Source organism: Notolepis coatsorum (assembly GCF_963971535.1).
Source record: "Notolepis coatsorum genome assembly, chromosome: 5".
In the NCBI taxonomy this organism is placed as follows: Eukaryota; Metazoa; Chordata; class Actinopteri; order Aulopiformes; family Paralepididae; genus Notolepis; species Notolepis coatsorum.
The window spans coordinates 35,645,081-35,785,888 of NC_140169.1; the positions used below are offsets into that span (position 1 = coordinate 35,645,081).

General features: G+C 44.7%; 1 protein-coding gene across 1 annotated transcript; it reads right to left on the minus strand.

The window, feature by feature from the left end:
• Nucleotides 1-42,995: 42,995 nt before the first annotated feature.
• On the minus strand, nucleotides 42,996-121,471 carry arsh (arylsulfatase H). The gene is made up of 11 exons (XM_084313779.1): nucleotides 121,424-121,471; nucleotides 119,043-119,204; nucleotides 97,130-97,251; nucleotides 90,232-90,354; nucleotides 88,902-89,104; nucleotides 88,472-88,692; nucleotides 68,907-69,043; nucleotides 62,920-63,054; nucleotides 45,650-45,809; nucleotides 43,948-44,069; nucleotides 42,996-43,722 (listed from the first exon to the last, which is right to left on the minus strand). Exons 1-11 carry the CDS (start codon nucleotides 121,426-121,428, stop codon nucleotides 43,307-43,309), a joined length of 1,806 nt encoding a protein of 601 aa, XP_084169905.1. The 5' UTR covers nucleotides 121,429-121,471; the 3' UTR covers nucleotides 42,996-43,306.
• Nucleotides 121,472-140,808: the final 19,337 nt, after the last annotated feature.

Consider the following 140,808-nt stretch of genomic DNA (forward strand, 5'->3'; position numbering starts at 1 on the left):
ACATGGTATCAGTTTAAACCAGTGACACCACTAGTAGTAATAAACCAGCAACACCACTAGTACTAATATACCAGTGACACCACTAGTACTAATAAACCATCAACACCACTAGTACTAATAAACCAGCAACACCACTAGTACTAATAAACCAGCGACATCACTAGTACTAATAAACCAGCAACATCACTAGTACTAATAAACCAGCAACACCACTAGTACTAATAAACCAGTGACACAACTAGTAATAATAAACCATCAACATCACTAGTACTAATAAACCATCAACATCACTAGTACTAATAAACCAGTGACACCACTAGTACTAATAAACCAGTGACACCACTAGTACAATAAACCAGTGACACAACTAGTACTAATAAACAAGCACCATCACTAGTACTAATAAACCATCAACATCACTAGTACTAATAAACAAGCAACATCACTAGTACTAATAAACCAGCGACATCACTAGTACTAATAAACCATCAACATCACTAGTACTAATAAACCAGCGACATCACTAGTACTAATAAACCAGCAACACCACTAGTACTAATAAACCATCAACATCACTAGTACTAATAAACCAGCGACATCACTAGTACTAATAAACCAGCAACACCACTAACACATTATATCAATTTAAACCAGCAACACCACTAGTATGTGGTAGCAGTTTAAACCAGCGACACCACTAACACATGGTATCAGTTTAAACCAGTGACACCACTAGTACATGGTATCAGTTTAAACCAGCAGCACCACTAGTACATGGTATCAGTTTAAACCAGTGACACCACTAACACATGGTAGCCGTTTAAACCAGTGACACCACTAGTACATGGTATCAGTTTAAACCAGTGACACCACTAACACATGGTAGCCGTTTAAACCAGTGACACCACTAGTACATGGTATCAGTTTAAACCAGTGACAACAATAACACATGGTATCAGTTTAAACCAGTGACACCACTAGTAGTAATAAACCAGCAACACCACTAGTACTAATATACCAGTGACACCACTAGTACTAATAAACCATCAACACCACTAGTACTAATAAACCAGCAACACCACTAGTACTAATAAACCAGCGACATCACTAGTACTAATAAACCAGCAACATCACTAGTACTAATAAACCAGCAACACCACTAGTACTAATAAACCAGTGACACAACTAGTAATAATAAACCATCAACATCACTAGTACTAATAAACCATCAACATCACTAGTACTAATAAACCAGTGACACCACTAGTACTAATAAACCAGTGACACCACTAGTACAATAAACCAGTGACACAACTAGTACTAATAAACAAGCACCATCACTAGTACTAATAAACCATCAACATCACTAGTACTAATAAACAAGCAACATCACTAGTACTAATAAACCAGCGACATCACTAGTACTAATAAACCATCAACATCACTAGTACTAATAAACCAGCGACATCACTAGTACTAATAAACCAGCAACACCACTAACACATTATATCAATTTAAACCAGCAACACCACTAGTATGTGGTAGCAGTTTAAACCAGCGACACCAGTAACACATGGTATCAGTTTAAACCAGTGACACCACTAGTACATGGTATCAGTTTAAACCAGCAGCACCACTAGTACATTGTATCAGTTTAAACCAGTGACACCACTAACACATGGTAGCCGTTTAAACCAGTGACACCACTAGTACATGGTATCAGTTTAAACCAGTGACACCACTAACACATGGTAGCCGTTTAAACCAGTGACACCACTAGTACATGGTATCAGTTTAAACCAGTGACAACACTAACACATGGTATCAGTTTAAACCAGTGACACCACTAACACATGGTATCAGTTTAAACCAGTAACACCACTAGTACATGGTATCAGTTTAAACCAGTGACACCACTAGTACATGGTATCAGTTTAAACCAACAACACCACTAGTACATGGTATCAGTTTAAACCAGTGACACCACTAACACATGGTATCAGTTTAAACCAGTAACACCACTAACACATGGTATCAGTTTAAACCAGTGACACCACTAGTACATGGTATCAGTTTAAACCAGTGACACCACTAGTACATGGTATCAGTTTAAACCAACAACACCACTAGTACATGGTATCAGTTTAAACCAGTGACACCACTAACACATGGTAGCCGTTTAAACCAGTGACACCACTAGTACATGGTATCAGTTTAAACCAGTGACACCACTAACACATGGTAGCCGTTTAAACCAGTGACACCACTAGTACATGGTATCAGTTTAAACCAGTGACAACACTAACACATGGTATCAGTTTAAACCAGTGACACCACTAACACATGGTATCAGTTTAAACCAGTAACACCACTAGTACATGGTATCAGTTTAAACCAGTGACACCACTAGTACATGGTATCAGTTTAAACCAACAACACCACTAGTACATGGTATCAGTTTAAACCAGTGACACCACTAACACATGGTATCAGTTTAAACCAGTGACACCACTAGTACATGGTATCAGTTTAAACCAACAACACTACTAGTACATGGTATCAGTTTAAACCAGTGACACCACTAGTACATGGTATCAGTTTAAACCAACAACACTATTAGTACATGTGTTGAGAGTCACAGTCAACGAGTGACACTTTGTATAATGACATCCTGTTCTCTCTGTCCCTTGTATGATTTAATAGGTTTATTGTATATATCTGTTTTAAATCTAGGCATATGTTACTGTAGGTGTCTAGATGTGATATGTATTCATATATATATATATATATATATATATATATATATATATATATATATATATATATATATATATCAGTGGCGAAGCGTACCGGAGTTAACCGGGCCTTCATAATATTATATATTATTAATATTATATTCCAAATAAAATAAGTCCCTCGATACTCCGTGCTGCTGCTGCTGACTTGAAATAAAATAGACAGTTCTGTGGGCAGTCGGCCCGACACTAAACAGCAGTCTGTTATAATCACATTTGTATGAGCTAACGAATTCCGTTATATTGGACATTTGTATTAATTATATCAAGCGAAGAATTGAGAAAGCAGAGAGAGACGGCAACATTATCGTGTGGTTCAACGTTGCGTGATCGCTAAAACCAATGCCGATCTCCGCCTCCCAGCGAGTTGTCATTATTAGACATGCATGGTGACTCAACAACGAAACAAATGTAACTATTTTAATACAATTCAAATTGTGCTTAGAGGGAAGTTACGGTATGCAAAGAAAGATCAAGTCAAGAATTACCAAATGAAACGCACAGCAGCCCAGCCAATATTTCAAGACAGACATATATGTGTGGAAATAAAATGCGCAGCGGCAGATCAATATAATCAATATAAATTAATTTGTTTCACTCACCATTTTGACGTGGTTCACCTGAAGACGAAATCCATCCTCCTGTCCGTTTGGGTGAACTTTTCAATGACCCGGTCATACAGCTGATCAGTCCTTTTCAGATCCAGGAGCATTTCTTTTTCAATTGACATGGAGGATAATGCAGAGAGTCGGGCTTGTCCGGTTGTATTCCTCGCATATGTTTTAATGCGCTTGAGGGCAGAAAATGTCCTTTCCACGGTTGAGGTGGTGACAGGGATAGTTACAACTAAACACGTCAGTTTATATAGCTGCTTCATGCTTTCACTGAGTTTTTTTTGTTGAAGAAATAGAAGAAGGTCAGATGGGTCCTTTCCCTGAAAATCTGCCATAGAATACATGACACCAAGTTCGGTTTTCAGCCGTGGCAAGTCAAAACGCGGCCCGTAGCTGTCAGTCAGGCTTGTGAAAGCAGTTTCAGGGAACGTTTTCTTATAGATGGTGAACTGCGTGGGATCCAGAAGGGAAAGGAATGAAAGCTTTTCGTGATCTTTAAAACGAGTTGTCATTTGATTTAGAATATTGTCAATAATATCATCATGCACCTTCTTGTAGTATGTACGTGGATCTCCGCACGCTCTGCGCCCAGGTGGCACACCGGTGGTGTTCACTGTCTCGTCATAGAGTTGCTCAAAACGTGGCCTCTGCTCCTCAATGCGAATGCAAAACTCGTCCACCCGAGCCAAACAAAACTGCATGTCAAATGACTTGCTCTGCAAAATGTCAAAAAGAACATCTGCATGGGAAAACATTTCGTAAAATGTTGAAATTAAAAAGCTAAATTCAAAGGTGCTCAAGTATGATATATGAGCATCAGCACCGCCTGTAGCAGTATCGTCAAATTCCTCGTGGTGGTCAACTATGTACTGGAACACGTCCTTAAGAGCATCTTTCTGTTCAAATACAGTGCAAACCAATCTTGATGTGAAATTCCACCTAGTTGGTGCAACTCGTGGCAGTCGCCTTTGACACATCTGGTCAAGCACTTGCGTACGTTTGGGCGATTTAGTAAAGAACGCGGCCATGGAAGACAGGTGTGAGAGGAAGATTTTGCATTCTTGAATTTTTTTTACACCTTGAGATAAAACTAAATTAAGGACATGTGCATAACAGTGTATGAAAAGCGCATCGGGGACCCTTTCCTTCACTTTGGCTTGGACACCGTTTAGTCCCGAGGCCATAACAGGTGCACCATCGTAACACTGCGCTACAAGTTTATCTGTGCATGCATATTCCTCCAAGAAATTAAGAGCCAGGGTTGCAACCTCTTCTGCTGTTTTGCCCCCCGACACATCCACATATTTAATGAACCTCTCTTTTACGCCACCGTCTGTTACATAACGAAGAACAATTGACAGCTGTGCAGCATTGCTCACATCGGACGTTTCATCCAGCATTAGAGCTACACATGACGCGTTCCTTATTTCTTCTTTAATTTCGTCATTCATCACATCAGCAACAGCACTTATCAAATCGTTCTGTATTTGACTTGAGGTTCCAATAAATACCTTGGAAGTGGTCAGATGGTAGTGCAAAGCTGGATCATATTCTGCTAAAAATGACAAAAGCTCCAGGTAATTCCCCCGGTTCAAAGATGTTCCACTCTCATCATGGCCCCTGAAAGCCATCTCCTGTTTCCCTAGGAAAACCACGCAGTGTATGAGCCGTTTTAAAATATCCCGATTTTTTTTGACCTTTTCGTTGTGCATCGTTGTTTCTCTCCGTCTCTGTTCATCCAGCTGTAAATCAATCCTTGCGTCTCCAAATGTTTTCAGACTAATTGTTGCCTTAAGGTGACTTGCCGAGCCTTCATGCTTTTGTGCAGACTTTGTTAAACAGGTAAGGTTATCGAAGCCTCTAAAGTTCCACGCACCCTTGTCGGTCCCAAACAACAAACATTCCCAGCAGAAAAGCTTCTTCCGTGAAACCGAGCCAGTCATCCAGGGGTACCGTTCCCAATTACTAGCCTGGAAATGTCGCTCGTAACCAGCCTTTGATGCCTGGCTGATTTCCAGTCCTTCTGGGGTTGGGCGGCCTTTTTTGATAATGTCCATCTTTTCATTGAATGTTCTTCTTGAAAAGGGAACTGTTAATAAATCTGCAACAACATCGACGGTATCATTTGCTGCTGCCATGTTTCAGTTTGTCTCGTGTTGTCTTGCTTGATAGTTAACTAAGGTAGCAAGTTCCACGTTTGCCGTTTTGCGCTCTGATTGGCCGACGCAGCCAGACTCTAGAATACTTTGGCATCTAAAAGACTACGCCCATTGACTACAGCTCCAAATGTGATTGGCTGATCAAACTATCACTCCACACCTGGGCTCCTGTTAAGTTTTATTGGGCAGGTCGAGCTAGAATACCCGATGGAGGAAAGTCTGCCCAGAGACTTGTGAAAAGAAATCTCCGATTGGCTGTTATTTTCTCCTGTACAAAAACGCTCTAATGCGCAGTGAATGGGTCGAAAACAACTATGGCGAGTGAAACAGTGCGGTTTTAACAGATTAGCGACACAAACTATTTTAATACATTTGATTAAAAAAAATAAAAAAATAAAAATAAAAAAAGTAATTTTTAAAATTCATATTTTCTTTCTTCTGAGGCTCACAGGGCCTTCTCTGAATACTTTGAAGGCCCTGAGAATTCGCCACTGATATATATATATATATATATATATATATATATATATATGTGTATATGTATATTAGAGCTGGGCCGTTAACGGCGTTAACGTGCTGCGTTAACGCTATACTAGTATCGCGCGATAATATAATTAACGCATTAATCTAAAAAAAAATTAAAATAAATGTTTTACCTTTATTTACCCAGGGTAGGTTCGCTGAGCACAGGTGCTCTTTTTCAGGAACGCCCTGCTTCACATTCACAGTTCCATTCACACCTGGGAGCTGCCCAGTACAACCACAGTTGACACCATTGGCCACTGAGCAACTCCACTGGAGCAGTTGATTCAAGCCATGTCACATAGTTCAAGTTTGAAATGATTCTTTCTGTTTTGCTACTGAGAGTGTGCTGGATACTGTACTGTACTGGTAATATTATTTATTTGTGTTAACTTCTGAATAAAACAACTTATTAAACACAAGTACATCTTATTGAACATTATTTTGATATTTCATTACCAATTATCATAGCAAAACAGCTTTTTCAAACAGTCTGTAATGCATTTTGGAAATGGGAGATGGGCTCATGGTGTAATGGGCCACCTGGCCTGAGAAACATAAGGAGGAAAGAAAAAGTAACTTCTGGTCATTATTTGGGTAGAACACACATATTTTGAATGCCTTCGTCATTTTTTTTTTTTTTTTGAGCCATTTTAATCTAGATTAATCTAGATTAAATCCAGGATTGCAGATAGATTAATCTAGATTAAAAAAATTAATCTATGCCCACCTCTAATGTATATATATGCATATACGCTTTGAACAAGTATCTAGGCCTGGGCTGGTAATGCCCAGTCAGAACGGAGTTGAGAAGAAACGCGGAATGGAATGCAGAATGCATAGATCTATCTATCCTGCAGAGTTAGCCCTTGTCTTTATGAAGCAGAGGGAGAATGATGGGGAGAATGATGTGCAGAACATATCCACCAATGTATATTGAGCATTTAACATGTATATAAGAGAGGATAATGTAATAAATGTGTGCTTCCCCCTCTCTCCTATAATGATTAAGTATAAGTTCTTCCATCTCAATACTGCAGGGCCTTTTCCTAGAATGTGTAGTAAAGGAGTAACCGGCTGGAATGTGAGGCCATGGAGAAGAGAGGGGCCACTACATTTACATTTACATTTTACATTTAGTCATTTAGCTGACGCTTTTATCCAAAGCGACTTACAAGTTCTGTACGACAAGACAGCAAGAAGGGTACAACTCTATCAGCTGAGTAACAATGTTCATCAAGTGTTGCGTGTTACAGTGTAGGTTAGTTTATTAGGACAAGTGCATGACAGTAAGGTTAGTCAGGGTTAGATTTTTTTTTTTTTTTTTTTTTTTAATCATTTCAGATAATGGTTGAAGAAGTGAGTCTTTAGTCGACGGCGAAAGATTGGATGGGATTCGGCTGTCCTAACTGGGATGGGTAGTTCATTCCACCATTGTGGGGCAAGGACTGAGAATAGGCGGCTTCTCTTTGATGACCCTCCGGGAGCTTGGATAGGAGTAGGTCTGAGGCGGCCAGAAGATGCAGAGCGTAGGGGTCTTGAGGGTGTGTAGTTAGAGACCATTGACCGGAGGTAGGCGGGAGCGGTTCCCTTTGCTGCACGGTATGCTAGGTCGAGGGCCTTGAAGCGGATACGTGCAGCAATGGGGAGCCAGTGCAGGTCCACTATAGCCGTATAAACTACTTTTCACATGTAATAATTATGGAAACACATATGCTGTTGGTATAAAGGTATATATATATAATGCTATATTAATTATATGTTTCATAATTCTCTGCTTAAAAAGAATGATATGCTTGGCGATGATACCTACAGAAGGTATCATAACCCTTGCCTGTCCTGCCTGCATTCTCTTACTGTTCTGCCTGCATTCTCTTACTGTTCTGCCTGTTTCTCTTACTGTTAGAGTGAGTCAGAACGAAAGAGGCCCCCATGCAGTAAGGGAGTGACCGGCTGGAATGCAAGGCCATGAAGAGGGAGCTCCAGTCAGAGGGGCATTGTATTCTTATGAATTACTTGATTTGATATGTAACTGCAAAGTAACAAGTAACTGAAGGAGGGATATGACACGTACTGTACAATGATTGGAGCTATGTACTGATGATGGCGTGACGCGACGGACCTTATAAAAAGGCCAGCTCGCTGGATCCCAGATCAGATTTTACAGAGTTTTTGAGATGCAGGATTTTGCTTGCAGACACCAGCCGTGTTAGGCTATTGCTATCTGAGAGATGAGATGTTTTGTTTATATAATCTTTTAAACTGTATTGGACATTTCCAATACAGTCTTTTTTTGTAACTTCATGAAATAAAGATGACTTTTTTATAATTATCCATTGAGTTCGAGCACTGCTTTCTGCCAGCAATGGGCCACGATGCTGGCCGCGCCCTGATTTCCTCTTGAAGGTGACTATATGTACTGGCAGCATGTACTACAGATTGAATCAATTGCTGGTTAATGCTTTTCAGCTAAAGTTATATATTATATATATATATATGCTATTGGCAGTAGTAAAACTTATTAGACGGTGAAGTAATATCACCAAGCTTGCAGGTAATGATTACAGATGTCTTTCTTCTCACTACAGAGAAGTAAAAAAAAGAAGTAGATAATCTAGTCTTATTCAAATGATATAGAATAATGACTCTAGATAGTAAGCGTTGCATTGAGGCTTCATCGAGTAACTCTCTCTAGTTGCCGTGTGACGGATTAGGGAAATGGAAATCATCTGATTAACGACAGGGTCATACTTGTCAGATAAAAACGTCCCGGTGATCAAACAAAATAGAGATTTCGCAACTTCTATCACTTGACCTAGTCAAAGACGGAGGGGGTCGGAACGTGCATTCGCTATTTCTGTCGGTCAGTTGTAATTTGATAAACAACAACAACATTTTGGGGTTATCAATCTGACCTGAGATCTAGCGTGGCATATATCATGGCGTCCCTAGGAGTGGGCTTTTATAACTAATTGAAAAGGAAATAACAGCCAAGAGAATATGAACAGACTACAAAAGCGAGTTTAAACCTTAAGATTTAAGGTGCTCTTATGAGCACCTAGGGAGCTAAAACCTTCCGCTTTAGAATACACCAGACAAAGGATATTGATCTGTATGGCCCTCGGTGGAAAGCAGTGGCAAATTAAAAGGCTAATTCTGCGTAGTGGGGGCATTGCTGGTGGAGCGGTTGAAGCCGCAAAATTGGATTAAAGAAAAAGAGAACTCTCTCTAATGACACTGGAGACAGACAAGAGAATCCTCTCTAATGACACTGAAGCCAGACGAGAGCTAACTAGCTCACCATCGGCTAACGAGCCAGTGCTAACAGGAAATGAACTGGCCCTAGCCAGACGAGAGCTAACTAGCTCACCATCGGCTAACGAGCCAGTGCTAACACAAGTGAACTGGCCCTAGCCAGACGAGAGCTAACTAGCTCACCATCGGCTAACGAGCCAGTGCTAACAGGAAATGAACTGGCCCTAGCCAGACGAGAGCTAACTAGCTCACCATCGGCTAACGAGCCAGTGCTAACAGGAAATGAACTGGCCCTAGCCAGACCAAAGCTAACTAGCTCACCATCGGCTAACGAGCCAGTGCTAACACAAATTAACTGGCCCTAGCCAGACAAAAGCTAACTAGCTCACCATCGGCTAACGAGCCAGTGCTAACAGGAAATGAACTGGCCCTAGCCAGACCAAAGCTAACTAGCTCACCGCAGGCTAACTAGCCAAAAGTGAATTGAATGCTAACTGGAGGCGACCAAAACGGAGCCCACAGGAATGCAGGCTAACTAGCCACAAGTGAATTGAATGCTAACTGGAGGCGACCAAAACGGAGCCCACAGGAATGCAGGCTAACTAGCCACAAGTGAATTGAATGCTAACTGGAGGCGACCAAAACGGAGCCCACAGGAATGCAGGCTAACTAGCCACAAGTGAATTGAATGCTAACTGGATGCGACCAAAACGGAGCCCACAGGAATGCAGGCTAACTAGCCACAAGTGAATTGAATGCTAACTGGAGGCGACCAAAACGGAGCCCACAGGAATGCAGGCTAACTAGCCACAAGTGAATTGAATGCTAACTGGAGGCGACCAAAACGGAGCCCACAGGAATGCAGGCTAACTAGCCACAAGTGAATTGAATGCTAACTGGAGGCGACCAAAACGGAGCCCACAGGAATGTAGGCTAACAAGCCAGTGCTAACATGAAGTGAACTGGCCCTAGCCAGACAAGGGCTAACTGGCTCACCACAGGCTAACTAGCCATTGCGAACAGGAACGAATAGCAGGCTACCTAGCCCGAGACTACAGCAGCGCCGGCTAACGAGCCAGTACTAACACGATGTCTCACAATCATTCCCACATCACCGAGGACGAGGAATTACCCTCGGATGATGGATTGGGAGTTTTCATACCCGGCCTGGGTCTAGACTACCTAGGAGAGCGGGGAGAAAACCCAGAGTCCCCTGAAACGTTTGCGGGAAGTGAGGAATTCACAGAACCAAGCGAATCACTATACCCAGAGCTGCCGGCTGTACAGCAGGCGGTAATTGGAACAGGAGAGAAACCTTACTGCTGTGGCCAGTGTGAGAAGAGCTTCAAGAGAAGGACTCACCTTAAACGTCACCACATGGTACACACAGGAGAGAAACCTTACTGCTGTGATCAGTGTGGAAAGACCTTCAAGACGAAGGGGAATCTTAAAAGTCACCACATGGTACACACAGGAGAGAGACCTTACGGCTGTGACCAGTGTGACATTAGCTTCAAGAGAAAGGCAGATCTTGAACGACACCACGTGGTACACACAGAAGAGAAACCTTACTGCTGTGACCAGTGTGGGAAGAGCTTCAAGAGAGGGGCAAAACTTAAAATCCATCACATGGTACACACTGGAGGGAAACCGTACTGATGTGCCCAGTGTGGGAAGACCTTCACGGCAAAGTCAGAACTTAAAATACATCACATGATACACACAGGAGAGAAACCTTACTGCTGTGACCAGTGTGGAAAGAGCTTCAAGACGAAGGCAGAACTTAAACAACACCACATGGTACACACAGAAGAGAAACCTTACTGCTGTGACCAATGTGGGAAGAGCTTCAAGAGAAAGATATACCTTAACCGACACCACAGGACGCACACAGGAGAGAGACCGTACTGCTGTGACCCGTGTGGGAAGAGGTTCAAGAGAAGGGCAGAACTTAACCGGCACCACATGATACACACGGGAGAGAAACCTTACTACTGTGACCAGTGTTACATGAGCTTCAGGAGAGAGGAAGAGCTTAAAAAACACAGATGGCGGAAACAGCCATGCAAGGTGCCAACCTGCTTAACGGGAGCAGTAAGGGGTTATGTGTCTCGCTCAAGAACACTTCGACACACTACCTGGGACGAGCGGGAATCGAAGCGGAATGATCCCATTCTCTTTGGCCCAGAGGAGGAGTATGGCGACATTCAGATCGGGGATCAGAACCCGAGGCCACAGATGACTCCTTCAGGTGAAACTAAGTCTGAGCCTGAACATGATGGGGAGCTAAGTACCTCTGAAACTGAACACAGTTCTGATTACTCAACATCTTGAGTAATAGCACAAGGAGACGCTAGCTCCCCGAAGGGGCTTCAATGGCCCAAATGATGGAAATAGAAATAAGAACCCCCGGTCAAGATCCAGGGGAAAAACATGGTGGAGAAACTAATCCCACAGGTGTGAGACGGGAGCTTGTCTCTCACTGTTGCAGCAGAATCAGTCATACGTGGAGGACCTGTGCAAGGATCAGGCTTACTGCTTGGAAAGCTATTCATAGGAGTACCAGGGGGTAACCTTCTGACAGCCAAATGTGCAGCATGGTCCCGAGACCAGTTACGTACCGAATGTAGGTTGTATGACCAAGTCAAAATGCTTTCTCACAACCAACACAACAAGGGGGAAAGCAAAGGGGAGAACCCGTGAGATGAGAAGGCTCAACTCCGGCCTCCCAAAGCCCAGCAACAGCCACCAGCTAAGGCTAGAACGAGGAAAACGGAGTCTTCCGACATCAAATACCTATCTGCAGACGATTGGGGGGCACTAACCCCAGAACAGCAAGCAGAGATGAGGGCAAAAAGGGAGAAATCCAAAGCCCGGAAGGAGAATCAATAGTATCCTTACCTTCTGGGGCCCTGACACATGACACTCAAGCAAGTGCAAACTGCACTTGACATACAGCTCATCTGTCAAGAGGAATAATATATAGTGTTATTGTCATTTAGGAAGAAACATGACATAGAATACTACATGCATTTTGTATACATTTTAAGTATACTATGTAAAGATGTCTGTCCTTTCTCTAAACCAGAGTAAAGTAAAGTAAATTTGTAATCTATTTCATTCAGGAGGGATTTCCTGACAGTAACTATTTGGTAGGTTACACCCGTACCAACCATATCAGCTGCATGAGATGTACACTCACCAGCGCCTATGGATACAAATTGAGACTCTGCAAACTCTCATCAAGCTTAGCACCTTGACGCGGGGGGACAGAGCGAGCATCAGGGTCTCTATATCCGACGGGCCTATCAGATTTGTGGGGACTTGGAAGCTTCAGCATACAGGACGCTGTGGTGCTTGGGCGGCCAAGTCACTGGTTTATAGGTCTGTCAAAACGGATCGGAGGTTCCGGGGCTTAGAACATCCGTGAGTTGGGCTGTATACTGATTGAATAGGTATTAACAGCCGAGAGAATATGAACTGAAATAACTGCTGTCAGGTGCCTCTGGAGTAAAATAATACTTACAGTCACTTGAACTTGGAGTAACATAATGCTTACTTGGAGTCAAAACTGAAAACGACTTGCGACTAGCTGGCCAAGGGAGCCTTAAAGTTAAAGGACTAGGGAGCCTTAAAGTCACTTAAACTTGAAGTAACATAATGCTTACTTAGAGTTTAGCAGGCCGAGGGAGCCTTACAGTCACTTGAACTTGGAGTAACATAATGCTTACTTGGAGTCAAAACTGAAAACGACTTGCGACTAGCTGGCCAAGGGAGCCTTAAAGTTAAAGGACTAGGGAGCCTTAAAGTCACTTAAACTTGAAGTAACATAATGCTTACTTAGAGTTTAGCAGGCCGAGGGAGCCTTACAGTCACTTGAACTTGGAGTAACATAATGCTTACTTGGAGTCAAAACTGAAAACGACTTGCGACTAGCTGGCCAAGGGAGCCTTAAAGTTAAATGACTAGGGAGCCTTAAAGTCACTTAAACTTGAAGTAACATAATGCTTACTTAGAGTTTAGCAGGCCGAGGGAGCCTTACAGTCACTTGAACTTGGAGTAACATAATGCTTACTTGGAGTCAAAACTGAAAACGACTTGCGACTAGCTGGCCAAGGGAGCCTTAAAGTTAAATGACTAGGGAGCCTTAAAGTCACTTAAACTTGAAGTAACATAATGCTTACTTAGAGTTTAGCAGGCCGAGGGAGCCTTACAGTCACTTGAACTTGGAGTAACATAATGCTTACTTGGAGTCAAAACTGAAAACGACTTGCGACTAGCTGGCCAAGGGAGCCTTAAAGTTAAAGGACTAGGGAGCCTTAAAGTCACTTAAACTTGAAGTAACATAATGCTTACTTAGAGTTTAGCAGGCCGAGGGAGCCTTACAGTCACTTGAACTTGGAGTAACATAATGCTTACTTGGAGTCAAAACTGAAAACGACTTGCGACTAGCTGGCCAAGGGAGCCTTAAAGTTAAAGGACTAGGGAGCCTTAAAGTCACTTAAACTTGAAGTAACATAATGCTTACTTAGAGTTTAGCAGGCCGAGGGAGCCTTACAGTCACTTGAACTTGGAGTAACATAATGCTTACTTGGAGTCAAAACTGAAAACGACTTGCGACTAGCTGGCCAAGGGAGCCTTAAAGTTAAAGGACTAGGGAGCCTTAAAGTCACTTAAACTTGAAGTAACATAATGCTTACTTAGAGTTTAGCAGGCCGAGGGAGCCTTACAGTCACTTGAACTTGGAGTAACATAATGCTTACTTGGAGTCAAAACTGAAAACGACTTGCGACTAGCTGGCCAAGGGAGCCTTAAAGTTAAAGGACTAGGGAGCCTTAAAGTCACTTAAACTTGAAGTAACATAATGCTTACTTAGAGTTTAGCAGGCCGAGGGAGCCTTACAGTCACTTGAACTTGGAGTAACATAATGCTTACTTGGAGTCAAAACTGAAAACGACTTGCGACTAGCTGGCCAAGGGAGCCTTAAAGTTAAAGGACTAGGGAGCCTTAAAGTCACTTAAACTTGAAGTAACATAATGCTTACTTAGAGTTTAGCAGGCCGAGGGAGCCTTACAGTCACTTGAACTTGGAGTAACATAATGCTTACTTGGAGTCAAAACTGAAAACGACTTGCGACTAGCTGGCCAAGGGAGCCTTAAAGTTAAAGGACTAGGGAGCCTTAAAGTCACTTAAACTTGAAGTAACATAATGCTTACTTAGAGTTTAGCAGGCCGAGGGAGCCTTACAGTCACTTGAACTTGGAGTAACATAATACTTACTTGGAGTCAAAACTGAAAACGACTTGCGACTAGCTGGCCAAGGGAGCCTTAAAGTTAAAGGACTAGGGAGCTTTAAAGTCACTTAAACGTGAAGTAACATAATGCTTACTTGGAGTCAAAACTGAAAACCACTTGCGACTAGCAGGCCGAGGGAACCTTAAAGTCCAAGGCTGAGGGAGCTTTAAAGTCACTTAAACTTGAAGTAACATAATGCTTACTTAGAGTCAGAACTTAAGTAGAACACAGGTAACAGGTCACCTGAACTAGAAGTAACCTAATGTTTACTTAAAGTCAGAATAAGTCCTGCATAAGTCCTGCTACTGTGACGGAAGTGGAACCAGCGTAATCATACAGGCTGGTGTTATCAGCAGGAGCTGAGTCTACAAGAGGCTACATAGCCTGAATCTACAAGAGGCTACATAGCCTGAATCTACAAGAGGCTACATAGCCTGAATCTACAAGAGGCTACATAGCCTGAGTCTACAAGAGGCTACATAGCCTGAATCTACAAGAGGCTACCTAGCCTGAGTCTACAGCAGGCTAACAAGCCAGAGCTAACACCAGACATAACAGTCACTAACTACCCAGTCTGGACCGAGACAAGCACAACACAGGGTTGACCCCCTGTGCAAGAAGGAAGTGGACGGAAACAACCAGGAATCTGCCCAACAAATGTTGGAAGTCTAGCATTGATTTGACTAATGGATTCTGGTCAGTACCTATCGACCCCCTATCCACCCAAAAGACGGCGTTCACCTGGAACGAGCTGTCTTATGGATGGACAGTATTACCACGAGGGTATAAGAACTCTCCGAATGTGTTCCAAGGAGTCATAGAGGACATTCTGAAAGGTCTGGACGTCACCATATACATCAATGACGTCCAAACTGAAAGGCAAAGCTCTCGAGGGAAAAAACCCTAGGAATAGGAACATCCCCATAGAGGAAGCGGATACCCTGGCCCAAAAACTACTTAAGGTCGGAGGGCTACACCTCAAAAGACTGGCCCTAGTCATGCCCACGGCCTGGGAAGACAAAGGCACGGTGAGAGTACCGGAGGACGAGGCTACTTACATGATCAGACAGGTACATGATAACCTTGGACATGTCGGAAGTAAGAGGATGAGAACTAACAACATTCTCATACCTAAAGCCAAACAAATAGCGAGAACAGTCCGAAAGGCCTGTGAACAATGTGCGATGGTAAGGGGGACAAAAACCTGAACCAGTGCCACCGGGACGAATAGCAGTATCTGAAAGCAGGACTGAAACTACTGGAGGAAGCGGGTGTAATGGCCCAATACTCTGTACCCTACCAGCCCAATACGAACGGGGTGGCAGAGAGAGCTGTACGCTCTATAAAGGATCAGATGATCAAAGTGAATATGTTGCGATCCTGGAATGAACCGACCTCCCTCCTTAGGATAAACCAAGGAGACCGACAGTACAGTTCGGACCGGAAGGATCAGAACCTGCCCTATCTCGGGCTAGGAGCATTCTTAGATGGGGGGGCTGTCCCCCGGAGTCAGTGGACGACGCAGCGAATAGCAAAAAGGAATATACTGACCCAGATCAGAACTCAGAAATGGAGGAAGACCGGGATAGGTCAAGCTCCAGAGCATCCTCAAGGTCCTCATCTAGATCAAGATCTAGGGAGAGAGTTTGGTACCCAAGGGACGAACCTCCTAGACCGAACAAGAGAGCTAAGCAGGCCAAACTGAGACCTATCAGCAAGAGGCCTTCTCTGGAAGCTCTCCTGGAGCTCAGGATTGGAGGAGAATGGGCAGGCGATGAAACAGGGGATATTATGCCCGCATATCCTGTGACATGGAGACAGATAGACATTGGCCTGGACCCAGGTTACAGGGCGACGAGAGCCCTGAATGGACCTGAAAGAGAGAAAAGAAATGAGTCCTCTGTGGACTATATCTGTGATGTCCTGCGTGGCCTACGGACAGGGTCACACGACCAGGCCAACCACACTTCGATAGAGGACTGCTGCTACAATTCTCGGGGACCCGTGGGGTCGCCCGAGAAGTGACAATTCGACCTACCTCAAACTACGGGAGAGATCCAAGAGGTCAGAGGGGGTGACCATAAGAACCATGACATTGTGTTCTTCAGACGACAACGACTGGGGTGCATTGGCCGGGAACAGCAGATGCAAGTCTTCCCGCCGGATATCAAGCAACGACGTGGCCCCTATCCTATCGGGCCGTCCAGCCAGGGAACAACAGATGCAAGTCTTCCCGCCGGCTACCAGGGTACCGAGGTACCAAGATGACAGAGGGGGTGTGGAGAGTCACAGCCATGTGACCCTGCAATCGCCATCTCGTCCCCCCGTACAGACGCTAGAAAGACAGTGGAAAATGACAGAACAAGATGACAGAGGGGGTGTTGAGAGTCACAGTCAACGAGTGACACTTTGTATAATGACATCCTGTTCTCTCTGTCCCTTGTATGATTTAATAGGTTTATTGTATATATCTGTTTTAAATCTAGGCATATGTTACTGTAGGTGTCTTGATGTGATATGTATTCATATATATATATATATATATATATATATATATATATATATATATATATATATATATATATATATATATATATATATATGTGTATATGTATATATATGCATATACGCTTTGAACAAGTATCTAGGCCTGGGCTGGTAATGCCCAGTCAGAAAGGAGTTGAGAAGAAACGCGGAATGGAATGCAGAATGCATAGATCTATCTATCCTGCAGAGTTAGCCCTTGTCTTTATGAAGCAGAGGGAGAATGATGGGGAGAATGATGTGCAGAACATATCCACCAATGTATATTGAGCATTTAACATGTATATAAGAGAGGATGATGTAATAAATGTGTGCTTCCCCCTCTCTCCTATAATGATTAAGTATAAGTTCTTCCATCTCAATACTGCAGGGCCTTTTCCTAGAATGTGTAGTAAAGGAGTAACCGGCTGGAATGTGAGGCCATGGAGAAGAGAGGGGCCACTATAGCCGTATAAACTACTTTTCACATGTAATAATTATGGAAACACATATGCTGTTGGTATAAAGGTATATATATATAATGCTATATTAATTATATGTTTTATAATTCTCTGCTTAAAAAGAATGATATGCTTGGCGATGATACCTACAGAAGGTATCATAACCCTTGCCTGTCCTGCCTGCATTCTCTTACTGTTCTGCCTGCATTCTCTTACTGTTCTGCCTGTTTCTCTTACTGTTAGAGTGAGTCAGAACGAAAGAGGCCCCCATGCAGTAAGGGAGTGACCGGCTGGAATGCAAGGCCATGAAGAGGGAGCTCCAGTCAGAGGGGCATTGTATTCTTATGAATTACTTGATTTGATATGTAACTGCAAAGTAACAAGTAACTGAAGGAGGGATATGACACGTACTGTACAATGATTGGAGCTATGTACTGATGATGGCGTGACGCGACGGACCTTATAAAAAGGCTAGCTCGCTGGATCCCAGATCAGATTTTACAGAGTTTTTCAGATGCAGGATTTTGCTTGCAGACACCAGCCGTGTTAGGCTATTGCTATCTGAGAGATGAGATGTTTTGTTTATATAATCTTTTAAACACTATTGGACATTTCCAATACAGTCTTTTTTTGTAACTTCATGAAATAAAGATGACTTTTTTATAATTATCCATTGTGTTCGAGCACTGCTTTCTGCCAGCAATGGGCCACGATGCTGGCCGCGCCCTGATTTCCTCTTGAAGGTGACTATATGTACTGGCAGCATGTACTACAGATTGAATCAATTGCTGGTTAATACCTTTCAGCTAAAGTTATATATATATATATGCTATTGGCAGTAGTAAAACTTATTAGACGGTGAAGTAATGTCACCAAGCTTGCAGGTAATGATTACAGATGTCTTTCTTCTCACTACAGAGAAGTAAAAAAAAAAAAAGTAGATAATCTAGTCTTATTCAAATGATATAGAATAATGACTCTAGATAGTAAGCGTTGCATTGAGGCTTCATCGAGTAACTCTCTCTAGTTGCCGTGTGACGGATTAGGGAAATGGAAATCATCTGATTAACGACAGGGTCATACTTGTCAGATAAAAACGTCCCGGTGATCAAACAAAATAGAGATTTCGCAACTTCTATCACTTGACCTAGTCAAAGACGGAGGGGGTCGGAACGTGCATTCGCTATTTCTGTCGGTCAGTTGTAATTTGATAAACAACAACAACATTTTGGGGTTATCAATCTGACCTGAGATCTAGCGTGGCATATATCAACATGGTATCAGTTTAAACCAGTGACACCACTAGTACATGGTATCAGTTTAAACCAACAACACTACTAGTACATGGTATCAGTTTAAACCAGTAACACCACTAGTACATGGTATCAGTTTAAACCAACAACACTACTAGTACATGGTATCAGTTTAAACCAGTGACACCACTAACACATGGTATCAGTTTAAACCAGTAACACCACTAGTACATGGTATCAGTTTAAACCAGTAACACCACTAGTACATGGTATCAGTTTAAACCAACAACACTACTAGTACATGGTATCAGTTTAAACCAACAACACCACTAACACATGGTATCAGTTTAAACCAACAACACTACTAGTACATGGTATCAGTTTAAACCAGTAACACCACTAACACATGGTATCAGTTTAAACCAGTAACACCACTAACACATGGTATCAGTTTAAACCAACAACACCACTAACACATGGTATCAGTTTAAACCAACAACACCACTAGTACATGGTATCAGTTTAAACCAACTACACTACTAGTACATGGTATCAGTTTAAACCAACAACACCACTAGTACATGGTATCAGTTTAAACCAGTGACACCACTAGTACATGGTATCAGTTTAAACTAGGGATGCCCCGATCAATCGGCCACCGATCGTTATCGGCCGATAATCAGTATAAATATGCGATCAGTGAATTCCGATAATGAGTCATATTCGCCGATCGCGGAAACCGATCAAGCGGAGATCTCACTCGCTGTCTGTATCAGACACACAGGACCTGCAAACTGCCGCTGCTCCTCCTCCCTAGCCCCGCCCGCACCCGTGTACAGTTTATAAACACAGAGGAGGAGGCTCCTCTGCTCAGTCTATAGTGCATTCGACTGAGCTAACGTTAGCTACCTAGCTATCGTTATTGTTTAAACGAAATTACCCAGTCAACTATTCACTTTTAGTAGGCATTGTCTAACGGTATTTAGCCGGCTAGCTACTGATAGCTCCTGATATCAACAAATGCTCCAGCAAGTCTTGTAGTGCATGTTGATACCTCCGTTAGCTCGCGTTAGCTGACGTTAGTTCACTGTTCAAAACGAAATGTCGCATTCAACTAAATAGTTCACTGAGGCGTCGTCTTAACGTTATATATCCGGCTAGCAGTAGCTACAGATAGCTCCTGATATCAATGTCTTATAACATTGACTCGATGCATATTCGAGCTGAGGGCTTTGTGAATGTGATTTAACGTTATACCAATACTAGGGTCCAGCTGCAGCGCCGGAGGGTCCAGCTACAGCACCGTAGAATCCTGGCCGTAGCTGGAGGTGACTAGTACACACAGACAGTGGAGCTGTTTGCAGATAGCGAGCATTCTGACTTGTTGCGTGGTGGCGATGTCTCGCAGATAATACAAGTACAAGTCTAATTATATAATATATATATTTTATAAAAATAAAATAAAAAAATTATATAAAATACATTTAAATTTTTTTTAATCAAAAATGATCGGTATCGGATCGGTATCGGCCGATATGGCTCACGACGATCGGTGATCGGTATCGGTGGCAAAAAACGTGATCGGGGCATCCCTAGTTTAAACCAACAACACCACTAGTACATGGTATCAGTTTAAACCAGTGACACCACTAGTACATGGTATCAGTTTAAACCAGTGACACCACTAGTACATGGTAGCAGTTTAAACCAGTGACACCACTAGTACATATCAGTTTAACCTCTTAAGCCCTAGCCATATTTTCAGAAAATTCGCCTAAAAGTTCATACCCAAGTAAATGGAAGATTGCTCCACTTCTACAGGGTCTATTTGCATGTTCTCGGTATCTAGGGACATATATGGACCTCTGCGAATGTATTCCCAGTGTCAGAAAATTGTGTCTGTAACTATACTTGAGTAAATTGTAATGAACCAATTTATTGGTTATTATTAAAATGTTTTTGGTCATCTTTGACAGTGAATAACACCATGCCAACATTGACCAGACGTGACCTAATTCAGCACCTTCTTGAGATCAAGTGTACAAAAAATCTAAGCAAATTAATAAAGGGCTGATAATTTACAGGTTTTTTTGTAGATACTGTACAGTACTGAATTTTGCCATCCGGACAAATGCGATTTTAAATATGAATATAGAATATAGAATATCAGGCCTATAAATTACCTTATTATGACCAAGTCATACATTATGGATCTGGTCAAATCTCGTCTTTCCAATGGCAGAGCTCAATCTGGATTTAGTACCACCAGGCACCCATAACAGGGCAGCAAAGACCATGAATGAAATCTACTGTAAATACAGTTACTTTTTTGTAATTTTTATTTATTTTATGTATCCTTTATTTATCCAGGAATGTCCCATTGAGATACAAGATCTCTTCTTCCAGGGAGTCCTGACCAACACGGCACACAACAAGTTTCAACATAAAACAGGGCATTAAACTAAAAACATTGCTCCGCCATTTTTCATCAGATTGAGACACGTTTATTTTCTAGATGTTCACAGAAAGGTAAAGAAACAAACTACGTTCTATTTTATGGCAATAACGTTCAGGTTTGTTCGATCCGTGAGACATAATCATGAAAAATAACGTCGGCATTTTTTTTAACACCAGACGGCTCCAAGTTTGACACGGGCTGGCGTGAGTTGGGTAGTGTAGTTTTATGAAATCCAAAAGCCCATCGAACTGGGCCTCTTCTTTCATAGGACTACACACACGTATGACAGCTTCCTGTATTTCCGTCTAATTCATCCGGTTTCCGCCAGGATGCGCCGAGATATTTATGAACTCATATTGACACTTAAAATCATTGGTAAACAAACTATACACTTTGACCGCTGTTTTTTTTTTTTTTTTTTTTTTTTTTTGTCTTTTTCCCCCTCCATTTTTCCTCCGATTTTCTCCCATCCCAATGTTAGTCGTATGCCAATTCCCAGTCCCTTCCTGGTCGCTGCGCTTTACCCCCCACAGTCAGATCATTTTGGGAGAGTGGAGGCTACCACGTGCTTCCTCCGACACACGTCCAGCCAATCACCGCTTCTTTTCACCTGGCAGCGCGGATTCTCATTGAGAGGGCGTAGCGTGTGGGAGGACCACACTATCCCCCTCACGTCCAATCCGCGCTTAGCAGGCGCCCCGACCGAACTGTAGGAGTCGCTGTTTACAACGACCCGGACCCACCCCGCCAGCTTCTCCCACCCTCTGATACAGCCAATTGTATCAGTGCAGACGGCCAGCCAAGCTGGTGACAACCCCGGAGCTGTGAGCTGGATTCGAACAGGCGAACCAAGCTCACAGCTCCGGGGCTGGTGACGAACGCAATCTCCGCTCGACCACCTAACCGCCTTTGACCGCTGTTTTGATAGGGTTAGGGTCTTTACTCTTGGCTACATTTAAAAAAGAAAAGGCTACATTCATTAATATGGACTGTATTCATCTATTTATGACGTGAAATAAATCTCGGCCCGGTACTGTTCTCCTGCCTGCTATATGGTAAACTGCTTCATCTGCCTGCTGTATGGTCAACTGCTTTATTTGCCTGCTGTATGGTAAACTGCTTCTCCTGCCTGCTGTATGGTAAACCGCTACTCCTGCCTGCTGTATGGTAAACTGCTACTCCTGCCTGCTGTATGGTCAACTGCTTCATCTGCCTGCTGTATGGTCAACTGCTTCATCTGCCTGCTGTATGGTAAACTGCTTCATCTGCCTGCTGTATGGTCAACTGCTTTATTTGCCTGCTGTATGGTAAACTGCTACTCCTGCCTGCTGTATGGTAAACTGCTACTCCTGCCTGCTGTATGGTCAACTGCTTCATCTGCCTGCTGTATGGTAAACTGCTTTATCTGCCTGCTGTATGGTAAACTGCTTCATCTGCCTGCTATAGTAAACTGCTTCATCTGCCTGCTGTATGGTAAACTGCTTCATCTGCCTGCTATATGGTGAACTGCCTTTCCGGGAGCATTTATTGCTGTAAATCCTCATTTCAAGCACATTTCCTGAATATTAAGGGTTCATTCTTGCCCCCAGCCCTTGTTAATTGTCTCCCCTGCATGGTTTGTTCCTCAACCCGTTACAACGCGGGGACACCCCCCCTGTCATGTTTACTGAAGGATGAGGCTGCTCTGCCGCAGTAATAGGACTACAGAATGGTCAGGAATTGCAACCACCAGCAGAATTTGCGTGGAGGAACTGCTGATTTAGCAAGCGCTCACATTCCTCCAGGGCCACTCCTTGCTAACAAATGGCTGTAATGACAGACTCTTCCTTTCAATCAGTAATTTTATTGGTCTTTCACGAACAAACTACAAGAATCAAACACACACACACACACACACACACACACACACACACACACACACACACACACACACACACACACACACGACCAGACAATCAACACACTACTAGACCGGCCAGGACTAAAACTAAATGGGAAAATTCTAAATAAACAAAGAAATTATTATAAAAAAAAAACATTTAGTTATTTAATCAACCAACCCAGAGGCACAATCAACACTGTCTTCATATCCACCTAGAAACAGACTCAACATTGTCCTTATATAAAGCCACTGAGAGAGAGAATAATGATGAAGATGAGGAAGAGGAGGATAATCAATATGAATGTATTCCTACTGTGAGAACAATGCTTTATGTTGTGTCTATCTAATAGTTTCAGAGCACTGTTCCTTTGTTGACAGACAGACAGACAGACAGACAGACAGACAGACAGACAGACAGACAGACAGACAGACAGACAGACAGACAGACAGACAGACAGACAGACAGACAGACAGACAGACAGACAGACAGACAGACAGACAGACAGACAGACAGACAGACAGACAGACAGACAGACAGACAGACAGACGATATGATTTATAGATATCATTTATGTGTTCAAAAGTTGTCATGAGTTGTCCTGGTATTACAAATGAAGTTACTGGTAAACAGAGGTACTGAATAAAAATGTGCATCATAATTTTTGTTCTCCAGACACACACCCTTCCAAATATTATACTAAATATTTCCACTAGTCCTTATCAAGAAGAAAACTACTGATTGGAACCGGGGTGTATCCACTTGTCCTTCCTCATGTATGGAATAGCCCACAAATTTCATATTTAGGCTATCTATCAATCTTATGTATGAATAATTCTTAAATCTTGAATTTAATACAAATTTGTAGACGAGACGTGAGTTTCTGACACTCATTAATATCATGCTTAAACCTTTTCTGCTCTATAAAGCTGATTTTGTTTTCAGAACATCACACAAATATTAGATTAGATTAAACTTTATTGTCAGAACTCTGCACACCCCTAATAGATGGATAGATAGATAGATAGATAGATAGATAGATAGATAGATAGATAGATAGATAGATAGATAGATAGATAGATAGATAGATAGATAGATAGATAGATAGATAGATAGATAGATAGATAGATAGATAGATAGATAGATAGATAGATAGATAGATAGATAGATAGATAGATAGATAGATAGATAGATAGATAGATAGATAGATAGATAGATAGATATATAGATAGATAGATACTGTAGATAGATAGATACTGTAGATAGATAGATACTGTAGATAGATAGATAGATAGATAGATAGATAGATAGATAGATAGATAGATAGATAGATAGATAGATAGATAGATAGATAGATAGATAGATAGATAGATAGATAGATAGATAGATAGATAGATAGATAGATAGATAGATAGATAGATAGATAGATAGATAGATAGATAGATAGATAGATAGATAGATAGATAGATAGATAGATAGATACATAGATACATAGATACATAGATAGATAGATACAGTGGTTCTCAAACTGTGGTACTTGAATTTTTTTTATTAAACATTAGAAAAAAATAATATATATAAGATAGATACATAGATAGATAGATACAGTGGTTCTCAAACTGTGGTACTTAAAAAGTCTTTTTACCAACAAACTTGCAGTTCCGCATTCGGGTTCTGCGATCTGATTGGCCACTGACGTATGCTCTCTCTACGCCCAAACAGCGTGCAAAAATCCTGCACTAGACAGACAGAAAGCCAGACACACAGGCAGGCAGACATATAGACAAACAGACAGACAGGCAGAAACACAGGCAGGCACACCTGTCTGCCATTAGGTGACTCAGCTGTGTGACATTATCACATCTGTGGTCATCACACTCACAACCCTCCATCGTCCAGCAGTTCTGAGGCAGTTATGTTCTGGGGCAGGATGCTGCATACAAACCAGTGTACTATTTAGAGGGAAAGAGAGATAAAAATCTAGGGCACATACAAAACACACTGCGGACCTCCAACTAAGTGCACGTGCACACACACACACACACACACACACACACACACACACACACACACACACAGGGAACTCATAAATTAAAAACAGTCTAATACTGCCCCCTGGTGGCACACAGTGTGCACCACAGATACATCTAGTTCCAGAATAACGATTACTGCACTAAACACCACGAGGTGAGTTTACCCCAACTGCATTCCCAAGCAGGCTGCAATTGGTCTAGCCCTTCCACACAGAAAAGTAATCAGGCTATTGCTTTGAATGAAATGTGAATACAGGCCGTGGGAATTCACTATTACTTTGAGGTTTCAATTGAATCGGGGGAAACCTCTGTTACTTCAGGCCACTTTGAATGGGATGGAGTGTTTGTGTCTAATTACTGGATCATATTAGTCTGCATGTAAACACCTACATAGATTAGAGACAAGGGAGGTTTCTATCCCTCCAGGATGCCCTGGTACATGGGGGGTCATCAAAGAGAAGCCGGGTATTCTCTGTCCTCGCTCCACAGTCAGGAAGCTGAAACCCGCCCAATTTCCCACCATCGACTAAACAACACAGTTCTTCAATCAATATCTGAAAAAATATTATATATTATAATTATAGCTAAAGTCAAGTCAAGTCAAGAGTTTTATTTGTCACGGCATACAAGTATACAATGAAATGCGGGTGGTCTTGCCCGCAACGATGTGCAATACAGTAGTAACAACATAATAGAATCCAATAAAACAACATTGTGCAATAAACAGTAACATAGTATGGCATATCGGTATTTGTACATAAGTTATTTACAGAGCATGGAGGACATGCTAGGTCCAGTGGTAGTGCATACACTGTTAGCTACGGATGAGGCACTGTGTCTTTCTGTACATTGCTATTTTATACAGTCTCAGGTTATACTATACTATTTTTAAAGTGACCTTTCCTTAGTGGCCATAAGTGTGGGCGTGTGCAGCATGAGTGTGTGCTTGCTCATGTTAAAGTGGCTGCTAGTGTGTGAGCATGTACAGTGTGTGTATCGTGTGTGTGATCATGTGTGCTTGAGTGTGGAGAGATCATCATAAAGAAGGTTATCCTATAACCCTAGTTATATGAGTAGATAGCGAGCGCTCTGCTCTATGGGACATCCCCTTTAGCATAGTGCTACTTGAAAGAATTTAGCTACCAATGCACCTGCACCTGTCAAGCCACGCCCACTCTCGCCCATGCACTTAAGAGAGGGGTGTGACCGTACTTCCGCTCTTCCCTAGTCTTGACCATTATCCGGAAGACAATTAGGGGTCCTCAGTGATTGAGTAGCAGAGCGTTCGCTATATCTACTCATATAACTAGGGTTATAGGATAACCTTCGTTATATTTTGTAGATAGCTCACGCTCTGTTCTATGGGACATAGGAGCGGAGCAGGGCGGAGAGCCCGACAAATGCACCCGCTGAGGTCCCCTACAACCATCAGAACACGGGAGGGGTCTGGGCCTATAGTGAGGGGTGGGGGGGGGGGGAACAGGACACCGACTGTGCGAAAGAGGGGACAGCACCCAACAAATGCACAGGGTGAGCAGACCGTGGGACAGAAGGGCCCTGCACGCTACCAGGGAACGTACGTGAAAACAAAAGCCTGTGTTACCGCTTCCACACGTCGTGGGGTCGGGGTGGTTAAACCCTGACCGCGAGGCGTCCCGAGGGGTCGGGACTCCAAACCCCGACGCTGCGGGCGAAGCCGTAGCAGCGGGGCGCGAAGGAGGTCCCAGCCCCAGGCCACTCAAAGCTGGCTTAGCGCCAAGTCCAGGGGCCAGGATGCCCAAAAGGGACCTGGTGAGGTCAATGAGGCCGTGGCATCGAGACCTCTCCAGGCGTTCACTGGTGACACCACCCTCTACACTGCCAGCATATCGGACAGGGCCTACAACAGGTGAAGGCCCTTCTCCGCCTGGCACGCCGCGAGGACCCACTGAGGAAGAGGCTCTGAAAAACTCCCGGAGGAGTAAGCTCTGTAAGGAGGTTCTCTCTCTGAGGAGGAGGCTCCGCTGAGGGGGGGGGGGGGGGGGCTCCGAAGAACTTCCCAAGGAGGCTCCAAGGCTCTCTGAGGAGGCTTCCCCCCATAATCTCGTGGGGTCAGCTGGCGCACCGGGAGACAAACACTCCAAAAAGGAGGTTGATCCCTTAACCCAGGCCGACATGTAACAAGAGCAGAGCTTGACCTGCGCCCGGAGGACTGTGAACTACAGGAACGTCTAGAGGGGCTGACTGTAAAAACAGTACCCCGACGGCCCACCCGACAATGGGAGGGGAGGGTGTTCGGCGTGCACAATGTCACAATCTCGTGGGGTCGCGAACCTTGCGGGATCAGGGACCCTGACTCCGCCAGTAAGCTGACCTTGCCACAAACCCTGCCCCCGCCAATCTATTAATCCCGCCGGGTCAGGGTTCAGAGAAAGAGTTCGACACAATTGGCAGATGTCATAAAATCTGCGGGGGCAGACCCTCGAGGAGCCGGACCCAGGCTCCGTCAGAGAGTTGACTCCGCTATCGGCATGCCGGGGAGACAACCATCCCAACAGAAAAAGGTTGCTCCCTTAACCCATTAAAAAACCGGGAAACACAACTGCACGTATATACAGGCTATATAATGCAGTTTAAGGTGTTTCAGGCTTAAAAAAGGGTTAACCCAGGCCAACAGCTAACAAGGGCAAGGCCTGACCCGTGCCTGGAGGACCAGGAACTACACAGGCGCGCTTAGAGGGGCTGACTGATAATAAGCAGAGGGGGGAGGGGGGGGTGAAACTAATGGACAAAGGAAAACCTACCTAAGGGTACAATATAGTACGGTTCAATGCACACAACTGTTAAGGGGATGTAGATCAGAGGAAGACGTTTGTCTTGTCTACATCGGGGTCCCCCATTTTCAACTCATAGTGGCATTTTTATGACACACATTCATTCACATCAGCCCCTGTGGCGTCCGGCCCGCCCTGGCATTTTCCCCCCGGAAAAGCTCAGGGCCCTTCACGCTGCCGCCCCTCTCCAAAGGAAAGGGGGATAGGTACACGTTTCAATCGAAAAACATCACAGGGGCGCCACCAAGACAGTCTGTATACGAGAACGCACAGCTCCCGGTGGCCCACTTAACGGGCATGAAACCCCCCCATCGATGTTTGATCTACCCCGTCACTTCCCCCCGGAAATGCACACGAGCGCTCGAGCTAGCCTAGTGAGCTGGCGCTCGGTAGAGAAAAAAAACCTTCCCGGCCGACCGCATAAGAAACGCTGTTTATGCCGTTGGACAGACCAGGGCGCACTGGCCCCAAAAGGCTGTTTCAAATAAACACCTGAGAACACGCCTGGGCCAGACACTGAAACCGGTCCCGTAAGACCAAGCGCTGATATTGAACAGCGTGCGGGCATGTAAAATCTGAGAACGGTGGCGGGACAAGAAAAGAGCCCCCACAACGTTTCTCCCCCCTGTCTGGGTAGAACAGGCGGGAGCCGGTCCGCGAAAGGACCTGACATGGGGTTTATATACAGAGCCTGGGGAAAAAAACATCCGTCACAAATTCCACTCACACTAGAGGAGAAGACGTCAGGTTTATCCCGGAGGGACCTGCCACGCAGACCTCAACTCATGGATATACTGTATCTCTCGAGCCAATAAGAACAGAAAACCTGCACCGTTTTCAATGGCCGCACAGAGTTTACACACAGAGCCTGAGGACTCATGACTAGGGTTACAGAGTAACCCTCGTTATACCCCGTTTCAGGTGCACATCCAAATATATTCGGGCGACATCGCTGAAATATTGGGAGTAAGCACCACCTAGGTCGGTCCCACAGGGGACGCGACGATGGTCTGCCTTGCCAATCTCGTCGGCCAGGGCTGTTATTGCCGCGGACTCCGATAATAGTCTGTTTAAAAAACGGAGGGCGAGGGCGTGCAAATTGCCACACGAGCCCCGCTCTCAACGTTCCCTCCATCCACACCGACATGTGGTACTGCTGTAGCCACGCGGTAAGAATCAGAAAGCGGCCTCGTAGCCAACTGGCGCTGGCCTGCTAAGAATCGTAGATAGGTAACCCGGTCCCTCCCGCTGTGCTTTGCGAACCCTGGCTTCACCGACGAGGGGTCCCATTGAGGCGGGGTTCCTCCTGATTTATTTATAATTTATTTATACCAGCAAGGTATTTCGTGGGGTTGGGGTTCGTACCCTGACTCAGCCAACGAGGCTGGGGTCGGGGCAATTGCACCCAAGGGGGGGGGGGGGGGGGGGGGGGCAGAAAGGGCAGTTTGAAATGAGGGGAGCAGCAGTCACTACCCCTGGTAAATGAGGCTGCTCCCCCCGCTGAGCAGTGTCCCGTTTCAGCCAAGCGATTAGCCCGTTGGGAACGCTGCTCTACGGCTGGACAAGCATAATGTGTGGTCTTCACTCTGTCTTGGGTGATAAAACTCCCCACATACCGGCAGCGCCAATCCCGCAATGACTACAAAGGGAAAAAACATACGCCCTACGGCTTCATCCCACAAGATAGACATTTGTCTACTTGACATGAATTCTTATAACTAGAGTTATAGAATAACCCTCATTATATCCCGTTTCAGGCGCATGTTCAAACATGTTTGGGTGACATCGCTACACGTTTGTTCCAACCAAACAATGACCTGGGTGCCTGTGACGTTTTACAATGGCCGGGAATCCCAGCCAAGACCCAGACATGAGCCCTGCCCTTCGTTACCCCCCATTCTACATTTTGAGGTATACACAACACATTCAGTGAAAAGGTTATTTACACATTGCTTCAATAAAAACACACCCTACGAGGGTCTCTACATTGAAGGAAACGTAGTTGCATTCTTCGAGGGGGAATATGGAGGTTTTTAGGCGTCAGAGCTGAAAAACACCAGAGGGAGAGATATGGAATTAAAGGGGAATACGGCTCACAGCCTGTCCCCCCTACCTGACGGTGTGTATCGCCCGAGATGCGTCCAGCTGCCGTGTCTCTCTCTCCCTGGCGTGCCGCTGTCACCATGAGCTCAGGATGAGAGCCTCCTCTACCATCCGCTCGCAACTCTTGTGATCGCGGCCATTCCCCTTGGTAGGTAGTGGTTGCCCCGACGCTGCAAGAGCCTCGTCAGACCACCCGCCTAGCCGCTTCACCACCGATGGTGGGAGCACGCAGAGGAGGGGGGGTTTGCACCTGCAATCGTGCGGCACGCGCCCAGCTCCGCACAGGGCTCACCACCTCACCACAAGCGTGGGATTAGGGAGCCCCGTGGCGTATGGAGGAGGTCGTGACGGTGACCACTGGCGTTTCCCAGGCGGTGGTGATGCCATTTTGACAAAAATAGCAACACAAGAATCTAAACTAAAATAAACGAACTATCACTGCTGACGTGTGCCTGTAGCAAAAACACTTCCGTTGTGAAAGAATAGGGAAGAGCGGAAGTACGGCCACACCCCTCTCTTAAGTGCATGGGCGAGAGTGGGCGTGGCAGGACAGGTGCAGGCAGGGGCGTAGCTGGGGGGGGGGGTAGTTTAGGATGATTCCAAGGGCCCAGCACTGGGGGGGGGGGGCCCAAATTTTTTTTTTCTTTTTACTAGACATCACTCTGATGTTACATTGATACTATGTTTGTTTCTGAAGTGTGTGTGTGTGTGTGTGTGTGTGTGTGTGTGTGTGTGTGTGTGTGTGTGTGTGTGTGTGTGTGTGTGTGTGTGTGTGTGTGTGTGTGTGTGTGTGTGTGTGTGTGTGTGTGTGTGTGTGTGTGTGTGTGTGTGAGATATATAGAGAGAGGGGGGGCTTTGGTAGACTATTGCATTGGTCCATTCATTGAAGATGAACACAATGCGACATCCTTTACTAGGCTCACCCACCAACAGTGCAGGTGCTGAACTGCTGATCCGAATGTATAGGTAAAAACCATATTATGCGTTTTCATCAATAAAAAAATGGCAAAAAAAAATCCGCTTACGCGTGCTCGCATTCACTGGGGGCCTACAAATACATTCTTTCATGGGGCCCAGAATCTGGAGCTACACCCCTGGGTGCAGGTACATTGGTAGCTAAATTATTTCAAGTAGCACTATGCTAAAGGGGATGTCCCATAGAGCAGAGCGTGAGCTATCTATGAAATATAACCTTCTTACTGTCTGACTTTTACTTTTATTTCCTTTACTACTATACTTTTATGATCGGGACCACGGGATGCTTCCTGAATATATGAGGGTCAAAGGTCAGAAGACCCACAGGGTCTCATCAGAAAATGTAAATAAAGTACTAATAACTAAGTACTTGACCCGGTTATTAAGTAAGGGATAATGTATAGCTACGAGGTCATTGTCGCAAAATAATTGACCGACATGGAGTTTAAAATACAGAGGCGCCTCGGCGAGGTGTTTTAAACGTCAGTGAAGGTCAATTATTTTGCGATGATGACCGAGTATAGCTATACATTATCCCGCTTATTACATGGCTAACAATATACCTAATTCATTTTACAAAATCGACAAGACGAGATCAAATGCAGACGCAGTTGTTTTGTGGCTCTGTCAGCCCAAATAAAGTGATTATTATTATTGCGGGCAGCCCGGCAGGTGTGTCTGATTGCACTGAAACAGTGTGTGTCAGTGGGGCTTGATTACTCCAGCTGCGAAAAACAATAATCACCGGTGGTTATCGAAAAATTATTCACGCTGTCGGGGGCTATTGACCAATCACAATCAAGCATTTCGGCGAATGTTAAAACGCCATGTAATAATATGGAATAAAACAATAACAACTTGCCACGGCTATATACGTGCCTCTGGTCCACAACGCATGGCACCGAAACCCGTATACGTGGCTGGTCCCCATTCCCACATACTTCCTTCCGCAAGCCGCATCTGCACGTGCGCATTGGTGCGCGTGACGTAATTTGTGTAATTCTCGTCAGCGCGCTAGTCCGCACGGACCTCACATCCGGCTCTGATTGGGGCCATTACACAAATTACGTCACGCGCACCAATGCGCACGTGCGGATGCGGCTTGTGGAATGAAGTATGTGGGAGCCCTTAGACTAAGCCACCCACACTCATATAAACATAGCAATACTATGATGATGATTTGTTTTAATGTTTAACAGTTATGGTTAAGATAGAAAGTTAGGGTTATGGTTAAGGTTAGGATTAAAGTTATGGTTAGTTTAAGGTGACAGTGTGGTTAAGGTTATGTTATGGGGGGTATCTATAGAACCCAAGAGCAGAACACAGGCACAGGTGAAATGGAGCAGTTTAGAATGTGGTCAGGGGGGCTAGGGGTGGGGAGTAATGAGTGAGGGAGAGACAGACAGACGGCGTGGGTAGGTGAGGTCCAGGGGGTGCAGGCTGGTGGGATCCGTAGTCGAGGTGTAGGCCGGAGGGGTGAGGTCCTGGACATCGGAGAACAAGGGTTAGTATGATGCAGAGTAACAGAGTACACACAATACACTAGGACAGGGGTTCTCAAACTCTTTTATATCACAAGCCCATTTTATTTAGGATTTTTAGTGACTAGGAGATCTAATATTATCTAGAGGTCTAGAGGAGAGTTCTTATACCATGGGAGGCGTAAACAACACTGGGACGAGGAGTGGAAGGGGTGCAGGCTTCTTATCCCGGATCAGTGATGGGATGATAGCCGGCAGGTGTGTAGTCAGGCACAGGTGGGTAGGACGATGGTGAGGCGGGAACAGGAAGAGAACCATGTATGGGCATGGGGACCTGCTGGCAGACAGGGGAGAGAAAGGCCCTGGCTGTGGCTGTAACAGGTTATGGTTAGGTGAGGCCATCAGAAGAGTGTGTCTCAGTAGTCTTGAGATAAAGGCACTTGCCTCTCATGTGAGCGCCCCAGTTCGTTCCCCAGCAGGGGAGCTGAAATATTTTCTGTTCCAATATGTCATTCACTAGCAGTTTTCCCAATGAAATAATGCGTATTGAATCACTATTCTGATCACATGTATCACTTTCTCCACTGTTATCACCTCACCTGCAGTATAGAAAGGACTACATCTAAACCTAACAACAACAATCTTATCAGGATCCCTGGGACAAAATGTACTAAATGAAGTTCTGTGGTCCAATGTGGATCGATTTGAGAGTCCTTGACATGACAGCTGTAGGACGGCAGCTTCGCTCAGACCACGGTATCCAATTATTAGACCATATTACTTGAAATGATGGGACGACAAAACAGATTATTTAGTGAATACTTTTCCAGTGATAGGGGGTGACAGTGGCTCAGGAAGTAGAGCTGTCGTCGGGTAATCTGAAGTGTCTGAAGTGTCCTTAAGCGAGACGCTCAACCCCTAACTGCTCCCGATGAATAGATTGGTGCCTTGCATGGTTGCCTCTGCCATGAGGCATACGTTTTAAATCGCTATATAAATGCAGTCCATATAAAAAAAAACTTTTTTTGAGAACCCCTAGAATAGATGGTTTCACTGGAACTGCATTGCTAGGTAACAGCTCGGACCCATGTTTTATTTCCTGTCGGTTATTGACATTAGCAAACACTGTGACAGGAAGTGAACTTGGGCCATTTAGAAAGTGTACATCGTCAAGCTGAATCATCTATATCACCTCCTCTACCTCAGGGTTGGGAACCTCTGATCTGTCAGTCATCTCCATCATTCACATTGACAACGCTGTAGCTCTCCGTCAGGGTGAGTATCTCTCCCATCTCACATCCTTGACTCTTGTACTTGCTAGCATGATGGATAGAACCCTACTGATCTAGCTATGGAAGGGAAAACCCACCCTAAAACAGAGTTTATATTGTGCTATTCCAATGATCTTAAGACACTTAAGTAAATATCTATAAACACAGACAACTGTTTCCCTAAGCTGGAAATAAGAGCAATGAGGGCGGCTAGGTGGTGCAGTGGGCAAGGCGCTCACCACCAATGCAGGAGACGCTGGGTTCGAGCCCAGCTCTCCGCATTGCTATCAGCTTGGCTGGTCGTTCATACTAATACAATTGGCAGTATTAGGGGGTGGGAAGCTGATGGGTGGGGATCGGGCGTTGTGGACAGCGACTCCTACAGGTCGGTTGGTGCGCCTGCGCAGCAGAATCAGGAAGCGACGGGGGCGGTGTGCCCTCCAAACGCAGACCCCCAACGCTGAGAGATCGCGCTGTGCAGGTGAAAAGATGCGACTGCTGCTTCCTCGAGTACCGGAGGGGACACGCAGGGGCGGACCTTCCTACAGGCGATATAGGCGGTCGCCTAGAGCGCCACCCAGAGGGGGGGCGAAAAAAAAAAAAAAAAACATTTACATTTTTTTTCTCTGTGCAGTTTTGGCGCCCCCCTCTATATCTGCAACCATTATTTTTACATAAAAAAAATTCTAACATAAGGGAAAATGAGCCAAGAATCTAAAACGGTCGGTCGGTCTGAGCCTCAGCTTTAGGTGTTCACAGTCAGAACATGCTAGAGCGCTGTGCATTGATGGGTCAAGTGTTTATAGAATTGAGCGTTGAGGAAAGAAAGACTAACGTTAGAGAACTATGAAGAGGCAAAAGCCATAAAAAAAAAATAAAAAAAAAAAAAAATAAATAAAAACGTTGCGCAGTGGTGAATCTCGCCTAGGGCGCCAAATGTGCTAGGTCCGCCCCTGGGGACACGTGATGTAAGGCTTAGTCCACATTGCAGCCGGCTTGTGGGAGGCATGGCCTAACAGTGTTCGAGACAGGGGAGGGTAGAATTGGACGATACGAAATTGGGATGGGAGAAAAATAGAAAATGGGAGAAAAAGTAGATAAAAAAAATAAAAATAAGAGCAATGAGACTTGAATCCGTGCACGCATCAAGGAGGCAAAAAGGAATGTAATCCTGGTCAGAACAACGGGACAGACTACAATATATTTGCATTTGAGTGTCATGGTTTCTCCATAGAGTCCTGTTGTACTTTTAGTCAGGGGAGTCGGAGTGTCATGGTTTCTCCATAGAGCACCATTATAGTTTTAGTCAGGGGAGTGTCATGGTTTCTCCATAGAATAGAAATACTTTATTCATCCTGAGGGAAATTTGGCACTACAAATCGCTCACAGTAAACATTTAGGTAGACAAAACCAAAAGTCACGAATATGAATAAAAATAAGCGTAAGAATAAAATACAGTCAGAGATATACATATCCTATGTTACATTCTAATATAAAATATACAGTAAAAATATACAGAAATATACAGTAAGTATATTTCAAATTGTACTATGACGGTTTAAAAGTAAAAGTCCAGGAAGATAGTACTGTCACTCTGTGCTCAGTGATGCAGTGAGGCACAGTGAAGCATTATAAAGTCTGATGGAATGAAGGACTTCCTGTGCCGTTCAGTGCTACATCTTGGGAGTCTTAGTCTAGCACTGAACGTGCTCCTTCTCTCAGCCACGTCTGTGTATAGTGGAAGAGGTTGTCCCTGATAGCATGGAGCTTAGCAAGGCTCCTCCTCTCTGGCACCACCGCTAGAAAGTCAAGCTCCACCCCTACCACGTTACTGGCCTTCCTGACCAGCTTATCCAGCCTGTTTGCGTCCCCCGCTCTCAATCCGCTGCCCCAGCAGGTCACAGCGTGCAAGAAGGCGCCCGCCACCACCGACTCATAGAACATCCTCAACATCCTTGTACAGACATTGAAGGATCTCAGCCTTCTGAGGAAGTAGAGTCGGATCTGGCCTTCTTGTAGAGTGCCTCTGCGTGTTTTGCCCCGTTCAATTTATTGTCGATGTGTACACACAAGGTATTTGTAATCCTCAACTGTGTCCACATCGACTCCCCTGATGGATACGGGGGTCACAGGTGCACTCCTCCTCCTTCCCAGTTCCCTGGTCTTCGTCACATTTAGCTGCATGTGTTTTTTATCGCACCATGTGGCGAAGTCCACTACCAGTGCCCGGTATTCTTCCTCATCACCGTCCTTAATACATCCCACTATTGCAGAGTCATCAGAAAACTTCTGAAGGTGGCAGGACTCTGACCGGGGCGCGTGAATATTAAAGGCAACCAACTTGTGTTCAGCTTTTCGTTCAGCGTTTCTCTGATTGGCCACACGGCCAATCAATCAATCCACTAGCACACGCCCTTGCGGCAAGAGAGACGCGGCGGCAGAAGCGCTGGTCGAACCAGCGGTGTTCTGTTGTGTGACTGTACTAAACTCTTCCACCACATGACCGACATTTGACATACAGTACACCTCCTATCTATGTTGGGATTATGTTTGGTCATGACAAAACAATAAAAATCGCTACTGTTAGTAATGCTGCCACCACCCACTTCAATGACAGAGCTCTCATATTTGCGAATGCATAAACTATATCTTAAATTATGGCGATGTGTCTAATATGGCTGTCGCGAAGTCATTGATAAGCGACAGCCATATTAGACACATAGCCATAATTTAAGATATAGTTTCTGCATTCGCAAAATATGAGAGCGCGCCGCTGTCATTGAAGGGCTTCCTACAACAGAGCACCGCCGCTGCTGCTGCTGAAGCTGGATCAAGCCGGCGGCGGCGCACGGAAGACGGGGAAAAACCACTGCGTCGCCCCGCTGGCTTTCAGCAGCCTCCACGGGCGAAATAACATATAACATTACAGTTCCACACTGATGTACAGTGAGTGTCTAATATGGCTGTCGCGAAGTCATGCCTCTCCCTCTGAAAGCCCATCCACGCTGTGTATCATAGAGACATAGAGCACTGGGTTTTATCACTGGAGATATATTTCTCACTCACCATTGTATTTTGCGCCATCTGACAATATCATAATGATGTGTTTTCTATATTATATCCACAATCATTCATCTAAAAAATTGTATGGGCTTTGATTAAACATGTAACCTACACCTACTGTAACTTACTGTACCTCTGCTTCCTACAGCACAGCAGGTAATGGCGTTAATCAATGGAACGCGAAACATAATAACGTTACGCTTTCTAGTTCAGCGCATTTCATAACTGTATGGGCTTTGTTTATACACGAGTGAATCTGGTAGTTGGTTGTTAAAAACGCGAAACATAATAACGTTACGCTTTCTAGTTCAGCGCATTTCATAACTGTATGGGCTTTGTTTATACACGAGTGAATCTGGTAGTTGGTTGTTAAAAACGCGAAACATAATAACGTTACGCTTTCTAGTTCAGCGCATTTCATAACTGTATGGGCTTTGTTTATACACGAGTGAATCTGGTAGTTGGTTGTTAAAAACGCGAAACATAATAACGTTACGCTTTCTAGTTCAGCGCATTTCATAACTGTATGGGCTTTGTTTATACACGAGTGAATCTGGTAGTTGGTTGTTAAAAACGCGAAACATAATAACGTTACGCTTTCTAGTTCAGCGCATTTCATAACTGTATGGGCTTTGTTTATACATGAGTGAATCTGGTAGTTGGTTGTTAAAAACGCGAAACATAATAACGTTACGTTTTCTAGTTCAGCGCATTTCATAGCGCTCCACTGCTACCGCAGCTGAACACAAGTTGGTTGGCGTTGGTACACAAGTTGGTTGCCCGCGCTGCCGCTCGCTTGCTCCTTGGATTTCATTTGGGACGTGGGACGACTGCCGCTTGTCTGCGCGGCCAATCAGAGAAAAGCCGAACACAAGTTGGTTGCCTTTAATATTCACGCGACCGGGCCCCTGTAGGCGCACATACTGTGATTTTGAATTCTGATATGGTATGATGTCAGATAACAGGGGTGTGTCCAATAACAGTGGTATGTCCTGTTAGGGACACCCAATGATCAAGACCAGAGGGATGCATAATGATCACGCATAGACCATATAGAGAACGTTAATATCAAATAAAGATTTGTATTTCCCCCTTTCAGGCTGCTTTACTTGATAAATAATTGGAAGATATTAATTATTCTACAATAACAAAATCAAGCATCTATATCAAAAATTATGAACATGATAATGGGCGTGTATATCTTGTTGTGACCCCCCAGATTCATCTCACATCCTGAACCCCAGAAACATCTCAGGTGGAGAACCAGGTGGACAACCACTGTTCTAGTAGTTCTCAACCTTTTCCACGTCAAGGACCTCCGCATTAATACACATCAGAGCCCCATTTGATTCGATTTCTCTATTCACTGAACCAGACGGTGGAAAACATGACATGTGAATATGAAACACTGACACAATAGAAATATTTAATAATCTCCCCCAAAAATGATCTTTAAAATAATTTATCCAGTGAACATTTTGCATGTTTTCAACAGGAGAGATACATTCAGATGATATATGTACAAAAGTAATAATAAAGAATAATAATAATAATAATAATAATAATAATAATAATAATAATAATAATAATAATAATAATAATAATAATAATAATAATAATAATAATAATAATAATAATAATAATAATAATAATAATAATAATAATAATAATAATAATAATAATAATAATAATAATAATAATACTAATAATAATAATAATAATAATAATAATAATAATAATAATAATAATAATAATAATAATAATAATAAAATAAAAACATCAGTCATTCATATTTTCATCTGGAATGTTCTTCAGTTCTACATTTCAACACACACCGTCCTGTCTTAGAGCATGTGTATGCACACGTCATACTGTATGTGTGCTTTTGTGTATCAAGTGTGTGTACATATGTGCATGCTTGCACACAGCATGTGTCTTCCCTTTTTGCCCCTTATTATTGTGTGTGTGTGTGTGTATGTGTGTGTGTGCATGTGCATAGGCATCTTATCTGAACATCCCACTCTATTTATGTGCGTAAGCAAGTCTGAAGGTCTCTCATATTGTGTGTATATTATCTACAGTATGTAAATGTGTACCTGTATGTATGTGTATGTCAGGTTTGTGCTCTCGTTAGGCATACAGTAAGGTCGTGTTCACACCTACCCTGTTTGGTCCGTTTTAAGTGAACCATGGTCCCTTTAAATCAATAGTCCGTTTCGTTTGGAGAGGTGTGAACACAAACCAAACTATTGTGAGGTCCAAACAACCGAACCATGGTCCTCTTGAAAAGTTGGGACTCGGTCCATTTCAAAGTGCATGGAGCATGGTGCGGTTTGCTGTTGGTGTGAACGCAATCGAACTTTATATATAGTACCTAATCTAGGAAGCAAAGTAGCCTACAGTGCATTGCAGTGTGTGCTCCGTAATAGTCAGACTCGTGTAATGACTCTCTCTCTCTCGTGGAGTGCGTGCGCCGTAATATGATCATTATGATCCACTGGAATAAAAAAATAGGTTTACTACTTACATACTGTAGTTGTCTCCTTTGTTCATTAATGTTACCTAAATGTCATATAAGTGAATTGTATAGAAACAACTCACAAATGTACTATTGCACAACTGATTTGACAAAAGAAATCCACCAAAATTCACCTTTTACTGAAATGATGCCACTGTTCAGGCGGGATTTTCCCGAAAATGATCTGTCCAATAGCATGAATTACCTGGGCAACTGATCTGTCCAATAGATGAACGACTTGGCGACTGCATGTTGTCCTTTGTTTTCAAATTAGGTTTGCTCAAAAAAGGGCAGTCTGAATGCAAACCAAAATCAAACAATGTATCATTCTCACATTTGGTCCACCAGAAAGTCTGGACTATCCGTGGACTTTCAGATGTGAACATGGCCTAAAACAAGAACCAGTATGATGATGTTAATTCAGTCAGAAAAAGATTATGGCGGAATGTTAATGTCAGGAGTGTCATAAGTGTTTTAGGTCACCCTCTCTGAACACAGCCTCCTCTCAGTATGTTGAGGGGGCGTGGCTTAGTGCACCCTCTCTGAACACAGCCTCCTCTCAGTATGTTGAGGGAGGCGTGGCTGAGTGCACCCTCTCTGAACACAGCCTCCTCTCAGTATGTTGAGGGGGCGTGGCTTAGTGCACCCTCTCTGAACACCGCCTCCTCTCAGTATGTTGAGGGAGGCGTGGCTTAGTGCACCCTGTCTGAACACAGCCACATATCAGTATGTTGAGGGGGCGTGGCTTAGTGCACCCTCTCTGAACACAGCCACTGCTCAGTATGTTGAGGGGGCATGGCTTAGTCGTGTACCCTCTCTGAGCACAGCCACCTCTCAGTATGTTGAGGGGGTGTGGCTTAGCGCACCCTCTCTGAACACAGCCACTTCTCAGTATGTTGAGGGGGCGTGGCTTAGTGCACCCTCTCTGAGCACAGCCATCTTTCAGTATGTTGAGTTGGCGTGGCTTAGCGCACCCTCTCTGAACACAGCCACCTCTCAGTATGTTGAGGGGGCGTGGCCTTCTGTTCATTGAAAGGAGATGTCAAGTTAGTATCATAATACATGATGTTTCAAATGTAAACAAATGCATGGAAGCAGTGTGATTGGTTGCTAGTTTCATAAACCCTTTCATGTGTTGTCATGATTTTGACAAACTCTTGGCTCCTTTTTCCCCCGCCTGTGGCCGAAAGGAACAGCGGTTTCCTTTGCCATTTACCAGTCATTTTATCCGTTAAACTGCATGCGGGGTGAGGAGGTAAAGTGACGGTTTACAGTCAGGTCCATAAATATTTTGACATCAACACAATTTTCTGAATTTTGGCTCTGCACACCACCACAGTCGATTTGAAATTAAACAATCAATGTGTGCTTTAAGTTCAGACTTTCAGCTTTAATTTGAGGACACTCGTGAACGGTGTAGGAATTACAACAATTTCTACGTGCCTCCTTTTTAAGGGACCAGAAGTAATTGGACAATTGGCTGCTCAGCTTTTGCATGGCCAGGTGTGTGTTATTCCCTCACTATTACATTTACAAGGAGGAGATAAAAGGTCTAGAGTAAGTGTGGTATTTGCATTTGAAATCGGTTGTCGTCAATTCTCAATATGAGGTCCAAAGAGCTGTCACTATCAGTGAAGCAAGCCATCATTAGACTGAAAAATCTAAACAAACCTATCAGAGAGATAGCAAAAACATAGATGTGGCCGAATCAACTGTTACAGAAAAAAACATAAAAAAAGGAAAAAGCCTGTGCAGTTCTGGAACAGCATCCTATGGACAGATGAGACAAAGATCAACTTGTACCAGAATGATGAGAAGAGTATGGAGAAGGAAAGGAACTGCTCATGATCCAAAACATACCACCTCATCAGTGAAGCATGGTGGTGGTAGTGTTATGGCGCGGGCATGTATGGCTGCCAATGGAACTGGTTCCCTTGTATTTATTGATGATGTGACTGCTGACAAAAGCAGCAGGATGAATTGAAATGTTTCGGGTAGGGATGTCCGATATTATCGGCCGATATTGGCATTAAAATGTGATATCTGAAAATATCGGTATCGGTTTAAATCTTTTTTTTTTTTTTACATTTATTTAACCTTTATTTACACAGGCAAGCAAGTAAGAACAGATTCAGATTTTTTATTTATTGTCAAAAGTATGCATAGTGTTGTGTTAATTCCACGACAAGAGATATGTAATGTTAATTACCTGAAATTATTAGGGTTTTTTTTGGGGGGGGGGGGGGGAACCCTGCATATATCGGTATCGGTTGATATCGGTATCGGAAATTAAGAGTTGGACAATATCGGTATCGGTAAAAAAGCCAATATCGAGCATCCCTAGTTTTGGGGCAATATTATCTGCTCATATTCAGCCAAATGCTTCAGAACTCATTGGACGGCGCTTCACAGTGCAGATGGACAATGGCCTGAAGCAGACTGTGAAAGCAACCAAAGAGTTTTTTAAGGCAAAGAAGTGGAATGTTATGCACTATGGAAGTCAATCACCTGACCTGAATCCAATCGAGCATGCATTTCACTTGCTGAAGACAAAACTGAAGGGGAAATGCCCAAAGAACAAGCAGGAACTGAAGACAATTGCAGTAGAGGCCTGGCAGCGTGAATACTTTCCCTAAGGTGGTTGTCCTTCCGCGTTTGGTTTGCGCGATCTGATTGGCCACTGACCTACGCTATTACGCCCCCCTCGTAAGTAGCGAGTCGGCGCTGCACTCAACCGATTCATTCAACAGGAAGCGATTTGCGAGTACAATACACCTCCAGAAATGAATATGCGTAGGGAAAGGCTTAACGAGTCAGCGAGAGCGCACACACAAAAGCACACACGCATGATATCTGATTTATTAATGCCAAATAATGGACGACGACCGCAATTGGCACTTGAAAAGAGTAAATGATGGATTAGTCAGTGGCCAATCAGATTGCACAAAAAGAACGCGGAAGGACAACCACCTTAGGGAAAGTATTCATGCGGCCTGGCAGGGCATCACCAGGGATGAAGCCCAGCGTCTGGTGATGTCTGTGGGTTCCAGACTTCAGTCATTGACTGCAAAGGATTTGCAACAAATTTGATTTATGATTGTTATTTTGTCCAATTAACTTGATCCCTTAAAAAGGGGGGTGCACATGTAGAAACTGTTGTAAGTCCTACACTGTTCACCTGATTTGGATGTAATTGTGATAATTGTGTCAATGACCAAATATTTATGGACCCGACTGTATGTTTTGTTAACTAGCCTAATTTTAAGAATCACATTGCTCACACTAAATGGCCGGATGTCATTGACCTGATCCGCAATGCTAACGGTTCAAGGCTATTTTTGACTAGCGAGAAAGCACTCGTGAAGTCTATTGCTTGTTTGTGGACTAACGATCTGATATATCTAATTACAACAACTGACGACTGACAACCGAACCAGGGTCACTGAGTAGATGATGGAATCTTCTTCAGGAACTGAAATAGTTTGATTATGTTGACGCCCTGGAGGATCGTTTCTCAAGGGGATTTAGTCATTTCTTTCACACACCGACATGCCTCCTGTTAAAACGATGCAACGAGATCGAAAAACACCATTTTCATTGTACTGGTTCTAATGAGTCTTAGTCTTCGTGTGGATTTATCAGTCTGAAATGTTATTTAGGATGCTGGGGAAAGATTACATTACAGTACTCCTTGCTGTTAGCTTGCTGTTGGTTTTACAGGCTTTTCCTCGCTTTAGTCATTGTGTGAGTGGTTGGTTATGGATTTTACGGTGTGTGTCTGTGTGTGTGTATGTTGGTCAGTAGGTGTGTCTATGTGTGTGTCAGTAGGTGTGTGTTAGATATGTTTGGTGTCCTCCTTACAGCCACAGAAAGGGAAGGTTCCACAGCAGGGCTGTAACCATGGTTTCCACAATATGTTCTCCCATGACAGCTGATTGGGTAAAGTGTCCTGAGGTGTGTGTGTGTCAGCAGGTGTGTGTGTCCTGTCGGGCATCTCTACGTTGGTCAGCGTGGCGCGATGCCTCTCCACCGCCCCGGCCGTCTCTCGGAGGATCTCGGCGAAGCGCGGCTCGGCGTCGGGCGCGAGAGGGCGGGACTCGGAGGGGTCGTGGTGGAGGTCGAAGACCAGCGGGGGGTCGTGGTGGGTCACATGACTGCCGTGACAGAGGCAGATGCCGGTGTCATAGCAACCGCCAGCGCCCGGGGGGGAGAAGTTAGGAGTGAAGTAATGGACTTTGAAGATGGAGTCACCTGGAGACGTAGAAATACACACTTTACATTAACTTACATTCATCCTCCTTCTCTCACACTGACTCTTAATTAAAGAGATTTTTGGAACAACTGGCCTGTATATTATATACATATTTGAATCTAAGGCATGTGAAATTTAATATTAGAAATTAGATTAGAGGATTTATGTTTGTGTGTGTGTGTGTGTTTGTGCGTGCGTGCGTGTGCGTGTGTGTGTGTACTCACTGCCAGGCGGGTGCCAGCGGACAGCGTTGAGGTAAACACCACAGTAATGAAACATGAAGTCATGTTCAGAACGATCTGTGTTCCCTTCTAACAGAGGCATCAGATTATAACCATCTAACAGCCTGAGAGAGAGAGAGAGAGAGAGAGAGAGAGAGAGAGAGAGAGAGAGAGGTGGAGGGAGAGAGAGAGAGAGAGAGAGAGAGAGAGAGAGAGAGAGAGAGAGAGAGAGAGAGAGAGAGGTGGAGGGAGAGAGAGAGAGAGAGAGAGATAGGGAGCAAGACAGAAAGGGAGAGATAAAGAGAAAAAGGGTTGTTTCTACCATTTTCTTGTTCTTTTTAATAATTCATTTAATTTAATTTAATTTACGGTCATTTATGTGAGGTTAACTATCGTAACCGATCATCCTGCTATATTCCTTTATCTGTAATTTATCAGCCTCCCTAGTTAGTATAGCTAGATTAATAAATTTAGTGGAAGTGGCAATAATCAAATAATCTGGCTACATTTTGAGCCTCTCTTGGTCCATAATGGGCATGTGTGTGTGTGCCGTAATGTGAGGGCTTCTGGCACCAAGAGGCTTCCTCCTTTTAACAGGGCATGTGTCAGCCCCAGTCTCCTCCGTAGACCAGACCATATCATCAGGTACTCAGGTCGACCTTTGCAGTCTACGAAGGATGTGCCCTGGTCTACAGAGGACACACCTTTGAAGACGTCCTTCGAAGGCTACAACCCCAGAATTGAGCTTTTAACGTCAAGCTGGGGGAACACAGACATTCTATAGACGTCATAAAGTTTAGGGCTGACCCAAATGCTTCCAAGCTTTGATTGCTGCCATGGGTCCCATAACGCCACCCTATCTGACATCCAGGTCCCACAACGCCCCCCTATCTGACGTCCATGTCCCACAACGCCCCCCCTATCTGACATCCAGGTCCCACAACGCCCCCCCTATCTGACGTCCAGGTCCCATAACGCCCCCCATATCTGACGTCCAGGTCCCATAACACGCCCCATATCTGACGTCCAGGTCCCATAACGCCCCCATATCTGACGTCCAGGTCCCATAACGCCCCCCTATCTGACATCCAGGTCCCACAACGCCCCCCTATCTGACGTCCATGTCCCACAACGCCCCCCCCCTATCTGACGTCCAGGTCCCATAACGCTCCCCATATCTGACGTCCAGGTCCCATAACGCCCCCCATATCTGACGTCCAGGTCCCATAACACGCCCCATATCTGACGTCCATGTCCCATAACGCCCCCCATATCTGACGTCCAGGTCCCATAACGCCCCCCATATCTGACGTCCAGGTCCCATAACACGCCCCATATCTGACGTCCATGTCCCATAACGCCCCCCATATCTGACGTCCAGGTCCCATAACGCCCCCCTATCTGACATCCAGGTCCCATAACGCCCCCCTATCTGACATCCAGGTCCCCCCCCCCCATCTGACATCCAGCCCCCGCAACACCCCTATGGGAATGTAATCGTGCCTTTGCAGAAACAGCTTTGTGGACAGTAAAAAAAGATGTCAGTTCCTAAAGATGACCCTCTCTGAACTCTTCTGCCCTTCAAAATGGACACAAATCTGGCGGAGACGGGCGTGGCATCAACCCTGTCCGACAGACGAATACATCTCGTTGAAAACGGACAGACACAACGTATCAGTTTAGGCTTTCAAAGATGTCCCCTTACCTGTCGGGCAGTGTGTCCTGGGCCAGGTGTTGGAGCGTAGGGTACAGATCCATCAGGCTGGTGGGCTCGTCCACCACCCTGCCTGCTGGTAGCCTGCCAGGCCACCTGAAGAGCCCTGGGACCCGGAGGCCTCCCTCCCAGCCTCCCATGGCCTTCCCACCTGGAGGAGAACAGAGCATACATCTGGCCTCCTGATAATATCCACTTATCTGCTTTGGTCTTTAATAAGTGTAGCCAGGCTGTCTCAGCACTAATTATTATAATTATTATTATCACCAGAAAGGTATGACAATATGAGTCACCATCGTCACCGTTCCTTCACCACTCACTGGACCTTTGCGCCAATCTTCATCTTCAATCGGCTCCACTACTCATCAGGTTCAACCTGCTTGCTCTTGGATGGACAGTATTCCTTGTTAAGAGTGATGGTAGGGACTTGAGTGCACTCAAACTAATTGAACAAACAGAAATGTTTGGTTGTATGGCGTATAGATTGTTTAATTCCGAGATCTCGTCAGTTTCTTTTCTTTCCTTATTCTTGTTGAGTCTCAAAATGTAAATATTTTTGTTGGAGTACACTGGGTTTAAGTGTACTCCTGAATAAATTTAGTTAGCCATATTGAGCTTTAGATACAAATGTATTATAAATGTGTAAATAATTTGTGTAGGTTGTCATTGATCCCTGTTGTAAGTGCAAATAGTTTCATGCCCAAGATGTGTACAATTAAAATTATGATAAGTGGACAATGATGTGCTGTAACATATTTTATAGTATAAAATAGTGAACAATGTTCACTATTGTTTAAAAAAATAATAATAACTAAGACGGAATAAAAGAAACAATACAGTACAGTTAAACAAAGACATTCAGTAGTTGGTGTGAGTTATTTAAGGGAAGGGTTAAGAAATGTCATTGGGTACTTCACTGCTTTAATGTATGCCAGTCTCCATTTAGAACCTACAGTAGATATTTAGATATACCTGCAAACTTGGCCACACACGTCAAGCGGGTTACATAAGCACTAGACTTTTATACTGTAGGTCCCTCAAAATGTCTCCATTAATTTGCAGAAGGACAAACATGTGATACACAGTGTTACAGACTTGTCCATAATGAATGTATCGATTAGTCAACAAAAACCACATGACTAGTAGTCGAAGAGTAAGCCCTACATATTCCAGGTTTTTGAGGAGAGAGGAGGAGAGGAAATGGGAGAAGAGAAGAGAGAGGAGAGAGGAAATGAGAGAAGAGAGGATAGAAGAAGAGAGGAGAAGAGAGGAGAAGCAAAGAGAGGAGAGGAGAGAGGGGAAGGGGGAGAAGGGAGGGGAGGATGGGGAAGAAGGGAGGGGGGAGAAGAGAAGGGAGAGGAGTTGGGAGGGGAGGAGAGGGTAAGGGGGGAAGGGAGGGAAGGAGAAGAGGAGAAGGGGGGGTAAGGGAGGAGAGGGTGTGTATGTACTGTATAGTCTGGCAGTCTTCCAGGTGTGTAAAGAAACGACTGCATTGAATGGAATGACTAGAATGCAGGTCTGATACTGTAGAGTAGCTGTGAGTTGATATTCTTCAGATGACCAAGGGGCATGGGCGGAATGTGTGGCAACCTGCCAAGCCAGCAGAGTATATAGTAGACCAGAAACTATAAGGGACCACTGATACTGAGACTGAGAGGTGCTGCCAAGGGTCATGTGTAGTATGTTACAAACGTCAAGAAACTTAAAGGAACACTCCAACATTTTGGGAAAAACGGTTATTTGGCATTTTTCCCAGAGTCAGACGACGAGAAGATTGAAGATCAGTTTCATCTCTGTGCATCGGTTATGGAGTTGCTGGAAGTAGTATAGCTGCTAGCTGCTCCCTACTGCTTCCAGTGCTTGTGCTAAGCTAGGCTAGCAGCTCCCTACTGCTTCCAATCCTTGTGCTAAGCTAGGCTAGCTGCTCCCTACTGCTTCCAGTCCTTATGCTAAGCTAGGCTAGCTGCTCCCTACTGCTTCCAGTCCTTATGCTAAGCTAGGCTAGCTGCTCCCTACTGCTTCCAGTCCTTGTGCTAAGCTAGGCTAGCTGCTCCCTACTGCTTCCAGTCCTTGTGCTAAGCTAGGCTAGCATGCATCTGGACCTCTCTCTGGGGCTACTGGACACACAGAGATGAAACACAAAGAGATGCCAATAAGAGTATTTCCCAAAATGTTCCTTTAATTGATTGTGTTTTGCATTCATGTGGATGTGTAAAATGTAAGATTACTTTTAGGGAGAAACCAGATTATATATATACTGTATATCATTCCTTTTCTGTCCAATGACCCCAGTGAATAATGTTGAGTCTCCACTGACCAGGGTTTAGCCGTGCTCTGGCCTGTCTGGCACACAGTGAGTGTTTCCATTGTCCTGGCTGAGACAGACACCTTTCACAACCTAGTCAGACCTGTTTTTTCTGTATGTATTACTTATTCAAGTTACACATATTGCATAATGCATTTGCATAGATGTGAAAATATATGTTAGCTTATGTTATTTTAACATAAATCCTTTTATATTATCAGGTTAAGAACCCCATATTACTCCATCAATCAATGATCAAACCAGTAAATAACAAAGAAGAATATCATCAAATACAAGCTATGAGATTAAGTTAACCTAGGTCCTAAGAGAACTATGGTGCTAAGAACATGTGGGACAGATGTAGCATGTTACAAAACCAAATGGCTGCACACAACCTTGCAGAGGCCATACATCCAACTAATGGAAGATACCATTTCCTTGGATTTCTTGACCTTCAAAATGTGGAAATAGACACAAAATGTGCAATTCTACGTCTATTTGAAGTCAAGATGGGCAAAAATGAATAATGGTGGCCATTTTGAAAAAACTAAATTTTAACATACTTCCACCATCTAGATTTTAAATATTGTGTTTAGAGCATCAATATAAACGTAAGAATTTGAATATATAATTCTGTTACAATTAGTCTTAGATCAAACCCAATTTTGCCTGGACTACAAAAGGGAAAAGGAAACATGTTGTCCTCAGCGAATACTAGTTTTCCAGCTCACGCCGTGCATAACGTCACCTTGAAGAGGAAAGTGATGAAAGGACGGCCAAAAGCCTGCCTATGCATTCATTTAGAACAATTATCAGACATCTGTTTGTTTGCCCTACTAAAGTAAAGCCTGCCCGTCCTCCACAAGGTTTAGAAGTCACACTTGAGAATAACAAGGGGGAGAGCAGAGGAGAGCGGAGGAGAGGCAAGGAGGGATGGAGATAAGAGGAGTCTGCCAGATATTTCCATTAGAGTCTCCTCACGTTCCTCCTGTATACAAAACCACGTTGTACTGACGACCGAGAGGACACAGTGAAGTCTGCGGACATGCTGGTTCATTTCACTACATTTGGGTCCCTTTGCTATGAATGGAGTCAGGGCTTTCCCCAGGACTTTCAAACAAGGTGGTGCTGAGTGGCCATCTGGCTGTCTGACTCTGGGGAAGACTCTGGGGAAGTCGGCAAATAAGCTACAGTAATTTCCCAAGAAGTTGGCGTGTTCTTTTCAGCGAATCAGTGTCGATCTGACCCCTTACCTCTGCTGAAAAGTATAGACTTTTTGTAGACCATTTTGTTTGGGGTCATTACATAACAATGACCGACAGTCACATTTTCTCCATTTGAGAATCTAAGATGCTCCTATGTGGCTTTGATTTAATTGCGACAGGCTCGACATGGCTATTGGGATTGGACATCTGTAAATATATGTGTGACTACAAGGATATTAGGACATCAACTAATAGATTTTGTGTGTGTCAACTAATAACGATAGGTTATGTAGATAACCTAGTTATATTAGTATTGGCTAAGCGTCCCGCTCTGAGCCTTACGAGATACTTCTATCTCCTGTGATACCTAATGTATCTCCCACGAACAAAAAACACATGCACCCCACCTGTATGGGGCCCCGCCCCTTATGGTGGCATTACCCATATAACCATGACTCTGGTCATGAAACACCCTTCCTCGCCAAAAACCCGTCCCAGGAAAAGATCCCTCAAGAGGGAACTCAGGGCGCGCAGAGCGGGACGCTTAGCCAATACTAATATAACTAGGTTATCTACATAACCTATCGTTATATTTCGTATTGCATCGCGTCCCGCTCTGAGCCTTACGAGATAATGGGGAAGAGCGGGCGCGAGACCCGACAGATGTACCCCCTGAGGACCCGTAAGCCCACATCAAGGGGTGCGGGGAGCCCTGTCACCCCATCCTTCCTAACGAAGGGGGGCGCAGTCAACTCCACCTGAATGCGAACAAGAGGGAGCCAGAACCCCTTGAACACACCGTACAGGCGGAACCACGTGTGACTCAACACACTGCGGCCCATACCCATACACTCCTGCTACCCGACCAAAGGACGGGAAGCAGGAAAGGCCACAGACCCCAGAACCGCCTGGGAGACAGAACCCCCGGTCATGTCCATGAGGTAAAACCTTACAAAGGGGCCCGGTGAGGACCATGAAGCTGCAGCACAGATGTCCTCCACCGAGGCCCCACCCAGGAGAGCGGCAGAGGCAGCCACCCCACGAGTGGAGTGCGCCCTGACGCCCCCAGGGGGATCCTGCCCAGCCAACGTGTAGCAGAGGGCAATACCCTCGCACAACCAATGGGACAGGCGCTGCTTCGACAGTGCCTTACCAGCACGAGCCCCACCGTAACAGACAAAAAGCTGGTCGGTAACCCTGAAGTCCTGAGTACGGCTGAGGTAAAACCCCAAAGCACGGACTGGACATGACAGGTGAAGGCCCGCATCTAACTCACTAGTGTGAGGAGGAGGACGAAAAGCCTGAACCACAATATCCCGGGAGCGGAAGGAACTCCGGATATTCTTAGGCACGAAAGCAGGATTAGGTCGCAGAGTGGCACCGCAATCGGTCCGAAAAGACAGGCACTCTGGACGTACCGAGAGAGCACAAAGCTCACCCACGCGTTTAGCGGAAGTGACAGCCAGTAGGAACGCGGTCTTGAAAGACAGCCGTCCCAACGGCGCCTGCTCGAGCGGCTCAAACGGGGCCAAGGACAACCGACCGAGGACCAATTGAAGATCCCAAGTCGGAGCCAAGGAGCGTTGCACCGGCTTAACGCGTCGAGCGCCAAGCAGGAAACGCTTCACAAGAGGGTGGCTGAACAAAACAGTCCCCTCAAAACCCTCATGACAGGAGGATATAGCTGCCGCATATACCCTCACTGTCGAAGCCGACAGCCTACCAAGAAGAGACTGGAGATAACCCAGAACAGCATCCAGGGGGCAGGAGACTGGGTCCCAGCCCCCCCCCCCTTACACCATTCTTGGAACGCACGCCACCTGCCCGCGTAAACCGCGACAGTGGAGGGAGCATGTGCCCACTCAAATCACGCCAGCCTCTCCTTTGCAGACCACTGCCGGTTTGACGGGAGTGGGAGGCAACAGCGCGATACCCCGCCTGGCGAGGGCGAAGCCGGGGTAACCCCTGCTGAGCATTCAACAGAAGAGGCACCGAGTCCCCCTGCTGACCACTGGAGCTAGTGGCAGCTGTAACACCAGGTTCCACCCACCCACAACCTGCGGTGTAGGAACCACGCGACGAGGGAACATTCTCACGGACAGACCCAGGCTCAGCCATCAACTGGGTGTCAGCCCCTGTCTCCATGAGAAGTGAAGAATGGGGCCGCATACGCTTCAAAGAAGGTTCGCGGCCCGCAGCCAAAGGAGAATGCTCAGAGCCCCGCTTCTGGGGATACCAGAGAGAGGATTGAACGGGGAGCGGGCTGCTCGCGGCAAAATGACGACGGGGTGGTTTACCAACCCCGAAATCACCCAAAATGGCCGATCCCTCGGCCGCCAAGACTGTCGGCCTTGCGAAACCCTGTCGATTCTCCAACCAGGGCACCACTGGCGGGGGAAACATGGCCGCCTGTCGAGGATCTCGCCACAGTCGTTGACGAGACCGTGCTCCCACCCCTGGCTGCACAGCGTGAGGCGGTGTAGGACCCGAATCAAAAACCGCCTGCGCCTCCACAGAACGCCCAAAAAGACTATCTGTGGAAAAAGGAGTCGTGAGGAGAGAAAACCTATCCTCTTCCCCAAGAGGAGACTGCTCCAACCAAAGATGCCTAACAACCAAAGTCGATAGCATCCGAATCCTCCCCGCAGTTATAGCTTGCGACTGAGTCAAGATCTCTATAACACCACAAACATGAATCACGTTCATAGTGTCGGTTGGACCCAAAGACCTACAACCCGACGCCATCTTGGATAGGAAAGTAGCCAGCTGAGCCACAACACTGGCCGCCGCTAAATGCCATCCTGCAGCAGTATACCACTCATTCGTCCATACTGCCACCCTCCGAGCCGACATGCTATCAAGCAACGGCCGGGCGGAACGTCGTTCATCCCCGCCTGGGCACAAAAAAGAAGCTACCTGGCTACTTAGCCAAGGTACCCCCGGGCTGCACCCCGTCGTCAGCCCCTTCACCCGCAAAAAAGGTAAATAGAGCTCAGCGAACCCCCCCACACCCACCACCGACTGACCTTCATCAATGAAGGTGGCAAGAGGAGGGAAAAGCGGAATCCCGCGGCAGGGATTATTAGACATTCCAGCGTCAACATCAGCGTTAGCAGAAGAAGCAGCAGTAGCATTAGCATTAGCAGTAGCAATAGCATTAGCGTCAACAGCATGTTCCAGGATCGCCAAGACATCGCCCACTACAGTGGAACGATCGCCAAGCCGCCCCGGCCCTGGTGCCGAAACATACTCCACAGCACGACCAACACCGACATTGACGCCTACTGATACAGACCTCACCTTTGTACAAGCCGACCCGTTAGCCAAACCTTGTACGCTGCCCCTCGGTCCGTCGCCGTCAGCCGAGGAACCACCAGCATAGGTCTCATGTGTCGCCGAAACAAGCTCCAGAGAATCCAGGGAAAAACAACTCTCCGGTAAGCTCTCAACATTATTAATCTTCCTTAATCTTTTCATTCCGCTAGCTCGTATGGTGCACGCATCCAACACGCTGGGACGAAAATAGAGGAAGGGTGTTTCATGACCAGAGTCATGGTTATATGGGTAATGCCACCATAAGGGGCGGGGCCCCATACAGGTGGGGTGCATGTGTTTTTTGTTCGTGGGAGATACATTAGGTATCACAGGAGATAGAAGTATCTCGTAAGGCTCAGAGCGGGACGCGATGCAATACGAAATATAACCTACCTTTCTAGATGCTGTGTATCAACTAATAACCTACCTTTATAGATGCTGTATCAACGAATAACCTACCTTTATCGATGCTGTGTATCAACTAATAACCTACCTTTATAGATGCTGTGTATCAACTAATAACCTAGCTTTATAGATGCTGTGTATCGACTAATAACCTACCTTTATAGATGCTGTGTGTTGTGAAGGATCAGATTTAACCAAATATATATATTTATTTAGGGATATATATTTAATAGTATTTGTATATCGTTTGATATCCCTTGTATATTCCTTGTACATATACACTGAATATCCCTTTAGTCTACTAACAGCCCATAATAGTTTCATTCTCTCATTGGACAAGAACTTGGCGCCAGCAGCCAAGCCCCTTGGTTCAAGTTCAATCGTGCCGACGAACATGTCGTTACTAGCCCGGTTCCGCGTAGGAATACGTCTGGCGAAATACGAATGGTACTATTTGTTCACAGCGCATATATATATGGCGCAAGTAAAGTAGAACTTTTTTTTAGTCCCTTAGCCCTTAGTTCTTTACCCTCCAACCTAGTGGCAAGACGTTAAGCCTCACCCACGATACACGTGTGGTGCAGTATGGTCAACTTGGCCTCAGAATGGCATTGAGACATCGTGTGGATTAATAGTTGAATTGTCATAGTTTGGCACTATACCGTCGAGTGGGACGTATTTCTATTAAGTTAATAATAGTCTATTATGTATGGTGCATCGTTCGGTTAGAGTTATAAAGTGAGCAGTACCCCCATCGTTTCCTCGCGTTATCTAGAGTCTTAACCAGGCTGGGCAGACCACGTGTGGTGCTTTCATCCGAGGAGTTCTGGGCCAGGACGAGTGGACCTGCACATTGGATTACCTTACCCGGACGACGGCGAGCCCTACACGGCTTGGATTATCTACTTGCTTTGGGTGCTTTGATTATGCCATGGATAACAGCCAACACTGGTAAGTGTTGGAACTACCCCCGAGAGGAGTCCAGGTGAGACGGCGCTCTAACCCGAGTGAGGTCGCCTCACGTCTCTTCGTTGTGGACCGGCAGCTACCGTCTACAAGAGGGCCCAGCTGTATTCATCTGTGGACCAAGGTTCTGTGGGCACCGTGTTCAGCACTCTGAATTCTCCCAAGAAATCGTTGGCCAGATGGGATATCGCCAGCGGCTCTCCTAACCCCCCCCCTTACTGACTTACAACCAGCGGGACCCCCTTTAGTGTATCCAGCTATAATAATTAAGTACCATCGCTATAGTTCCATAAAGAACCAGGTTGTATACTTGCTTCCTGCGTAACCAGAGATTGGACATTCAATGTTGATTTGCCTACGAATACTCATTTGCCTTACAAGTGCATTCAAATCATAAATGTCATTAAGTGAACGTTGTATATACCCTTTGCTATATATTAAATATTCGATTTATACATTTGTGTGGACTTGGTTTCATGGTGGGAAAGTGTTCATCATATCTATATCATGTACTGTGTGGCCAGTAGTTAAAGTACATAAAGCGGTAGTGGTTTAATGATACCATACTTATCAATACAGTCAGGGAATTGTACCCCTCAGTTACAATTGGTCCTTCGAGCCGGAGGGTAACTAGTGTAATATTAATATAGTGTTATTAATATTGAAATGGCCTATGATGAACACTCCACGAAACGGTCCTCCTAACGTAGAACGCCCGCGGCGCAGACGACAGCCACCTCCGTACTTAGAGGATTACGCTGTCAGTCAACTACCTAGCCTTCTACAAACGGTAAACGCGGTAAAAGTAGAAAGTAAAATTATGTCTGACCTTAACGACCAGGTTACCCCGACCACAGAGGCCCTAGTGGGTTCTAATGTAACTGACCAAGCTCACGGTGGGGACCAGGAGGGAGCTGACATGCCTTTACCCCCCGCCAATACCGAAGAAGTAGTCCCCGACCAGCCCCGGGAGGAAGACAACCCTACAGAGAGAGAACTCTGCACGGAACAAGATGAGGAGAGCGCCGAGGAGATAGAGCTCCAGGACTCCCCAATGAGTACAGCCAGGAGCGGCTCACCTCTACAACCGTCTTCCCCCAGCGAAGCGGAGAGGATGCTATCACAGGCGTTCCTCGTCAGCCTGACAGCCTCTACCGAACGCGATCGACTCCAGGGTGAACGCGATCGACTTCAGGGTGAACGCGATCGACTCCAGACACAGCAACGGAGCGAAGAAGAGCGCATACGCCTGGAGATGAGACGCCTTCAGATGGAAGAGAATATGGCAAGAGACCGAGCAGACACCCAGCGTGCCGCTGCCGGTGCCCAAAGAGAAACAGAGCGCGACCTCGCTCTCATCCAGTGCGAAACCGAGCGCGACAGACTACAGGGCGAGCGCGACAGACTACAAGCCGAGCGCAACAAGTTACAAGCGCAGCTAATGGAGCAGCTGATCCTCAAGGCAACACCCTCTCCCTCCGCCAGGGGTTCAAGGAACTCGTCGAGACAACAGTCAAGGGCAGCGTCTCCTAACCGAGCAAGCGACCCTGAACTTGACCAACAGACCAAGCCTATACCCCCCGCAGACCCCCTTCCCCGACCGGTCCAAGCGAGACCCAGCTACAAGGAAGGAGCGGCATACACTGCGGAGAAGCTAAATAAACGACTACAGGATCTAGAGGACCTGATAGAAGAAGAAGAGGGAGAGGAGGAGAACCAAGCCCGACGACAGCACAGTACTCCACCGGACCAGGAGGTCCAGTACAGCCCAGGCTATACCCCCGCGGCGCTGCGCTACAGACCCCCGACTCTATTCACGGGTGAGCATGACGCACGACCAGCCCCGAGGAATAGCACCTGGACCAGCGGGCCATGGTACCCTGCCGGTACCAGCCCACAGAGAGGCGCAAGAGGAGACTCGCCTAGGAGGCCTCTCCCCCAACGCTCGCCGATGTATCAGCCATCCACGGCGTCATACATTGGTACACCGACGTTTCCAGACTTCACCTATGAGAATCGAGCACAGTACACGGAGCTCCGGATGTGCTTAGAGACAATGATGGTGGATGTCGCTGATGAACGCCACAAGTATGCAATATTACTGAAGCACCCGAAAGTACCCCGAGCGCACAATATAGCGCTAGCCTATGCCACCTCTACGACCCCATACACCGCGGCTCTAGCAGCGCTGGACCAGAGATATGGACGTATATGGGATTACGTAATCCAAGAGATAAGGCATATTGACCGCCTACCCCCAGCAACAGACAATCGCTCATTAGACGACCTGTCTATAAAAGTGCAGTCCCTGGTAGGGATGCTGGGAGCGCAACGAGAAAAGGGTATGCACGAGCTATACGCCAACTCTAACGTCGAGAGGATTTTAGAGAAGCTGCCACCCGCCAGACAAGAGCGCTTTAGGCGGCAGAGAGACCACCGTGATCCTAACGGTCCCGAACCATCCCTCCTCGATCTAGCCGACTTCCTGGCGAGAGAAGTCAGCAGCTTACGACTGGATACGTTCGTGCGGAGCACACCAAGCTCCAGAGAGGGACCCAAGAGAATAAACGATGGAAGAAGATCGGTGACTGTCATGCACCAATCAGAATCAGTACCGAGCAGTAAGAACCACAGTACCCCCTCGAGAAAAGAGAAGTGGAAGATGGTGTGCCCGTACTGCGAGAAGGAACACTGGCTGTCACAATGTGACCTGTTCACAAAGATGAATGCAGAAGAAGTGAGTCAATGGATAAAGTCCAACAGGCGCTGTTACCGATGTGCGCGCAGTCACATGGCAGCCGAGTGCCGCCTAAAGAAGAGGTGCAGTCGGTGTGACGGAGCCCACCTAGATGTCCTACACGACAGTAACAGAAGAAAGCCTGCACCTGCACCATCGAGCAGCACCAAGGCAAGTGTCATGTACATTGACCCCGCCAGCAGCAGCGGCGCCCAAGTGCTCTTAAAGGTAGTCCGTGTAACATTGAGCTACCAAGATAAAGTCATGGACACTTACGCCGTCCTTGATGACGGGTCAGAGAAGACCCTTCTGCTCGCGTCCGCTGCGGCCCAGCTGGGACTGCGGGGGAGCGAGAACCAAATGACGATTCGGACAATAAGAAGAGATTTAAAGACGATAAAAGGCGAGAATGTCTCCTTCACTATCGCAGCAAGCGGGCAGCCAGAGCGACGGTATAGGATTACAAATGCTTTCACCAGCCAAGAAATAGGACTATCACAGTACACCTACCCCATCGCCAAACTGATGGATAAATATGTGCACCTGCGTCAACTACCTATCCCGCTCATAGACGGCGCCACCCCGACCCTGCTGATAGGCTCCGACCATGCAGACCTCATAGTCCCGATAGACCGGGTCCATACAGGACCCAGAGGCTGTCCTGCAGCAGTCGAGACCCGCCTAGGATGGACACTACAAGGCCCCCTCGCTAAATCTCTCAACCGAACAGCAGCCACTAGCTGCCTCCACTCCAGAGTGACAGAAGAAGACACCACTCTCCTGCAGCATGTCGAGAGGCTATGGACACTAGAGACAATGCCCTTTAAGAACGAAAAGAAAGACATTCGTTCTAAAGAAGACATTTACGCCATAAACCTCCTCGAGCAAGGGACAAAGAGAGTCACAGTCGGCGGAGTGATGAGATACGCAACTCCACTCCTGAGGCGAGAGGGAATGCCCACCTTTCACGCAAAGAAAGACGCTACGGAGCGGTATCTATTGAACACAGAGCGGCGCCTAGCCAAAGACCCCGCTCAAGAGAGTGTGTACTGCGCTGAGATTGAGAAGCTAATCACAGCGGGACACGTGACAAAGATTGACATTAAAGAGGCCGATCAGACGACCGAATCATGGTACGTGCCGCACCACAAGGTCCACCACAACGGCAAGGATCGCATTGTGTTTAACTGCAGCTACCAGATCGGATCCCAAAATCTGAATAAAGAGCTCTTGCCCGGCCCCACACTCGGCCCCTCTCTACTAGGCGTGCTACTACGCTTCCGCCAGGACAAGGTGGCTATCAGCGGGGATATCAAAGGGATGTTCCTGCAGGTGAGACTAGTGGAGGAGGATAAGCCCCTACTGCGGTTCCTATGGAGAGAGAGGACCGGAGATGAGCACCCAGCCATCTACCAATGGGAAGTCCTCCCCTTCGGAACCACATGCAGCCCGTGCTGTGCTACATTTGCACTACAGAAACACGTCGCAGAGGACCCAGCAGCAGATGAAGAGGTCCGACACAGTGTGAAGAACAGTTTCTACGTGGACAACTGTTTACAAAGCGTTTCGACTCAAGAAGAAGCCGAGGTTCTCCTACTCAAGCTACGCGCCTCCCTGATCAAAGGCGGCTTTGATCTCAGGCAGTGGGCCAGCAGCGACCCGCACGTATTGCGCAGCCTCTCCCCCGCGGACAAGGCTGCCAGCAGCGAGACCTGGATGGCGACCATCCCAGGAGAAGCCCAAGAAATGACACTAGGACTAGTCTGGCGCTTCAAAACAGACTCGCTCCACTATAGACACAAACCCCTGACCACGGAGCAGGGAAGGTCGACGGCGATACCGACCACCAGACGGAGTGTGTACAGAACACTCGCCAGACAATATGACCCGTTGGGATGTATTCTACCTTACACCACCAGGGCAAAGATGATTGTACGAGCACTATGGGACAAGGACCAGGGCTGGGACGACCCAATACCCGCACCCCTTGCCTCCACATGGAGAGAGTGGGAGACGGAACTCCGCTCACTCCCAGGCGTCAATATACGCCGCAGCTACTTCCCACCCACAGTGAGGCCAGAGACATGCAAGATGGATCTACACGTCTTCAGCGACGCCTCCGAAGTAGCCTATGGATCAGTGGCCTACTTGCGTGCCCAAGAGAAGGGAGGAGAGATACACACCGCTTTCATCCTGGCTCGCTCAAGAATAGCCCCACGAAAGCAACAATCTATCCCGCGTCTAGAGCTCTGCGCAGCCCTAGCAGGAGCGCATCTAGCCACGTTAATCCAACGTGAACTCACCATTCCGGTGCACAGAACAATCTTGTGGTCAGATTCCACGACAGTACTCACATGGATCAAGTCTGATTCATGCAGATACAAAGTCTTCGTGGGAGTCAGAGTCACCGAGATTCAAGAGTTAACAGAAACAGCGAGCTGGCGGTATGTGGACACCAAACACAACCCAGCTGACGTCATCACCCGGGGAATGTCCCTAGATGACCTCACCCGTCGCAACATCTACAGTGACGGACCAGAGTTCCTCAAGCTCCCGGAAGAAGAGTGGCCTACGCCCACCCCACGGGAAGCGAGTAAAGAGGAGGCTGAGAACAAGAAACCTATGTTCTGTGGACTGAGCACAGTCGCCTCCACAGACCCCAACATAGATGATTGCATTACCCTACAGAGTGCGCAGCTAAAGACATTCCTGTGGCACCACCCAGAGATTCAGCCCACTGCCGACATTTCAGCAGCTGACTACGAAGAAGCAGAACTTCTTCTACTACAACGAGCCCAGAGAGACTCGTTCCCCGACGAGCTAGACTGTCTACAGGGAGGAAAGCCCGTCCCATCAGACAGCAGACTGCTCCACCTGGCACCCGAGAGTGACGCCCATAATCTCATCAGAGTGGGTGGTCGTCTGCGGAGAGCCCCCGATCTACCGGATGACGTTAAGTACCCGATAGTCTTGAACAGCCGACACAAGGTCACAGAGCTGATCATAAAGAAATACGACGAGGATGTACACCACGCAGGAGCAGAGAGAGTCTTCGCGGAGATCAGACGTCGCTATTGGATACTTCAAGGAAGAGAAGCAGTGCGACGCTTCCAGCGAACCTGTCTAGACTGCCGAAAGTGGCGCGCGCAGCCCAGCATACCCCGGATGGCTGACCTACCTCCCTGTCGCCTCCGACTCGGCGACAAGCCATTCCACTCCACAGGCATGGACTGTTTTGGCCCGTTGTATATAAAGAAAGGAAGAGGAACCGAGAAGCGGTGGGGTATTGTATTCAAATGCATGACCACCAGAGCGATACATATCGAACTCCTTCCAACCATGAGCACAGACTCATTCCTTATGGCCTTCCGAAGATTCACATCACGGAAAGGAAAACCGTCTACATTGTTGTCTGATCACGGGACAAACTTCAAAGGCGGAGAAAGAGAGCTGAGAGAGAGCTTCCAAGCTATGGGCCCAGAACTTAAACCCACCTCGCTCCATCCCAGATTGACTTCCAGTTTAATCCCCCGAACGCACCCCACTTCGGTGGAACCTGGGAACGAGAAGTACGTTCTATAAAGACAGCCCTGTACGCCGTGCTTGGGGCCCAGACTGTAGCGGAAGAAGTCCTAATGACAGTCCTCACGGAGATCGAGGGAGTATTGAACTCCAAGCCCCTCGGCTACGTCTCCAGTGATATAGCAGATGTCGACCCAGTCACCCCCAACACACTCTTGATGGGGCGGCTGGACCCCGCGCTACCCCAGACAAGGTACAGGCCTGAAGAAGCGAACGGCCGAAGAATGTGGAGGTACAGTCAAGTACTAGCTGACAAGTTTTGGAACAGCTTTCTACTCCACTACCTACCGTCTCTACAGACCCGCCAGAAGTGGGTAAAAGAGAGAGACAATTTGACAGAAGGAACAGTCGTCATGATTATCGACCAGTCACTACCCAGAGCTATGTGGCCGGCTGGCCGCGTAAGCAAAGTGATCACCGGTGCCGATGGCAAGGTGCGAGCAGCTGAGGTGCTCGTCCAAGGGCGAACTTACACACGACCCGTGGCGAGGCTAATAGAACTGCCTAGACTCCCAGACACTATCGATGACGACCATGACCCCATGACTTTGTGAGTTGACTGACCCTTACAGCGGACCTTGAGTGGTAGACAGTGCGGTTAATCTGTCTCTGCTTAGCTAATTAGGTGGGACTAATTAGGGGGCGGCTGTTGTGAAGGATCAGATTAAACCGAATATATATATTTATTTAGGGATATATATTTAATAGTATTTGTATATCGTTTGATATCCCTTGTATATTCCTTGTACATATACACTGAATATCCCTTTAGTCTACTAACAGCCCATAATAGTTTCATTCTCTCATTGGACAAGAACTTGGCGCCAGCAGCCAAGCCCCTTGGTTCAAGTTCAATCGTGCCGACGAACATGTCGTTACTAGCCCGGTTCCGCGTAGGAATACGTCTGGCGAAATACGAATGGTACTATTTGTTCACAGCGCATATATATATGGCGCAAGTAAAGTAGAACTTTTTTTTAGTCCCTTAGCCCTTAGTTCTTTACCCTCCAACCTAGTGGCAAGACGTTAAGCCTCACCCACGATACACGTGTGGTGCAGTATGGTCAACTTGGCCTCAGAATGGCATTGAGACATCGTGTGGATTAATAGTTGAATTGTCATGGTTTGGCACTATACCGTCGAGTGGGACGTATTTCTATTAAGTTAATAATAGTCTATTATGTATGGTGCATCGTTCGGTTAGAGTTATAAAGTGAGCAGTACCCCCATCGTTTCCTCGCGTTATCAAGAGTCTTAACCAGGCTGGGCAGACCACGTGTGGTGCTTTCATCCGAGGAGTTCTGGGCCAGGACGAGTGGACCTGCACATTGGATTACCTTACCCGGACGACGGCGAGCCCTACACGGCTTGGATTATCTACTTACTTTGGGTGCTTTGATTATGCCATGGATAACAGCCAACACTGGTAAGTGTTGGAACTACCCCCGAGAGGAGTCCAGGTGAGACGGCGCTCTAACCCGAGTGAGGTCGCCTCACGTCTCTTCGTTGTGGACCGGCAGCTACCGTCTAAAGAGGGCCCAGCTGTATTCATCTGTGGACCAAGGTTCTGTGGGCACCGTGTTCAGCACTCTGAATTCTCCCAAGAAATCGTTGGCCAGATGGGATATCGCCAGCGGCTCTCCTAACCCCCCCCCTTACTGACTTACAACCAGCGGGACCCCCTTTAGTGTATCCAGCTATAATAATTAAGTACCATCGCTATAGTTCCCTAAAGAACCAGGTTGTATACTTGCTTCCTGCGTAACCAGAGATTGGACATTCAATGTTGATTTGCCTACGAATACTCATTTGCCTTACAAGTGCATTCAAATCATAAATGTCATTAAGTGAACGTTGTATATACCCTTTGCTATATATTAAATATTCGATTTATACATTTGTGTGGACTTGGTTTCATGGTGGGAAAGTGTTCATCATATCTATATCATGTACTGTGTGGCCAGTAGTTAAAGTACATAAATCGGTAGTGGTTTAATGATACCATACTTATCAATACAGTCAGGGAATTGTACCCCTCAGTTACACTGTGTATTAACTAATAACCTAGCTTTATAGATGCTGTGTATCGACTAATAACCTACCTTTATAGATGCTGTGTATCAGTGAATAACCTACGTTTATAGATGCTATGTGTGTCAACGAATAACCTACCTTTATAGATGCTATGTGTGTCAACTAATAACCTACCTTTATAGATGCTATGTGTGTCAACTAATAACCTACCTTTATAGATGCTGTGTATCAGTGAATAATCTACATTTATTGATGCTATGAACGAATAACCTACCTTTATAGATACTGTGTATCAACTAATAACCTACCTTTATATATGCTGTGTATTGACTAATAACCCACCTTTATAGATGCTGTGTATTGACTAATAACCTACCTTTATAGATTCTGTGTATTGATGAATAGCCTAGCTTTATAGATTATGTGTACTGACTAATAACCTACCTTTATAGATGCTGTGTATTGACTAATAACCTACCTTTTTAGATGCTGTGTATTGACTAATAACCTACCTTTATAAATGCTGTGTATTGATTAATAACCTACCTTTTTAGATGCTGTGTATTGACTAATAACCTACCTTTATAGATGCTGTGTATTGACTAATAACCTACCTTTTTAGATGCTGTGTATTGAATACCTACCTTTTTAGATGCTGTGTATTGACTAATAACCTACCTTTATAGATGCTGTGTATTGACTAATAACCTACCTTTATAGATGCCGTTCCAGCCTCCTTTCTGTCCATGTTCATCAGAGTCTTCAATGTGTCCTCCATGGTCAGAAGTCAGGTACATCAGAGTGTTATTGGCCAGGCCTAGAGAGTCCACTGTCTCTGTTATCTCACCTGAAGAAAACATATTAAAGGGGACATATTTTAGTAATTTTCAACAAGTCAATATAGGTCTTTGAGGTCCCCTAAACACATGTTTCAATGGGCTGTTTATGTGCCTATAGCGAGCAAGCTGCTTTTATTGTACAAATATGATAGTTATCATACATCTAGCATTCCAACTTTCAGACTAGACGTTGCAGATCAAATATGACTCAAGATCCAGCTTAAAATGTTATCAAGATATCCTCACATGTGCATACAAGGTCTTACTAACTACGGCGATTGTGGCTGCAATTCTGAATGTCTTTTTTCAAGAGGGAGGGGTTTCTTGTCACTGATGAACTGCAGAAACAGTGTTGAGACATTCATTGCAAGGCAGCTTGTCGAAGTGTCCTTGAGCAAGACACTTAACCCCTAATTGCTCCCGGTGAGCAGGTTGGCACCTTGCATGGTCTCCTCTGCCGTCGGTGTGTGAATGTGTGAGTGAATGGGTAAAATGTGAGGAACAAATTGTAAAGCGCTTTGGATAAAAGCGCTATATAAATGCAGCCATTTACCATTTACAAACCCCTCTTCTGTTAAAATAATGCAAAGCACAGGAAAGGGCTATTTTAACAATAGGTTCCCATTAAAACATAGTAATGTAGGCTAAATCAGGCGTATTTAGACCACTTTTACTGGGGCACGTGCCCCAGTATTGATCAGTTGTGCCCCAGTAAAAATTTCCCCAGAAAAATAATTATAATTATTATTTAAAAGATTTTTACTTCGCTTTAAAATATTATAGTGAAATATTTTGCATTGTTGTCGCATTTATCTTGTTGAAATCCTCCAACAGGTTATTTTTTGTAAGTCGACTGTTTTGCATACCCCTATGACAGCTAATACATGGTACATACCATGGTGCTCAGCTGTCAGCAGTCAGCTGGCCTCCCGCGCCCTCGCGCAGTTCCCAGGTAAACACACAGTGCCGCGGTTGCATTCTGCATTATGATGGCAACCCCGCCAGCTAAGAAAGTTAAAGCAAAGGAAATTCGGGCATTCCAGCCCTCGTGGACAGACGACTACGGGTTTGTGTGTCAGAAGGACCGTGCTGTGTGTAGAAAATGTAGTTTGCCGAACGTCAGGTGTGAAACGCCATTTTGAGACGAAGCATCAAAAAAAATTCAAAGATCAGGCGGATAAGGCAGAATCGATTAAACGTGCCGTGGCCAGGTATGGAAAGCAAGCCAGCACCCTCAAAGTGTTCACGACTGCTAAAAACCATGCAACTGAAGCAAGCTATCGCATTGCTCATTGCATTGCGAAATGTGGAAAGCCATTCACTGATGGCGAGTATATCAAGGAGGCATTTCTCTGTAGCTCAGATGTTTTGTTTGAAGGCTTGCCAAACAAAGAGACAATCAAATCAAGGATAAAAGATATCCCCATGTCAGCTCAAAGTGTCGAGCGACGCATCAACGAAATGTCCGAAAATATCAGAGAACAGCAAACAGCTGGATTAAAAGATGCTCCGGTGTGCAGCATAAAGGGACCAACTACAGCCCCCAGATAACAGAGCTCAGTAAAGCAAAACAGGGCCAGGGATCTCACTGACAGGTAGGCAGTTGTTTATTTTCCTACACATGGGGCTGCATGTTAACTTGAACATCTCTCTCTCTATCTCTATCTCTCTCTCTCTCTCTCTCTTCTCTCTCTCTCTCTCTCTCTCTCTCTCTCTCTCTCTCTCTCTCTCTCTCTCTCTCTCTCTCTCTCTCTCTCTCTCTCTCTCTCTCTCTATTAGGTTGAAATATTTTTTCTGTTAACTTATTATGGATTGAAAACTGAAAACCAAACAAAATGTGCTACCGTCTGCGTGAATATGAAATAAAGGCATCTAATTGATACATTTTTTCTTTAAAAAAAACAAGCTCAATCAAAAGATTCTACATGATTCCAAAATAGTGAAGAAAATGACTTTAGGAAGAACAAAGGCAGAGGCTCTGGTCAAAGACATCCTTGCTCCAAAGGCAGTGGGTGATGTTCTCAAGGCCTTAACATCAGACAAACCCCTCCCATTCTCCATACAGATGGATGCATCTAACCTAACCCTAACCCTAAAACCGAAATAAAGTTAAAAATAAAATAGTTACAAAATCTGCCCATTTTCGCCCAAAAACCGTCCAAAACCGGTTGCCCCCCTAGGTGCCCCCCTGTGCCCCAGTACAGTGCTTGGTCTAGATACGCCCCTGTCTGTTACCTGACCTGGAGAAATATCCCCCCCACCCCAAATATATATTGGCATGTATAGCAATAATGTGTAATTGTGGCACCTGCTGGCCATGAGCGGTACTGCCTTATTGCTTACAAGTCAAGTCAAGAGTTTTATTTGTCACGGCATACAAGTATACAATGAAATGCGGGTGGTCTTGCCCGCAACGATGTGCAATACAGTAGTACAACATAGGGGTGGACGGTATAAACGGTATACGGTATAAACGGTATGAATTTGCTCTACGGTATGGATTTTGACTATACCGTATAACCGGTAGTGCAGCTCTAAAATAACAATGACGTCAGGTAACCACAGCGCGACTATTTCACTCGCATTTGCCCCTAAAAATAGATAGAATTAGTCATAGATAATAGATATGTGCGAACTGGAAAAAGTTATTTAGGAGGCTTCGCGCAGTGGGCGTGCCAGCCCCTCCCGCACGCATGTAAACACGGGTCTACTAGTAGTCTAGTGGGACGGGACGTCTCCCTGAGCTAACGTTAGCTTAGCTACCGTTACAAAGTGACCCAGTCAACTATTCACTTTTAGTTTAATACATGATGAGGCATTGTCTAACCGAACGGTATCTAGTCGGCCAGCTACCGATAGCTCCTGACATCAACAAACGCTCCATCAAGTCTAGTAGAGAGTAGACGTGTATGATAGCTCCGTTAGCCGCTAGCTCACGTTAACGCAAGTTTAGTTCACCGTTCAAAACTAAATGTCCCATTGAACTAAATAATTCACTGAGGCGTTGTATTAACGTTATATATCCGGCTAGCAGTAGCTACAGATAGCTCCTGATATCAATGTCTTATAACACTGATTCGATGCGTATTCGAGCTGAGGGCTTGCTAACGTTATAGTACCAATACAATAGGGTCCAGGTGCAGCGCCGGAGAATCCTGGCCGTAGCTCTGCTCGAGGCTACTCGAGTATAGGTCCAGGTGCAGCTCCGGAGAATCCTGGCCGTAGCTGGAGACTACTAGAGTACACACAGACAGTGGAGCTTGTTGCGTGGTAGCGATGTCTCGCAGATAATACAAGTACAAGTCTAATTATATAATATATATATTTTATAAAAAAAAAAAAAAAATTATATAAAATAAAATTTTTTTTTTATCAAAAACGATGATACCGTGATATATACCGTTACCGTCTATGCTTCAAATTATACCGTGATATAAATTTTAGACCATACCGTCCACCCCTAGTACAACATATAATAGAATCCAATAAAACAACATTGTGCAATAAACAGGTAACATAGTGGGGCATCTCGGTATTTGTACATAAGTTATTTACAAAGCATGGAGGACATGCTAGGTCCTTTGGTAGTGCAATACACTGTTACTGTTGCTATACTATTTTTAAAGTGACCTTTCCTTTGTGGCCATAAGTGTGGGCGTGTGCAGCATGAGTGTGTGCTTGCTCATGTTAAAGTGGCTGCTAGTGTGCGAGCGTGTACAGCGTGCGTGTCGTGTGTGTGCTCATGTGTGCTTGTGTGTGGAGAGTTCAGTGTTCTGTGGCACTCAGTGTTCAGTGTTCAAGGCTCTGATGGCCTGGGGGAAGAAGCTGAGCCGAAGCCTCTCTGTCCTAGTAGCTGGGGTTCGCAGGCGTCTGCCTGACCTCAGCAGCTGGAACAGGCTGTTGTTGGGGTGGTGAGGGTCTTTCATTATTCTGCAGGCTCTGGATTTGCACCTGTTGTTGTAAAGAACCTGCAGGGGAGGTAGTGCAATATCCGTGGTATGCTCGGCTGAGCGCACCACTCTCTGTAGGGCCTTCTTGTCCTGTGCCGTTTCCATACCAGGCAGTGATGTTTCCAGTCAAGATGCTCTCTACAGCTCCAGAGTAGAAGGACTGGAGTATCTTCCCAGATACTCTGAACTTCCTTAACTGTCTCAGGTGGTAGAGGCGCTGCTTCGCCTTTTTTACGACTGTGTCTATGTGTGTTGACCATGTCAGATCCTCTGAGATGTGGACCCCCAGATACTTAAAGCTGCTCACCCTGTCCACGGTAGCCCCGTTTATCCTCAGTGGTGTGTGTGTCTCCTGCTGTCCTCTCCTATAATCCACAATCAGCTCCTTGGTTTTACCAATGTTCAGGAGCAGGCTGTTGTCCTGGCACCAGCGTTCCAGTACCTCAACCTCCTCCCGGTAGGCCTTCTCATCGTTGTCCGAGATCAGCCCCACCACCACCGTGTCGTCTGCAAACTTCACTATGGAGTTGGAGCTGAACTTGGCCACACAATCGTGTGTGTAGAGTGAGTACAGCAGGGGGCTCAGAACACAGCCCTGGGGGGACCCGATGCTCAGGGTGATGGTGTTGGAGGTCTGACCCCCCACCCTGACCGCCTGGGGTCTTTCACTCAGAAAGTCCAGTACCCAGGCGCTCAGAGCGGAGCTCAGACCCAGCTCGATCAGCTTGTCCACCAGTCTGGTGGGGACTATGGTGTTGAACGCTAAGCTGTAGTCAATGAACAACAGTCTCACATAGCCCCCCTTCTGGCGGTCAAGGTGAGAGAGGGTGCTGTGCAGTACCTGGGAGACCGCGTCGTCAGTGGACCTGTTTGTCCTGTATGCAAATTGCATAGGGTCCATATCACTGGGGAGAGAGACACAAATGTGATCCTTGACCAGCCTCTCGAAACATTTCATGACCACAGAGGTGAGTGCCACCGGTCTGTAGTCATTGAGACATGTTGGGGAGGGTTTATTCGGTACAGGGATGATGGTAGACATCTTGAAGCAGGCAGGGACCACTGACTCCGCCAGGGATTGATTAAATATGGCGGTGAACACAGGGGCTAGCTGGTTGGCACAGGACTTAAGTATGCGTCCTGTTATACCATCTGGGCCAGCCGCTTTCCTGGTGTTCACCTGCATAAATGCTCTTCTCACACTGTGTTCCGACAACGAGAGAGCGTCCCCGCCCCCCCGCGGTTGCCCCCCCCCTCCACAACAGCCGGCGCGCCAGTGACGTCACTAGCCGTTGAGCCAGCGGCGCCACTGTCTACACCAAACCGAGCGTAGAAAGAGTTGAGTTTGTCCGCGAGAGAGGCGTCGTCGCTCAACATTGAGGGAGCGCTGACTTTGTAGTCAGTTATTGTCCTCAGTCCCCGCCATAAGCCTCTTGTGTCTTGTGTTACAATAAATTTCCAAGTACATTACAAGTGTGCGAATTCTTGGTTTCTTGGCAGACAAGGTGGCTGTGTATTTGTTTTCCATTGATGTCAAAATAAAAATTTAAATAAACTTCCCCATCTCATTCCAAGTGTACATCTGGTATTGTCAGAAGACTGACCAAGCTGGTCCCTCCAGAGTCCAGACCATTTGAGGCTAGAGCAGAAGACTGACCAAGCTGGTCCTACCAGACTATCAACTATAATTGGTATCAGTTTTACCAACAATTGTATTGATATATGATTTTTTTATGTGTAGGACAGAAACATGTAGCAGTGACCAAGGGTGTCTGACTGGTACCCTGTCAACAGGAGGTAGATGAGGCAGTGATGAAGATGTTCTAGGTTCAGAGTATATCATCAAGAGATGTTTGCACTCATTGGAACACATACAGCCTATGAACATTTACACACACACACACCCTCACCTACGATCCAGTCAACCTCCTCCATGTTGTCGCCATACCGACCATGGCGGCTGCGCCCAGCGAAGGCGGGGCTAGTGAAGAGCGGTGTGTGGATATGAGCCAATGAGAGGAAGAGGAGGAAGGGACGGTCAGCGTTCCTAGAAGGGGGTCAGAGGTCACTGATGAACATCAACAAACAACTAAATACAGTGACCAAGTCAGGAACACTAGTTATTAATATAGGGCACGTGCCACTGAGGTACAATTTACATTTAATCATTTAGTTGACGCTTTTATCGAAAATGACTTACAGATTGTGAACAAGTCACCAGGAGGGGTACATCTCTGGCAGCTAAGGGTCAGTGGCATCGTTCCTCAAATAGTAGTATGGAGTTTTACTATACTGGACTTCAAGGTACAGTATATTTCACTTGTCTATGTCAACTACAAGTAAGCTAGCGACCACTGCTGTCCGTGTTGTCTGCTGTCAACACCACCATTTCTCCCAGGTGTCAGGCTCGTCATTCACTGTGTTTAAAACAAGCTAGAGTCACACCGCGCATCAAAAAGGCAACCCTGAACCCGACGTCATAGAAAACTATCGCCCTGTCTCTCTTCTCTCTTTCCTCGCTAAATCACTTGAATGTGCCGTATCCCATCAGCTCACTGAGTGATTATCTATTACAGAATGACCTCCTGGACCCAAATCAGTCAGGCTTCAAGGCCGGTCACTCCACAGAGATGGTCCTCATAGCAGTCACACAGATGGTCCTCATAGCAGTCACAGAGGCTCTTCACTCAGCAAGAGTGAAAGGCTGCACCTTTGTTTTCACTGTTACATTTTATATTCAGATAAAATTGTATTGCCTATATTTATGTCTTTCTTCTATTACCGTGCCCATACCTGTACCTCCCCTCCCACCTCCCCCATGCTGCTATGACACCCGCATTTCCCCAAGGGGATCAATAAAGGAATATCTTATCTTAGTTGCAGATTCTGCGCTGGCATGGCTGTCATCCTACCTCGACGACCGCTCCCATCAAGTATCAAGGAGAGGCACTCTATCGGACCCGCTCCCTCTACAGACTAGGGGTCAACGTCCAGTTTTCAGGGCCGATACAGATTAAGTAAATCAAGGAGGCCGGCGAGATGATATTTGATGATAAAAAACGGCATGTTCCTAGGAGGCACTAGATTGTGAAACAATCTAAATGGAATTTCGAAATAAAAATAATTTTAAATAAAAAAACAACCTACATTGTGCCTTTAGGTCTTGATGCAACAGAACACCTACAATGAAACAAGAGGCATAGCAGGGCATTCTCTACAGTCTACACACAATGGTATAGGGAGGTGTAGTGGTTACGTCATCGTATTTCCCCATTGCCCGTTTCTAAATCGTCTCGTTTAAAACAAATAAAGCATAAACATTTGCATGGTGTACCTTTCTGTGCTTATTCATCCACAATCTATAGCTCAACATGAAAATATTTGCAATTAATAAAAAAATTGCTGAATTTTATTTCAACCAAAAATGCTTAAACAATAATGTTAGTGATAGAAGGGAACTCATTTTGTGCAAAAATGGAAATCTTTCCAATGTTCATGAGGCAGAATTGTTACAATAGCCGTTAATCCATTTTCCCAATGATAAATCCCTATACGGGTGGACCACGCGGGCGGTCCAAAGTGACGTCAGACTACACCTCCCTATAGAAGCTGTGCCACTATGACAACACACCAGCGCCACCATGTGTTTAAAAAAATGTATGTTGACATTTGTCTTTTTTGCAGTGAAAGCTTGGGGCCAGCTTAGAAACAGACACATCATTGTCTATTATGTGATTAATCTGTTCCTCTGTGTGTGTGTGTGTGTGTGTGTGTGTGTGTGTGTGTGTGTGTGTGTGTGTGTGTGTGTGTGTGTGTGTGTGTGTGTGCAGCTTTCTATTGTGGTGGTGGAGGTTAGGTGCACTTTAGTCTGTGTTTGTAAATAAGTAATGTTTTTTTTGTGTTGTTTTTTATGCTGTGCGTTTATGTGAATGTTGATTAGTGGTAGTTGAGCTATGGTTATAATTATATTGTCATTTCGGATGTATGGAGGCACTGTATGCTTGGTTAAAGTTGTGAATGGAGGTGTATTCATTTCACATGTGATCCAGGGACGTAGCGAGGAGTGGGCTGTAATTGGTCGATATACGTCACGTGGTGTCAGTGAAACAGTAAACAAGAAGTTGCGGGGAATTTGACAGCAGCGAAGGGAAACGAGTGAGGACTGGTGAGTGAATGTGTGTAAGCGATTTGTTTTAAGAATGATAGTAGTATTGTGGTAGTTATTGATTGAATGTGTGTTTTGTTTCAAGGTTTGTAACCTGTTGGAGAAAAGAATTAAAACCGTTTTACAACTGAGTGGCATCCTGTCCCATCCCTTCACCCCAGCAGCGGGAGTAAAGCTGCACAGTTACAAACCACTGGGCGGCGGCAGAAGAGTGGCTGAAACGCGCCGTCAGACAAGGACAAAATAACCGAGGGATATGAGGTACTCCTGTGTCGTTGTAAATGGAATAGCTCGCGCATCAGACCATACGGGTCAGCGAGCAGGAACTTTCACCTGGTTCAAATGTTAATGCAAGCAGCTAACACAGCTAAGGAAGCTAACGCAGCTGAATGAGTGAATGAATGAAAACTTGGTTTGACAGATGTCAGTGCCAACTTCAAATGCGATCAGGAGTAATGCCAAGCTACTGAAACTGGCTATCAAATAGCATACCAAAGCTAACGTGGACAAACAATGAAGGCAGTTGATTGTTTGTTTGAGCATTTTATTAACAGATTGGAGAGTGGGTGCAATACAGTGCAGCTCAGTGCACACGGTTGTTGGGGGTATGTAGACCAGAGAGGACTTTCGTCTTGTTTACATCAGGGTCCCCCATCCAGTTGAGGATAAAAGCTGTAGTTTGTTTACTAGCCCTGCGATGGTGCCAATCATATTATATAGGTGTATGCTGATTAGTAGCCCTCTAATTTCAAGACCTTTAGCTTAGTTTGAGTGTACCTGGGTGGCAAGCCGGCGGGAGAAGGTGAAACCTACTCCACTTTGTTTTCCATTTTTGGGCGGTATCCCTGGGGGACCTCTGGTAAGCCCGGTAACGCCGCTGAAGACTAGTTAGGCTAGGATAGTTAGGGAAGTAGCTTCTGAGCTAGTTTAGGCAGCTAGAGAGAGCGGAAGACACAAGGTAGATAAGGAGTTACGGGTACGCTCAATTAGGTTATTATTTATTAGGTTATTTATTATTACAATTATTTATTTTATGGTCAAATAAATAATAAATAAATAAAAATGGATCAATTAAAGAAAGAGAGGGCCAAAGTGAAGGCAGCTTTCACAAGAAAGGCCAACAGCATTTTGCGAATGGCGCCAACTATGCTGCGAGAGAAATTGAAAAGTGAGTGGAAATCCCTTTCTGAGGACGCAGAAAGGCTTCATGCAGCTAATTATGTGTGTGAGGCCTGTCTGATTGATGAAGCAGGCGACATGGAGGCTGTGGATGATAAAGCCAAAGCAGACTTGGAGAGGGTAACCATAGAGTGTGATACAACATTAAAAGAGGTGAAGCAGGCAATCCATTCCAACCTTTGGTCAAAATATGCAGAGACCGAGCTAAAAGCAGCCATTGGACGGGCAGAAAGAAGCTATGAAGGTGCGGGAGAAGTTAACCTGGAAACAATCACCTACGAAAATGGTAAAGAACAAGTCACACTCTTGGAATCTCTCATCACCAAGGCAGAAAGTCTGCTAGCTGTCTGGGAAGGGTGGATCCCTGAAGGCGCTGCGTGCGAGGTTAGAAAAAAGCTGCAAGTACTGGAGGACAAGAGAATTGACCTCTGGCGAAGGTGGGTGGTTGAATTCGGCAGGGTCCAGAAAGAGCAGGCTGATAGAGCCATTGAAATCAGGCTAAAGGCCGCCTCCGACATTGCAGAAGCTGAAAAAGGAGCCGCTGAGGCTGAAAGAAGAGCCGCCGAGACCAGGCTAAAGGCAGCCGAAGTTAGCGCTGGGTCTGAGGAGAGGGCCGCAGATGCCAGAGAAAAGGCAGCTGAGATCCAGTTGCTAATGGCAGAGGCCGCCGCAGAAGAGCGTGCCGAGCTGGCTAAGGCGCAGCGGAAAGCATGGGAGGTAGCACACAGCGCTAGCATAGCAAGCCTGGAAGCGGGAGGCTCACAAGCAGCAGCCATACAGAGAGTTCGCCTTCACCCAATACAGCTACCAAAGTTCAATGGTTGCATGAGAGACTTTCACCGTTGGCGAAGAGACTGGGAAAACCTCCAGCGACAGGGAGATCCATCTGGGTCAGCCGAAGTAAAGAAATTCCAGCTCCTAGACAGTGTGGAGGAGAGAATCATCAATGGCGTTAGGCTCTCAAGCTACGACACAGCTCATGATATGTTTAGGGTCCTTGAAAACCGGTTCGGGAATAAGACCACCATCGCTATTCAGATAATTGAAGAGTTGGAGAAGTTGCCGGTGGCAAAAGGTAACCAGCCGAGAAAAACAATAGAGCTCATCCAAGCTGTTGAGAAGGCCCTTGCTGACCTGACAGACTTAGGAAATATTGGAGCTATAAAGAATCCACTTGTTATCAAAGCTATTGAAAGCAAACTGCCTGAATATGAGCTGAGGAGCTGGCTCACCTTTAAAGCTGCACCTGTGAACAATGTCACCCCTGAAGGCCACTTTGACGCTCTCCTAAAATTCTTAAAAAATGAAGAAGTAGTCCTTGAGGCGTTGGTGCAGCTAAGACCCTCAGAAGTGTTCGAGAAGCCAAGCAAGCCAGAGTGGAAGACGTTCACACGAGCAACAGGAATGGTTGCGACTGGAGAAGAATGCAGCATGTGTGGAGATGAGGAGCACGGAGGCAAAATGTTCTTCTGCAAAAGGTTCAAAGCGCTCAGTCTGGCTGAGAAGAGAGACGTCGTCGAAAGGAATGAAGCCTGCCAGAGATGTTTGACATCCCATCAGAGGGATGGAGAATGCAGTGACAGGTTCCTTTGCAGGAAGTGCTGCCAAAAGGGAGAGACCTCCGACCACCACTACCTCATGTGCTCTGCAGAAGGAGGGCAAAAAGAAGAGGAGAGGAGAATGGGAAAGCAAAGGGTGGAAACAAGCGGCGTAAACACGGGAACACTCTCAGAAGAGCAACAGAAGGCACTTGCTAACGTCTCCCCCGAAGCAGCGGACCAGATTTTAAGGGCATTCACCAACCAAACAACAGTGTCAATGAGCACAAGCAGTAAGGGTGGTAGTCTCCGTGGAAAAAATGGCCTGAGGGAGCATCCTGTGCTTATGATGATCATGGAGGTCATGACAAACGGAGGGCAAACTATTGGGACCCTAGTAGACCTTGCGTCCGACACCAACTACATAACCCACCAAGCTGCCAAAAGACTCAGACTGAGAGGGGGGAGAAGATAACGTTGGTTGTGCATGGAGTTGGTGGGATGAAAGTGAGAGTCAAGACAGAAAGGTACCTGCTCAAGGTCAGGATGCGTATTTCAGAGGACACATGGAGTCCCCACCAGATAGTCTGTTATGGCCTGGATGAAATCGCCCGAGCAGGCAGAGTCGTCAGCCCGAAGCAGCTTAAAAGATTCTTCCCAGAAGTCAAAACGGAGGAGCTGGTCCGGCCAGAGAAGATCGAGCTCTTGATCAGCCACCGGGAGGGTCGGCTTGCTCCACAGCGGATGAAGAGAGTGGGAGATCTGGTGCTGTGGGACGGCCCGCTAGGGAAGACTGTGGGGGGAACGCACCCTGATCTGTTTGAGGAGATGGAGATGTCAATCCACAACTCTAAGACTCATTTTGCACACTCTATGAGAGCAAAAGCGATCACGGTGGAGGAGATCTCCTGCGAGCTGGTAAACGCCAAAAGAAAAAGGGCTCAGAAACTGGACAAGGTCACGAGAGGAGTGGAAGAGATCCTCCCCGCTGGAGGCTTCTCTCTCAAGCCATGGGTTCAGTCCGGTCAAAGTGGGAGGCGTGAACGAAGTCAGCCCAAGCAATCTGGTGAGGTTTCGAGTCTGGTCGCTCGAAACCCTGGTGTTGCCCAATGCCAGAGAGGCTGTGTGTAAGGTTCAGCAGCTTGGCCAAGCTCTGTGGGGGGGCCATCAGCTGGGTCCGCCGAGCGGTGAACAAGTGGCGAATCCGAGGTGGAGCCATAGAGAGAGCAGAGTGGGAGGCCAAGCACTTGATGCAAGCAAAGAGTGTGCTGATAAAGATGTGTCAATTTTGTCGCTAACCATGGCTGAGAAATGTGTTGCATTAGAGGAAGAAAAGGCCTCTTTACATACTATGATGAAACAGTCACAAGAAAGTCATCAGTCTGAGATTAATTCTTTAAAAAGTGAATTGGATAAAGTATCAGCACAGTTGCAAATTACTGAGTACAGTCTTGAGGAGAGAGAGAAGATCCACCATGATGAGTGTGAAGGGGCCTCTGCCCTGAAGGAGAAAGTGGAGCATCTCCACGTACAGTTCCATAAAGAGTCAGATAAAGTGAGAGAGGCAGTTAACAAACATCATTGTCTACACAATGAATTGCAAGCCAAAGATGAGCAAATCAACTGCATCAACGTTCAAATAAGTCAAAGAAAGGAATTACTTGCTGGACTCGGTCAACAGCTGAAGGAGAATGATGCAGCCATTGCCCATGTCATTGATTCTGCCTCAATTGAAAGGCTGAAACATGCTGAAGAGAACAATGGTCTAATAGCACAGTTGGGAAGAATGGAATATGAGCACAGAAGCTCTCTGAGCAGCTGGAAACTACAACAGCCTGTTAGCAATGGAACTGAGATTTCAGTTTCACAGAATAAATGGAAGACATTACATCTCAAACTCAAGCTGTAACAAAATAAATATGTGACATTTTTGTCCTTGAAGGGGCATTTCTTCATCTTCAAAAAGAGGGTCTGTCCTCGAAGCATGGGAGCTTGGGGCCGCTTCCGAGAACTTTGTTTGGCAGCTAAAAAGGGAGTAGCATTCCCTGAGTCAACTCTGAACAGACTTGTGTCCACCACCAAGGGAGAGTGTTTATCTGTTGTGGTCTCCTTGGGTCTAAAGACCAGGATACCAAGTGGGAGGTGTGCAGCTTTCTATTGTGGTGGTGGAGGTTAGGTGCACTTTAGTCTGTGTTTGTAAATAAGTAATGTTTTTTTTGTGTTGTTTTTTATGCTGTGCGTTTATGTGAATGTTGATTAGTGGTAGTTGAGCTATGGTTATAATTATATTGTCATTTCGGATGTATGGAGGCACTGTATGCTTGGTTAAAGTTGTGAATGGAGGTGTATTCATTTCACATGTGATCCAGGGACGTAGCGAGGAGTGGGCTGTAATTGGTCGATATACGTCACGTGGTGTCAGTGAAACAGTAAACAAGAAGTTGCGGGGAATTTGACAGCAGCGAAGGGAAACGAGTGAGGACTGGTGAGTGAATGTGTGTAAGCGATTTATTTTAAGAATGATAGTAGTATTGTGGTAGTTATTGATTGAATGTGTGTTTTGTTTCAAGGTTTGTAACCTGTTGGAGAAAAGAATTAAAACCGTTTTACAACTGAGTGGCATCCTGTCCCATCCCTTCACCCCAGCAGCGGGAGTAAAGCTGCACAGTGTGTGTGTGTGTGTGTGTGTGTTTTCATGGTCAATGTTCAAATATTATGCAACCTTATACACTGTACTTAAATAAAGAACTTATTTGGAACTTACTCTTGTGTTTGCTATTTTATTGAAATTATGTTTGAAATGATGTTGCAAGTTGCAGGAAATTACAGCAAATGTCTTTCTTTATTGCACATTGTTTTGCCTCCCAGCCAGAGGACACAGCCCCCCTCCGGACCACCCCCACCATCTTGTTCAAATCCTGGGGAAAGCCTTGCATACAGCTGATATAAAACATGAGCCGGTGCATCAGCAAGGTGCGGAGGGTTATAACAGACAACAACAGCTTGTTTCAACTGCTGCCTTCCGGGAGGCGTTATCGCAGCCTGAGAGCCAGGTCCAGCAGCCTGAGAGCCAGGTCCAGCAGCCTGAGAGCCAGGTCCAGCAGCCTGAGAGCCAGGTCCAGCAGGCTCAGAGCCAGGTCCAGCAGGCTCAAGGACTCATACTATCATCAAACCATCAGACTCATGAACAATATATATTCTCTGTTAGGATCTATGGGTAACAGTACTGTATATTTGCATATCGTATATGTCACAAATGTACAAAATCTAAGCAAATGAACCGCGGGAAGATGATTAAACAGAAGGATTTGTAGATACATTAATGATAATCGACTTTAATTATAAATTCATATTTGACCTTGAACTTGACCTTGACCTTATTATGGCCAAATCATACATCTATGGATAGGGAAAATGCTCCTCTTTCCAATGGCAGGGTTGAATCTGGATTTAGTAATTTCTTGCCGTTTTTTACGATAATTAGCATTTTCCGATAAATTTGTATTTCCGATAAAACATATAAAACATCGGTAAAAATGAAAATATACACTTTGACTACTGTTTTTGATAGGGGTATGGTCTTTACTCTTGGCTACAAAAAAAAATATTTAAAAACATTGACCTCTTAACATCCAAGGGCCCACATGTGGACGATTCTTTGCCGACCTCTAGTGGCTCGGGTGTGCATTTCTTTTAATACAATATATAGATAGAATTAAAGCCCTATTTGCTGCCTGTCTATTTATTGCCCTTTCAGGTGACAAAATCCGTTCAGTGGTTCTCGAGTTACATGCCGATATGTGAGGCGTGCCCCAAAGTACGCAAAAGTACACATTACCACCCCCGACTCCCGGGGCTCTAGCTCCGTCAATCATTTGGCAATCTCGAAAATCTTTGCATAGGGTTGTAGCCAATGAGTGTGGCTTTCCAATGATATGATAATTGGGGATCTAATACGGTCTCTATTGATCGATTTATGATAAAGAAAGGCAGGGTCCCCCTATAGGGGGACCTTAACCCTCCAGTCACCTTTTGTCGCAGTTCTGGTCAAAAAGCATTTTTTGTATGTGTGTTTGTGGATAGCGTGGGCTAGAGTTTATGTATATGCCAAAAAAGTAGCTCAGTATCACATCTCTTGGACTCACATTACAATAATCCATGTTTGTTTTTAAAAAACAATCACTATTAAGCGTGTGAACAACAAGTGTCACACCTTTCACCCTAGTCGCAGAACTGGACAGGTTAGTGTTAGTGTCCAATTATCTAGCAGTCACTGTCAATGTGTCAACTAGATGTCCCCATTGGAAGGGCGTAGGCGAACAACTGATAATAGGAACCAAAGTAAACAATTCCGACTTTGCAAGAATGGTGTTTATTCGGACTCCATGTCCAAACATTCAGTAGTTTTAGACAACTGTATTGCCGTTAACACCAGGTGGCCAATTTAGCCAGCAGTTAGCTGGTAGCTAACAGTCAGTAGTTAGTTAATAGTCAGCTTATAGTCAGCAGCATACATTCAGAAGTCAGTACTTGTCAGGTACTTAGTCAGTGTAGTCAGCATTTAGTATTGGTAGTCAGTACTTGTCAGTCTATACAGCAACAGTCAGCTTATAGTCAGCATCGCCGGCGCAGAGGCAGCTTACCTGTCCAGAGTCACAAACGCACATTCCAAAGTGTGTCCACTAGGCGGCACAGACAATAACTAACGCTTGCAATAAATGTCATTTATGAGAATAATAATAATAATAATGAGCCCTTTGTGGGAAAACGTCGGATAATTCTCCAGTTAGGGTTAGGGTTAGGGGGTTAGAGTTAGGGTTAGGGTAACCCTAGGGTAACCTTAACCCTAACCCCCTAACCCTAATTTAAGAAATGGTTAAAATCCTGAAAATGAATAAATATTCGATATGTATGGTGAGGACTGAAGTTAATAATGATATTCATGAAAGAAAATTGGAACAATACATGAAAGATATATGTTTTTACTGAGATCGCAGTTTCGGTCACTAGGGAGACAGGTAGTGTGTTTTTTGAAGGTTGACTCGAGGGTTAACAATTGTGTGTATTGAGCCTTACTGTATTGTACCCAATCTGCAATCTGTTAAATAAAGTTTTCATTCATTCATTCATTTATTTAACAATTATGATTTTACCCTGTGTTTTTTATGTATTTAGTATTTTAAGTATTTTTAAGTACTGTACGTACATTTTATTCTACTGTTGCACTTTTTATATCACCACTCTCAGCACTGTCACTTTTTCTTACATCACTATTATGCTGGTGTTTTTTTTTGTATGTATTCTATTGTGTATTTTATTGACATGCTGTAGGTCGAGGGGGAAACACCCAAGAATTTTGCAATTTTTGTATGAGAATATGACAAGATGCAACAATAAAACTGAATCTGAAAAAAATCTGAAGGCAGTTTCAGCATGTCTTCTCATAGCCGTGTGCAGGCATATACTGTATACTATCAAGTAATACGATAGCTACTACGTTAACAAGAACAATCCATTATTATAATATTTAAATATGCTACTTAGATAGACATAATATGACTACTAAAAAGCACTGATAGCTGTATGCATTATAGTACATGTAAGTGTACAGTATGTATTTAAAATGTCCAACCAAGACAAACCTAGAAACTGGACTACAGTGCTACTTAGGATAACTGTGTCTTTGGTGGCTCGGTTGGCTCCGCTTAGGCCTATGTGTGGATCATCATATCTTTATCATTTCTTTCTATGCTGAATCTGATCGTGACTGTATTCTCTAGGTGGTCCTCTGCTTCATAGTTTACGGTAGAGTAGGGGTGGACGGTATAAACGGTATACGGTATAAACGGTATGAATTTGCTCTACGGTATGGATTTTGACTATACCTTGTAACCGGTAGAGCAGCTCTAAAATAGCAATGACGTCATGTAACCACAGCGCGACTATTTCACTCGCATTTGCCCCTAAAAATAGATAGAATTAGTCATAGATAATAGATATGTGCAAACTAGAAAAAGTTATTTAGGAGGCTTCGCGCAGTGGGCGTGTCAACACGCAATTGTCATTTCATAATAAACACATATCACCACGGCGCACAGCAAGTTTCAATTTCAGTTCCTGGCATTTTTAACCAGTGGAGAAAGGTAAGAGATTTCCCTATCGTTTTTCTTATATGAATTATTCTACGTTAATAAAACATACCTGGTGATCAACTACAGTTTGCCGTGAACATTATGATATGTGTGTACTGTTCTGATAACGACGGTTGGGGAGCGGGGCTGGATACTGGATTTTGCGAGAAGCCAGCTGCAGAGCCGGCAGAGCGGGGCCGCTGTGGCTGCACAGTGCAATACTCCAATTCAGCCATTGGCAATTCAGCCGTTGGGTGGGGGGCGCTGTTGAGCGGGCCTGTGACCGGACCTGAAAGCGCCCCTGCTCTGCGGCTCTGCAGTTGCATACTATTGGGATTCGTTGGGAGCAGCACGGAGTCTCGACTCAGGACTTATTTTATTTGGAATATAATGACTGTATACGCCAAAGTAGCCTAGTTTTAAGTTAAAATATTATAAATCTACATGCCTTGACGATGTCATTCTTTATATAGCCTGCCTATCAGGCAAAAAAAAAAATCTAACTGAAACACTGATACCGTGATATATACCGTTACCGTCTATGCTTCAAATTATACCATGATATACATTTTAGACCATACCGTCCACCCCTACGGTAGAGGCTTACTTGTTTTGTGTCCTACTTCCTCTTGTACTGTAGATCAGATCTTCGTGATTACTGTTAAATAAACAGATGAATAGTCCCTGCACGGTTTCTTGACCTATACCGGTATTTGCATTGAACAGGAACGTGCGACCGGACATTGAAGCAGACTGTGCCTTGCAGTGGTGGTTGCATCAGAGGAGCGCATGTTGCCTTAGCGAATAACTCGGCCATTGGTCATTAGACCCCTCCTCTTCTCTCTCGACACCAAATCTTTGGGTAACATTATCACTTCTCATGTAGTCTGAATCGGTGCCATGAGACTGTGGGTATAAGATGCCATTATGCCAACTATTTCAGTCGGAATTCTCATTTCCACTATCTGCGACACTATTTTGCAAGGGCATCGTCACTGTTTAACATAGTGTAACTAGTGTGGAGAGAGGTATGGCTATGCAAGAATACTTCTCATGTCTTCTCATACCACTGCTATTAGGGCTGCACGATTTTGGGAGATAATCTAATTGCGATTTTTCGGACAGATATTGTGATTATAATTATTATTTTTTAAAGCAGCCCCACAGAGGTTTATTGTAAAATGCGGCTTGCATCTGGCCTACGAGGTGGGTCTTTTCTGGACACAGAGCCTGAAAATATTTATTTTTACCTGGGAATCGATACCGGTACCCAACGGTACCTTTTTTTCTGTACTTTACTCTCCCTCTCTGAAGTCTAAACTTCACAACACACAATCTAAAACCCCTTACCTCCCTCTCCCAAACCGACCTTGTATCTCAATGGGACTTCCTGGTTAAATAAAAAAATTCTAAAAAGATTTTTTGGCGATTTGCTAATTGCATCATTCCAAATCGCGATTTCGATTTAAAATCGATTAATCGTTCAGCCCTACTGCTATGCTGATGATGACACTCAACTCTTCCTCTCCTTTCCTTCCTCAGACATCCAAGGCTCTAAATGGATCTCGGCCTACCTGTCCGACATTTCCACCTGGATGACAACCAACCACTTCAAGCTAAACCTGTGCAAAACGTAGCTACTCCACTTGCTAACTGAGTGCTCCCCACTGACCGACCTTTCAATCACTGTGGAGAATGTAGCCGTGGCTCTGTTGCCGAACGCCAACAACCTAGGTGTAGTCCTTGACAACCAACTGGACTTCTCTACTCACAACGCCTCAACAGCCAGAGCCAGCAGATTCTTCTCAAGCAACATGAGTGCCCCTTTCTGACCAAAGAAGCCAGCCACGTCCTCCTGCAATGAACAGTCATGTCACGCCTTGACTATTGCAACGCTCTGCTAGCTGGTCTAGCAGGTCTAGTAGCTACTATGTGTCACACTCTATCACTGCCTGTCTACTATACGTCCAGCCATGACACTATGCTAATATGTCTATACTACCATCTACTATGCTAATATGTCTATACTACTATCTACTATGTACTATGCTACTATATTTAAAATACTATCTACTATGTACTATGCTACTGTACTATGTTTATAATACTATCTACTACCTACTATGCTACTATGTCTATACTACTATCTACTATGCTAATATGTTTATACTACTACCTTCTATGTACTATGCTAATATGTTAATATGTTTATACTACTATCTACTATGTACTATGCAGTGTTGGGACTAACGCGTTACAAAGTAACGCGTTACAGAAACGAAGTTACTTTTTGCCGCAACTAGTACTCTAACGCATTACTTTTGAAATTCAGTAACGCTACTTACGTTACTGAATGGTTCGTCACTGCGTTATTTGCGTTATATACGGCGTAGATTGATAGCGAGCGGTAGTGATTATTATTATTATTATTATCCTCATCCCCACCCGCGTAGAATGATACGAGGCGAGTCTGGCCACTGGCCAATCAGAAGTGCGCAAGAAATGCGGCTACGGAAAGAAATAGACCCTCTCTATTGTAAACAAAACAAACGCTCGCTATGAATCTACATACAAAGAACGCAGTAACAAACTAACAAACCATTTAGCAACTACTTGGAGAGATAATTAATATACAACATGGAAACGAGATAAAGAACATGTTTGAGGCGCTGCTGGAGTCAACTGGACTAACGTAACGTTACTACATCTCAACCACCGCAGACTTTGGTGAGTGAAACTCAAGTTGATCAACGGATTTTGACTGTACGAAATCTGCCAGGGAATCTCATATAATACTAACCAAACAATATAAATATAGTCCTTTCATGCACAATTGATATCCTAACTATTCTAACGCTGCAATGCTTTGATTGATATCTTAAACAACGTTGCAACTTGCAAGATGGTGAATGAATGAATGAATGAATGAATGAAAACTTTATTTAACAGATTGCAGAATGGGTACAATACAGTACGGCTCAATACATAAGGGGATGCAGACCAGAGAAAGACGTTTGTCTTGTTTCCATCAGGGTCCCCCATTTTCAATTCATATAGACATTTATGACATACACAACATACATGACATTTATGGCATAGGGACATATAGGTATTTAGTACTGATACATTTGTGACATAAACGGTATTCAAATATACAGTAGTTACCCCTAGCTTTGGGTAGGGCGTTCCACATTGTTGTGGCATAATTGCGAAACGTGTTTAGTCCCTTGTTTGAGCCGAATCTGGGTTTTACATGATTTGTTGAGCTTCCTCTGGTGTAGTGGTTGTGGTATTCACTGACCTTTGGGAAGTATTTTGACATGTACATGGGTACCCCGGTCGTATAGTGTATCTTGTAGACCAGGCCCATTGCAAGTTGCTGTACTCTGTCGTCTACTCTAAGCCATCCTAGGTTGTCAAAGTGGGCAGGGGTGAGGTGGGTTCTGGGGTTCAGGTCAAGTAGTAGTCTGACCAGTTTGTTTTGTGATGTTTGTAATTTTGTTTTAAGCGCCTTTGAGGTGCTTTGGTACCATGAGGTGCAAGCATAGTCGTAGTACCCTTGAATTATAATGGTTATAATGAAACGCTCCGGCGACATCAAGGCTGTTCCTTCAACCGGCGCACTTCTTATTATATGACTCGGGACAACATTTGTTTGTGTCAGATTTGTGTTTGTATCTAGACCACATTGCTTAGCAGAGTTCGGTGATGTGAATGGAAACTGTCAAGTTGATCAACCGATTTTGAGTACTATAGGGCATGGGACTCGGGAGCAATCTTTTTTTTTTATCTTTTTTTTAAATAACTAAATAGTTACTTTTCACAGTAACTCATTACTTTTGGGTGTAAGTAACTAGTACAGTAACGAAGTTACTTTGAAATGAAGTAACTAGTAAAGTAACTGAGTTACTATTTTTCAGTAACTAGCACAACACTGGTACTATGCTACTATGTCTATACTACTATCTACTATGCTACTATGTCTATACTAATATCTACTATGCTACTATGTCTATACTACTATCTACTATGCTACTATGTCTATACTAATATCTACTACGCTACTATGTCAAACCGCCTCACTCAGACGCAACCTGCCCTCCCTATCCCCCTCCACCCTCTCCTCTGACATAATATCCGCTCTACCTTTGAGTGACACCTTCTCTGCTCTCCCCACAGAGATGGCAACCTCCACCCTCCTCTCAGCCCTTGCAACCTCCTTCGACAAGCTCTGTCCCCTCGTTGAGAAACCTGCCCGCCGTTCCCCACCCAGTCCATGGCTGACGGATGCAGTGAGAGAACAAAGACAGGTCCTGAGAGCGGCTGAGAGGAAGTATAGAAAGTCACGCCTCACTGCTGACATCGACACATATCACAACCTCCTGTTAACATTCTCCAAAACCATTACTAATGCCAAAGCTTCTTTCTTTCACCATAGGATCGAGGCCTCTGCCAAGAATCTTCGCAAACTGCATGCTACCATGTCCTCCCTCCTCACTCCCCCCCCACCTCCTCCTCCCTCATCTTTTTCTGCCGAAGACTCCTCCCTCATCTTTTTCTGCCGAAGACTTTGCGATCTTCTTTGAGGAAAAAGTGGAGAACATCCGCAGCTCCTTCTCCCAACCCCCACCCATTCCAAACGCTGAATCGAGAACCTCATCCTTCACTCTGTCATCTTTCTCTCCCATTACAGAAGCCGAGACCCTGACACTGGTAACGTCGAACCGTCCGACTACATGCCAGCTGGACCAGCTACCCTCCCCACTCCTCCAGACCATAGCACCGGACATCCTCCCATTCCTAACTGCAACCATCAACTCCTCACTCAACTCGGGGGTGGTCCCCACCTCCCTAAAACAAGCCAGAGTCACGCCCCTCATAAAAAAACCAACCCTGAACCCCACCGTCATAGCCAACTATCGCCCTGTCTCTCTTCTCTCCTTCCTTTCTAAAACACTTGAACGTGCTGTATCCAACCAACTTACTGCTTATCTCTTACAGAATGACCTCCTAGACCCCAATCAGTCTGGCTTCCGGACTGGCCACTCCACAGAAACGGCCCTCATTGCGGTCACAGAGGCACTTCACTTAGCAAAAGCGAAAGGCCTCTCCTCTGTCCTGATTCTCCTAGATCTATCTGCAGCCTTCGACACAGTCAACCATCAGATCCTCCTCGCGGCCCTCGCAGGAATGGGAGTGGCTGGATCTGCGCTGACATGGCTGACATCATACCTCAATGACCGCTCCTACCAAGTGTCATGGAGAGGGACTCTGTCGGCCACCCGCCCCCTCCGGACGGGTGTCCCCCAGGGCTCGGTCCTAGGACCCCTTCTCTTCTCCCTCTACACTAAACTCACTGGGTAACATTATCACGTCTCATGGCTTCTCATATCATTGTTATGCCGATGATACTCAACTCTTCCTCTCCTTCCCTCCCTCAGATATCCATGTCTCTGAGCGGATCTCGGCCTGTCTGTCCGACATCTCCGCCTGGATGACGACCAACCACCTCAAACTGAACCTAAGCAAAACAGAATTGCTCCACCTGCCGGCCAAATCCTCCCCCCTGACCGACCTCTCCATCACAGTCGAGAATGCAGCTGTGACCGCGTCGCAGACCGCCAAGAACCTTGGTGTTGTCCTCGACGACCAGTTGAACTTCTCTGCTCACATCGCAGCGACAACCAGAACCTGCAGATTCCTCCTGAGCAACGTCAGAAGGATACGCCCCTTCCTGACAAAAGAAGCCACCCAACTCCTCGTCCAATCAACAGTCATCTCCCGCCTCGACTACTGCAACGCACTGCTAGCTGGCCTCCCGGCCACTGCCACCAAGCCTCTTCAACTCATTAAAAATGCAGCGGCCCGCCTGATCTCAAACCTACCGAAGTCGGCCCATGTCACCCCACTTCTTAGGGACCTGCACTGGCTCCCCATTGCTGCACGTATCCGCTTCAAGGCCCTCGACCTAGCATACCGTGCGGCAAAGGGAACCGCTCCCGCCTACCTCCGGTCAATGGTCTCTAACTACACACCCTCAAGACCCCTACGCTCTGCATCTTCTGGCCGCCTCAGATCTACTCCTATCCAAGCTCCCGGAGGGTCATCAAAGAGAAGCCGCCTATTCTCAGTCCTTGCCCCACAATGGTGGAATGAACTACCCATCCCAGTTAGGACAGCCGAATCCCGTCCAATCTTTCGCCGTCGACTAAAGACTCACTTCTTCAACCATTATCTGAAATGATAAAAAAAAAAATTAAAAAATCTAACCCCGACTAACCTTAAAGTGGAAATGAAGCAGTGCGATAAATACATATTCATAGCATCACATTAGTATTTAGATAAGCCACAGAAGAAGTCACGTTATAAAAATAAGCAGTTTCTAAGAAAAAACGATTTGTTGTGTACATTTCTGAAGCATTTAGCATTATGGGCGCGGCCATTTTGTTGCTGACGTCATACCGGGGGTTGGGTGTATACACTCTGGTTAGCTGCCTATATTGAATGGGTCAGTCAGCAAATAAAATGTTGCCTACAAAACAACGGGACCGCGGTGGTTCTGTTTGTATTGCTCCTGGCTGTTCAAACTAATTTTACCATGTGAGAGAGAGGAAAGTTGGTTAATTTCCACAAACTACCAGTGAAAAAAACAGTGTTGTCGACATGTTGGCTCGGGCTGGCTGCACTCAGGCGGCGCGACCAGCCTGTTGGACAGGGAAGGAGGATCTGCAGCGAACACTTCATTGCCTCGGATTATGTTGTTGGGGTGGGATGTTTGTCCAGAAGACCACTAATCAGCTGAAGCCGGACGCGGTTCCCTCGGTCTTCGACAGACAGACCGGCGTTAGCTCTCAGGGCCCGGCGTTAGCTCTCGCTAGCTAGCGTTAGCAACCGGAGCGTCGCGGAGCATTCAGCCTGCTGGCTACACAGCTTGTGTAGCCAGCAGGCTGAATGCTCCGCGACGCTGGTTGAAGTGGGTCTAGGTAGCCAGCAGGCTGAATGCTCCGCGACGCTGGTTGAAGTGGGTCTAGGTAGCCAGCAGGCTGAATGCTCCGCGACGCTGGTTGAAGTGGGTCTAGGTAGCCAGCAGGCTGAATGCTCCGCGACGCTCCGGTTGCTAACGCTAGCTAGCGAGAGCTAACGCCGGGCCCCGGCTGGTGCCAACTAGCTAGCGATCGCTCCCGAGAGCTAACGCCGGTCTGTCTGTCGAAGACCGAGGGAACCGCGTCCGGCTTCAGCTGATTAGTGGTCTTCTGGACAAACATCCCACCCCAACAACATAATCCGAGGCAATGAAGTGTTCGCTGCAGATCCTCCTTCCCTGTCCAACAGGCTGGTCGCGCCGCCTGAGTGCAGCCAGCCCGAGCCAACATGTCGACAACACTGTTTTTTTCACTGGTAGTTTGTGGAAATTAACCAACTTTCCTCTCTCTCACATGGTAAAATTAGTTTGAACAGCCAGGAGCAATACAAACAGAACCACCGCGGTCCCGTTGTTTTGTAGGCAACATTTTATTTGCTGACTGACCCATTCAATATAGGCAGCTAACCAGAGTGTATACACCCAACCCCCGGCATGACGTCAGCCATGACGTCAGCAACAAAATGGCGGCGCCCATGTTGAAAACAGGGATATTATATTATATTTTTCAGACAAATAAGATAGATTTCACATTTGATTATAGAACCCTGTCTTACACAAGGTACACAACAAACAAACTAGGATCACATTGCTCACTGCTTCATCTCCACTTTAATGTCATGCACTTGTCCTAATAAACTAACCTACACTGTAACACGCAACACTTTGATGAACATTGTTACTCAGCTGATAGAGTTATACCCTTCTTGCTGTCTTGTCGCACAGAACTTGTAAGTCGCTTTGGATAAAAGCGTCAGCTAAATGACTAAATGTAAATGTAAATGTAATGTCTATACTAATATCTACTATGCTACTATGTCTATACTAATATCTACTATGCTACTATGTCTATACTAATATCGACTATGCTACTATGTCTATACTAATATCTACTACGTAGCCTACTACCTACTATGCTACTATGTCTATACTACTATACTATGTAGCACTCACATTTGGCACTGCTAGATACCATACCACTTACCCTTAGCCGCCAGAGATGTACCCCCTGTTGTACACACATTGTTTTGGATAAAAGTGTCAGCTAAATGACTAAATGTGTGTGTGTGTTTGTTTGTTTGTTTGTGCATGTGTGTATGTGTTTGTATGTGTGTACAGTGTGTGTGTGTGTGTGTGTGTGTGTGTGTATGTGTTTGTATGCGTGTACAGTGTGTGTGTGTGTGTGTGTGTGTGTGTGTGTGTGTGTGTGTGTGTGTGTGTGTGTGTGTGTGTGTGTGTGTGTGTGTGTGTGTGTGTGTGTGTGTGTGTGTGTGTGTGTGTGTGTGTGTGTGTGTGTGTGTGTGTGTAAGACCTATCCTACTTCTTTATAAAGCTCTGAGCCTCTCCCAGTAGCCTTTGGGGCAGCGTCTCCACTGTCATTGGCTGCTCGATAACTCCCTGGTTCCTCATGATGATGCAGTTCCAGGTGGCCAGGAGTTCAAAGGGCACGAACCAGACGGCTGTTGCTACGATACTGAGACAGGTCAGCATAGCCAGGAGACACAGGTTGACCTCCAGTAGGCCAATAACACGGATGAAAACCTAGAGAGAGAGACAGTGAAAGAGATCCTTAAGTTTAAGAAAAGTCTCTTAAACTAAACATCACATTTAATTATTTTCTGTTAATATGTTTTTGTTGTGGTTTCACTGCCATCGCTGTGATGTGTTATGCTGTGTTACAGATTTCCCCATTCAAAACTTCAGTGGTCTGTCTCTTCATTAAATAAACAGTCTCTGGCCATGCCACGTACCAGGGTGAGCAGGGCTACTCCCAGGACCAGGGAGAGGTTGCGGAGGGAGTTCTGGATGTCCACCAGGACGTCTCTGCCCTCCCCAGGCACACAGTTATTAAACAGCGTGAAGGGAAGGCCGTAGAAGTAGCTGAAGCCATGCTGGTTGGGATGGTGGCAGTGGTCCCCTCTATGCTGACAACTCACTCCTAAATGCCACTTACCTGTGTGGGGAGAGAGACAGAGAGACAGAGACAGAGAGAGAGACAGAGACAGAGACAGAGAGAGAGACAGAGACAGAGACAGAGACAGAGAGAGAGAGAGACAGAGACAGAGACAGAGACAGAGAGACAGAGACAGAGAGAGAGAGAGAGAGAGAGAGAGAGAGAGAGAGAGAGAGAGAGAGAGAGAGAGAGAGAGAGAGAGAGAGAGAGAGAGAGAGAGAGAGAGAGAGAGAGAGAGAGAGAGAGAGAGAGAGAGAGAGAGAGAGAGAGAGAGAGAGAAAGAAAGAAAGAAAAAGAAAGAAAAAGAAAGAGAGAGAGATGAATAGAGGGGTGACCTACCAGACGAGACAGATAGATAGATAGATAGATAGATAGATAGATAGATAGATAGATAGATAGATAGATAGATAGATAGATAGATAGATAGATAGATAGATAGATAGATAGATAGATAGATAGATAGATAGATAGATAGATAGATAGATAGATAGATAGATAGATAGATAGATAGATAGATAGATAGATAGATAGATAGATAGATAGATAGATAGATAGATAGATAGATAGATAGATAGATAGATAGATAGATAGATAGATAGATAGATAGATAGATAGATAGATAGATAGATAGATAGATAGATAGATAGATAGATAGATAGATAGATAGATAGATAGATAGATAGATAGATAGATAGATAGATAGATAGATAGATAGATAGATAGATAGATAGATAGATAGATAGATAGATAGATAGATAGATAGATAGATAGATAGATAGATAGATAGATAGATAGATAGATAGATAGATAGATAGATAGATAGATAGATAGATAGATAGATAGATAGATAGATAGATAGATAGATAGATAGATAGATAGATAGATAGATAGATAGATAGATAGATAGATAGATAGATAGATAGATAGATAGATAGATAGATAGATAGATAGATAGATAGATAGATAGATAGATAGATAGATAGATAGATAGATAGATAGATAGATAGATAGATAGATAGATAGATAGATAGATAGATAGATAGATAGATAGATAGATAGATAGATAGATAGATAGTGTGAGTGTGTGTGTGTGTGTACAGCATGCGTGTACTGTATGTGTGTCTTACCCACTAGTCCAGTACTGTATCCTTGCTGCTGGAGCCTCGTAGCGAAGGTGGTCTCTGAGGGAGGCAGCCCCCCCGACCCGCCTAGGAACAACAGAACCTGCACACGACCCATAGCACCCAAACCTGACATGCGCGCGCGCACACACACACACACACACACACACACACACACACACACACACACACACACACACACACACACACGGTGAGGCTGCATTCTGAGCTGTCAGTTCTGTTGTTTTATTGATTTTCCATGTTCTCTGTGTTTTCTTAACTTTTTTCCCCTGCATTATGGACTTGATTTAAGATCCGGACCAATTGGTTTTTGAGCCTGTCTCCGTGATTTTAAGTCTCTGATTACCTGTACTGCACTTCTGCTGCCAGACAGCATGGTGGTGTCGGACAATGAGCTCATTCACATCAGAACTGAGCTGCTGTCAATAGAAACATTAGATTGATGACCTCAATCTGCAACATCAGGCTCGGCTGTGCTCAGAATGATCTATTATCCAGGTTGACCAACTGAGGAGGTAGTGAGACCAGGTGATGGTCCAGGTTGACCAACTGAGGAGGTAGTGAGACCAGGTGATGGTCCAGGTTGACCGACTGAGGAGGTAGAGTGACCAGGTGATGGTGCAGGTTGACCAACCGAGGAGGTAGAGTGACCAGGTGATGGCATGGCCAATAGGGCTGGGAGATTAATCGAGTTTTAATTTCAATTACAATGTTGTCTTCCCACAATCATGAAAACAAGATAATCGAGAAAAAAACGATTATTGTGCCGTTTGACGTGTCGCTCTCATTTTGTGTTGTGTTGTAAATGCAGCGACCCCTTCCTTCACAGCGGTGCGTTCCGCTCCTTGGCCCCAAGCCCAAACAGTAGTGTCAGCTGGTGTCGAGAGGGAGGTGGGAGTAACTCCTAGAAGATAACAGAAAGATAACATAATCAAGCAGCCCTATTACTATATCGACTTATTGTACAATATATGGACATGAGTTTCAAGTTCAAGTTTCAAGTTTCTTTAATAGTTGTCATACAGAAGTACAGAATACTTTCATACAAAATGCTTCTTACTGTTACGCTCCAGAGACTGTGCTAGACAAGATAGTATCAAATAACATAGTATAGCATGTAATTTAGAAGAAGAAAATGAGGTCACAGTGTTCGGTATAGACATATGTACAATGTTCTGAGTTACCATATAATATACAATACTATGCAGTGTACTAATGTACAGTACTATATAGTGCAAAGCAGAAATGGGATGAGGTACAATTTAGGTACAATTTACAGTAAGGTGTACGAGTTGTAGTGCAATCCTTCATCAATAAATATAAAGTGTGGGGAGTGGGTGCTACAGTGTGTTTGTTTAAAGTGGGTGTGTGCTATAAAGTGTGTGGAGTGGGTGCTACAGTGTGTTTGTTTAAAGTGAGTGTGTGCGTGTGGATGTGTGTGCTATGTGCGTTTGGTGGTTTGTTGTTGTGTAGTGTTCATTGTTCGTTTAGCAGCCTGATGGCCTGGGGATAGAAGCTTCTTCTGAGTCTTTCTGTGCTCGCCTTGAGACTCCGGTATCACTTGCCTGACCGCAGCAGTTCAAAGAGGCAGTTGTTCGGGTGACTGGAGTCTTTAATGATTCTCTTAGCCTTGCCCTTGCAACGCTTGTTGTAAATGTTCTGGAGGGTGGGGAGCCCCCCTCCAATTGTGCGTTCGGCTGAACGTGTCACTCTTTGTAGTCTGCTTCGGTCTTGTGCAGTGCTATTCCCAAACCAGGAGGTGATGTTGCCGGTCAAGATGCTCTCTATTGTACATGAGTAGAAGTTCTTAAGGATCTTCTGACTGACTTGGAACTTCCTTAGGCGCCTGAGGAAGTAGAGGCGTTGTCGTGCCTTCTTCACAACACTGTCAATGTGTGTGGTCCATGTCAAGTCCTCGGATATGTAGGCTCCGAGGTACTTAAAGCTGTTGACTCTCTCAACCGGTGCCCCGTCGATGCTGAGGGGGCTGTAGTCCTTGACCCCCGACCTCCTGAAGTCCACAATCATCTCCTTTGTTTTGCTGACGTTCAGGGAGAGGCTGTTTTCCTGGCACCATCCCGCCAGGACCTTGACCTCTTCCAGGTAGGCCCTCTCGTCGTTGGCAGAGATCAGGCCCACCACCACTGTGTCGTCAGCAAATTTGATGATTGTATTGCTACTCCGCTGAGCCACACAGTCGTGTGTGTACAGGGAGTAGAGGAGGGGACTCAGAACACAGCCCTGGGGGGCCCCTATGTTGAGGGTGATGGATGAGGAGGTGCAGTTGCCTGCTCTCACCACCTGGGGTCTGCCAGTCAGGAAGTCCAAGACCCACTGGCAGAGGTCATAGCCCAAGCCCAGGTCCCTGAGCTTGGCTATGAGTATGGAGGGGACTATGGTATTGAATGCCGAGCTGTAGTCGATGAATAGCATTCTCACATAGTTCCCCTGCCTCTTGTCCAGGTGTGATGCTGCTGTGTGCAGCACATGGGCTATGGCGTCCTCCGTGGACCTGTTGGGGCGGTATGCAAATTGCAGGGGGTCCATGTTGATGGGGAGGGAGGAGCAGATGTAGCCCTTTACTAGCTTCTCAAAGCACTTCATGGCTATGGAGGTGAGAGCTACAGGGCGGTAGTCGTTGAGGCAAGCAGGCTTGGATTTTTTGGGTACAGGGATAATAGTGGACTTCTTCAGGCAGGTGGGGATGACAGCCTGTTCTAAGGACAGGTTAAATATGTCAGTGAATACTGGGGCCAGTTGGTCGGCACAGACTTTTAGGATGCGGCCGGGGATGCCGTCCGGACCTGCTGCCTTCCTGATATTCACTTTTTTAAAGGTCCGCCTCACCTCATGCTCTGTTACCCTGAACACTGCGCCTCCATCAGCAGCTGACCCCCCCCCCCCATTGCCGTGGCTTGTGAGCTGGTGTTGTTATTACCAGCATCAAACCTTGCATAGAAGGTATTGAGGTCATTTGCTAAGGAGATGTCACTGTTCAGTTTGAGGGAGGCGCCTTTGTAGTCTGTCATCGTTTTGAGCCCCTGCCACATAGCTCTAGAGTCAGCTTGTTCAAACTGGAGTTCAATTTTATCCCTGTAGCGCCGTTTGGCCTCTGACACTGTCCTCCTTACGTTGTATCGCGCCACCTTGTGGTCATTCATGTTGCCTGCCACTAGGCCGTCGTTGTATGCTTTGGTGCGCTCTCTCAGAGCTTCACGGACGGATTTGTCTACCCAGGGTTTTTGATTTGGGTAAACTCTCATTTTGGTAGTGGGGATTGTTTCTTCCACCAAAGTACAAACATAGTCCAGCACTGTCTCCGTGTAGACATTAATGTTATCTGTGTCGCGGAACACATTCCAGTCTGTGCAGTCAAACGCAGCCTGGAGCGTCTCCTCTGACGTCAAATCCCATTTCTGCACCTCTCGCGAGACTACAGGAGTACTTTTGATTCTCTGTTTGTACATTGGTGAAAGAAAAATGGACGCGTGATCTGATTTACCAAAGCCACTATCAGAATGAGCCTTGTAGCCACCTTTAAATTGCGTGTAACAGTGATCTAGGATGTTACCGCCTCTGGTGTTGCAAGTCACATGCTGATAGAAGTCAGGTAATACCTTTCTCAGATTGGCGCTATTGAAATCACCCAGCACTAAAATGGCGGCGTTAACGTTCGCCGCTTGTATTCTATTTACCTCGTCGTGGAGTCTGGAGAGCGCGACGTTGTTACTGGCTTGCGGTGGAATATACACTCCGACAAGGATGATCGCCGTTAACTCCCTTGGGAGGAAGAAAGGACGACACTTGATGGTTATATATTCCAGGTCTGGGCAGCAGTGGTTGGATAATTCCTTCACGTTAGTTGGATCGCTCCAATTGTTGTTAAACATGAAGGCAATACCTCCTCCACGTTGTTTACCGGACTCTGCTGTACGATCCTTGCGGTGGATAAAGAAGTGTTCGGCCGAGCTTGATTATTTAATATTGTGCATGTTTGTTTACATAGAATGTCACCAACATTTCGGCCTGTCGCACGCACTACTTCTGTCCCTCTCGTCTCAGTCTACTCTCTGCGGGAGGCGGGGCTCAGCGGCAGGGAGGCAGGGCTCAGTGGCAGGGAGGCGGAGCTCAGCGACAGGGAGGCGGGGCTCAGTGTCAGGGAGGCGGGGCTCAGCGGCAGGGAGGCGGGGCTCAGCGGCAGCGAGGCGGGGCTCAGCGGCAGGGAGGCAGGGCTCAGCGTCAGGGAGGCGGGGCTCAGCATCAGGGAGGCGGGGCACAGCGGCAGCGAGGCGGGGCTCAGCGGCAGGGAGGCGGGGCTCAGCGGCAGTGCCTCCCACAAACACACACAGAGAGTGGAACGGCATGCAACAGTGAACCAGCCAGGTGACGTGTAGAGATAACGCGTTACTTGATTCTAAAAGGGTGTTTTTCCTGATGACTACAATTCCAGACCGAAGGGCAAGGCTAAGAGAATCATTAAAGACTCCAGTCACCCGAACAACTGCCTCTTTGAACTGCTGCGGTCAGGCAAGCGATACCGGAGTCTCAAGGCGAGCACAGAAAGACTCAGAAGAAGCTTCTATCCCCAGGCCATCAGGCTGCTAAACGAACAATGAATGAACACTACACAACAACAACCACCAAACGCACATAGCACACACATCCACACGCACACACTCACTTTAAACAAACACACTGTAGCACCCACTCCACACACTTTATAGCACACACCCACTTTAAACAAACACACTGTAGCACCCACTCCCCACACTTTATATTTATGGATGAAGGATTGCACTACAACTCGTACACCTTACGGTAAATTGTACCTAAAATTGTACCTCATCCCATTTCTGCTTTGCACTAGATAGTACTGTACATTAGTACACTGCATAGTATTGTGTATTGTATATTATATGGTAACTCAGAACATTGTACATATGTCTATACCGAACACTGTGACCTCATTTTTCTTCTTCTAAATTCATGCTATATTATGTTATTATGTTATTTGATACTATCTTGTCTAGCACAGTCTCTGGAGCGTAACAGTAAGAAGCATTTTGTATGAAAGTATTCTGTACTTCTGTATGACAACCATTAAAGAACTTGAACTTGAAGTTTGGAAGATTAAATGGACTTGGTTTCAAAGCCGCATTCCGCAGCTCTGGTGTGGGAACGTTTTGGGTTTAAGCCGAATGAGAGAGGAGAGCCCGTTAATAACGTGAACAAGCCGGTATGTCAAATGAATAACCATTTCATTCTCCTCCTCCACTGAGCAAATATTTTCATCTACGTGCTGAAAGGGAGAGGCTCAGTGTCACGCATCAGACTCGGGAGGGGATGAGACAGGAGTACGTGTGTCGTTATCCAGTGGCTGCAAGTCTCCCCCTCGTCATTCTCTTCTTACTCCTCTCGCAGCTTAACTTTGACACTTGCTCGCTTGAATGGGTTGAACAGGCAAAGTCTTCACAATGAATGAGCTGTTTCAGCTCTGAGCTGCGCTGTTTCTTCTACAACATTTTTTGACAACACAAAATTACCAGTTGCATATTCCAGTCAGGGAGGCATGTTATTACAGGCCGTAGTTACAGTTTGCTTGCAATCTAGAGCCCTGAAATGCCAACTTAAAGTAAGATGTTCACGTAATAATATCATTATATCAGTGGCATAAACTTGTCTTAAAATCACAATAACATCTGTGGTGTGCGGAGATGGCTGGTTTAAGTTAATCAGACCTGGGAGCAGGTGTGGCTGTACACATGTTGTACATTGAGGTAATGTTCACAGGTTAAATTGGCCATCCTCACACACACACACACACACCGAGGAGAGCGACACATGTCATTTAACCATCTGCTCTGGTTTGTACCATCCTGCCACTCTCTTCAATAAAGCGCTTTGTATTCAGCATCCTCTCTGCCTGTGTCTCTGTTTATTATGTTTATTAAATGATCCCCATTAGAGACACATGAAAGAGCCTCTAGTCTTCCTGGGGTCCTGGAAAAAACAAATACAATACAAATGTACAACAATTTGTATTTCCTCAAATCTCCTCCTCTATGTCGGAGAGCTTTGTATTCAGCATCCTCTCTGCCTGTGTCTCTGTGTCGAAGAGCTTTGTATTCAGCATCATCTCTGCTGTGTCTCTGTGTCTGAGAGCTTTGTATTCAGCATCATCTCTGCTGTGTCTCTGTGTCTGAGAGCTTTGTATTCAGCATCATCTCTGTTGTGTCTCTGTGTCGGAGAGCCTGTAAAATGGCAGAGGCCCACAACCTGGTCTTCAGTGCTAGAAGGAAAGAGAAGGCTCTCCATCCCTCCATCCCCCTTTTTCCACTCCGAGAGTGAACTTGAAGGAAAATGGCTTTGCTCCTCTGGCCGACCTGGCAGATAACTAATGTCCTACGTTAGCAGCTAGTTGCGCTAGCGAGCGCGTCAGTCCATCAATGAGGACACGTCCCGTATCCACTCCAGCAGGACGGGCTCGCCATCGGACTCCCCCGCCTCAGACCAAGCAGCCCGTGTCGCACACTCTGCTCACGTTGATGCCGCTGCTAGAGGGCCTGCCTTCTAAGATTTATAGATATATGTGAATATATCACACATTTAAAAGTTAAAGAAAAGTGCCTTTTTTGTGGCTTTAAATTCTGTGTGTACACCAGTGAAAGCTTGCAATGCATGGTTTAATTAGTGGACTTATGGCTTGTAGGGATGTATGCGTGTGCACGTCCGTGTGTGTGTGTGTGTGTGTGTGTGTGTGTGTGTGTGTGTGTGTGTGTGTGTGTGTGTGTGTGTGTGTGTGTGTGTGTGTGTGTGTGTGTGTGTGTGTGTGTGTGTGTGTGTGTGTGTTGTGTGTGTGTGTGTGTGCGTGCGTGCGTGGTACCTGAGCGCAGGGCGTAGCGGCCAGTGACGAAGGCAGCTCTACTGGGGGTGCAGAGAGGCGCAGCAGCAATGTGCTGAGTCAGCTTGACTCCCTCTGATGCTAACCGGTCAATGTTAGGAGTCCTAATGAGACGGAGAGAGAGAGAGAGAGAGAGAGAGAGAGAGAGAGAGAGAGAGAGAGAGAGAGAGAGAGAGAGAGAGAGAGAGAGAGAGAGAGAGAAAGAGAGAGAGAGAGAGAGAGAGAGAGGGAGAGAGAGGGAGAGAGAGAGAGAGAGAGAGAGAGAGAGAGAGAGAGAGAGAGAAGAGAGAGAGAGAGAGAGAGAGAGAGAGAGAGAGGATGGAGGATGGAGATAATGAAGATAATGATGAAAAATGAAATGGATACATTTGGGAAAGAGAAGAGAACGGAGCCAATAACTGAAAGACAGCAGCAGGCCGAGCAGATGTAAGATATACCTCATATACTGCCCAGCAGGGCGGGGCGATTAATCCAGTTTCAATTTCAATTAAGATTCTGGCTTCCCACGATCATGGAAACAAGGTAATTGAGATCAAACGATTATCGTAGCGCATGCCGTGTTGCTCTCGAATGAGTTATCTGTCAGCTCGCGAAGCTGTTCCTCAAAGGGAGTTCACTCTCTGAGTTGTAAATGCAGTGCACCCTTCCTTCACAGCGGTGTGCTCCGCGGCGCCCCTCCCAAACTGTTTTAGCTTGTGTGGAGAGGGAGGAGGGAGCCACGGCACATGTCTCTGGTTATTTTAAAACATCTTTGGTAACTTGTAGAAGATGACAAAAAGGCAACCTTTGGTCGAGAAGAAAAAGTCAAACAAATTCAGTCATGTGATGTTCTCAAACCCAATGAGTAATCGTGTTTAATAATCGTGATTTCAATATAAATCAGAACAATGATTATGATTTTGAACTGAACACTGGTATGAGAGCAGACTCCATAGCAGGCCAAGAACAACAGCCCTTAGCTGTGATATAATAACCATATACCACGGCCTGTTGTGATATAATAACCATATACCACGGCCTGTTGTGATATAATAACCATATACTACGTCCTGTCGTGATATAATAATAACCATATACCACGGCCTGTCGTGATATAATAATAACCATATACCACGGCCTGTCGTGATATAATAATAACCAACTACCACGGCCTGTCTGTGAGGATTGGTCCGATTACGCACGCTTCCAGTTACCAATTACCTTCGCGCACCTGAAGTGAGTTTCAAATCAGCTCGGTGGAGCCCTTATATTCTCTGGGGTTCTGAACGTTCGGTGTCGGGTCGTTTTGGCTTACCACTAGCTGCTGCTTGTTTTCCTCCTGTGTTGTTCCTCGTCTGTTTTCTCCAGGACGTCTATGGAAGTCGCCGTTGTTGCTCCTCTCTGCCTTCCGTTGGATCTGTGCCTCGTTGACCGCTTTGCGCAATTGCGCCTTGTGAGTTTTTGGAAACGTACTTTTTGGATGCTTTGTTTTTTCCTCGCATTTTCCTGGACTCGGGACCTTTCTGTTTTTTGTGTGTTTTGGTAAACACTGAAGATGTGTCGCTTTTGTTAGTACTGGACTCAGCTAAATAAGACTGGACTGCCTCGTTTTCCATACGCTCGTTTGTTGACATTCTCTCTCTCTCTGTTCCTTCCCGAGCGGATCTCCAAGTAGCTGCAGAGCCGCAGAGTCAGAGGCGCAACGCCACAGTGCCGTCTCTGCTCTGAGCCAAGCTGCAGAGCCGCAGACTACTCTGCCCAAGGACATTCTCCCCTTGTGTTTTTTGTTGTTTTGCTCTTCTCTGTTTTTGGAAATAAATACGCCCTGGTTTTTGGCTAACTCTGTCTGTGCCGTGCTGTTGGGGTTGATTACAAACCATAACACTGTTGTGATATAATAATAACCATATACCACAGTCTCTCGTGATATAATAATAACCATATACCACGGCCTGTCGTGATATAATAATAACCATATACCACGGCATGTCGTGATATAATAATAAGTATACTACGTCCTGTCGTGATATAATAATAACCATATACCACAACCTGTCGTGATATAATAATAACTGTCGTGAGCTACTGCTTAATCATACAACTCTCACCTGTCCGAACGAAACATTAGCAAAGACATTAATAAACTCAAGGGACACCAACAAGCTCAACAAGCTGGTGAGGAAGGCTAGCTCTGTGGTGGGAGTCGAGCTACCTAGACTTGAGGTGATGGCAGAGAGGGGGATGATAAGGAAGCTGGATGCCATCATGGAGAACCCCTACCACCCCCTCTACGACGAGCTAGTCAAGATGAGAAGCTCGTTCAGCCACAGACTCATCCCCCCCCGACACTCAACTAACCGCCTCGGACAGTCCTTCATACCAGCGGCCATCAGGCTCCACAACAGTGGGCAGCGACTAGCAGCCTCCAGGCCCCACAACAGGGGGCAGCGACAGCGACTGTTACCAGACATTGACCTGGGACTTATAGGAACCCAAGGGGGACAAAGTAGACTACCCTGGTACTTTGATTAATGTATACTCAGTAGATAGTAAATTATTATAACACTACCTCTTGCATACTGCACCTCATGTGACACTGTGAAGAATAATGTGAATATTCCTCAGCTAGTCAGATAGTAAATTATATTGACCATATTGATCAAATTGTTTACACTGCCTGTGTTGTCTTTTACTACCTGTATACTGTGTTGTTTTACTACCTGTACCCCTCCCCCCCTCCCCCCCATGCTGCTATGATGCCTGAATTTCCCCAAGGGGATCAATAAAGGAATATCTTATCTTATCTTATCTTATCTTAATTCCACTCTGAGACCAAGGGCGGAATCCACAAAGTGTTTGCGCTGCTTTTTCCGATGCATATCGCTCTCAAAGGACGTGCAGCGGGTGAAATGAAGGTGGCCCATGCGTTGCTTCAGCATTGCGTCCGGTGCAATTGGCATCTCCCCTTTCTATGTAAATGAGCCTCTTCACAGGTGATCATGGCAGCAGTAACAGCGTGACCGCGAAATAATATTTCGAAGGAGAATATCACTCTGGATGAAATCAAGGATGATATTGAGCAGTCAATGTTGTGGCGTTATGCTCCAGAATAAACTCTATTTATGTATTCTGAGTTGGTTTCCCACTTCAGTTAGATGTTTGTTATTTTCTTCTTTTCTATATAAGCGACAATTAAATGGGATAGAAAACTAAATTAAATATAGCACAATAGAATATAGTACAATAGAATAGAGTACAATTATAAGTGACGAAGCTGTCTTTTTTTTAACACTGTCGGCTTCCCCAATGTCGTGGGCGCGCTTGACTGCACTCACATTGCAATTGTACCACCCTGAGCACGTTTTTCGAAATAGGAAACATACCTATTATATCAATATCCAGGTGGTGTGTAACGCCAGTAATTTAATTACTAATGTGGTTGCCAAGTTCCATGGGTCAGTGCCAGGGGCGGACCTTCCTACAGGCGATATAGGCGGTCGCCTAGAGCGCCACCCAGAGGGGGGCGCCAAAAAATATATATATATATTTTTTTATTTTTTTATTTTTTTATTTTTTTTTATTTTTTTTTTCTCTGTGCAGTTTTGGCGCCCCTTCTATATCGGCAACCATTATTTTTACATAAAAGAAATTCTAACATAAGGGAAAATGAGCCAAAAATCTAAAACGGTCGGTCGGTCTGAGCCTCAGCTTTAGGTGTTCACAGTCAGAACATGCTAGAGCGCTGTGCATTGATGGGTATCGGTCAAGTGTTTATAGAATTGAGCGTTGAGGAAAGAAAGACTAACGTTAGAGAACTATGAAGAGGCAAAAGCCATAAAAAAAATAAAAATAAAAATATTTTTTTTATTTTTTTATTTTTTTATTTTTTTATTTTTTTAATTTTTTTTTCTCTGTGCAGTTTTGGCGCCCCCTCTATATCGGCAACCATTATTTTTACATAAAAGAAATTCTAACATAAGGGAAAATGAGCCAAAAATCTAAACGGTCGGTCGGTCTGAGCCTCAGCTTTAGGTGTTCACAGTCAGAACATGCTAGAGCGCTGTGCATTGATGGGTATCGGTCAAGTGTTTATGGCAAAAGCCATAAAAAAAAAAAAAATTAAAAATATTACAAAAAATTAAAAAAAATTACAAAAAAAAAAAAAAAAAATGGGGGGGGGGGGGCGCAGTGGTGAATCTCGCCTAGGGCGCCAAATGTGCTAGGTCCGCCCCTGGTCAGTGCACGACAGCTACATCTTTCGGAACAGCAGTCTATACCAAACAATGCAAGCCATGGAGTGCAATACGTGGTTAAAAGTATTCTTCAGAAAGCGTTTGTGCTGTAATATTCATTGCAAATATAGGAAAAATTATGCGCTTTTGTATCATAGGGGATGGCGGATACCAACTCCATGGGCTGGCTGATGACTCCTGTGTGTAACCCAACGAACGTGGGAGAGGCAGCAATGCAGCATACAACCGGGCTCACATGCGCGGTGTGATCGAGCGCACATTTGTCTTTAGATGTGCAATGCTTTACAGTCCCCAACAAGTGTGCCAGATAATTGTGGTTTTAAGTTTAACTGTACGTTTATTTGGAGCCTCATTAGCCACAGCAGTGCTGGTTCTTCCTGGGGTCCATGACACGTAAAATACAGTTACAGACTTTATACACTCACAACATTCACATGTCATACAGACAATTAAAACAACAATAAATATTCCTAATCAAATTCATAATACAATACAACAATACCTACTCATAATTTATTCATAATACAATACAGCATAATATACTATTTAGCTTACATACATTATCTATGTTCATATCAACTAGGGATGTCCGATATTATCGGCCGACCGATATTATCGGCCGATATCGGCAGTAAAATGTGATATCGGAAAATATCGGTATCGGTTTAAAAAAAGAAAAAACAATAACAATATTTGTTATATATATATCCAGTGAAATTATTAGTTACCTGAAATTATTCAGTTTTTTGGACGGGGAAACCCTGCATATATCGGTATCGGTTGTATATCGGTTGATATCGGTATCGGAAATTAAGAGTTGGACAATATTGGAATATCGGTATCGGTAAAAAAGCCAATATCGAGCATCCCTAATATCAACCAATTATACAATCTTCTAATAATATATCCATATCAGACCCATACCTTTTCATCCACGTATATCCCTATCTCTTTATCAGACACATACATTTCCATTTACGTACACTACACACTATCTATTAGGGAATGTCAATTTATTATTATATTATTATATATTATTATTATATTATTATATATTATTATTATTATATTGTTATTATTATACAGGCCTAGGTTATAATCACAATAAAGGGGTGGTGTATTATAAAATGAAATATGAACTAAGTTAAGCACAATAGAATAGAATGTAATTATGAAATCAAATATAGGCCATGGCTTTACAACTTAATAAAGCTATTTTCAAGTCTTACTGGACAAAATAAATACAAAGAAAATATGAATTAATGTTCAATCTAAATAATACCTCTTCTGTATTAGAAAATCCAGCTTTCAAGAATATATCTTTGTATCTTTTCAATGTAATGTAAATTATAAAACAGTAACCTCACAAATACAGTATATGCATAACTTGCAATTACCGGTAGTGTAACTGAGGGGTTACAAAACCCTGACTGTATTAAAGATTGTGATAGATTAAACCACTACTACATATTATTATTACTTGCCAGACAGTACAGTTAAATATGGCAGACACTCAATATATGGCACGGTGACAAAGAGATAAGGTTTACAGTATTTTATTATCAACAGCAGATATACAACTGAGAATTACTGGTCGCTCTTTTATGGCGAATTATAGTAGAATGTCAGCGTATCAAAGTCAATGGGAATGAATAATTCCTAGGCTAAGTATACTAGACCGGAACGCTGCATGGCGTGAGCTGGCGATATAGGGGGGCAAACGAGGATATAGCTGGAGACTGGTGTGGTCCTCCACGGAGTTGTCAGCTCCAGAGGATTGAAGAATAGGCGGATACTCCAGCTGGTCACTTGAAGAAAGGGGTTCTCATACGGATCCAGTCCTTGTAATCCAAGTGCTCGTTAGCAGGGTAATAGCTATTAATCCAGTGCCCGACAGCAGTGATGATAGCTAGCCAGCTTCGTCCTCGAAGCTAGCCCGATGCAGATCTTCAGGGTAGTTAAATCCAAACAACAATGGTATTAACGATGCTCTTCTCCACGGTACTACGTTTCCACAAGTCACTATAATCCACCAATAATGGTTCTACAATATCAAGGTCGTATCTAAGGAGCTACTAATTATCCGTAACGATACACCGCTGTAGGTTCCACTGCTCACATGTCCAATAGTTCGGCTGCTAGGTTCACCTCGTGTTCTGCTACTAATTACATTAAGTCCACACACACTTGCTAAGGTTCACGCTTCACTTTGCTACTAGACGAACGCCGAACGAACTGCATTAGATTCACACTTTCACTTGTTCACTTCGCCCGTTAGGTTAGGTCGAACGAACTTTACTGCTGCACACCGAACTGCTGCTGCTTGCGCCTTCCACAATATATATACTTAGAGTGCTTTCTAGGGCGCAACCGAATCTCTTGTCCGGAATCAATGCGCTGGCCAAAGGCATGTCTTGACTTGTCCGAACTCGTCTTTGAACTCGTCTGGGGGGCGCGATCGTTGGCGCCGTGGGTGTCAAGGGCGTTGTCCAATGAGGAAAGCGAATAATGCTATGATTCAAACGGAGGCTTAAGGGGATATAGCTTATATATATAAATAATATACAAGTTATATAAAATAATAAAACGTAGATTCTCAGTGTTAATCTGGCCCTTCAGAACAGGTAGTGTACAAAACGAATTTATTACACATGTAATCCTTAGAATGATTGTATCATAAGCATTTTATATCATCATAAATCAAACCAAAACATAATTTTGAGGCATCAAAATAGTTTTAAATTATTTTCTTTATCTCTCTGTATAGTTGCATACTTCAATCAATTCAGTAAATTTTGCCATCAAACTCGCACAGCTCGACCGGGACGGTAAATTGGGAATTTTCTCTGCAGTTAATCTGTAATGTACATTTTCGCTTTGGCATATTGTGAGCAGAATCAATGCCGGTCCGATCTGTCCGCTTCCTCCTCTGTTTGTGTGAGCATAGTAGGGCCGCTCACAAAGCAGCCTTCTCTGGGAAAACGTCACACGAAACAGAGTACCGTGGTATTCTGTGCAATGCGCCGGTAAATGTAAGAATATGCATAACGGTCCCGCGGAAAACAATGAAGTCCGGACTGATATCTGCCAACAGGGCTGCTGTCAGGAATCCCCAGAAGCAAATCAGGAAAAATAATGGGCGTGTCAACGCTGGTATCATCTACGCAATGTGCTTTTAGTGGATAGCTCGTAAACACAGAGCACAATCCGCGGGTGCGATTCGCTTCGCGCAAACTAGGGCTGACCCCTATTAGTCGATTAGTTGACTAATCGGTCGAAAGGAGCCGTAGTCGACCTGGTGGACTGGGAGGGCTACGGCCCGGAGGAGCGCAGCTGGGTCTCCCGCCAGATGGTCCTGGATCCTGCCCTCATCCAGGATTTCCATCGGGCCAACCCTGGCAAGCCTGGAGGGTCGCCCGGAGGCGCCCGTAGAGGGGGGGGGTCCTGTCATATTCACGGCGAGAGCCTTCCTCACCCCTCCTCCTTCCACACCATCACGGCGGAAGCCTTCTTCACCCCTCATCCTTCCACACCCTTATATGGGTAGCATCCGACCCCAGGATTCCCACGCTGCCAGAGGGACATCAATTAACACGGCTGAGAGGGATTCCCTCGTCAACAAACTCCTACTTCAGCCCACAGATCCTGCTCTACCCTCGTTGCAGTGTTAACCTAACTACCTAGGTACGACGTCGCACCCTAGCCTTGGTACTCTGTCCTTGTTACATGCCTTGTCCTAATCTTTGCTCTCCCTGTGCCCAGGACTACCGCTCCCGAGACACCACCCACCTGGACGCCCCTGCGCAGCACGAGGAGTGCACCTGCTCGTGTCTACTGCACATTCCTATACCTGTTGCACATTCCTGTACCTGTATACCTGTCTGCTTGGGGGTGAACATTAAAACCAACCTAAAACGCTCCATTCTCTCTCCTCCTGTGTTCTGCTATTGGGCTTCGCCAACCCCTGCCCTAACACCCTCCTGCTCTTGCTGATACCCCAGTTTCACACTTGCATACACCCTCACACACAACATACAAGCACTCATTCATCTTCATACTCGCACCTAGACACACCCATATGTTTGCATACACAATACATGCACGCACGCACACACACACACTTTCACCCCCCCCCCCCCCCCCCACACTACTCCTCCCCTGTTTTGTTTTTTGTACATAGGCTGTGCATGTGTTTATTTGTTCATGTGTATGATTCTTAACTGTGTTTTTATTTTATTATGCATATATATTTATATTTTTTGTATTCCTGTTGGGGCCTCTTGTACCAGATCGACATTGCAAATAAGAAACCTGTTCTTAATGTTTTATCTGGCTAAATAAAGGTTAAATAAATACATTAAAAGTCCAGTTCTGCCCCGTTGATCCTTGGTAAGAAAAATGGACGATATTCCATCCATGGGGCTCCTCCTCTCTGCTACTGTAGCTTCTGTCATCTTAGAGCACCTTCTGCACCTCCGTCCACCCTCTACACTGACCTCATCCATCTCTCCACTGACCTCATCCATCTCTCCACTGACCTCATCCATCTCTCCACTGACCTCATCCATCTCTCCACTGACCTCATCCATCTCTACACTGACCTCATCCATCTCTCCACTGACCTCATCCATCTCTACACTGACCTCATCCATATCTACACCTGTCTCACCTCATCCATCTCTCCACTGACCTCATCCATCTCTCCACTGACCTCATCCATCTCTACACCTGTCTCACTTCATTCATCTCTCCACTGACCTCATCCATCTCTACACTGACCTCATCCATCTCTACACTGACCTCATCCATCTCTACACTGACCTCATCCATCTCTCCACCTGTATCACCTCATCCATCTCTCCACCTGTCTCACCTCGTCCATCTCTCCACTGACCTCATCCATCTCTCCACCTGTCTCACCTCATCCATCTCTCCACTGACCTCATCCATCTCTCCACCTGTCTCACCTCATCCATCTATCCACCTGTCTCACCTCATCCATCTATCCACCTGTCTCACATCATCCATCTCTCCACCTGTCTCACCGCATCCATCTATCCACCTGTCTCACCTCATCCATCTCTCCACCTGTCTCACCTCATCCATCTCTCCACCTGTCTCACCTCATCCATCTCTCCATCTCTCCACCTGTCTCACCAGAGAGTTGGGATGACAGTAAGGCTAGACTCTGGCAGACCTATCTCCACAGTACACTGTGCTAGGCAAAAGGATGACAGTAACCAGAGACAATAACAACTTGTTGGCTAGCTGCTGGCTTTAGGAGTAAAGCTGATGTTAGGCTTGTTTATAGCCTACTTCCCTGCAAATGGAAATATGCTGTAGGCTAATTCAATCAATTCCCTGTACTACAGGAAAAAACGGGTCCTACTAATCACCCCAAAGTACCAGAAAATACCCCAAAATACCCCAAAGTATACCCCAAAATACCAGAAAATACCCCAAAATACCCCAAAGTATACCCCAAAATACCCCAAAGTACCAGAAAATACCCCAAAATACCCCAAAGTATACCCCAAAATACCAGAAAATACCAGAAAATACCCCAAAATACCCCAAAGTATACCCCAAAGTACCAGAAAATACCAGAAAATACCCCAAAATACCCCAAAGTATACCCCACATTTTGTGTAATAGTGTAATAGTGTAACATAGTGTAATAGTGTAACATAGTGTAATAGTGTAATAGTGTGTAATAGTGTAATAGTGTGTAATAGTGTAATAGTGTAATAGTGTAATAGTGTGCTAGTGTAATAGTGTAATAGTATAATAGTGTAATAGCGTGCTAGTGTGTAATAGTGTAATAGTGTAATAGTGTAATAGTGTGTAATAGTGTAATAGTGTGCTAGTGTAATAGTGTAATAGTGTGTAATAGTGTAATAGTGTGTAATAGTGTAATAGTGTGCTAGTGTGTAATAGTGTAATAGTGTAATAGTGTGTAATAGTGTGTAATAGTGTGTAATAGTGTAATAGTGTGTAATACTATTTCCGGTGTGCGGCGCTCCTCTGTGTGCGACGCGTGTAGCTGCCGGTTGTCTGAGTTTGTTTGTTTGAGTTTAGTAGTGTATCTGTGTTTCTTTCTCTCCGTGTTTTAGCACCCAGTTTATGGACAATATGAGGGCGTTTGTGGATCTGTTTGTGCTTGTGCTTATTTTCATTTTGCTCCACCGTCCTTGTACGAGCACGGAGCCACAGAACGGAGTAAACACATACGGTTGCCATGGCAACTCGCCCGGCAGGATTACATTCACCCAGGAGTTTCTCCTGTCACTTCGGACAAGGGACAGCGTTACGCCGGAGGATATTCCACCTGAGCTTCGCAGAACTGTCACCAAAGCCAGAACCACTAATCGGAAGAGAGGGAGAAGAGGTGGGATTCGTCGGAGACTCAAGAACATGAGCCTCCAAGACCGCCGCAAGCTGCCAGCTCTTCCTTCAATCTTGCTCTGTAATGCACAGTCTCTCCGCAATAAGATGGATGAACTGCAGGCCTGGGCCACATTTAAACATGAAGTGAAGGACACCTGTTTACTGGCCTTCACTGAAACATGGTTAAATGACCGTGATCGGGATGAGGACCTGTCACTTAGTGGGTTCGGCGCTCCGCTTCGTTTGGACCGATCACCGGAGATCACAAACAAACGACGGGGAGGTGGTGTGTGCTGCTACATCAACCAGAGGTACTGTAATACCGTCGTGATTCGTGAGAAGATTTGCACACCTGACATTGAACTTTTGACTGTTTCACTCCGTCCCTTCTATTTGCCTCGGGAGTTCCCACAGTTATTTTTTACTATTGTTTACATTCACCCTCGCGCGAACGCATCAGCTGCTTCCAAGCTAATCGCTGACGTCACGCACCGACTCGACGCAATCAGCCCAGAGGCTCCAAAATTCATCCTTGGTGATTTTAATCACTGTCGCTTGAACACGACTTTGAGGACATATGAACAGTATGTAACCTGTGCCACCACACAGAGGAACTCTATCCTAGACCTGTGTTACGGCTCAGTGAGCGGTGCTTACAAATCGCTACCACTGCCTTCCCTGGGATCTTCCTACCACAACAGCGTGTATCTGTTTCCCACGTACACACCCACTTTCAGGCGGCTTCCGCGGGTGGAGAAACCAGTGAAATGCTGGTCGGAGGACAGCATCTCCTCCCTTCAGGCCTGCTTCGAATGTACAGACTGGGACTGTTTCTTTGCCGCATGCGGCGATAACATTAATGAACTTTGTGACACCATCTCCTCGTACATCACATTTTGTGTAGATTCCACTATCCCGAGTAAAGTGGTTGTTATTTATCCAAATAATAAACCTTGGATAACCAAGGAGTTAAAAGCAGTTATCAATAAAAAGAAACTGGCCTATTGTACGGGTAATGCCCTAGAGAAAAAGGCTGCTTCTAGATAAGTTTGTATATATGAACCACTGGCGCTGCTCTGATGGCTGCCTTTCTGATCGCTCCGACGAGACTGTGCTTTATTTTGTTAATTTTTATAGTATTAGGAGTTTTATTTGCACCAACTGTTGGTGCATTATATGTGTATGACCGTCAGTCAATCATTGACATTGGATTAAGAAAAACTTACCGTTTGGATTGCTCTCTGGATCGGATCGCTGAACAGCAGAAATGGCCCGCCAAGATCCTTTGTTATGCCGGCCATGGCCAAGACGCCAAGAAGCCGCCGCGAAGACGAGGAAAGAGAGCCGGGGTCCGGAACAGACTGAGGTCCAAACGACACAGAACCACATTGCCCAGCATATTGTTGGCCAATGTGCAATCGATAGGAAACAAATTGGACGACATCAGAGCAAGGATCCAATTCCAGAGGGACATTCGGGATTGTAACGTCCTCTGTTTCACAGAAACTTGGCTGAGTCCAGATGTCCCGAATCACGCAATAGAACCGGCAGACCATTTCTTCGTTCTCCGCAAAGACAGGACGGCAGAAGAGTCACTAAAGACGAGAGGAGGCGGCATTGCCTTCATGATAAACAAGGAGTGGTGCGATTTAGGCAACACAAAGGAACTGTCTAACCACTGCTCCCCAGACCTGGAGTTTATCACGATAAAATGTCGACCCTTCTTCCTCCCAAGAGAGTTAACGTCCATCATCGGAGTGTACATTCCACCACACGCGAACACTGGGGTCGCACTTTCAAAACTTCACGACGAGGTAAACAAACTCCAGGCAGCTAATGTTGACGCTGCCATTTTGGTCTTGGGGGATTTCAACAGCGCGCGTCTTAAAAAGGTGCTGCCGAATTTCTATCAGCATGTGACCTGTCCCACCAGAGGCGAGAACATATTAGACCATGTATACTCGCAATTTAAGAATGGGTACAAGTCACAGGCTCTTAGTCCATTCGGTAAAAGCGATCACGCCGCCATCTTTCTTTTGCCAAAGTACAGACAGAGTCTCAAGCGAACGCCGGTGGTCTCGCGAGAGGTTAAGCGTTGGGCCGTGACGTCAGTGGAGTCACTCCAAGCAGTGCTGGGAAGCACAGAATGGAGTGTATTCCGTGATAACACAGCCAATATTAACGAATACACCGAAACGGTGATTGACTATGTCTGTACTCAGGTAGAAGTAATAATCCCCTCCACCTAAATTAATATCTACCCAAATCAAAAGCCCTGGGTAGACAAATCCGTCCGTGAGGCTCTGAAAGTGCGCACATCAGCATACAACACCGGGCTGGTGACAGGCAACATGGAAGAACACAAGATGGCAAGATACAACGTCAGGAGAGCAGTAATAGAGGCAAAACGGCGTTACAGGGATAAAGTTGAACTTCAGTTTGAACAGGCTGACTCTAGAGGCATGTGGCAGGGCCTCAGAACAATGACAGACTACAAAGGAACCCCCCTCAAACTGAACAGTGACATCTCCTTAGCAAATGATCTCAACTCCTTCTATGCGAGGTTTGAGGCTGTGAATAACAACACCAGCCTACAAACCACGGCAATGGGGGGGGGGGGGGGTCTGCTGATGGAGACTCAGTGTTCAGGGTAACAGAGCATGAGGTGAGACGGATCTTTAAAAAAGTGGATATCAGGAAGGCAGCAGGACCGGACGGCATCCCCGGCCGCGTCCTAAAAGTCTGTGCCGACCAACTGGCCCCGGTATTCACTGACATCTTCAACCTGTCCTTGGAACAGGCCGTCATCCCCACCTGTCTGAAGAAGTCCACCATCATCCCTGTACCCAAAAAATCTACGCCCGCTTGCCTCAACGACTACCGCCCTGTAGCCCTCACCTCCATAGCCATGAAGTGCTTTGAGAAGCTAGTGAAGGGCTACATCTGTTCCTCCCTCCCCATCAACCTGGACCCTCTGCAATTTGCATATCGCTCCAACAGGTCCACGGAGGACGCCATAGCCCATGTGCTGCACACAGCAGCATCACATCTGGACAAGAGGCAGGGGAACTATGTGAGAATGCTGTTCATCGACTACAGCTCAGCATTCAATACCATAGTCCCCTCCAAACTCATAGCCAAGCTCAGGGACCTGGGCTTGAACTATGACCTGTGCCAGTGGGTCCTGGACTTCCTGACGGGCAGACCCCAGGTGGTAAGAGCCGGCAACTGCACCTCCTCATCCATCACGCTCAACATAGGGGCCCCCCAGGGCTGTGTTCTGAGCCCCCTCCTCTACTCCCTGTACACACATGACTGCGTAGCACAGCGGAACAACAACACCATCATCAAATTTGCTGATGACACAGTAGTGGTGGGCCTGATCTCTGCCAACGACGAAAGGGCCTACCTGGAAGAGGTAGAGAACCTGTCACAGTGGTGTCAGGAGAACTGCCTCTCCCTGAACGTCAGCAAAACAAAAGAGATGATTGTGGACTTCAGGAGGTCGGGGGTCAAGGACTACAGCCCCCTCAGCATCGACGGGGCACCAGTTGAGAGAGTGAACAGTTTCAAGTACCTCGGAGCCCACATATCCGAGGACTTGACATGGACCACACACATTGACAGTGTTGTGAAGAAGGCACGACAACGCCTCTACTTCCTCAGGCGCCTAAGGAAGTTCCAAGTCAGTCAGAAGATCCTTAGGAACTTCTACTCATGTACAATAGAGAGCATCCTGACCGGCAACATCACCTCCTGGTTTGGGAATAGCACTGCACAAGACCGTAGCAGACTACAAAGAGTGACACGTTCAGCCGAACGCACAATTAGAGGGGGGCTTCCCACCCTCCAGAACATTTACAACAAGCGGTGCAAGGGGAAGGCTAAGAGAATTATTAAGGACTCGAGCCACCCGAACAACTGCCTCTTTGAACTGCTGCCGTCAGGCAAGCGATACCGGAGTCTTATGGCGAGCACAGAAAGACTCAGAAGGAGCTTCTATCCCCAGGCCATCAGGCTGCTAAACGAACAATAATCGCTAAACGAACAATAATCACTATGCAACAACCATCAAATGCACACAGCACACACACCCACACGCACACACTCACTCAAACAAACAACACACTGCAGCACCCACTCTCCACACTTTAGATCACACAAACACACTTACACTTTATATTTATTGATAAAGGATTTGCACTACAACTCGTACACCTACTGTGAATTGTACCTAAACTGCACCTCGTCCATTTATGCCTTGCACTATATAGTATTGTATATTAGTACACTGCACAGGATTGTATATTGTATGGTAACGAACATTGTACATATGTCTAAACTGAACACTGTGACCTCTTTTTTTACTTCTAATTTTTACTATGTTTTTATTTCATACTTATCTTGTCATGCACAGTCTCTGGAGCGCAACAGTAAGAAGCATTTTGTACAAAAGTATTCTGTACTTCTGTATGACAACTATTAAAGAAACTTGAAACTTGAAACTTGAACTTGAAACTTGCTATTAAGAAAGCCAAACAAATGTATAAGGACAAGATAGAAGCTCAATATAGCAGTGGAGACCTCAGAGCCGCATGGCAAGGTATAAAGAACATGGCTTCCATAAATACAAATACTAATACTGGGAGGAATAAATCCACTACTATTAGAGGAGTAAATAGCACTGACTTGCCAAACACTTTTAATTCCTTCTTCTCCCGCTTTGAAAGTTCTGACTTTTTAGAGAAAATCTCTGCATGTATGGAGTCCCTGGAACCCCAAAACGAAATGGTTATTTCCCAAGATTGGGTCACAGTATCATTTAAAAAGGTTAAACCAAGAAAAGCTGCTGGCCCAGACTCGATATGCGGGCGCACCCTGCACCACTGTGCTGATCAGCTTGGTTGGGTGTTTTCTAAACTCTTCCAGATGTGTGTAGATCTAGGTCAGATCCCCACATTATGGAAGACGTCAACCATCATACCCATCCCTAAGTCAAAAGATTCAAAAGAATTGAAGGACTTTAGACCACCTCATTAGCAATGAAGGTTTTTGAGAAGTTTTTAAAAAACACTACCATGTCTTTTATTGAGGGTAAATTAGATCCCCTTCAATTTGCATATCAGCCAGGTAAATGGGTGGAGGATGCTATGCTCTTCATCTTGGACATTGTGTATAAACACCTGGAAACACCTGGAGCTCATGCTAGACTTTTATTTGCAGATTTCTCCTCTGCTTTTAATAAAATGCAGCCTCACATTTTAATTGAGAGGCTTGACTCTCATTTTAGTCTCCCACACCAGCTTCTCATGCTGATTTTAAATTTCCTCACTGAGAGGGTCCAGCAGGTCTTTGTCAATGGGCAGATGTCCAACATGTCGATTTCCAACACTGGCTCCCCCCAAGGTTGCGTTTTGTCTCCCCTTTTATTTATTATGTACACGGACAGCTGCAGATCGCTTCATGACCAAAGGCATCTGGTTAAGTTCTCAGATGACACTGTCCTGGTATCTCTACTGCAGCGCTCCGAAACTGATCATGGACCTGTACTTCACGACTTTGTGAATTGGTGTGATGAGAATTACTTGGACCTCAATGTCTCTAAGACTAAGGACATGATAATTGACTTCAGACACAACCCCGATCATCAAGCCAGTGTAGCTAGTGTAATTCACGATGAGGACGTCCAGACTGTTGAATCGTACAAGTACCTGGGAACTGTGTTTGATTGTAAACTGAAATTCAACCTAAATACAGAGTCTATTGTTAAAAAAGGTCAGCAGAGGATCTACCTACTGAGAAAGCTGAACTCTTTTAATGTTAGTGCAAAGATCCTGAGCACTTTTTATAGTTCTTTTATTGAAAGCCTCCTAACTTTTTCTTTTATCTGCTGGTTCAGTGGCCTGTCCATCAAAGATAGGAACAGCCTACAGTATATTGTGAAAGTGTGCTCCAAAATAATTGGAGTAAAACAGAGAGACCTATGTTCTCTCTGGACGGACCAGGTGGTCAAGAAGGGGACGAGCATCACAAATCAACCCCTCCATGCTCTGTCTCAGCAGTTTTCACTGTTGCCTTCTGGCCGCCGTTATGACGTCCCACCAAGTAGGACCAACCGCTACGCCAAATCTTTTGTCCCCTCGGCTATCAGACTTTTAAACACAGACAGTAGTCATTTTAAGTAGCCTTTTGCACTTGGTTGTCTGTTTTTACTTTTACTTTTATTGCTGGATTGTATCACATGGAGTGTTTCTCTTTTTATTGCCGTGCTGTCGTTGAGATGTTTTGTTGTTTGTTTGTCTTTGTTGCTTGTAAGCTGCAAATATGAATTGCCCCACGCGGGACCAATAAAGTTGTCTGAATCTGAATCTGAATAGTGTGTAATAGTGTGTAATAGTGTAATAGTGTGCTAGTGTGTAATAGTGTGTAATAGTGTAATAGTGTGTAATAGTGTAATAGTGTGCTAGTGTGTAATAGTGTAATAGTGTGTAATAGTGTAATAGTGTGTAATAGTGTAATAGTGTGTAATAGTGTGTAATAGTGTGTAATAGTGTAATAGTGTGCTAGTGTAATAGTGTAATAGTGTGTAATAGTGTAATAGTGTGTAATAGTGTAATAGTGTGTAATAGTGTAATAGTGTAATAGTGTGTAATAGTGTAATAGTGTGTAATAGTGTAGTGTGTAATAGTGTAATAGTGTGTAATAGTGTAATAGTGTAATAGTGTGTAATAGTGTAATAGTGTGCTAGTGTAATAGTGTAATAGTGTGTAATAGTGTAATAGTGTGTAATAGTGTAATAGTGTAATAGTGTGCTAGTGTGCTAGTGTGTAATAGTGTAATAGTGTGTAATAGTGTAATAGTGTGTAATAGTGTGTAATAGTGTAATAGTGTAATAGTGTGTGATAGTGTAATAGTGTAATAGTGTGTAATAGTGTAATAGTGTGCTAGTGTAATAGTGTAATAGTGTGTAATAGTGTAATAGTGTAATAGTGTGTAACAGTGTAATAGTGTAATAGTGTGTAATAGTGTAATAGTGTAATAGTGTAATTTTGTGTAATAGTGTGTAACCCGGCTATCGCTAACCATTAGCTAACGCAGAAGCAAGCTATGCGGCTACCACTGAAAAACTGTACAACATGAGAAAAGCAATACAGGTGCTGACACCAGGCCACACACCGTTAGCTACTAGTACTACAACAGCTAGTCGGCCAGTTTGGCTCCAGAGAGAGAGAGAGAGAGAGATATCCACGGCGGGAATAGAATAGAGTGCATTAAAAACTCACCAAACGTCCAAGAGGATGGAGACAACCGCGTGGAGTTGACGAAGTTCATCTGCCGAACGACCATCTTCTTCATCTTGGCATAACAATGCTGCACGTGCTGTCTCTAGGTTAGCTAACGCTAGTTAGCCTTTAGCTAAGCTAGCTACTAGCCGACATCATCATGGCTATATCCCGACTGAACCACACTTAATATTATAACGTAGCTAATGGCTAGCCTGACTGAACTGTCTAACATGCAACAACTTTCATCTTCAGTCCATCTGCCGAACGATGTCCTCTTCATCTTGGCTGGCATAACCTAGGCTCCAATGCTGCACGCGCGAAATAGTCAGACGCTAGAGATGGGTCGGTCATGAGCGACTCGTTCATAAGAGCCGATTCATTGCCGTGAGCGTGAGTCGAATCGCTCACGTCTGGCAATGAGTCGGTTCACGCCCCCCCCCCGGCACGCACACAGACACACACAATGAACTCAACAGACGCTACCTTACCTGGCTGTAACCCCTCCCCTCATTGAAACCAATTCTGCTGCCTGCAGAGCCTCAGAGCCAGGAACGTGTCTAATGTGAAATATATAAGCATATAAGCAAAACTAGATTTTATGTCTGTGATGAAAAAGGGCCTCGCGGGAAGGGGGGCCTCGCAAAAAAAAATAAAAAATTTAAAAAAAATTTAAAGAAAATTTAAAAAATAATAAATAAAAAATATATTTTTTGTATTTTTTTTTGTGCGAGGCCCCCCTTCCCGCGAGGCCCTGTGCGACCGCACTGCTCGCACACCCCCTGAGGCGGCCCTGATTTTGGGGTATACTTTGGGGTACTTTGGGGGTATTTTGGGGTACTTTGGGGTATTCTGGGGTATACTTTGGGGTATTTTGGGGTACTTTGGGGTATTTTCTGGTATTTTGGGGTATACTTTGGGGTATTTTGGGGGTATTTTGGGGTATTTTCTGGTACTTTGGGGTATTTTAGGGTATTTTGGGGTATTCTCTGGTATTTTGGGGTATACTTTGGGGTATTTTGGGGTATTTTCTGGTATTTTCTGGTATTTTCTGGTACTTTGGGGTATTTTGGGATATTTTCTGGTATTTTCTGGTATTTTGGGGTATACTTTGGGGTATTTTAGGGTATTTGGGGTATTTTCTGGTATTTTCTGGTATTTTGGGGTATACTTTGGGGTATTTTAGGGTATTTTGGGGTATTTTCTGGTATTTTCTGGTACTTTGGGGTATACTTTGGGGTATTTTGGGGTATTTTCTGGTATTTTCTGGTATTTTGGGGTATACTTTGGGGTATTTTGGGGTATTTTCTGGTACTTTGGGGTATACTTTGGGGTATTTTGGGGGTATTTTGGGGTATTTTCTGGTACTTTGGGGTATACTTTGGGGTATTTTCTGGTATTTTGGGGTATACTTTGGGGTATTTTTGGGTATTTTGGGGTATTTTCTGGTATTTTCTGGTACTTTGGGGTATACTTTGGGGTATTTTAGGGTATTTTGGGGTATTTTGGGGTATACTTTGGGGTATTTTAGGGTATTTTGGGGTATTTTGGGGTATTTTCTGGTATTTTCTGGTACTTTGGGGTATACTTTGGGGTATTTTGGGGTATTTTCTGGTATTTTTTGGTATTTTGGGGTATACTTTGGGGTATTTTAGGGTATTTTGGGGTATTTTTGGGTATTTTCTGGTATTTTCTGGTACTTTGGGGTGATTAGTAGGACCCGGAAAAAACTTCTGTCAGCCTACATTACAAAATATAATATTCAATAAAGTAAATTATTATTTTGATGTGTCATATATGAGCAATACCCATACAATTGGGTCATAATCAACTTGCACTGGGGCAGGGGGGGGGATCAGCTGATCAACAGCGAGTTGATGAATGTACTGTGCAACACCCCGACCACAAGCAGTGTCGTAAACACAGTGAGACTGCATGCTACTGTGCTAGCTGGGATGTGACAGGAAGGGAAACAACAGGGCATACAAGCCATAGTATTTTTCAAAACAATGAACACGTCTAGGTTAGGAAATCTCATTGTCACATGAAAATATCTAGGTTATAAATCCTCATTGTCACATGAAAACTTCTAGGTTAGGATTTCCTCATTTCACTCCTATTATTCCACTTACTGCAGCTAGAGGGTGCTAGTAATCCACGTGTGCCACTGAGGGAATAGAGAGTTGGAGATCTTTCAGTAACAGATCACTGGGTCTCATTCTCGAACGAAGTTACGACAAAATATTTCGTCTTAGCCAGATTTCGGCCTATTTAAGACATATTAGGGCTGGGAGTGGGAGTCCTCAAATTTTCCTGAGATCTTATTTGAGAGCAGATCTAAGAGTGCTGAGGAGCACACTTAAATATGCTCTCAGCCCACGATCAAATCTCATGATTGATTGACTAATTTAAAATGTTATTATAACTTGACAGACTGTGTTCTCATAGTGATTCCTTCACGTCAACGCTACAGGCCTCCTTGGAATTAATTACTTAATCATAATTAAAATAAATATGACAATATTTGTACGATAAGAAATTACGAATTTGATGTCGGAAAAATAAATAATGTGGATTCATCTGATCACAGGGCAGCTGGATTAACCATATCTGAACCAGCTATTTTGGACAAATAATTACTCAGATATTCAAACACAATTATGCAATTATTGTGAAATGATTGAAAATAATAATAATTGAATGCCTTCTGTGGAATTTGTATTTCTTATTTGTTACACATCTGTTTTAATGATTAATTATATACATTTGAAAGAATGCAGGTCAACATGCAATGTATCCCATTGATTGGTATACAATGGGACAGACCTTTGTTTGATTGATTGATTGAAAACTTTATTAACAGATTGCAGAATGGGTACAGTACAGTACAGCTCAATTACATAAGGGGATGCAGACCAGAGAAAGAATTTCGTCTTGTTTACATCAGGGTCCCCCATTTTCAATTCATCATAACATATATATGACACACATGACACAGATAGACAGTACTGCTACATCTATACATTTATGACATACCAGATTTGCAAATACAGTACTGTTTGTGATACAAAAAGAGTCCAGAAAAGAGAGTACATTTGACGTAGAAACTGTTGGAGGAGGTTGGGTAGGAGGGGTGGGTGGGGAATAGACTTACACTGTACAAGCAAAACTGTACATTGGAATATTGACAAAACCATACTTGGTCATTTACTGTACATTGGAGGGGGTTGATATAGCTATAAACCTGCATTCCTTCGAATATATCATTAATCAATTAAACTTATATTGAAATACACTATATAGCCTATACACCAACACTGAAATGACAGTGGATAATAGACTGCATTAATATTCCATAACAAGTCTTGTGTGCGCCTACGAATGAACAGTAGCCTATAGGCCGTTCATTCATTACGCCCGCCGTAGGCTATATATATTATATGTCATTCATTCATTCATTCATATACAGTACTGCGCACGCGTGTGTGTGTGTGTGTGCGCTGCGGCAGGTGTGTACCGCGAGCTGTATATGATGCCAATACATTAATCTAATCTAGTTTTGATGGGCGCAAGCGTGATTACGAAACCTAGCCGCATTTCTCGGAGACGCTCTCTGATTGGCACTGACTGACGCTAGGTTTCGTAATCACGCGGCTCGCAAAGCACTTCCGCCATTCCATTTCACACAGCTGCGTCACCAGTTGCCTTATAAGGAACTATGGAGGCGGTGTTTTGTATGCAAATGAGCTGAACGGGAACGCGTGTTGGAGTTTACGACAGAATGCCATTCTCCAAGCAGATATCAGATCATATAATTTCTGCGACCGTTTCAGCCACTTAAGACATATCTCCAGCACGTTCAGGACTCAGGGTGTACTTGTCATAGATTATGTCTCAGTGGTTCCAAGATAAGTCTTCCAGAATATATCTTTGGAACATTTTCGGGAATGAGACCCACTGATATGACCACAACATGCAGGTGCCAGGGGTTACCTGATGGTGTCATTGCCATAGCAACCCACATCTCCAATGCCCATGTCGTCCACCATCATCAGGACGAAGTTGGGCCTCCTGTCCACAGCCTCGGTCCCTGTGACATCACTTCCGGTGGCCAGGAGCAACAGGGTCAGGAGGAGAGGGGCCAGTGGGAGTGGCCTAAAGGAGAAAGGTTATCATAAAGGTCAAAGGGTCAGGGTTTAGCCATTCAGTTCATGGAGACTTTCTGTGTGATTTCAGCTGTTGGTGTGCAGTGGAGCATGATGGGAAGGGAGAGGAGGATAACCTCATCAGCCTGTTACAGATCCCCTTCACTCAAAAGCATGTTTGTTTTTTTATGGTCAACTCCTCTTGGAGGCATGACTTTGACTATACAGATTGTTTGAACTTGTCACCAGAGCACCTTTTTCACATTCTTCCCCTGAGCTTTTTACATAATTGTAAACCAATATAAATTTGTAATATATACTTTTTTATTTTTTTTGCCCATATAGCCTGTCTTCCTTGTCCTTGTTGCTGGGTCATCTTGTGTCTTCTTCACCTTTAATCCTATACAAAACCACCATGGAAAACCTTAACCGCTTACCGTCTTCTCCAGAGTCAGACAATAAGATAGATAGCAATTTACATAGCAAAAATACATTTCCCAGAGTTTTGAGCTAGGCTAGTGGTCCGTATCCGCTTCCATTCATTTGCAGCTGGATAGGTACTGAATGCAAAGAGAGGAAGTTGGTATCAATCTTCTTGTCTGACTCTGGACAAGAAGGTAAGCAAATTTTGTATAATGTTGGCATGTTCCTTTAAGATTATTATAACCTAAATACACCCCTAAACCTAAATACATATGTGGCTGTAATTTTCTGCGTTTATTGCATTTATTGAGAGTCAATTAGTTTGAATATGGCCACCAGTGATATCATCAGGGACATTGAATCCTTGTGTTGTGTTAATTACAGCTCCATGAAATGGTGTATATGAAAACTTAGCAATACCTTTGTCTAATAGTGACTGCTACCTTATCATTTCATTGCAATGAACACAACACAAGGATTCAATGTCCCCGATGACATCACTGAATTCATGACTAATTTACGCATAGCCTCTTCTCTCCTCCCCCTAAGCCCCCTCACCTACCTCCCTCCTTCTCCCCCTTTTTTCTCTCTCTCTCTCCCTCTAGTTCTCACTCTCCCTTTCTCTTTTTACCTCTCTCTATTCCCTTATGTATTGTAATTGTCCTTGTATACTATTGCTACTGTAATTTTGTAGTTTATTTACTTGTATGCATGTACATAACCTTGTTTTTGTTGCAGCCTCTCCCCCTTCCCTCAAAATGCCTTTGCTTTTTGGTCAGGCTGCTTTTGTATATAATAATTTGTTCTTACTTGCTTGCCTGGGTAAATAAAGGTTAAATAATTTTTTTTAAAGTAACTGAATGTGTACAAAACTGTAAACTCCACACAGAAAGCCCCCCCCCCCCCCCCCCCATATGTAGGAATATGAATATATACAGAAATTATATCCAGCGATTACTTCATAGTAGCATAATACGTTTATATAAAGGCCTACAGATCATCGAGAATCACACAGGCCTTAGTCATCTGTAGCCTATACGCTAAATCATGCTATGACACGTACTGAATGACTATGACTAATAACAATAAATTATAAATAATATGGGATGGTTCAACTCTGGTTGTGACGGGTCAATATCAAGGGTTTCTTTTGAAAAACCTACGTCATACAGTAATAATAATAATAATTTATAATGAATAATTACAAAATAACAAATCTTGAAGTGATTAATACTATATTCATAGTATATTTACTGTAGCCTAGTTTTATCCAGATTCATGAACACAGCACTATACTATGTGTTTGTGAATGACAGCATACATCATTATCAGCATGAATCTATCCGATATGGATCATGAACACAGTTCATGAACACTGATATGGACTATGAACTTAAGAGCTTCATTGCAAGAGATTTCCCTGGGGAGAAACCCCTGTCCTGTACCTCAACATAATCTGAATATTGTGCAAAACTGCAAGTGTGCATGCAAAATAAAAAGCTTTGCTTTCGTCACGTTGCGTAACTTATGCAAACAGTGACTTGTGGGACTTACAGGGATAAGTGTGTAGAGACCATAGAGATATAATCAGCATGACATGTGTTGACACATGCACTTAATCAATACAATGAATGGTGAATCGGGAAATCAAAGTCCAAGTCACCCTCAAGACAGTAAAAACAGACTCATTCATTAGTTATTCTCAATCATATTAATGCACTCGTACAACTGATTTTAACTCATTCAAATACACTTGACGCGGTATTTTAACTGATAAAAACGGTTGATTTTGCCACATCGACTCACCTCATCCTGAACAACAATAAACCGATTCATAAAGTTGCAAAATACCACACTTCCTCACTGCCGACTGCCTCTGACGTCACGCCTCCCTCTACCGCGTCGGGAAGCAACCATCTGCAGAACGTCAGCCCCAGACCACTCAGGCCCCACGCTGTCAGGCCCCTCAGGAATTTGCCCGCTCAGCAGCGCCACCCACCCAATGGCTGAATTGGAGTATTGCACTGTGCGGGTTTGATTGATTGATTGTTTGAAAACTTTATTAACAGATTGCAGAATGGGTACAGTACAGTACAGCTCAATACACACAATTGTTAAGGGGATGCAGACCAGATAAAGGCTTTCGTATTGTTTACATCAGGGTCCCCCATTTTCAATTCATCATGAAAATACAGATACTACAGTACTATACATTTATGACATATCAGATTTACAATTACAGTACTGTTTGTGATACAAAAATAGTCTAAAAAAGAGAGTATATACATTTGACGAAGAAACTGTACATTGGAGGAGGTTGGGTAGGTGGGGTGGAGGGGGGGTTGGGTAGGTGGGGGGGGGGAAACTGCAAACTGTACATTGGAGGTGGTTGGGTGGGGGGGGTTGGTAGGCGGGTGGGGGGGGGGGTAACTGTACATTGGATTATCGACGAAACCTTACTTGGTCCCAAGAAGAGGGTCTTGTGTATTATTGGGTTAGGACATTTACTGTACATTGGAGGGGGTTGGGTTAGGATCTGATCGTTACACTGACACTATGTCTATTTGTATTAATTTGTTTTTTCTTGATTTGGAGTAGTGGAAATATCTTTAATAATATTTGGAACGGCGTGTGTCTGGAGGACAAAATCATTGGGATGTGTGTCGGTATCTTACCAGTAACTGCATTTGTGATTTGTCAAAGCTGGCCAACCCACAGGTAGTTTTTTACTGTACTGTACCCATTCTGCAATCTGTTAAATAAAGTTTAAATAAACGCATCGCGGATCTGCCCGCGGATCTGCAATGTACAGTGTACAGTGTCCCTCCCTCACCCCCTACCCCCCCCACCTCCAATGTACAGCCCCCCCCCCCCCCCCAACCCCACCCCACCTACCCAACCTCCTCCAATGTGCAGTTTCTATGTCAAATGTATATACACTCTTTTCTGGACACTTGTTGTATCACAAACAGTACTGTATTTGCAAATCTGGTATGTCATAAATGTATAGATGTAGCAGTACTGTCTATCTGTATGTTGTGTGTGTCATATATGTTATGATGAATTGAAAATGGGGGACCCTGATGTAAACAAGACGAAAGTCTTTCTCTGGTCTGCATCCCCTATAACAATTGTATGTATTGAGCTGTACTATACTGTACCCATTCTGCAATCTGTTAATAAAGTTTTCAATCAATCAATCAATCAATCAATCAATCAAAACCGCACAGTGCAATACTCTAATTCAGCCATTGGCAATTCAGCCATTGGGTGGGTGGCGCTGCTGAGCGGGCAAATTCCTGAGGGGCCTGCCAGCGTGGGGCCTGAGAGTGCTGGGGCTGACGTTCTGCAGATGGATACTATTGACCGCGTCTACCGTAGTGACTGGAATGTGAACGAACATTCTATATGAATTGAAAATGGGGGACCCTGATGGAAACAAGACAAACGTCTTTCTCAGGTCTGCATCCCCTTAACAATTGTATGTATTGAGCCGTACTGTATTGTACCCATTCTGCAATCTGTTAAATAAAGTTTTCATTCATTCATTCATTCAACACCGACATGGATCTGAGATTGATACATAAATATTCCTGTAGGGGGCGCTCTACACTTGCGCTATTTATTCTAAACATAACACACAGACAGTGCTTCATAGATCAAGTATCTATCTAGGTCGTCCTCGGACGGGCCCTCCATCGGTGCTTCCAGTCATCCCGATCCTCCATGCATCTGGCTAGCTCGCCGGTGCTTTCTGTTCCCGCATCTCTCCTGAGTACGTCCACGTAGGTTAATGTGGGACGTCCTCGTGATCGATGCCCGTGTGTTGGTTCCCACAGCACAAGTTTGCTGGTTGGCATCTCATGGTGTCTCTGGCAGTGACCTGCCAGCCTCATTCTCCTGACTAAGTAAATGGCTATGAAATGTTCTGGGAATAAGTTAGAGGAGAGGTAAATGGCTGCATTTATTATCCAAAGCGCTTTACATTTTGTTCCTCACATTTTACCCATTCACTCACACATTCACACACACACTGACAGGCAGCGGAGGCCAACCAGCTCATCAGGAGCAATTAGGGGTGAAGTGTCTTGCTCAAGGACACTTCGACATTCTGCCAAAGAGGAAATTGGTCATTTTGATTCCTCATTCGGTTTCAGCTGTACGTTAGCAGCCAGCGCTGACATAAACCACACTACTTAAAGATGATTTATTTCCATATACTGTACATTCACCCCTAACATACAGTGTGCGAGATTATTAAATGTTCTGAGTCCAGACAAGAGCTGCACTGTGAATAAATCCACTCCCACTCCTCCATCCTCCACTCCCTGACCTGTAGTAGCTGCCACTAGACTCCCATCCTCTTGTCAGGAGATCTGGTATTTATTAAAGACTTTGTGTGTAAAGCGTTTAGCATCTATATTTTTTACCATACAATATGGTGTAGAGCCACAGCTCATTGCGGCCACAATTGTCATTTAATGATAATCACCTGCTGTTTGATTAGTCACCAGTTGTTTGCTAAAGGATTGTGAATCCCTACCCACATTCAAAACCGCTCTTAAAGAGCACCTACCGGAGGCTGCAATTCGAAACTGGCCACCGTAAATGTCCAAACCCCCCCACCCCCACCTAATAGACAGTCTCCTCCCCACCGTATGTATATATTCTCTCCCCACCATATGTATATTTCTCTCCCACCCACCCCCTCCTAATGTACAGTCTCCTCCCCACCGTATGTATATTTCTCTCCCACCCACCCACCCCCTCCTAATGTACAGTCTCCTCCCCACCGTATGTATATATTCTCTCGCCACCGTATGTATATTTCTCTCCCACCCACCCACCCCCTCCTAATGTGCAGTCTCATCCCCACCGTATGTATATATTCTCTCCCCACCGTATGTATATTTCTCTCCCACCCACCCCCTCCTAATGTGCAATCTCATCCCCATCATATGTATATACTCTCTGTCAGGATCTATGGGTAACAGTACTGTATATTTGCATATCAGATATATGTCACAAATGTAACAGTACTATATACCTGTAAGTCATGTATGTCCCTATGCCATAAATGTCATGATGTCATGTATGTTGTGTATGTCATAAATGTCACTATGAATTGAAAATGGGGGACCCTGATGTAAACAAGACAAACGTCTTTCTCTGGTCTGCATCCCCTTAATAATTGTGTGTATTGAGCCGTACTGTATTGTACCCATTCTGCAATATGTTAAATAAAATGTTCATTCATTCATTGCCAACAAGATGTCACTGTGTTTCCTCGTTCTGTTGCTGTCTTGGCCAGAGATCATCAAACCCAACCCCCTCCAATGTACAGTTTCCCCGCCTACCCCCCCCCCCACCAAACCCCCTCCAATGTACAGTTTCCCCGCCTACCCCCCCCCCCCACCAAACCCCCTCCAATGTACAGTTTCCCCGCCTACCCAACCCCCCCACCAAACCTCCTCCAATGTACAGTCCCCCCCCCCCATCTACCCAACAAGATATGCAAATATGTTTGTTTTTTAATCTGTTTATTACTTGTTTTTTATTATTATTTATTTTCAATTTATGTTCGAAATAAATAAACTCATTCATTCAAGATATTGTGTGAGCAAAAGTATAGTTACTGGCTGTACAATACTGCTGTATGCCTATAATACTGCTGTTCATATCCAGTATACACATATTTACATTAAACATAATATTCACCATCATTCCTTAATTACCACCATACGTACCCACATCACATAGACTGTAGTGTATAGCATATAGCAAAAGTATACCATTACCTTATATGTATGTAAATAAGTAAGGCAATTTAAATATAACAGAACTTGCGGCATCATATTGTTAATTTTGTTGTCAAAATCTGCAGTACAGCTCAATACACACAATTGTTAAGGGGATGCAGACCAGAGAAAGACTTCCGTCTTGTTTACATCAGGGTCCCCCATTTTCAATTCATCATAAATGTACAGTTCCCTCCCCCTTGTATATTTACTGTTAGGATCTCTGTTTAACAGTACTGTATATTTGCATATCTTGTATGTCACAAATGTAACAGTACTGCATATATGTATGTCATAAATGTCATGATTAGTTTAGATTAGATGATTAGATTAGATTTTTATATCTGTATATTGAGTATGTCATAAATGTCATTATGAATTGAAAATGGGGGACCCTGATGTAAACAAGACAAACGTCTTTCTCTGGTCTGCATCCCCTTAACAATTGTGTGTATTGAGCCATACTGTATTGTACCCATTCTGCAATCTGTTAATAAAAGTTTAAATAAACGCATTCATTCAAGATATCTGGCCTTGCGCGGATCTCACAGCTGTGCCCGCACAGTGCAATACTCCAATTCAGCCATTGCAATTTGTACTGTACTGTACCCATTCTGCAATCTGTTAATTAAAGTTTAAATAAACGCATTCATTCAAGATATCTGGCCTCGCGCGGATCTTACAGCTGTGCCCGCACAGTGCAATACTCCAATTCAGCCATTGGCAATTCAGCCATTGGGTGGATGCTTCTCCTCTGGTCTGCATCCCCTTAACAATTGTGTGTATTGAGCTGTACTGTATTGTACCCATTCTGCAATCTGTTAATACAATTTCAATCAATCAATCAATCAATCAATCAATCAATAAATCAATAAATCAATCAATCAATCAATCAATGAGCTCAGTGGGGGTCAGTCATTCAAAGGTAAACAAATGGGTACAGCCCCATCACCAAAACATAGTAATGGTGACATTCTCTAGATGACTGACTGAGCTCTACTGTAGATACAAGGACTAACATGCTGTCATTCTCTAGTTGACTGACTGAGCTCTAGATACAAGGACTAACACTACACAACATGCTGTCATTCACTAGTTGACTGACTGAGCTCTAGATACTAGGACTAACACTAGACAACATGCTGTCATTCTCTAGTTGGGCTATGGGCTATGGTACTCTGTATATCTGCTATACCATGATCATTTGGTTAAAGCCAGTTCTCCTGCTGGGGTCTCTGTGGGGTGTGTGGAGCGAGTATAGACTGGGGTAAATATAATATTAAAAATAAATTCAGAACCACGATATGACAGCCACTTTGTCTAAAATAAATAATAATAAAACTAGAGAACGTAAGGTGTGGGTTTTGAGGCTGGTGGCACTGGCAAGTGGAAGGTTGGGGTTAATTTGCTGGTGTTTAGTCGAACGTTTGTGGTTTGTGGTAAACAGAAACAGTTTGTGGTAAAGATTTGTGGCTTGAATCGAAGCTAGTGGTGAGAGGAAGGTTTTGCTAGTGGTAAGTGAAAGGTTTGGCTAGTGGTAAGTGGAAGGTTTGGCTAGTGGTAAGTGGAAGGTTTGGCTAGTGGTAAGTGGAAGGTTTGGCTAGTGGTAAGTGGAAGGTTTGGCTAGTGGTAAGTTGAAGGTTTGGCTAGTGGTAAGTGGAAGGTTTGGCTAGTGGTAAGTTGAAGGTTTGGCTAGTGGTAAGTGGAAGGTTTGGCTAGTGGTAAGTGGAAGGTTTGGCTAGTGGTAAGTGGAAGGTTTGGCTAGTGGTAAGTGGAAGGTTTGGCTAGTGGTAAGTGGAAGGTTTGGCTAGTGGTAAGTTGAAGGTTTGGCTAGTGGTAAGTGGAAGGTTTGGCTAGTGGTAAGTTGAAGGTTTGGCTAGTGGTAAGTGGAAGGTTTGGCTAGTGGTAAGTGGAAGGTTTGGCTAGTGGTAAGTGGAAGGTTTGGCTAGTGGTAAGCGGAAGGTTTGGCTAGTGGTAAGCGGAAGGTTTGGCTAGTGGTAAGTGGAAGGTTTGGCTAGTGGTGAGAGGAACGTTTGGCTAGTGGTAAGTGGAAGGTTTGGCTAGTGGTAAGTGGAAGGTTTGGCTAGTGGTGAGAGGATGGTTTGGCTAGTGGTAAGTGGAAGGTTTTGCTGGTGGTAAGTGGAAGGTTTGGCTAGTGGTAAGTGGAAGGTTTGGCTAGTGGTAAGTGGAAGGTTTGGCTAGTGGTGAGAGGAAGGTTTTGCTAGTGGTAAGTGGAAGGTTTGGCTAGTGGTAAGTGGAAGGTTTGGCTAGTGGTGAGAGGAAGTTTTGGCTAGTGGTAAGTGGAAGGTTTTTCTGGTGGTAAGTGGAAGGTTTGGCTAGTGGTAAGTGGAGGGTTTGGCTAGTGGTAAGTGGAAGGTTTGGCTAGTGGTGAGAGGAAGGTTTGGCTAGTGGTGAGAGGATGGTTTGGCTAGTGGTAAGTGGAAGGTTTTGCTGGTGGTAAGTGGAAGGTTTGGCTAGTGGTAAGTGGAAGGTTTGGCTAGTGGTAAGTGGAAGGTTTGGCTAGTGGTGAGAGGAAGGTTTTGCTAGTGGTAAGTGGAAGGTTTGGCTAGTGGTAAGTGGAAGGTTTGGCTAGTGGTGAGAGGAAGTTTTGGCTAGTGGTAAGTGGAAGGTTTTTCTGGTGGTAAGTGGAAGGTTTGGCTAGTGGTAAGTGGAGGGTTTGGCTAGTGGTAAGTGGAAAGTTTGGCTTGTGGTGAGAAGAAGATTTGGCTAGTGGTGAGAGGAAGGTTTGGCTCGTGGATTTGGGGTTTGAGGTTAGTGAGAGGAAGGCTTGAGGTTCCAGGCTGGTGAGAGGAAGGTTTGGGGTTTGAGGATAGTGAGCAATGGAATACCAAGGGAATTCTTCTGAAAAGGTCTATACTAAACAACAGAGTGCTCCATAACACAAATTAAACAGGTGATGAAATGGGATGTCCTGGGATTCAGTCCAGCTGGCAGTTTCATTATGACTCATTCTTTCATCTGAGATATACCATCACGGACAGAGTCATACATTTGAACTATGAAGGCTGCTGGTGAGAGGACAACCTGATCGAGCTGGGTCTGAGCTCCGCTCTGAGCGCCTGGATACTGGACTTTCTGAGCGAAAGACCCCAGGCGGTCAGGGTGGGGGGTCAGACCTCCAACACCATCACCCTGAGCATCGGGTCCCCCCAGGGCTGTGTTCTGAGCCCCCTGCTGTACTCACTTTACACACACGACTGTGTGGCCAAGTTCAGCTCCAACTCCATAGTGAAGTTTGCGGACGACACAGTGGTGGTGGGGCTGATCTCGGACAACGACGAGAAGGCCTACCGGGAGGAGGTTGAGGGGTACTGGAACGCTGGTGCCAGGACAACAGCCTGCTCCTGAACATTGGTAAAACCAAGGAGCTGATCGTGGATTATAGGAGAGGACAGCAGGAGACACACACACCACTGATGATTAACAGGGCTACCGTGGACAGGGTGAGCAGCTTTAAGTACCTGGGGGTCCACATCTCAGAGGATCTGACATGGTCAACACACATAGACACAGTAGTAAAGAAGGCGAAACAGCGCCTCTACCACCTGAGACAGTTAAGGAAGTTCAGAGTATCGGGGAAGATACTCCAGTCCTTCTACTCAGGAGCTGTAGAGAGCATCTTGACCGGAAACATCACTGCCTGGTATGGAAACAGCACGGCACAGGACAAGAAGGCCCTACAGAGAGTGGTGCGCTCAGCCAAGCGTACCACGGGTATTGCACTACCTCCCCTGCAGGTGCTATACAACAAGAGGTGCAAATCCAGAGCCTGCAGGATAATGAAAGACCCTCACCACCCCAATAACAGCCTGTTCCAGCTGCTGAGGTCAGGCAGACGCCTGCGAACCCCAGCTACTAGGACAGAGCGGCTTAGGCTCAGCTTCTTCCCCCAGGCCATCAGAGCCCTGAACAATGAACATTGAGTGCCACAGAACACTGAACTATCCACACACGCTCACACACTAGCAGCCACTTAACACTTTAACATGAGCGGGCACACACTCATGCCGCACACACGCACACTTATGGCCAAAAGGAAAGGCCACTTTAAATTAGAATAACAGGAACAGTGTATTGCACTACCAAAGCTACCTAACATGTCCTATATGCTCTGTAAATAACTATGTACAGATACTGAGATGTCACACCATGTTACCTGTTACCTGTTTATTGCACAATGTTGTTTTTTTATTGGATTCTATTATATGTTGTACCACTGTATTGCACATCGTTTGATTGATTGATTGATTGAAAACTTTATTAACAGATTGCAGAATGGGTACAATACAGTACAGCTCAATACACACAATTGTTAAGGGGATGCAGACCAGAGAAAGACTTTCGTCTTGTTTACATCAGGGTCCCCCATTTTCAATTCATCAGGACATATATGACATACATGACATACAGATAGTCAGTACTGCTACATCTATGCATTTATGACATACCAGATTTGCAAATACAGTACTGTTTGTGATACAGAAGGAGTCAAGAAAAGGGAGTATATACATTTGACGTAGAAACTGTACATTGGAGGAGGTTGGGTGGGGGGGGTTGGGTACATTGGGATATTGACAACCATACTGGGTAATTTACATTGGAGGTGGTTGGGGGGGGGGGGGGGGGGGGGGGGGGGGCACACTGTATAAACAAGTAAAACTGTACATTGAGGGGGGGGGGGAGGAGACACTGTACAAACAAACAAAATTGTACATTGGACTATTGACAAAACCATACTAGGTAAATGACTGTACATTGGAGTACGTTGCGGGCAAGACCACCCGCATTTCACTGTATACTTGTATGCCGTGACAATTAAAACTCTTGACTTGACTTGACTTGACACACAACACACACACTGTACACGCTCACACACTAGCAGCCACTTTAACATGAGCACACACACACTCATGCTGCACACGCTCACACTACAGAAGGAAAGATCACCTTAAAAATAGTATAGCTTGAGATCGTAAAATATAGCATTGTATAGCAGTGTACATAAAGACCCAATGCCTCATCCGTAGCTAACAGTGTACTGCACTGCCACAGGACCTGTGGCATGCTCTGTAAATAACTCATGTACATATACCGATATGCCTACTTTGTTTACTTGTTTATTGCACTATGTCGCTCTATTGGGTGGACTCTTATATTATTACTTGTATTATGCACATCGTTGCGGGCGAGACCCCCCGCATTTCACTGTATACCTGTATGCCGTGACAAATACAACTCTTGTATCTTGTATCTTGTAAGGTTTACAGTCCGATGATGCTGCTGGTGAGAGGAAGGTCTACAGTTCGATGCTGCTGGTGAGAGGAAGGTCTACAGTTCGATGCTGCTGGTGAGAGGAAGGTTTGTGGTTCCAGGCTGGTGGTGAGAGGAATGTTTGTGGTTCCAGGCTGGTGGTGAGAGGAAGGTTTGTGGTTCCAGGCTGGTGGTGAGAGGAAGGTTTGTGGTTCTAGGCTGGTGGTGAGAGGAAGGTTTGTGGTTCCAGGCTGGTGGTGAGAGGAAGGTTTGTGGTTCCAGGCTGGTGGTGAAAGGAAGGTTTGTGGTTCCAGGCTGGTGGTGAGAGGAAGGTTTGTGGTTCCAGGCTGGTGGTGAGAGGAAGGTTTGTGGTTCCAGGCTGGTGGTGAGAGGAAGGCTTGTGGTTCCAGGCTGGTGGTGAGAGGAAGGTTTACAGTTCCAGGCTGGTGGTTTAGGGTCCACGCCATTCTAAATGGGCCCCAGTGTATTTCCAGTGTTTCCTAATGCAATTGTTTACAGGAAATAAACTGGGGCCAAAATGTTGCCCTCGCAACGGAATACCAAGGGAATTCTTCTGAAATTGTCTATACCAAGAGCCTTGATCTTGCTTAAAAGATCGACCGGAGGAAAAAAGGTACATAATGTACATTATGTTATAGCGATGTCCGATATTATCGGCCGATATTGGCATTCAAATGTAATATTCCTGCACTTAGGAGAGAGAGAGAGTAGATGGGCCGGGATAGAGTGGGGGAAAACCAAGGGGGTACAGGAGACAGGAAGCCTCGAGGCTTGGAGGTGCATGACACTAATAGCTTCATTATTTGCTCCCATGGTCACACATTATTAATCAATGTTTTAACCTCTTAAGCCCGATCAGCCCGGTACAAGATTTATTTCACGTCATAAATAGATCAATACAGTCAGTATTAAGTAATGTTGGATTTCTTTTTCAAATGTAGCCAAGAATAAAGACCCTAACCCTATAAAAACAGCATTCAAAGTGTATATTTTCAGAACTACGTTTGTTTACCAAGTGTTATTAGCGAAATATGAGCTTGTAAAAATCTCTGCGCATTACACCAGAAAACGGACGATTTAGATGCGAGAAGAAAAAGCACTCATGAAATCGTTGTAGTCCTAAGAAAGAGGAGACGTCAAAATTTCATAAAACTATATTACCCATCTCACACCAGCCGCCGACCACGGAAATCCAACGATTTTTCTAGTAATCTTTCTGACGTGATTTTCGTGATTATATCTCATAAACCTGAACGATATTGCCATAAAATACAACGTATATCGTTTCTTTACCTTTTTGTGTATGTCTAGAAAAAATGTCATTCACAGTCTTTGCTGCCCTGTAATGGGCGCCTGGTGGTACTAAATCCAGATTTAACTCTGCCATTGGAAAGAGGAGATTTGGCCCGATCCAGAGATGTATGACGTGGCCATAATAAGGTAATTTATAGGCCTGATATTCTATATTAATATTTCAAATTGCATGTGTCCGGATGACAAAATGCAGTACTGTATCTACAAATCATCTGACTGTCTTGCACAGTCTCTGGAGCGTAACAGTAAGAAGCATTTTGTATAAAAGTATTCTGTACTTCTGTATGACAACTATTAAAGAAACTTGAAACTTGAAACTTGAAACAGGGACTGATGGCCAACTTCTACCACATTTACATTTACATTTACATTTAGTCATTTAGCTGACGCTTTTATCCAAAGCGACTTACATGTTCTGTACGACAAGCCATCAGGAAGGGCACAACTCTATCAGCTGAGCAACAATGTTCATCAAAGTGTTGAGTGCTACAGTGTAGGTTAGTTTATTAGGACAAGTGCATGACAGTAAGGTTAGTTAGGGTTAGATTTTTTATTTATTTATTTTTTTAATTCAGATAATGGTTGAAGAAGTGCGTCTTTAGTCGACGGCGAAAGATTGGATGTGTTTCGGCTGTCTTAACTGGGGTGGGTAGTTCATTCCACCATTGTGGGGCAAGGACTGAGAATAGGCGACTTCTCTTTGATGACCCTCCCGGAGCTTGGATAGGAGTAGGTCTGAGTCGGCCAGAAGATGCAGAGCGTAGGGGTCTTGAGGGTGTGTAGTTAGAGACCATTGACCGGAGGTAGGCAGGAGCGGTTCCCTTTGCCGCACGGTATGCTAGGTCGAGGGCCTTGAAGCGGATTCGTGCAGCAATGGGGAGCCAGTGCAGGTCCCTAAGAAGTGGGGTGACATGGGCCGACTTCGGTAGGTTTGAGATCAGGCGGGCCGCTGCGTTCTGAATGAGTTGAAGAGGCTTAGTGGCAGTGGCCGGGAGGCCAGCGAGCAGTGCGTTGCAGTAGTCGAGGCGGGAGATGACTGTTGATTGGACGAGGAGTTGGGTGGCTTCTTTTGTCAGGAAGGGGCGGATCCTTCTGACGTTGCTCAGGAGGAATCGGCAGGTTCTGGTTGTCGCTGCGATGTGAGCAGAGAAGTTCAACTGGTCGTCGAGGACAACACCAAGGTTCTTGGCGGTCGGGGACGCGGTCACAGCTGCATTCTCAACTGTGATGGAAAGGTCGGTCAGGGCGGAGGATTTGGCCGGCAGGTGGAGCAATTCTGTTTTGCTTAGGTTCAGTTTGAGGTGGTTGGTCGTCATCCAGGCGGAGATGTCGGACAGACAGGCCGAGATCCGCTCAGAGACGTGGATATCTGAGGGAGGGAAGGAGAGGAAGAGTTGAGTATCGTCGGCATAACAATTGTAGGAGAAGCCATGAGACGTGATAATGTTACCCAGTGATTTAGTGTAGAGAGAGAAGAGAAGGGGTCCTAAAACCGAGCCCTGGGGGACACCCTGGGGGTCCCTCTCCATGACACTTGGTAGGAGCGGTCATTGAGGTATGATGACAGCCATGTCAGCGCAGAGCCAGCCACTCCCATTCCTGCGAGGGCCGCGAGGAGGATCTGGTGGTTGACTGTGTCGAAGGCTGCAGATAGATCTAGGAGAATCAGGACAGAGGAGAGGCCTTTCGCTTTTGCTAAGTGAAGTGCCTCTGTGACCGCAATGAGGGCTGTCTCTGTGGAGTGACCAGTCCTGAAGCCTGACTGATTAGGGTCTAGGAGGTCATTCTGTAAGAGATAAGCAGTAAGTTGGCTGGATACAGCACGTTCAAGTGTTTTAGAAAGGAAGGAGAGAAGAGAGACAGGACGGTAGTTGCCTATGACGGTAGGGTTCAGGGATGGTTTTTTTATGAGGGGCGTGACTCTGGCTTGTTTTAGGGAGGTGGGGACCACCCCCGAATTGAGTGAGGAGTTGATGGTTGCAGTTAGGAATGGGAGGATGTCTGGTGCTATGGTCTGGAGGAGTGGGGAGGGTAGCCGGTCCAGCTGGCATGTAGTCAGACGGTTCGACGTTACCAGTGTCAGGGTCTCTACCACTGCGCAGTAGAGAGTGTGCTCACGTACGGACTACTGGTGTGGTTCTCCAGCTGCACCAGGGCAGAGAAGGAGGCCCTCCACAGAGTGGTCAAGGCTGCGAGGAGGATCACTGGAGCTAGCCTCCCAGATATCTCCACAGTCTTCACCTCCCGCTGCCTACGTCGTGTGAATAACATCTTACAGGACCAGTACCACCCAGCACACCATCTTTTTCAACTGCTGCCCTCTGGTCGAAGGTATAGATCCATCCAGTCCGGAACCAGCAGACTGACCAACAGCCTCTATCCACGGGCTGTCAGGCTGCTCAACGATCAACATCAACTTGCCGCCCCGCACCCCCCCCCCCCCCCCCCCCCCCGTCCCCCCTCGCACACCCCGTCCCCAACCCCCAGTGACATAACTCCCACTTCTCCATTACAACAATAACTGTGAACCGGACTTGCATTGCTGCACTATACACTATTCCATCCATTGCAAGTCAACGCCCCCCCCCCCTCCCCCCTCCATCCATTAACTCAACTGGACTGTCACTGTAATATTTATTTATTTGCACTAGCACTATTGCACTTGGGACATTGATGGTATGTTATTATTATTGAGGACATTGGGACATTGGTACTATATTATTATATTATTATTATTATTGACATTATTATTTTGCACATGCTACAGTATATACAGTATGTTTGTATGCCAGTGGTGATGCTCCAAACTAAATGTTGTTGTACCAACAATGACAATAAAGATTCTATTCTATTCTATTCTTTGTTCATTTGCTTAGATTTTAAGTACACTTGATCTTGTTAGGTTTTGTAAACAACCCCAACAGCACGATACAGACAGCCAAAAACAACGGGCGTATTTATTTTCACAAAAAACAGAAATGTGCAACAAAACAGTAACACCATTAGAGGGGAATGTCTTCTAGTCAAGTAGGGCTCTGCTGCACTGCCCACAGCAGGGTTGACTCTGTGGCTCTGCAGCCCTGTCCTTAGCAGAGTCTACTCTGCGGTTCTGTGGCTCTGCAACGCTGTCCTTAGCAGAGTTTACTCTGCGGTTCTGCGGCTCTGCAGCGCTGTCCTTAGCAGAATCTACTCTGCGGTTCTGCGGCTCTGCAGCGCTGAAGCCTTAGGTTATCCAAACTTGCGGGGAAAAGGAAACGGAGAATCTCATTAGTCCCAGAACGCAGAAAATACAGGGCAGAGTCCAGTAACCAAACAAATCTACACTTCTTCAGTGTTGTAGGAAACACACAAAAAACGGAACCAAGGCGGAGAGTCCAGGTCAAAACGAGGATTGCAGTTCATGGAAAAATAGTCCTCCAAATGAACTCACCAAAAGCAAAGTGCAGACATAAGAATAGGCATATAATAAGTACAATAAGTACAGTGTTGCTCGAAAGCATGTGAACCCCCCTGGAACAGCCAGTCCTCCAAACACCCCACACATCAACCCTAACCACATCCCAATCCAAGACACACCCCCTGATAGAGCATGTCATGACCGAAGGAAAACACAAACCATTCACCAAATACAATGACCAAACATGAACATCCCTGTGCGCACAAGCATGTGAACCCTTGGGACCCAGCAGCCGCCGGCACCCACAGCCCCTCCCCGCATGAAGAACCCACCACAACCCCCACAGCAGTCCCAGTGCCATCCCAGACCATCCACAATGCGCCACCGTGCATGGCAGTGTGAGTGGTGCGCGGGCTGTTTGTGTTTTTCTTCGGTCATGACATGCTTTATCAGAGGGTGTGTCTTGGATGGGGATGTGGTGGGGATTTGTGTGCGGGGTGTTTGGGGGACTGGCTGTTCCGGGGGGGGGGGGTTCACATGATTTCGAGCAACATTGTACTTATTGTACTTATTTTATGCCTATTCTTATGTCTGCACTTTCTACATTGCACTACTTTTATTGTATTTTATACCTATTCTTATGTCTGCATTTTATACATTGCTTTTATTCTGTCAACTGTATGCACATTTTACGCCTATGCTCATTTTATGCTATTTGCTGTGAAGCACTTTGAGCTGCAATCCATGCATGAAAAGGTGCTATATAAATAAAGTTATTATTATTATTATTATTATTATTATTATTATTATTATTATTATTATTATTATTATTATTATTATTATTATTATTATTATTATTATTATTATTATTATTATTATTATTATTATTATTATTATTATTATTATTATTATTATTATTATTATTATTATTATTATTATTATTATTATTATTTTGTATTTAATTTTTTTATAATTTTTTAAACAAACACATAAACAAACATGACAACATAAAATTAGATATACAAGCATTAATTAACAGTGTACATCCAATGAAATCACCATTTTTAAATAAATGTCTTATGCAAGATATACACCTAATACCTGCTATCTAATACCCTACACCCATATGCTCTCGCTCGCTCCCCCCCCCCCCGGGCCCCCCCTTGGATAATCCATCCATTATTATTCGCTCCTAACCAGGCATTACAATTATATGCTAGCTTTTATTTTCTCCACCACTTCTAACCACATTGTAATTTTGGATTCACTGAGACCCAAAATTCTTGATGCGGATATTTCTAGATAAATCACATCGAGATACGTAAGAATCCAGACCTTCCGGCACATTTTTTCCGGTTGAAACCATCGTGATGCTATCAGCTTTTTAGCCGCTGTGATACCAGATAAAACCAATCTCTTTAGCTGTATAGGTACTGCACACTCAAAAACATCATTCAACAGTAATACAGAGCGGTGTACAGGTATATTCAGAGTTAAGAGACTTGATAATTGCTGGGTCACTTCTTTCCAGAATTTCTTAACTGGTGGGCAGTCCCAGTACATGTGCATAAATGTACCCTCGTCCCCATTTGTACATAAGGAGCATTTGGAGTCTTGTTTAAGACCCATTCTGTTCAGTCTTATAGGAGTCAAGTATGTCCTATGAATATAGTTAAGATTGATTTGTTGATGGTCCGGGTTCCGTGATGCAAGTCGAACATTTGCCCAGGCTTCTTGCCAATCAAAATCTGTTTCCAGGTCTGGTATATCCCTCCTCCAGACATAGTCTAGGTGGAGGATTTCATACGAGGATGTTAGTAATTGATGATAAAAATCTGATACAAAACCTCTCAATGTCTCTCTTTCATAGAGGAATTTGTGGTATCTGTGGTGTACAATTGGTATCCTTAATGGAACACCGTGAGCCTTCAAACATAACAATAACTGTGCGTAAAAATAATATGTGGAACCGGTGAGATTAAATTTTTTGTGTATTTCCTCATAACTACAAAAACCCTGTTTGTTGAAAACATCTCCTAATGTGTGTATGCCCTGCTTTTCCCATCTAGGGAATCTTATAGGTCGTTTTCCAATCAGGAGTGCATTGTTATTGAATAAGGGAGTTTGATTATGCCATTTATGTGGGTTCGAATAGTTTTTTTGTGTTTCACGCCATATCCGGATCGCATGAGTAATAATGGGGCCAAATTTCAGTTTGCATTGCTTAATTGATAATTTGGTGTATACTATGTCCTGCAGTCTATGTGGTGCTACTATATTTTCTTCTAAATTTCTCCAGGATACTGATGCTTGGGGATCAAACCAGGTTGTCAGTGGTCTTAAAGTGTACGCCTTAAAATAGTGGAAAAAATCTGGAAATGCCATACCACCGTCGGCTTTGTTTCTCTGTGCGGTGGATCTTTTTATACGTGGTGGTTTGTTATTCCAAATAAATTTGTATGCGGAAGAGTGTAATATTTTCCAGTAACCATCTGGAGGGGGTAACGGTAGCATTGAGCTGATGAAGTTGATTCTAGGTAGGACGTCCATCTTAACTATTGATACCCGTGCCTGTACTGAGTTTTGAAGTTTTGACCACCTGTCAAAGTCGTATTTTATTTTATTTTGGATTTTTATGTAATTATTATTATTATTATAATGCCACACGCCCCCCCCCCCCCCCCCCCAATCCAATCACCACCATGTCCATCCGCCCGAACATCCAGAATCATCACCCCCGCACAACCCCCCCCCCCCCCCCCCCGGCACGGCCACAGGCCATGGAGCACACGGTGCGCCACCCCTCCGCAGAATCCCAAAGCAAAAACATAGAACTCACTGATCTCCCTGCAATGGCAAGGCCACCGTGGACCAGAGGCAACAAACCAGCCCCCAGAAACGACTCCCACCAACACGCACAATGACACGGTGCTACAATGGTGGACGCAAACACAAACAACACACCACCTCAAAACTTTCCCTTTTTGCCATACTGTATGTATGATATATTTTTTATATGTGTTATGTATATGTATGTGTGTATGTATATGTGTGTTTGTGTGCGTGTGTGTGTGTATATATATATATATATTAGTGCTGTCAGGCGATTAAAAAAATTAATCTAATTAATTACATGATTTGTAATTAATTAATCTAATTAATCGCATTTTAATCGCATAACCATTTTATGCCTGATATTCTATATTCTATAATCATATTTCAAATTGCATGTGTCCGGATGGCAGAATTCAGTACTGTATCTACAAAACCTTCTGTTTAATCATCTTCCATCTATTAATTTGCTTAGATTTTTCAGGTCTGGTCAATTTGAGCATAGTGTTATTCACAGTCAAAGATAAAAAAATTTTTTTATTGATATTCTCATTTGGTTCATTACAATTTACTCAAGCCTAGTAACAGACACATTATTTCTGACACTGGGAATACATTCCCTGAGACCCATTAGATGTCCCTAGAATCAGATACCAAGAACATGCAAATGGACCATATAAAAAAAAGTCTGTAATGTGTATTCTACGTTCTTATGGAATGAATGAGATAAAAAAATATATATATAAAAAAAAAAGGAAACAAAAACTTTTTTTTTGTAATTAATTTTGAGTTAATTTTCATAACGCGATAATTTGCTGTGTAATTAATTAATCTAATTAACGCGATAAACTGACAGCCCTAACTGTAACACCTCATATTGTAACACAGCATACTGTAACACATCATACTGTAACACCTCATACTGTAACACATCATACTGTAACACCTCATACAGTAACACATACTGTAACACCTCATACAGTAACACCTCATACTGTACCATCTCATACAGTAACACTGCATACTGTAACACATCATACTGTAACACCTCATACTGTAACACCTCATACTGTAACACCTCATACTGTAACACCTCATACTGTAACATCTCATACAGTAACACCTCATACTGTAACACCTCATACTGTAACACCTCATACTGTAACATCACCTCATACTGTAACATCACCTCATACAGTAACACCTCATACTGTAACACCTCATACTGTAACATCACCTCATACTGTAACACCTCATACTGTAACACCTCATACTATAACACCTCATACTGTAACCTCACATCATACTGTAACACCTCATACTGTAACACCTCATACTGTAACATCACTAGGGATGGGTACCGAATTCGGTACTTTTGAGGCACCGAACCGAAACACGTCGGTACTACCGAGTATCGAATCAAGTGAGAAACCAAAAAAAAAAACTTTTTTTTTAACTTTTTTCTTTTCATGTCAACGTTCACACGCACAATATATGCTTACCTAGGATTTGATTTGATTCAACAACAAAGCAGTCGGAGCAATGACAAGCCGAAAACTGTCGAAATTGTAGTTATTTGAAGTTTGGATTTTTTTTTTTTACGACTGAGGTAGGTAAATTACATTTCTTGAGACTAAAGTACCGAAAAAAGGTACCGTTGGGTACCGGTATCGATTCACAGGTACCGGTACCGGTATCGGTTCAAATGTGAAAGGTACCCATCCCTAAACATCACCTCATACAGTAACACCTCATACTGTAACTCAAACTGTGGCAGAATTCAGTACTGTATCTACAAAACCTTCTGTTTAATCATCTTCCATCTATTAATTTGCTTAGATTTTTCAGGTCTGGTCAATTTGAGCATGGTGTTATTCACAGTCAAAGATACAAAAAAATTTATTTATATTGATATTCTCATTTGGTTCATTACAATTTACTCAAAATAAAATTTTCATTCAATCAATCACCGCGCAGATTGATTGATTGAATGAAAACGTTATTAACAGATTGCAGAATGGGTACAATACAGTACGGCACACAATTGTTAAGGGGATGCAGACCAGGGTGCAACTTGCACCGTGCAATCCATTCTTTGTGGATCTAGCCCACAGTATTTCTGACACTGGGAATACATTCCCTGAGATTCATAGATGTCCCTAGAATCAGATACCAAGAACATGCAAATGGACCATATTAAAAAATAAAAAAAAGTCTGTAAATGTGTATTCTACATTCTTATGGAATGAATGAGATACAAAAAAAATATAATTTTTTTTTTTTTTTTTTTTTGTAATTAATTTTGAGTTAATTTTCATAATGCGATAATTTGCTGTGTAATTAATTAATCTAATTAACGCGATAAACTGACAGCCCTAATATATATATATATATATATATATATATATATATATATATATATATATATATATATATATATATATATATATATATATATATATACATTTACATTTACATTTAGTCATTTAGCTGACGCTTTTATCCAAAGCGACTTACAAGTTCTGTACGACAAGCCATCAGGAAGGGCACAACTCTAT

What these genes read in the sequence shown, in the direction of transcription:
- arsh (XM_084313779.1), bottom strand. An exon ending in TATGGCAATGACACCATCAG is followed by an intron (nt 97,252 to 119,042) that starts GTAACCCCTGGC and finishes CCGTCTCATTAG; the next exon opens with GACTCCTAACATTGACCGGT. An exon ending in GGAGGTTGACTGGATCGTAG is followed by an intron (nt 63,055 to 68,906) that starts GTGAGGGTGTGT and finishes TGTTTTCTTCAG; the next exon opens with GTGAGATAACAGAGACAGTG.